The sequence below is a fragment of the Bradysia coprophila genome, assembly GCF_014529535.1.
Source record: "Bradysia coprophila strain Holo2 chromosome IV unlocalized genomic scaffold, BU_Bcop_v1 contig_5, whole genome shotgun sequence".
Lineage (NCBI taxonomy): Eukaryota > Metazoa > Arthropoda > Insecta > Diptera > Sciaridae > Bradysia > Bradysia coprophila.
The window spans coordinates 433,425-552,630 of record NW_023503374.1 but is presented as its reverse complement, the minus strand read 5'-3'; the positions used below and the strand labels follow the sequence as shown (position 1 = coordinate 552,630).

General features: G+C 35.5%; 1 protein-coding gene and 1 long non-coding RNA gene across 3 annotated transcripts; one reads left to right on the top strand and one right to left on the bottom strand.

The window, feature by feature from the left end:
• Positions 1 to 1,021: 1,021 nt before the first annotated feature.
• On the top strand, positions 1,022 to 117,520 carry LOC119071460 (neurotrimin). Of its 2 annotated transcripts, XM_037176316.1 has the most exons (12): positions 1,026 to 1,848; positions 8,367 to 8,447; positions 41,375 to 41,472; positions 55,970 to 56,138; positions 59,297 to 59,335; positions 60,621 to 60,779; positions 64,473 to 64,601; positions 98,129 to 98,266; positions 100,138 to 100,290; positions 103,418 to 103,522; positions 108,181 to 108,294; positions 117,238 to 117,520. In XM_037176316.1, exons 1-12 carry the CDS (start codon positions 1,758 to 1,760, stop codon positions 117,423 to 117,425), a joined length of 1,464 nt encoding a protein of 487 aa, XP_037032211.1. In that variant the 5' UTR covers positions 1,026 to 1,757; the 3' UTR covers positions 117,426 to 117,520. The 2 variants fall into 2 exon arrangements, with proteins under 2 accessions (XP_037032212.1, XP_037032211.1); XM_037176317.1 differs by lacking the exon at positions 108,181 to 108,294 and having other exon boundaries at positions 1,022 to 1,848.
• LOC119071470 lies at positions 63,542 to 83,092 on the bottom strand. Its single transcript, XR_005086665.1, has 3 exons — positions 82,967 to 83,092; positions 78,604 to 78,614; positions 63,542 to 63,552 (listed from the first exon to the last, which is right to left on the bottom strand). It is a non-coding gene; the product is annotated as an uncharacterized LOC119071470 (long non-coding RNA).
• Positions 117,521 to 119,206: the final 1,686 nt, after the last annotated feature.

The following is a 119,206-nucleotide window of genomic DNA, read 5'->3' as shown; positions in this document are numbered from 1 at the left end:
AGTGATAATTTTTTAATTTTGTTAAGTTATGGGACGGTGAAGGAAATTTCTACCTATTACAATTTTGTATTATTTATTTTATTTTTTCACGTTTAATGACCAACTAACAGGCCGTAGCCCAATAACAAGTCAGTCAGATTACAATGAATAAAAACATAATTTACATAATTAAAGATCAAATTTAAATTTACGTTACAAATTTTTTGACACTAGTAATAATGAAAATATACAGTAGCAGAATTTAAAACAAAACCAGAACAGGGTAGAATAGAATAACCAAATAACCGTCTGCGAAATGGTCACCAATCAAAAAAATTCCTGACCAAATTATTGTAAGCATGTAGATTCGAACCAACAACGTTGAGATCCCCAAAATAGATATCGTGGTTCAGTTGGATTCTATTTACCGGCGCATTCCTTTGATAGTTTGTGGTCATCATTGGCAGGCAGAATATGGATTTCTGTCTCGTTTGTCTCGTGGGGTTGTGAAAAGAGAGTTTCTGGCAGAGTGACGTATCAACAAGATTGTGGACTAATTTATAAAGCATGATCTCGTCATTCTCCAGACGTCTAGATTCAAGAGAGTGCATTTTTAAGCGTTTTAGTCGCACATGGTATTCAGGACGTGGATTAGCAATTTGAAATTTATAACAAAACAATATCGTAAACTTTTTTTGCACTCTTTCGATCTGATCACTGTGATTAGCGTATAGGGGATTCCAAACTGTGGAGCAGTATTCAAGCCGACTTAAAACGAGTGACGAGAAATGTCTTCAAATTCCTAGGGTTTCCTACATTTTTTATCATTTTACCCTTTCCGCCTTTAAAAGTCGGCGTCTCAGGAAAGGTCAATGTTGTTAATAATAGGAATATAAATAATGGTCCCATATAAATCGAGTTTTTAAAATTTCAATATAAGCTATTTCGTGCGAGTCTATTTAGTAACCACAAAGTTTTGGCCATTACTTGCTTGTTTTGCTATGGGTGTGAGTGTAATCTCTTTCCTATATAACGTTCGTATAAAACCATGTGGAATGCATCTATATTGGCTTTCCTGACAGACGGTGTTTTCCCGAGATACATACTACGAGAGGAGATATTGTTTTGAAAAATACAACTGAATGTGGGGTGTCGTAAATATGTCTTGCGCATGACCATTGAATGGAAAGTTTGTCTACATGAAAAACTTATAAATGCTTTTCGGATATGTTCATTGAGAAATTTGTTTAGTTTGTTGTGGACGATTGAAGAAGTATACCAAGTAGACTTCATGACAACGTTGTGTGTCCATTTACAATGAACGCTAAAAGTAACCAATTTTTATATTTATTGATAGAATGTTAAAAGATCAATTTGATTTTATTTAGAAAAAAATTTTATCAATTAGGAATAATAAAATTATTTCGAATTGAATATGTTGACATTTGATTAAATTAAGTTCTATTACTTAGTGTTATTTTTACATTAAATCAAAGCAAAATTTTGTAATTCTACTACATATCAAGAATGCTATTTATGTGCGCTATTTGTTTGTCCAGTTGAACAGTACACCGCTTGTGTAATACTCTATATAACTTGCGACTCAGAAAACTATATCAATTTTTTTTTTAAATACTAAACCTTCAGTAGTTTTGCATCGCGTGATAATCTTTAATAAACAAAATGCTAAAGTGAGAATTTGTTCAACCCCACTCGAGTATTAACTTAAAAAGAAAATCGCTTATCCATCTCCTTGTGTTGTTGTTCAAAGTTGTAGCATGAAAGCACCTGGATTAAATGATGTGTTTTTTGCAACAATTGTGTTTGGCCTTAATGGATATTTTATTGCCAATGTGTGTGGCAATGAAGGTTTGTATTGTTCAGTATTGTTCATATCGACTCATAGAAAAATATAATACACAGTAAATTAGAAATGGAAGTTTGTAATTTGATAATAAAACAAATTTGCAGCCGTAAGTAATAGTCAGGGATTTTTTTTGAAAATGGAACTAGTCGAAAGATTTTTTGTAGAGGTCTGTTGGTTATATACCCAAACAGCCCGTGGTCTGAATAGTCCAAAGCCACTTATTGTAACTAGTGGTGAAGGTTCGATGGTCGAAAAAAGGTTGTTATTTGTCTATCACGGCGGCCGCTACAGACAATGGACTCACAGGAGGTGATATTCCTAGTGAATGTTCCAAGAAATTATGAAATTATTGAAATATTTTTTAAAACTTTATCGCCATCACCGAAAGTACCCATACTTTGTTACGAGTCCCATTGCACGATAAATAAAAGGAAGTTACGATGGTACCATGATTTTGGAGAATAGGTTGCGTCCCAAACCCAATTTTTGTCCTTCCTCCATAGAATGTGGAAATATCGAGGGAACATTTGATCTTGATGATCACACGTCTTGGCAATGATGCTATTTAATTCAGCACGGGATTGTGTCTTGCTCTTTTAGAGCAATTGTACCATACGATCCATTCTTAAAAACCGTCTCACCACAAATGCATTTGTGACGAGAGCACATATATTTTCCGATACGTAGATCAATCGATATTCTGAACGCGTTTTTATCCAATAAAGTTTCTAAATGTTTTGATGAATGTTCGTGCTTACACTGAAAATGAACCTATGTAGGTCCTACGAAAATCTGCATAGATCCTACAAAATTGCTGGGTTGATTTGGAATGAGCATTTCAATTCTGTTGATTTTACAAAATACTTGGTAGATGTTACCAAAAGTTAATTCAACAGTGAAATTGTTCTGCTTACGGTTGGTTCGTATTGATTACTGGACATGTCTGCAACATGTGGGTTTGTTAATTTTACAATTTTCTGGTAATGTTAACAGAACAATTTGCTACCATTTCAGTTGGTAACTTTACCATTTTTGCTGGTAAGCAGCATTAGGAACATTAAATTTAACAACAAAGATAGGATTTTTACTGGTTAATAGCATTAAGAATTAAGAAAGACATCAGAAACTCGGACTGGTAACCGTTACAAATTTTTCTGTAATTCGAACAGATAATTTGTAATGGTTACAAATCCTAGTTGGCAGATATCATTCTTAAGCCCAATTCAGAGTCGTCCGTTTAGTTCATCCGTGTACTTGACAGATGTGCTCAAACAATAGAATGTAGGCGGAGTTTACGTATACGGATGAACATTTGTTGTAAACGGTTGAATTTTTTTTAGACTGAAAGCACCTTTAGTACGATTAAACAGCAAAAATGGTAAATAACGGAAAATTCGTAGCCATTATCCGGAAATACGTAATGGATACCACTACAAAACGTTCCACTTTCACATCAAGATTTACTTATCAAAAATACTATATACAGCCCAAATTTGTAATCATATCGACAATCTTTAGAAACTGTGTAAAAATGAAATGAACAAATTGTATCACAAATTTTCGGTAATGGTTACGAATTTTCGATTTTTGGCATTGTTTACCGACTCGGATTGTTAACCATTACAAATTTTCTGTAGTGGTTACGAATTTTCGTTTTTTTACTATTTTTGATAGATTTTTGACATTGTTGACATTGTTTAACAAATTGTACTGATAACCATTACAAGTTTTCTGTTCTGTTCGAAAATTCGTAACTATTACAGGAAATTTGTAATGGTTACCAGTCCAAGTCTGTAAACAATGCTCCCAATGCCATTTCCTGCCAAAAATCGTGAAAATCGAAAATTCGTAGCCATTACCGAAATTTGTAATGGTTAACAGTCCCAGTTGGTAAACAATGTTCCCAATGCCATTACCTGTCGAAAGTCGTAGAAAACCGAAAATTCGTAACTATTACAGAAAATTTGTTTTTATTGCCAACTCCAGTTCGTAACGAAAAATTACAAGAAGAAACTTAGAAGTAGGTAACCATTGCTAAACATATGTAAAATTAACAGCGAGAATGGTCCCCGATAACAAGTAGGTACAAAAATTGAAACTGGTAAAATCAACAGTCGCAACAGTGAAATAGTAAAGTCACGAATCTGTAACTACAACTGACATTTTCGTACTTTATACTAAAAAAAACTGTTGGTTTATGATTTACCAACTACAGACCCAAATCAGCAGTGCCGGTAACTCAACATTTTCAGTGATAGATCAGTCTAGATGACCTGATAGAGCCATACATTAGCTCTACAATTCCCATAAGCCGTGGTATCGACAGGCCGGGTATATGTTTTTTTGGTACGAAGTGGAAATTGTAATTGATTGTCTTTAACCAGCTACATAAATACCGAGATAAGTATACATATTGTACCTCTACTCTAAAGATAATGTTTTTGATGTCTGTACGGATTGACCGAAACAGAACAAAACCCAGAAAAACTCATTCTCACATATATTGTGCAATTAGAATAGGCGGTGTAAAGTATAAATAACTTATTTTTAATTGATGTAAATTATTATTCTGTAGAACAAAAGTGTAAACAGAATATCTGAAAAATTGTCTGCTTGATTTTATATCTCACTTTAAAAGCTGTAATTTGAATGAGACTAAAAGGATATCCCGATCCATTCTAATTCAATCTAATTGAAGTGGGATGGCATCGGGATGGCAAGAATATTTTTCAATAATTTCTATATTAAATTAAATATTTGTTTCAATGGTTTTCATGGTAAATCTTCTTTTTATTGAAATATGAAACTTTTTTCTCAAAAGCGTACACGGTCTATTGGATACTTAGTGCCATCATTTTGGTAGTAGGTATAGCGACTTGAGTCATTTATTCTTATTTTAATTAATTCTTAAAAGTAAGAGATTGCAATTTTCCGTCATGGACATAACAGTTGCATCACCATTTGAGTTAACTGCTGGTTGACAACCTAAATAATCCCAAAAGTCCAGAAGGGAACCAAAAGCAAATCTAGAAAATTCGTCAAAATTATTATGATCTAGAACAGCGAAGCTGTTCCACTTGAATAATTTCAAAAGTCCAGAAGGGAACCAAAGAAAATAGTCAAGAGTCCTCAAAATAATATAATTCGCTAGATGGGTTTCAAGGGATTGAAAATCGCTTGGCTAGATGGGGAAGAACAAATACAGTGAATTGAATATTGTACCCTTGTGTGCACCACTTGGTCGTATAGGTGGTGTATTTTGTAAAAAGTTTAGAATCTGAACGAACCGAACTCTGGAAGAGTGTCTCATCTAGTCAAGCGATATCAACAACATTATATAGATAGAATTTATATTTTTTACGCAGATAACTAACCCAATTAACAATCGTTAATTTTGTTTTTTTTTTTAAAGAACAATTTACCATGACACGATTAAGAGTTGACCCACAGACCACTGGATTATAAGCCGAGCGCCTTACCAACAGATCATTTGTTAAGATTTAAATTTTTCATTATATACATTGTCCGTGAAAATATTTTTCGTGTGAAGTGACAAAAAATCGACGTGCCGACGGCGTCAATCATTGACAGTTCTGTGCAATAGTGGTCGAATTCACAAGGGCGCGTACAAGAATTCTATTTCATTCACTAATGTTAACTTTAGTCGCTCAAAGTTAACTGTGAGGTTAGATTCTCCACGGCCGATTTTGTCCGTGAAGAATTAACTTTTCAGTGAAACTTGACATTTTTGAAGTAAAAAGGTTTTCGATTTTCGTGTTGATGAATAATAATTATTTTTGAGTGATGACATTGTGTTCAAATAGTGAAAATCAATTATTTAAATTTTGTTTTTATTGCAACAACAGTTGTCAAAATTTACTTTCATTAACTCAGCGCGTTCACCGAAAAAATAGAATTTCTGTACGGGCTCCAAAAGTTAGACTTACCGTGGATTTACATAGCAACGTAAAAGTGACAGATGCAATGTTTTTTAAATACTGCAACCCGAAATTTCATTCATAAAATTAAAATTATGAATGAAATTTCGAGTTGCCGTATGAGAAAATTTTTGCATCTGTCACTTTTACGTTGCTATGTAAATCCACAGTTATGTTCGCATTTTCAAGAAATGATTTTTGAAAGTCGAAATTTCATGAAAAAATTGATTTCCCAGCGGCTTTTTTGCTTTATACCGCCATTTTTAAAGTTCGTATTACCAAATTTTCAAAGAAAATGTCTTAAAAACGTCTTTGAATTTGACTGAGCTGCGATACATATTTTTTTTTGTCTGAGTAACATAGTATTGCTAGAACAATATGTTTTGGCCTCATTTGCAATCAATAGAATATCTTAACACAGTAAATTACCACATGAGCGATAAATTTTAAACAACCAATGTATATACTTTGGCCATGCCATATGACGAAAAATTTACTTGTTTCGAAAACAAAACAAGTTGGTGATTGTACGATCTTTCGCTATTGGACTCAGTGTTAGGAGAGTTTCAATAGATATTGAATTGTATAACACTAAACCACTTTAAAAATTTAGTTTCAGCCGGTGCTGGTGAGGAGCAATCCAAAATCGGAAAATGACATCGTTCTCGTTACTACTAGCCTCTTTCCAATAATACCCTACTGTACATGAATGTCGTAATTATGCGATGAATAACCTTTTGATATGTATAACAATTAGTCACTCTACGCAAAGGATGAAAAGAAATCTTTATAAAAGCATTATATTTTTAAGCGATTACAGCTGCTGACAATTTTTTCGCAAACAATGTACTCAAAATTTCAAAATCTCAAAATTTACCTATGGATCTAAATTTTTCATTTTTTAATAAACACGGAAAATCCTGATATGCGTGTGAGGGCTATAAGTGGACTTAGCACCCCATTTTTTGGCATATAGCTGTGTAATGTATATTGCGGAGATTGTAGTTAAAATAGCTGTGTATAACTTATACACATTTCAAATCTATCACGAGAAATAAAAAAATTTCCCAAACTTTCACCCATCTAAGTACTAACCGCGCCGATTGATGCTTAACCTGAGAATCCGACCGTCACCTACGCTGCTGATGTGCTAATTTTGCTTGTGCTTTAACATGTTCTTATTTCGAAGCGTTGCTACGGCAACATAAATGCTGCAGCTATATTATGTGGCACACAGCCTAATTCAAGTGTGTAGTTTTTATATTTCACTTTTGTGAGTTGTCACTACAAGGATTGTTCTAGGTTCTGAAAGAAAGTGAATTGAAACTGCGCGAAGAATCACGAATTTAATTGCAGTGAAATTTCTGATATTCTCATTCGTATGTGTTTCTACGGATTCTGACTGTATTGAAAAGGTATTACTATAACCTATAATTCATTACAATCAGCCAAGATATTTTAGAACAGTTTTTGTTTGTATATTAACATTGAGTCCGAACAGCACGAATCATGACTTGAATGCATGATCCCATACATTTTCTCATATGCAGCACACAGCTATATTTTTCATAAGTCAAATATGTGTTACGCAGCTATGATATAGAGTACACAGCCACAATATGCAGATCCTAGCTATAAAATGTTACCACGGTGCATAATGTAGCTCTGTAATCCATAATATAGCTGTGAAACTCATATTGCATGAAAATAACCAACATTAACAGAATATGCGTTTAGTAGCTATATTTTTATAAGTCTTTCAGCTATATTATAAAAACTACAGCTATATTATAAGTTACACAGCCTTTATCGAAATTCACGGATTTTCCGTGAAGTCTTTAGAGTCACTTACTTTTTCGGGCTACAGGATCTATTAACACCGCATCAGCCTCTGTCACAACCCGAGCAAAAATCGCTTGATTTATATTCAACAAACTATTCGGCTCTAGCTCCAATATCAACGATTTTTTTTAATTTTTATTATGAAGCTGACACTGACAGCCTGACAGACAATGTCGATGACTACGATTATTAACTGTTGTTATGAGTCTTAAAGAATTGGCATTGGCCAAGACTCCATGAGCTTTGTCAAGAATATATTTTTAATAAGCGAAAGTTTTAAAAAGGCCAATCAAGATGTTGCTCGAGGTGTGGCTAGTCCGGGCCTGAATCAGTTATATCGTCAAAAACCTTAAAACCTTAATGTCACCCTTATCGCTATGTCAGATATTCCGTAAGACCGTAAGCCTGACAGACAATGTCATTGACTACGACTATTAACTGTTGTTATGAGTCTTAAAGAATTGGCATTGGCCAAGACTCCACGAGCTTTGTAATTTTTTATTCGGAGGGGGCAAATATTTGAAATTTAGCTCCTCCTAAAAAAATTCTCGCACATTTTTTGAGTACTGCAATGTGTTTTGAACTGTCAAAATTGTTTTTATAAAAAAATTCAGCTGTGACGATACATGGACTTGCGTCACATTCACCCTTCAAGTTTTTTTTACTGTTAATATATAAATATAAAAGATAGAATTGAACAGAGTTAAAAACTTATAATTTTACGAAATCCTTTTTTTCAGATTATAGAGACGTGATTCCTATAAGAGACAATATTCTCAATAGAGAGGAACTATCTGCGAATTCCCTTCCCCAGGATAAAGGTAATCGAAATTTTTATACTAGAAATTAGTTTTAAATTTTACTGCGTTAAATTTTATTAGACTCGACGGTTTTCGATAGGCCTTGGGGTCCTCTATAATCTCCCAAAAGTCCCTTTCGAAAAAATTTCAGGGAATTGAAAAAATCGGGAAAAACCGAAAAAATTGAGCATGTAATCATTTTTTCAATGTTCGACCAAAAGCCAAGTTTCTAAAAATTTTCTTCAAAATTTATTTTTACCTAATTCCAGATACTACAAAGTATCCAAAACAAGTTAAAACCAAAAAAAAATATTTTTACTCACGAGAAATGAATTTTTAAAGGCAAATTTCATGAAAAAGTCGACTTCCGCGAAACCAAACTTTGGCTTTATACCGCCATATCGAAAGTCCGTATCTCCAAATTTTTGCGGAAAGTGACCTAAAAACATCTTTGGACTATCCTGAACGTTATATAAGCAGCATGTCATAACCTTTTTTTTTAACAAACAAAAATTTTTCTCGCATGTCGAAAATTTGCTAACACGCTGAAGAATGGCCGACTCAAAGAAAATTCCATGCAAATTTTTCGATAATTTTGTTCAACGATTTGTGTTAAAACGAGTGAATATCGGTTGCAAATGAATTAGAATTGTTTTATAACTAGTAAAAAGTTATTTTTGAAGGTTTTTGTGGAAAATAGGTGTTAAATATAGACCAATTTCACGAATTTTCATATTTCTTGGTAAATTTCCATACAAAATTCGAATAAACGAGCCGTCAGAACAGTCGGAGCGTTTGCTGCGACTGAGCCCCGTACAAACCCGTACAGCCATTGCGCACGTGACCCTAGTTCGTCCGTCGCCCTACTCTTACCATAAGCCTAATGCGGCCGTAAACGTCGGTAAAGAAAAATTCTTATGAAATGTGTACGTCTTAAAAATTGCGCATAGCGCAATTACGAAGCCCCGTACGACGTTCCTTTCAAATGTAACACAAACTACACTTCCCACTGATCAGTGACTTTCTTTACAAAAATCCAAAATGGCGGCCGACGGCCATTTTGTTAGGAGGTGGAAAGTAGTAGGGCTGCTTTACATTCGTTAGTACCTTTCAAACAAAAAAAAAATCATGAAATTCGGTCAAATTTTACTCGAGATATTAACAAAAAACACCACCTTCACTGTACGGCCGAGTAGCCTCATATAAGCTCACTCCAAGAGACCTAGCTCACACTCCGGTGAACCGAATTTCATTAACCTTTTTTCCCCTGATTGATACGGTCAATACCTATCTAATAAAGCAAAATCCATCTAAATACTTTCAAAAATTTGGCCAACCTACAAGCAAAAACGGCTTGCCGCCCTGCACCTAGTTCACACCAAGGGATCTAACAAACGAGTCGGTCATCCAATTTCCATGAACTTTTTTTTTGTCGATCGGTATTCTAAATACCTTTCATTTGACATATCATTTACAAGTGTAGCCTTTAACTGGCCAGAGATATCTTCGGAAAACGTTAAATCACTTATGGGGCCCCACTTCGGGAGGGATCAACCCAAAATCGCCCATCTTCGAACTTAGCCTTACTATTTTGACTATCTTTCAAGGAAAAAAATTTTTGAAATCGGATTTGATTTACTTAAGATATCGACGTGACGGACAGACAGACAAAATTTTTATTGCGGATTCGTCATCTATGAACATAGGCAAACACTTTGCCCTTACCGTCTGCTTCGAATTCCATCAATTACACACGGCATCGTAATCCTATAAGCCCCTTTGTACTTCGTACGGGGCTAAAAACTTTCTTTTTAGAAAACATTTATGTCTAGTCAAAAATGTGACTAATATTCATAATTGAGTTACAAACAAATTTTTTTTTTAATTTTTTATCGATGGAGAACCTAATTATAAGACACTTTGTCTCGTATCATATGCCAAAAAAAGTTTAAAAAAATTTTATAAATCATTTTGAAAGTCACTGAAAACACGAAAATTCGAATCGAAATACAAAAATTTTTGATGACATACCGTATTTCTATTCGAATTTTCGTGTTTTTAGTGACTTTCAAAATGATTTATAAAAAAAAGTTTTAACTTTTTTTGGCATATGATACGAGAGAAAGTGTCTTATAATTAGGTTCTCCATCGATAAAAAAAAATTGTTTGTAACTCAAAGAAGCAGGCTGGTGGAAAATTGAAAAGTATTGCTATTTGGCAGCAGCAGCTCTGCCAGCTCTGCTTTCAAGTTGGCATCACCATATCCTTGTTCCAAGAATACCTCTCAGTTTGCGATTTAAGGTTCCTGGGAATCAGATTGGTTCCATGCTAAAGAATACTTGGAATTAAAAAGTTATGACATGCTGCTTAAAAAATGTTCAGGATAGTCCAAAGATGTTTTTAGGTCACTTTCCGCAAAAATTTGGAGATACGGACTTTCGATATGGCGGTATAAAGTCAAAGTTTGGTTTCGCGAAAGTCGATTTTTTCATAAAATTTTTACTTTAAAAATTCATTTCTCGTGAGTAAAAAAATATTTTTTCTGGTTTTAACTTCTTTGTATACTTTGAATTATCTGGAATGAGGTAAAAATAAATTTTCTAGAAAATCTTTAGAAACTTGGCTTTTGGTCGAACATTGAAAAAAATGCTTATTGAAAGGGTCGAGTCTGCTTTTGTTCTAATTTTTGTGATGTCAAAATCTAATTGCCCCATACTATAATGAAACACTGCTACACGAACAAAAGTGGACGATGTTTTTAAATGAAAGAGTCTATGTATTACATGTAAAGTAAACGCGGCTAAGATGACATATCGCGTCTGTTTAACAGGGAAGTGTACACAGTGACTTGCGTCACATTTTACTCTTTGAAGGGCGTTTAACCTGTATGCTTTTAGTTTCTGCAAGGTATAAACGCCGACTCAAAAATTTCTTCAACGGTTATTTTAATTATAACGAGCCATCAGAACAGTCGGAGCGTTTGCTGCGACTGAGCCCCGTACAAACCCGTATATCTATTGCGTACGTGACCCTAGTGCGTCTGTCACCCTACTTTGACCGTAAGCCTATTGCGCCGGTTAATGTAGTTAAATTAAAATTATTATGAAATGTGTACATCTTAGAAATTGCGCATAGCACAATTACGAAGCCCCGTACGACGTTCCTTTCAAATGAAACAAAAATTTCAAATAGCCCAAAAATTTTAATTTATTGAGTATAAATACACATAGGGCCCTAGTACCGGTCTTAGTCCTAGGACCCAATTTTTTTTTTCAACTACATTCTATTCGGCCTTCGATTAGCTTCTAAATTAAACAAAAATTACGACAAACGGATGAAATTTACTCGAGTTATATGTAAAATACACATAGGGCCCTAGTAGCGGCCTTAGGCCAAGGACCCAAATTTAATTTTTTTTCAACAACATTCTATTCGGCCTTCGATTACCTTCCAAATCAAACAAAAATTACGAAAAACGAATGAAATTTACTCGAGTTCTATGTAAAATACACATAGGGCCCTAGTAGCATTTCACTTCTAAGGCCCTAACTCACGGTCCACTCACCCGATTTAAAAAACTGGATTGGTATTGACAATACCTATCATTTGCTATGTCATTTACATTTCCATCGTTTGTTTTGCCATAAATATCACCAAAAGACCTTAAATCACTTATGTGGCCCTAACTCACGAAGGGCCGACCCGAATATGCCCATCTTCGAACTTAGCCTCACTATTTCGACTATCTTTCAGAGGATTTTTTTTTTTAAATTGGATTTGACTTACTCAAGATATCGACTTGACGGACAGACAAAATTTTTATTGCGGATTCGTCATCTATGAACATAGGCAACCCGTCTGCTTCCAATTCCATCAATTACACACGGCATCGTAATCCTATAAGCCCCTTTGTACTTCGTACGGGGCTAAAAATATTCGGCGGCGGCTGAAAAGTTCTATTGAATTAAGTAATAAATTGAATTATAAGTTTGCAAAAATAGCTTGAAAATATGACTTATCAATTGAAATATGACTTCTTTTAAGCAAAGTAAATAAGTTTATTTGCCTTCAAAGCATTTAGTATGATTTGTCAAATTCTCCACTTAACTATAGCGCTCCCATTTATGTATCTCATTCTCATATAGTTTCCGTCATATAAAATCCTACATTTATTTACAGTGCCCGTCGTATACAGCTAGCAATACCGAGTTCAAACAAACTTTTACAATAAATAGCTATTTGCAATTTAGCGATTTCCGATTCTTTATTGATGTTTTGCTTGTTAAATTTTGTATTATCTGCTGAGTACGAAATCTGTTAAATTGGCTATTTCAGGATATCAATCGCCGCCGAACATATTGTATATCTCGGGAACTTGTATTATACGGCACCATCAGATCAGAAACATTCAATATATATTTTGCTGTTCGCTAAAATAAAATTTTCAAACAACAAAATTATTGCTCCGGAAATAAAATTTCCCTTTCCCTCAATTCAACACAATTGTGCGTAGTACGGAACCAATTAACCAGAAAGGAACAAACAATAACCAATTAGGAATGCTACCGCGTACAAATTTTTGCGCGTTCGTTCTACCTTATCTGATTATGTCAAATAAATAAATGTGTCACACATTTTTTGTGAACATTTTCTTTATGAAGTGGATTTGGATCGCAACTGCTAGCCATCGAAATAATGTAAGATTACGGCCGATGAAACAAATTTTGTACTGGAATAAATCAATTTCAATGTCATTTGAGATGTCAAATTAGTTTACCATTTTCCCACAGCTAAACTCAAAATTTCGATTTAAAGTTTGTTCACATTAGAAAAAAGTAATTTAAGATTTAATGGAGTCTCAAAATCTCAAATATGTTCGGAGCTTACGGAAGAATTACTATATATAACACACTTGTCACGAAGAAGTCGAGGCTTGCCGACAAGTGTGTACTCTATTTTATCACATAAGCGACAACGAGACAACAACATAGACGTGAAGTGTAATTTTTGAATTATTCTTCTAGTTAAGTAATTTTGACATCCGAACATCGCGCGTTTGTGATAAAATAATTAGACTCAGCGAAGTCTTTTTAGCTTACTAAAGAAGTGGGAGAGGTTACAATTTTAATACATGTCTGCCATCGTTGAAGTGTCGGACACTTTTTTGAATGAAAACATTTTACCGCCGAATTGAACACAGCAAACATTCATTCTAGTACTTATAATGGCGGAGTGTCACAGTTGTGTCGAAATATTTTCTGTATTTTTGTCGCGACAAAACAAAAAAAAACTTTTTGTTTTTGCATCGAGTAAAAAGTGTTTATTGTTCAAATATGCCTTGGCGACCTAAAAGAGACTATGCCCGAATACAATGGAAAGCATAAAAGGTGAGTTTCCTTGAATTTTTGTGATAAAATTTTCCATACATTTTCGGGAAACTGGACTGTCATTTCCCAATGACGGGCCTTTTAAGTCTGTTTGTGTTGTTATTCATTATTAGACCCAAACTCGCTCTCCGAGCTGATGTATAATGTTAGTCATACCACACAGAGACACATAAAATGCATTTTTCAAATACGCGCGATGTTCGGATGTCAAAATTACTTAACTAGAAGAATAATTCAAAAATTACACTTCAGTTCTATGTTGTTTTCCCGTTTTCGCTTATGTGATAAAATAGAGTACACACTATGCAAATGTCGTAACGTTGATAATGTATGTGGAACGAATAGAGCCAACGCACTTCAAGCATGAGTGGTACTCTCTATTTAGAACTGAAACTTGACAGTGTGTCACAAAACTGTAAAGCACTGTAAAAAAATTTTCATATAAGTGCGTTGATAGAGTCGATTCAATTGTAATTGTTAATTATTATCAGTCAAAAACACTCAAAAGAGTAAAAGTGACGCAAGTCCCTGTGCATACTTCCAAAACAACTGATATCGCTGGAGGTGACGCATTCTCCGCTTGTACGCAAAAACTGTAACAGCAAAAATTTGACCAAAGAAATTCTAGAAACAAAATTTTACCAAAAAAAAATTTGCGTCACAAGTGGCAGATGTTGAGGAAAGTACTTTTAAGAATTTTTTTAAAATAGGCAAGAATACGTCCTAATACGTCCGAACGTGGAAAAAGCTGGAGTTGTGGGGAATTTATTCGAAAGCTTCACCCTTTCCACTTTTGAAGTTATTGTGGAATGGATTGGGATGGCAACGTATATCATTTTGCAGTACAAACAACAATGGTTTCACGTTCATTTCATCTGCAACTCTGTTTTTTTCCCATGTGCAACTCATTTTCTACATGCAAGGTTTTTTTCTGCAAGTAACTTCTTTAGGTAAAAATATGGTGTGTTCGCCACCTTTGCCTGCAGCAACATTGATGTTACCGAAAGCCCAATATTATTTAACTAGTTAGTATACTTATCAATTTGAGAAAAAAAGATCTATATCTATCTTGAATTATCAATGAACCGAACCAGAACCAACAAAAGAAAATTTCATGGTTGACGAGCCAACAGGATAGTTATCGTCGTCAAGCGATTCCTTTTTCTCTTTCATTTTCTTTTATTTATATTAGGTCATCCTCTCCTCTTTTATACATATCCAACGCCATTTTAAAATCTTCTTTTTTTGTTGAAACTAATAAATAATTTCTTTTGAGAATAAAAAACCATTCGGAAAGCGGAAAGGAAGTCTAGTGTACGACAGTTAAAAAGCGTATATTTTATGTTCGATTGAGTAGAAAAACATTTAATTAAGAACCGTTTTCATGGGGTAAGATTAAAAAGTAAACACTTTTAGCACAGCGAATGTTTTTCAAAATGACTACCACACTAATTTCTGTTAGTTTAACCTGGATGGTGTTCTGTCGAAACGAAGTCTTATTTACCTATTTTCTTTTCTTTTTGTAAAACTTCGTCGTCCATAATATATCAGGGGTCAATCAGGTTTATATGAGAAAAGAAAAATATATTTTCCAGAGATTTTTTTTGGTATTTTGTTATAATATTGACAATAGAATTAATTGACTTTTTAGAGTTTCTATTCAATAATAGCTTGTAAATGATGAGCTATTTTTAATGAACTGGCGAAAGCTTTGAAGTATCATTTTAAGAACCAAATCATTTTTTAGGTTCGAATATGAGATGCGCTTGTCATGATTAGGTGAACTTTAGACATAGAAATTTTTTGGTTTTTGGTTTTTGTTTAGAGCTTGACCGATTGACCGATTTGTATGCCACTTAGATTACCGGTAAATTACCGGTAAATTTACTCATAAATTTCGGTAATATCGTTTACCGGTTTTTTAACAAGGAGACGGTATAATTGCGTTGATAAATTCAGGGTTCTGAAAGAACAGGTTAAGACACTTACGATGGCAGGTGAAACCCAGATTTTGACAATTTAGACATTTTGTTATATTAAACAAAGATACCTTTAAAAAAAAATTTATCGAGTTGACATTTCACACTATCTGTAATGATTGTGTCTAAATTGTCAAAATTTGTGTTTCACCGCCTTCGTGATCACCTCAAAAGTGACTTAACCTTGGATAAGTTGTACATTTGCACATCAAACTCACTCAAAATTAAATTTGAAGTTGAATGTGTGATTTGTGAAGAAATTTGTGAAATATTTTTTAAATTTAAGAAATTTTTTCGCGAAGATGTCATTTTCCATGTAATCATAATGAAAATACAATCATTTTTTCGATCGTTTGTACTTTGATGGAACACAATCAGCACACAATCATTTTCTGCGAATTCGTTTGAATCTCTTATGAGATGCTCAACACTATCAAGGCTAGCTAGTTCAATCAATGGTTCAACTGAATTGTCTTCAACTGTAGGCGGATGTTCGTTCGGTTGAGTAATTGGCTCAGCTGATTTTTTTTAGGTTGAATGACGGTTTGAACATTGTATACGGAGGCAGTACTTCTATTAATGTCAATAGAACGGTCAGCTAGAACTGTAGTTACACTCGCATGAACATATATCATATGCTGCTGAACACGAGCAATCTGCCATTTGGGTGGAGTGTTCTTTTGTATGTACAGTCGCCGCCTTTTTCGGCTTGTATTATGGACGATATCCCTTGATGACCATCCGATGACTTATCATATATGTACCAAGCATCACCTTAAAAACTAATTCGTCTCTACGAACCTGAATAGACATTTTGTGTGGACAATCTAAGTGAATGAACTGTACTTAATGATCGTACCTTTTCAAAAGCTTGATGATTTCGAATCCATTTGTAGACTGAGCGAAACCATAAATTAATGTGCTCCTTCTGTGAAGCAGCATCTCCTCCGACCTCCGGGCTCTGCAGACGAGGGAGGATTAGAATTGTCATCTTCAATGGAAGATCTTTCAAGAGGCGCACTGGTTGCTGGGTTCAAATCATAAAGCTCTTTGCAAGCGTCGGCAATTAGATTAATCAACACTTTGTGTCGTAACGAAAACAAGAAATTGTCGTGGCACTTAGCATAGCTTCCGAGGTAATCAGCCAAAGTTTCATCGTCAATTAACATGTCTTGGTTGGAAACATTTTTCACGAAATGCTCAAGGTTATCAAAAGATTTGTTTTTGTGCCTTAGAATCATAATTCGACGTTTTTCGTCACTGCACCTACGATCGAAAAGTTCAACCAAAGTACTGCGTATACAGCAACATATGTGCGTCCGAAAAAGTAACTTTGTCGGCCGATAAACAAAGCCAACAATGGAATTTCAAATATATTTTTTCAGGCGCAATCGAGTATGCCAAGTAAAAGTGAAATTGTCGTAGAGTGATTTCCTTGTTATTGTTTCGTACCTAGGACTAAAAGTCTTTTTTAGCGTGTGAGAAGTTTCCAGACAGAGCCGAAGGCGAGGTCAGGAATCGAATACGTAGTGGGGGTTCTTAGCGATTGCATAGTGCATTTTGTGACAAAGATCTGAAAATTTGACCATCGGTAAATATGGACTTCCAGAGTCTAATCCGATGTGGATCCCAAACTTTTAGCCCCTCAGCTTTCCCTCACAACTCTTTAAAGTTTACGGTGCAGAGATACGTTTGATGAATTATTGTGAAGCCGCCATGACTCCTGTCAATTGTGCATGCAACAAGAGGCTTGCACAATAGTCAGAGTTCATTGTGCATGCAACAGAATGCTTGCACAATAGTCAGAGTTCATTGTGCATGCAACAAGAGGCTTGCACAATAGTCAGAGTTCATTGTGCATGCAACAGAATGCTTGCACAATAGTCAGATTTCAATGTGCATGCAACAGAATGCTTGCAGAATAATCAGAGTCAATTGTGCATGCAAGAAGAAGCTTGCACAATAGTCAGAGTTCATTGTGCATGCAACAAGAGACTTGCACAATAGTCAGAGTTCATTGTGCATGCAATAAAATGCTTGCACAATAGTCAGAGTTCATTGTGCATGCAACAGAATGCTTGCACAATAGTCAGAGTTCAATGTGCATGCAACAGAATGCTTGCACAATAGTCAGAGTCAATTGTGCATGCAACAAGAAGCTTGCACAATAGTCAGAGTTCATTGTGCATGCAATAAGAGGCTTGCACAATAGTCAGAGATCTATATCGAACTTCTTATCAAAAGACAAGCTCAGGTCAACCTGTTGTTGTTGAGTTCAGGTCAGGGCCTATTTGTCTCAAAATTCTAAAAGTTAGAGCAAAACAGATAGCTTTGTTTCTTTCTGTAGATGCTAAATTCTCGTTAAAAACTTGAAAAGAAAAATTCTGTTTCCTCTTCTTATCGTGTTGCATCAAGCTATGGCCTGTAGATGTGATTTCCAGTCCCCAAAGAATTTCTTTTTTCTAAGAACACTTATGATGTACAGGAGGCGGAACAATGAAATTGCATTTTAACAATCGTATAATAAAGTGGACGTCCAACTTTCATTTAAAGCGACCAATTCCGATCCTTAAACTGCAATAAAAAAAGCTCTAAGAAGTTTGTTGTGCGTACACCACCAAATTAATACTTGTTTTATAGTTCTTACAGCTACCAAATTGTGGCCAAAGTTCATCCGATTTCGAACCTCTTTGCCGCCACAAGCTGTCTAATATACCGCTTAGAATTACATTAAGTAACGTAGAGTACATTCTATTTGGTGCTATCTTATTAAAACCTCCATTAATTGACAATGATGTTGGCCATTACATCGCAGCTATCAAGTTTAATGAAACTTTCGAGGTCTTTGACGATCAAAACGATAAAAGTCGATTTTACTCAAAATATAAAGATGTTTTGATACATAATTTGTTTTATGTACGCCAAAAATAATTTACGTTGAAATAAAACTATTGCAAAAGCTTTTAACAAATATATTAGTTTTATTGTAGGTCACAGATATTTAATAATAAGTTTTTATTTACGGTCATTCAAAGGTTTGTGATTCTGCATTGTTTAGAGTTCATCAGTTCATTATGCATGCAACATGATGCTCCAATGCCCAAGATGACAAATTCTGTTGCATGCACTATGAACTTTGACTATTGTGCAAGCATTCTATTGCATGCCCAATGAACTCTGACTATTGTGCAAGCCTCTTGTAGCATGCACAATGAATTCTGACTATTCTGACTCAGGCTATTGTGCAAGCATTCTGTTACATGCACAATGAACTCTGACTATTATGCAAGTCTCTTGTTGCATGCACAATGAACTCTGACTATTGTGCAAGCCTCTTGTAGCATGCACAATGAATTCTGACTATTGTGCAAGCCTCTTGTTGCATGCACAATGAAGTCTGACTATTGTGCAAGCCTCTTGTTGCATGCACAATGAAGTCTGACTGTTGTGCAAGCATTCTGTTGCATGCAGAATGAACTCTGACTAATGTGCAAGCACTTTGTTGCATGCAAATCAAACTCTGAGAATTGTGACATACAAAGTGACACGTTTTGACCAGAAAGTAGTTTTGTGCTGGACATAGGTGGCAGCACTAAACTATTGGTGGGGTGATATCGTCAGCACATAATGTGTACATTTCAGTCCTGGAATTGTATTTTGGGTACAGTTGATATATTAGGGGTCTCCCATATAAAGTGACATGTTTTGACCAGAAAGTAGTTTTGTGCTGGACATAGGTGGCAGCACGAAACTATTGGTGGGGTGATATCGTGAGCACATAATGTGTACATTTTAGTCCTGGAATTGTATTTTGGGTGCAGTTGTTATATTAGGGGTCTCCCATACAAAGCGACATGCTTTGACCAGAAAGTAGTTTTGTGCTCGGACGCCTGAGCAGCACAAAATTTTTTGATAGCATCTTTCGAAAGCACAAAACATAGCTCATAATAATCAGCAATGAAAACCCCAGCCCAAAAAGGTGGGGGCGCTGACGACATATACCTATGAAATTCTCTACGAAAATAAGGTATCACAGTCTTTCCTATCTTTAACGGTGGCGAATCTGGAAGCGATTTTCCGCTTTCCCACCATATAATGCTAGAAATGAAAAAATAATAATTTTCAAGATTTTCACCAAAGTTAAATTTTTATTTTGTTAGTAAACTTGCTGTTATGATACAGAAAGTTGTTTCTGTTGTAAATGATGTCCCCAGTTCCTCATCCAGAGGGTCCACCAGTCAGAACTCTGATTTTCCCGACTTTTCAATGTAATTTTTAAATGTGTTCTGGATTTGGAACTTTCAAAAGTTCTCCAGCACAAAGTACCCAAAATTTCATGATTCCTCAATAATCCCTGACATCCTAGCTTATTATCCTGATAGGATACAGCTAGGAACAGCGTTGGAAGTGACACATGTTTTTGGTTTTTCAGGGATTTCTTCTTTTCTACTTTTAGGATTATTGACCTGTTAGAGTACTAGTTCCTAAAATTCAAACATTCCACATGGTCCAGCATTTTCCCAGTTCTAGAACTTTAGGATTTATCGCCGTCGGCTTGAATCCCGATTCTATATAAACTATTCGAAGTTTTGGCGAATTGATTCTTAAGTCTGAGAGTAAATTAACTGTTGGATGAAAAGTAAATTCGCAAACAAATTATTTTTTCTTGAGACTGTGCTTTCGCCAGCAACACACATCTGGGACACTTCTATGAAGGGAATAGCCCTTATATGTCAAATACTTATAATATCCCAATATTAATCTAAGCCCTGTGTTTGCAAAGATACACAAAGGGATTAGAGTGTAAGTAATCATTGAATCGTGTATACAAATATTAAATGTCTAGTCTTCACTGCTTTCACTCACATTGAACAAAATCTAATAAAATTGGATGTTCAAAGTTAGTATGCGATATTTCCATATGAAACAAAAAAATACTACATATCTATATCGCCAAAGTCAAAATACATAAAATGCTTGTAGTTATAAATCGATTCATTGTAAACATGTTTTCTTTTTTAACCTTTCCCCCGATGCAAACATATCAACCATTTTTCTCTTTAGGGAAAAGAAAAATGAAAATATTATGTATAAGCATTGTTAAAAAGTCCACACACTCTGTCTAAACGGAATCCTGGGAATATATTGACAGTTCTTCTTTTTGTTATATACACAATTTTTTCTACATTCGATGGCTTTTTTCTTGATATATTTTCTGTATGTGGACAAAAAATCATGAGGAAAGTGCTGGAGGGAGTCATCGTTTCATGTCTTATATTATTTGCTGAATATGGACAATATCCTTTATTTTAGATTATTAGTGTTTTTTTCCTTAAAATAAGAACTTTGTGCACGATATATTGTTTGTTTTATAAAGAAAATATTAAAGATATCTTCGAGCATTAAATGAATAAGAAATTCAGGCTAAACTTTTAATTTTGTTCTACAAAAGATTAAAGAAAAATATTATATACTTTTATCACATACGCGCGGTGTTCGAATGTCAAAATTACTTAACTAGAAGAATAATTCAAAAAATACACTTCAGGTCTATGTTGTTGTCTCGTTTTCGCTTATGTAATAAAATAGAGTACACACTTGTCACTATCAGTCTCGGCAAGCCTCGACTTCTTCGTGACAAGTGTGTAATATATATTACAGGCTACATTCGTCGAAAATCGTACTTTACATAATTTCTGCACTTCTTTCGACGCCTTCAGTATGTACGTTCATTACGAAAAATTGGACTTCGTAGTATAGCGTGGTCTAATGCTGCATCAAAATAAAACAAGGCATCAGAACAGTCGGAGCGTTTGTTGCGACTGAGCCCCGTACGACCCGTAATACTATTTCGTCCGTAACCATAATACGTCCGCAGCCCTAATACGCCTGTAACCCTAATACGTCTACAGCCCTCTAATGCGTCTGTTACCAACATAATTGCCCACCTAGTCAAGTTGAGCATGGCCAAATTTACTGAAAGTGTTCAGTTTAAAAATTGCGCATAGCGTAATTACGAAAGCCCGTACGAAGTACCTCTCAAATAAAACCAAACGACGAAAACGGATGAATTTTCCTTCATTTTTACCGATTTATATCGATTTTAATAAAATCCAATATGGCCGTCGGCAGCCATTTTGTTAGAAAACTGGAAATACAACCAGCTCAGAATAGTTAGAAAAATTCATGCGACTCTCTGTTTTTCTTAGTTACACACGTTTCATATGTTAGTATTATTCAGGATATACTCGGATTTACCGCTTACACGTAGAGTGAGACAACTAGCGTAATGGACACAGAGAGTGTGTGTGCAATATATTGATAGAAGTGTGGAACTGTTGGAACTTAAAAAAACAACCAAACACATGAATTTCTTGCTATCTAATCTGCGATTACTGTAGTAATAACGCTTTCCATTCGTCAATACCATTCAAGCAAAAAAAAAAAAATATGAAATTCGGTCAAAATTTATTGAAGTTATTGACAAAAAACACCACATTCACTGTACGGCCGAGTAGCCGGATACGAGCTTATTCCAAGCGCCTAGCTCATGCTCCGGTGAGCCAAATTTCATGATGTTGTAATTTCGCTTTAGGGTTCGCTTCACCCCTTTCTTTGGATTTCACTTTGCTCTTATCGCAATTTTTCGCCATGTGACGCAATTCTCCGCATTTATGACAGCGAAATTTGAACTCAATGGACTTCGATTGTGTGGAAAATGCACCAGTCAAATGCGATTTTGAATGTAATCGTGTTTCTTACAATAAAAATGTCTTGACTGCGTCGGATGTCAATTTGGCGGTTGAATTTTCGATAGCCATAACCAAAGATTTGTACTGTTCCGGTAATCCTGCTAACATCAGCGAAGCCAATAATTCGTCGTCTATTTTCAACCCGGCCTTTTCCACTTTCAATGACGTAATTACCATTTTGCTGACATATTCTTCAACGGATTCACATGTGTCCAAGGTCATCTGTCCCAATTGCTTCAGAAGTTTTACTTTCCGGCATAAACCACTGTCTTCAACTGACGATTCGAGTTTCGTCCAAGCGTCTTTCGCTGTGGCGGTGTTTGCAATGTACGAATAAAGATTTTCATGAATCAATAGACTCAATTCAGACCACGCTTTCAAGTCTTTCTCCACTTCCTTCGGTTTGTTTTCATCTGGTTCCTTTTCTACACATGTCCATTGTCCACAGTTCCTTGATAACCAAATACGATTTGCAGGCAATCTTCTAAGTGTCGTAGTTTTCTCGGCCTTTTTACTTTGCCACACGTTGATGAGTGTCCGACGACATGATGAACGAACAATAGGACGATGTGAACAATCAAAAAATAATCGTGAAACATTCTTGGAACACGCCCATCCAACAATCAGCTAGATGAAGTTTACAAATTATAAAATATGTAAATACTCATCACATGTAAAATGATCATGAATTTTCGGTAAAAATAAAGAAAAACTATCATTTAAAGAACAATTCGGAAGTATTATTGATCATTGATATTCACTGAACAATATTTATTTAACGTGATAAAGGCGAATGACCTATTGTAATTTCTCTTTTAACACAGAGATAAACCATGAACACAACTCTTCTTTTCAGTGCTTCTCGCGACAGTGACGTTTATTTTACATCTTGTCTTTTACATTGAGGTCTGGTCAATAACACATTGACCATATGGTTATACATTACATCATTTCAACACATGATTTTTTTTGCGTATTGGTACGGTCAATACTTACCTAATAAAGCAAAAATAGTCGAAATCCGGTCAAATTTGGCCGACCTACAAGCGGAAACTGCTGCACGCCCTGTCCCTGGTTCACATCAAGTGCTCTGCATCACGAGTCAGTTATCCAATTTTCATTTTTTTTTTTGTCGATCGGTATTGTAAATTCATTTGACGTATCATTCACAACTGTAGCGTTTTGACAAATCTTCGAAAAACCATAAATCGCTTATGGAGACAGCTGGACAAGGCAAAAGTTAGTGGGAGGCATGCTTAATATACTGGCCAAGAGCTTACAAGTCTCAAAATTTGATTAGTCCTAATGTAGGCGATTTGAGGTTTCATGCTTTTCATCTTTGTTTTCCAAATATTTTATTGACTTAGTCAATATTTCAATGTTAGAACCTCACACATGTAATTACTCTGAGCATCTACTTCGCATGCTCATATAAGTACTTGTTCATGTGTTTCTTTTGTTTGGTCAGATTGAAAGAGAAACCGTTAATATTTCGAAAAAAAATCTCATAACGGGACCTGCGTCACTACGGTAACGCGGCCATGATTCTTCCTGGTTCACAAAGCAAATTCCTACAATATATTGCAATAATCCAATAATGTCAAAATACTTACCACTAACAATTTTGAAAGTAGAAAATGCGTGCCGGATTAGAATCTGAAGGTTATAACATAACAAACAGCATACAAAAGGGTTTAAATACAACGTCTATATTATATAAAAAAAATACAAATCTGATTCCAAGGCGTGATAGAATCATAGGGTAAGTCCATACGAAAGTGTATTTACACTAAAAATATAATAAAACACAAATACTTGTGAAAGTAAGGAGTGAAAAAATAGAAAAATAAAATGATATTGTAATGTGATCGCTTGCAATGGTATAAAATGTATTGCTGAACAGAACGATTTTATGTGATTTTAGAGCTAAAACTAAGAGCAATTTTTCTACGTATTCGCTTTCTTTTTAGTATGCCAACAATTTACAACAGCAGTCGTCACATCATAATTTTGACTGTTTTTAATTCATAATTTTTTTATTTCGCAGAGAAATGAGATTAAGATGATTTGCATCTATCTCGAAATAGAAAAATAAAAAAGGCTGATTTGACAAGTAGACTTTAAATACGATTTTGCATATACATTTCAGGGTAACCTAGTGTTTTCGAAACTAAGACGATCTACGACCCTACAACAATGGAATCCACAAATTTAAATTTAGTTAAATACTCTTAATTTGCAACCAAGAAACAAAGCGAAAAAGGAGCAAAAACCAAAATTTAGTTTAGCCATCCTTTATCCTAGCGACATTGAGCTGGAAAAAAACGTTTCACTTTACAACGTTCGACGATAAACATCATCCCTTACACAAGTTGTTATGACAACAAACACGTGCTTAGCCTGCAAGTGAAAAAAAATTGTGATAAAATGGGCCCAGTAATAAAATATGGATCCGGATGCGCTTTCAGAATGATAATCAAAAATAAATAGAAAATTGACTCGTCCATGTGCATGTGTATGCATCCACAATGGTCGCCATTTTTGACGAGACATTATGTTAGTGTTTGAAATTCCCTTGACTGAACGTCAGTGTCTTACACCAGAAAATAACGAAATATGTGGGTAACAAAAAAGTTCACTGTGATTGAAAATGTATGAAATGCTATGAAAAACGTTAAATGTGTGTAACAAAAAATCGTTGAGGGCACGATAACTTGAGTAATTTTTAACCAATTTGGATGATTTTTTTTTAAATACTTAAAATTAAAATCCCGAAGTTAAGTTCGAAGATGGGCAATGTGGGACGAAGGATCTGGAAGCTATCACAGAAAAACAGAATTTTACACTGATCAATCTAAAAAATTAAATGTAAATCGTGCGTATAAGTATGTTCTCGATAGAGTTTATTAAAGAGCAAGTGGAAAGAACAATTCCATCAGCTTGAGTAGGTAAACATCTTCTTCTATAGCCAACTATCAACTTGTTAGTCAACTATCGACTGTGACAGCGATACGAGTGGGAAGTTTACGGCCAGAGTGAAGCGAGGCCCGTAATTCACACGAGTCATATTTTATTTATGATTTACGGTTGATTGAAAATCTTGCTGAAAATTTAAAAGAACATTAAGAACTCAAAAAGTGGTCAAAAATTATTACTTCTTACATGGGAAATTATATTCGAGGGATTATTTTTTCCCAGTCTACCAATAAATTTCTCCTTTTACAAATATTTTAAATCCTTTTTTACGGTCAACCGAAAACTAATAACGTTCATTTATTACCATCCCTTCTTAAACTCAAGTCAATTTTAGTTTACAATTGGTTAGCATTTTACAGTTAAGGGGTCATTCATAAATGACATCCACTACTTTTGGTCAGTTTTAGACCCCCCCTCCCCCCTCGTCACGCAAAAGTGGTCAAATTTGACCCAATTTTGTATGGAGTGTCCGAAATCGTAGACCCCCCTCCCCCCTCAGTACCGGACGTCATTTATGAATGACCCCTAATTGTTTCCCATCGTTCTACATGTTGTCAACAAAAGAAGGGTAAAGAGTGTCGTTTCACTCACACGTACGTGTGGAATTGAAGAAACGTAAAGACAACACTGTTTCTATGCGGTGGAATACGTTTGGAACAAATAAAACGAAAGAAACACACGAAACCCACCAAAATTGTATTCTTATGATGAGATCAGTTTATATTTTACGTAAAATATAACAGTGTTCAAAGCCGCTATTTCCACTATCATAAATCTATTTTTCACATTAGTATGTCACTTTGCGACCCCTTTATGTACCTAATTACCCTACAGTAACAGTAGACTTTCGAAAAATCAAGATTTTTTTTTTCCGTTTGTAAATCCTTGTTAAATACAAAAATCCTCAGGATGTTGCAGCTTGCATTGAGACACCTCAAACATTCTTCTTATGGTCTTTTCTAAGTTCCCAAACCTTCCTGCTCACCAATCGCTGCAAAACAGATCTCTTTATCCACATTTTCATCAATAACCAAAGAACCTCATGAAAAAAAATCGTTGTCTCTAACATTTCTACAGCAGTAAGTGAAGGCAAAAGGTGGGGAACATAGAAAACACCATAAGGAGTATGTTTGAGGTGTCTCAATGCAAGTTGCAACGTCCTAAGGATTTTTATATTTAACAAGGAAAATTTACAAACCCCTCAAGGGAAAAATGGGCACTAAAACCCAAAAAACGAAAAAAAAAATTCTTGATTTTTCGAAAGTCTACTGTTACTGTAGGGTAATTAGGTACATAAAGGGGTCGCAAAGTGACATACTATGTGTAACATACAAAAAATCCCAATATCGTAGTTAATTTATTTAACACAGATACCAAATGTAATGTGGAATGTGTGGAACGCGAGTGCTTGGAGAAACAGCGACTGCTACGTAATTGACGTCTATTTTTTTGTTTTGTTGATTTGTTGGTTTTGTCGAGTGCTTTTCGATTTTAACATTTCTTTCATTTTGTGTAACAAGGAATGAAACAACTTCGAGTTTTGTGTTAAAATTGTTTTAAAGTCTTATAAATTGTGTAGGTTTCAGATGTGTTCTTATATAATAAGCCCTAATTTGGCCGTAAAATCGTAAACTTTACTTTGTGTTTGAGTGATTTGTTTTCGTACATAACTCATTCGGTTCTTGTTTTTTTTTAAAGAAAACTTAAATTAATTTGATAATGCAGTAGGCAAACTATCTTAATTAATTATTTTCCACTAATTTGTCACAACTTTTTATTCATAATTCAATCCCGAAAATTTGTCATTTCAAAAATACATTGCTCGTACGCATACACATCCGCAACCAACAAACGTCAATCGGTTTTCATTGTCTTGTTCAAAGCACCTAGCAGGGTAATAGAAAAAAATAGAGTAGTACTTTAATCGAAGTATGCGAATATTTTCATACCTTTTTTTTCATAATGTCACTGCAAAATTACCATTAAGGCTGCTAATGGTATTATTGGTATCAAAAAACTACTCTATTTGACGTGTAAAAACCTCTATTACCCTGCTAGGTGCTTTGTCTTGTTAGATTTTTTGTTTTTGCCTAAGTACATTAAACCAGAGAGCTCTCAATATTTCCGTAATTGTTTCATTAATTCGATTAAACAAATCTTTTACTGGATGCTTCGATTGATAACTTTCTTGAACTTCGAATAAGGAAAGTGCTATTAAAATCAACAAATTGAAAACAAAAGACAATGTTTATTTCTTGGAGCCATTTTCATGAAATCCAAATCGTCCAAATTTGATCATGTGCATGCACTGCATTGTTTGCGTAAAGTGCTTTCGTCAATGTTTAAATTCATTGGAGATCTAAACATGAATACAAATGATAAAAATTCAATGGACTGTTGTATTTTATCGATGATGCGAAGATCTCTACGGCAAATTGGGATGCATATTGGGATCGGCAAAAGATTTAGACAAAGTATTAGAAAACATAGGAAAGAGTTCGATGAAACTGTGTAGTTTATGTAAAAAATCAAATAGGAAAATATTTCCAGGTCCCTGATTGTACTTAAAAATGAGAGGCAACCATTCTGTTTTCTGTCAGTGGATCTGAACCTGAAAATCAAAACCAGATCTGAAATGATTTTCATTTTTGATAGCTTCCAGACACGAGGTACAGCAGATGACGTGAAAACGTAGTTAACGATGTGCGTCAGCGGAGGCAAGACAAATGGCAAGATCATTTTAACAAACATCAAAGGGACTCCGTCAAGTCCAACCGAATTCGACTTAATTGAGTTAGCAGCCCTTGCAACATCGAGACTGGACACGTTAGAAAAGCTAAAACGGACATCGCGGTTCGGAGCAGAAGCAACGGCTGATCTGTGATCATCAACACCATGTGTGTGACCAGACTTAACAAGATGTTCATTAAACTCACCAGCTGTAAACTCAGGTTTAACGCTACTCGACGATACTGCACCAATTTCCCGCAGGTTCCTCCAGAGAGCCTTCGACCCGAGCCCAGCATGAAGCTTAGGTTGCATGTAGTCATACTTAGCTTTCTTGATTAGATTTGTCACAAAGTTACGGAGACGACAGTAGTGAGATCTTGCAACCCGACCACGTCTATATTCAGACTCCGCAACATCTCTCTCAAGGATAGCTCTCTTTATTTCATTCGTAAACCAAGGCTGAGTAGAAGAAAGAGACTTACCATCCCCAACTTGTTTCAGCGGGGCATGAACATCGAGAAGAGACATAACTTTATCATTGAAGATGTCTACCATATCACTTGCATCAGTTGAGTGAAAAATAGCATTCCATCCAATCGAAGAAGCATCAGAGTTAAGTGCATTCACATCAACACGCAACAAATTTCTCCTAAACCGAGGCACTTTAGCCAACGACTTGTTGCAGCTGTAAGATCCAAAGAGCAAGTCATGACGTGACATACCATGTGACACCTGATTGAAGAAAATTACCTTTTCAGGCCTGTTCGTCAGGCACAGGTCGATAAGCGAAGGCCTTTCATTGAACGGATAATGGGACGGTATGTCACCCACCGACTCCAGCCCGAATTTACCGATAATGTCGGCAAACACACATTTGCTGCAGGACCTACTCAAACAGAAATCACACCGGCCATTAACTGTCCCCATAAAATTCTCATTAAAGTCACCTAGGATCAACACATCATCATACGCAACCGATAGCTCAAATAGTACATCTTCAAGCACATCCAACTCCTTAATGTTAGGAGCCTTGTAGTAAGCGCCAACGAGTATTTTAGAATCAGGGAAGATAATTTCAATAAAAATGAACTCTGAAGAAATCTTATCAGAGACCTTGATGACTTTGAAACACAATCCTTTACGAACATACAAGATTACCCCCCCCCCCACTCTTCTTAGCATACCGATCGTTCCTGATAGCCACAAAGCCAAACAATTCAATCATCTTGTACGAATGGTAGCTCTTGCACCAGGTTTCAGAGGCTATGACAAGATCCGAATGTGTGTTCTCAAAGACAGAACGAAATTCGTCAATCTTCGGTGGAATGCTACCCGCGTTAACATGACAAAAATTTAATCGATCACCATTAGCTTTCAATGTAGACCTGAGCACTATATTGGGTATACATACCGATCCATTGTGGACAGAGTTCAGATTAGCATTAGTCCTAGAAGACATCGAAAACATCGCGTAGCACGTAAGTTGGGAATGTGTCACTTCCAGATAAACTGCCGATGATTACCATTAAACCTAAGAAAACGCCAATTAGTATAAACTCTAATTTAATTCGGTGAATATTTGAGATCAAAAGACAAACGACGATAACAGAAAGATTTTTTTTGATGAGCACATTAAACATAAACACAAACAACTTAACCATATCCGTAATCCAGATCCATAACATATTCCATAATGCACCGAATTGAAACGAAGTAGCCGCTAGGAAGAAGTTGGCAACGCTGGTTGCTCTTGGTGAGTCGCTGGAGTGTCCATCGAAGCGCCATTCATGTCACAGCTCGGAGACGAAACGTTTTCATTGACCGCAGCCGGTGAATTCCATTTCGGATGGTTTCGTGTACGACGACGACGATTATTGCGTGAAGAGTATGATTGGGCACGTTCAAAGGATGGTGGAAGAAATTGTTCCAGCTCGCTGATGTGTTGTATACAAATGGGCTTATCGTTGACATGACGTTGTACGTATACCAATCCATTACGAGTGAAGAGCTTCACAATGATGTCAGCTTTCTTAGCTTTGGACGCAAGATTGAATACCTCTCGATTGGCCTTTGTCAGGCTTTCGTTTATAAAGATTCTCGCTGACGTTTGGAACCCAATATCTTTTAGGTTGAGATCTTTACGTTTAAAATAACACGATAGCAACTCCTGCTTGACGTAACTGTCGTAAACTCTGATGACAATGGGTACAGATGCATTCGAGGTTGCATTTTTCCTTTTCAATCGAAAAGCCGCTGTAAAATCACGTTGTTGAAGATTGCAATCAAGTGCACGGCATATTTCACCAACTACACCGATCGGACTATCATTCGATTCCATTGGGACCCCAGAGATGATTAGCTCATTTTCCAGTGACGAACGTTCAAGTTTATCAAGTCTGAACTCGTGTAGTGCATGAAATTCCTCCATGCGATTCGAGAAGTCAGATCGTTGTACCTCCATCTCGTCACATTTGAGATTTGTTGAAGCAATGACATCTTGTATTCGGTTATCGACTTCAGCGGAAAGACTGGAGAGTTTCTTGTCAATATCGTCCTTGACGTCGCCAACCAATTTCTTGAGTGATGTTTCAAGGCCATCCATTTTAACATTTAATCGATTATCGACCACTGACATGGCATTGTTTAAAGAATCCATTTTTGACGATAGCAAGCGCAACATTTCCTTGATATCACATTCCTCGGTGGAATCATTGTCATCTGAGTTTGCCACATCATCATGTGCACGTTTAGGTTGTTTAGGTGGCTTTTGTGGGGCCATTTCAGCCAAATCGAATGTTATGGTCACTGTGTGCTGTTATTATTTGTTCCAAAATAACCCAGCTTGTAAGACTAAGCAACGTCGAGAAATCAGTGAACCGTAAATTGACAATTTCGGACACTGAAATTAATTCACAGTAGAAATGTTGATGCGATGACACAGCAAACCAGTTGAACGACGTAACCTCAATGTTAAACACAGCACATCAAGTCGTATTGCGGATGATATAATCCAATTATAAGCAGAACTCCAACGAATGCGATACCAGGCGATGATGAAAATTAAATTAGAGCCTGAGAAGTCCAAATTTAGGTGCTCGATTTTGTATAACGAAGGATATTTGTGCAGCATGAAAAAGTATAGCTTTTACTCAGCTGTCATACTGTCGGACAAAAGCTATGCGCAATTTATAAGATGTACACATTACATATCAATTTTACTTTAACTACATTAACCGGCGCAATAGGCTTACGGTCAAAGTAGGGTGACAGACGCACTACTAGGGTCACGTGCGCAATAGATATACGGGTTTGTACGGGGCTCAGTCGCAGCAAACGCTCCGACTGTTCCGATGGCTCGTTTGATTGTTTCCGTTGCCGCGGAGTTCTAAAATCGTGTTTTTCGTTACGTGGTTTCATGCTCATTTGTAACTTATTTCTCAATATATTGTTAAAATAATTTGCGAAACAGGTCAATTCAGGTCAGGTAGAAGTGATGTCCGGTCAGTGTTTTATATGTTCAGGTTCAACAAAAATCAGGTCAGCTCAAAATCTATCAGATCAGGTTCAGGTCAATTCAGGTTTCAGTTTGTTCCTATTTCAATGATTTTCTATTACACTCGTGATGACCGTCAAATTACTTACGATACTACGAAGATGTGTCTGTACTTATTGTCACATAGCACATCCTTCTGACAGGAAAACGAAGAATATATTTAACGGGAAAGCGTTGAGCCACGGTTAAAGCTTAGAATTTTATTAAGAATTGAGCTAAGCCTAGGAAGTGTTTCTTGACCACATGTACGGAGCATTTTGGAGCCAGAAGTCAGGAAACAGATGATTTTTAGCCCCGTACGAAGTACGAAGGGGCTTATAGGATTACGATGCCGTGTTTAATTGATGGAATTCGAAGCACACAGTAAGGGCAAAGTGTTTGCCTATGTTCATAGATGAAGAATCCGCAATAAAAGTTTTGGCCGTCTGTCCGTCCATCTGTCACGTCGATATCTTGAGTAAATCAAATCCGATTTCAAAATATTTTTTTTTTCCCTGAAAGATAGTCAAGATAGTGAGGTTAAGTTCGAAGATGGGCTATTTTGGGTCGACCCCTCCCGAGCTGGGGCCCCATAAGTGATTTAACGTTTTCCGAAGATATCTCTGACTATTCAAAGGCTACACTTGTAAGTGATACGTCAAATAAAAGGTATTTACAATACCGATCGAAGAAAAAAAAGTTCATGGAAATTGGATGACCGACTCGTTTGTTAGATCCCTTGGTGTGAACTAGGTGCAGGGCGGCAAGCCGTTTTTGCTTGTAGGTTGGCCAAATTTGAAAGTATTTAGATGGATTTTGCTTTATTAGATAGGTATTGACCGTATCAATCAGGGGAAAAAAGGTTAATGAAATTCGGTTTACCGGAGTGTGAGGTAGGTCTCTTGGAGTATGAGCTTATATGAGGCTACTCGGCCGTACAGTGAAGGTGGTGTTTTTTGTTAATATCTCGTTTAAAACTTGACCAAATTTCATGAATTTTTTTTTGTTTGAAAGGTACTAACGAATATAAAGCAGCCGTACTACTTTCAACCTCCTAACAAAATGGCCGTCGGCCGTTTTTTTGTATTTTTGTAAAAACAATATAAATCGGTGAAAATAATTCTTACAAAGTTATTGATCAGTGGGAAGTGATTGGTTATGTGTGTGTGGTGTTTCAAGGATCCCAAATATGGATATCTATATATAAATATATACAGTATATTGAGTATATAGATAGTTATTTTGAGCTATATACTAGCATATTTATCAGTAAATTGTTTATTTATAGGTAAATATAGGTTAATTATAGGACTGAGGAAATTGTAGGTCAATTTGAAATTTGTGTTACGTTTGAAAGGAACATCGTACGGGGCTTCGTAATTGCGCTATGCGCAATTTTTAAGACGTACAAATTTCATAAGAATTTTACTTTACCGACGTTTACGGGAAGAGTAGGGCTACGGACGAACTAGGGTCACGTGCGCAATAGATGTACGGGTTCGTACGGGGCTCAGTGGCAGCAAACGCTCCGACTGTTCTGACGGCTCGTTTTTGTTTGAAAGATACTAACGAATGTAAAACAGCCGTACTATTCCAACTCCTAACAAAATGGCCGTCGGCCGCCATTTTGGATTTTTGTAAAAACAATATAAATCGATGAAAATGATAATTACAAAGTCACTGATCAGTGAAAAGTGTAGTTTATGTTACATTTGAAAGGAACGTCGTACAGGGCTTCGTAATTGCGCTATGCGCAATTTTTAAGACGTACACATTTCATAAGAATTTTACTTTACCGACGTTTACGGCCGCAGTAGACTTACGGTAAGAGTAGGGCGACGGATAAACTAGGGTCACGTGCGCAATGGATGTACGGGTTTGTACGGGGCTCAGTCGCAGCAGACGCTCCGACTGTTCTGACGGCTCGTTTTATAATTTATTTTGATTCTATAACCAAAATAAGAAATATTTGCGTTGTTAGAAACAATTTAAATTGAGCAGATTTTTTTAAAATTAATTTTTAACGATCGAGCTATGCGAAACGACATTTTCGTAAACGCTGTCAAAGTGGCAGTCAGAAGGCAGTGAGCTGCTAACACAAATACAAAAATACATTTAAGCAAAGGGAAATGTCATAAATATAGAGAGAAGCCAAAGCCGTAAGAAGAAAAAGTCGACATTGCTTTTTGCTTTTTTTTTACGAAGTGACTATTTGCACTTAAGTGCAAATAGTGTATAAAAAGACTATTCGCACTTAAGGGCAATTAGTGTTCTAATAGACTATTTGCACTTAAGTGCCAATAGTCTTCCTATACACTATTTGCACTTCAGTGCAAATAGTGTCTTAATGGACTATTTTCACTTATATGTTTTTGAGAAAATGAAAATATAAGTGGAAAGTAGTACTGTTTTTTCCTCGAAATGACTAAAGGCAGTCAACTTTCGTTATAATATAAGTGCAGTTTCAAACAGTTAGACGCACAAACTAATTTTTTTAATGAAATTTGAAAAAAAAAACCTACTAAAACAAGTTCAGATTAGGTTTAATACGCCATCTAACGGTTAACGGTCGGCAATGTAAGCTTATCAAACGGTAAACGGTTTGTTTCGAAATAACTATTTAGGAAATAGTCTTCTAATAACTTGATCGTCTGCTGAGAGTAGAAAGATTAGAGAAAATTAGTACAAACTTTAATATTTCAAATGTCTCACTGTCATTTTTTTCAGAGAATGTCATTGAGAATTCGCAACGATGCGATACAATGAAATTCTCTGAAAATTTTGATAGTGAGACATTTGAAATGTTAAAGACTGTAGATTAACGCCGATATTAACCTTAATTTTCCTTATGCAAATAGCCACGAGCAAGAGTGTTCCATCGACAAAACTTGATTTTTTCTTCTACAAATGGTCAGAAAGAAGAGTTTTACATCGGCAACACTTGATTCTTACTTCTACCAACGCACTCCAAAACAGGCACGACAACACATTTAATATAAGAGGCCTACTCGACGCAGTAGTCAGAATTTTTCATATAAATTTAGTTTTTTATGTTGGTATAATACCACTGCGGGACCAAAATAAGAGGCTTTTTGACCGTTAAAAAAATCTGCTCTTGTGCTTGTTCTATGAGTGCGTTGCTTCTACGAATGGCCAAAAGGAAGAGTGTTGCATCAACAAAACTTGATTACACGAGATAAGCGGAGATAAAAAATCAAAATCATATCATATACAAAAAATTTCTATGGCCAGTTGCATAATGGGAACCATCTCCGCAGAAAAACCTTTGGAAGAAATTTTTTATTTGTAATCTGTACCTTGAAAAGATACAAGTTTTAACAGGTCGGAATGACAGCTATGCCTAAGCCATTCCTTGTCATTTAAATTTAAAAAAAAACTTGATTTTTCCTTCTACATATGGCCATACAAAGTAATGTCACGTTTGCACTTAAGAGTCATATCGCCAAAACTTTAGGTGATTTTCTTAACTTTGAGAACAAGCGGTCTCCGATTTTAATGAGTGATAGCTCGTTGGATTCGCCAAATTCCTTCGATATCATCCGTAGTTAAATGAGGTGCCAGGCATTTTTGTATTTTTTGACCTGAGATAGTCGGTTGTTGCTAAGAAATTTTTGTTGTCCAGCCATTTCACTTTCAATATTGTAAAACAAAGAGAACAAAAACAGTTAAAATTGACTAGCGCAACATATAGGATGATTATAGTTAGACTCGAAGACATTTTGTTTCTTATTACACAGAAAAGCAAAAGAAAATGTTGAATCTAAATGTACTGGACAATACCAATGAATCAAACAAAAACCAGAGAGACGACCAGCTGTCATATTATCATCTCTCTGATAAAAACAAATCAAACGTCAATGTGCAGTGCTGTTACACCATGTACTTGCGTTCCATACATTCCAGATGACATTTGGTATCTGTGTTAAATAAATTAACTAAGATCATGAACTGGCGACCATATAAAAGACGAGCTATAGGTAGACCACCAGAGAGATGGACAAACGGAATTAAGAATATTGCAGGTACAAACTGGCAGCAAATGGCAATGGATCGTACGAAATGGAAAGAAGTTGGAGGGGCCTACATCCAGCAGTGGATAGAAACAGGCTGAAAGAGAAGAAGAAGAAGAAGATTGGGCTTTTTGTATGTTACACATAGTACTGATGTGAAAAAAAAAATTATGTGAAAAATAGATTTATGATATTGGAAATAACGGTTTTGAACACCGTCGCGACGGTTTGCAAAGTTTTTTTTTGTTAAATTTGATTGCCATTTGCGAAAAGTCGTTGATATATTAATGTTCTAAATTTGACAGTTTTTCATGACTGAAACAAGCTGAAATAAGTAGGCTTTTGTATTAAATACAATGAAATTGATCAAAAATACATTGGGAAAATTGTCAGTTAAGTGATCTGACCCGCCCAAAAGTTGGGACCTAGTTATTGTTATTGGCCAAACAGCTGGCTAACTCTATAGGTTTGTTCAAAATAACTGTAAACGCGAACTTTGACAACCCGATTTCATCCACAGACGACATAACCTTTGTTTTTTGAAAAAAAGTGAGACGCCGTATCAAAAAATTTTACGTATTGAAGCAGCTCATCTTTCATGAGAAATTGTTTAGGCTATGTTGTCTATGGATGAAATTTGACAATTCGTATGGCCTTGGAACAGACCTATTGTGATCGTTGAGTAAACTAAATCTAAATTTGTGGATTCCATTGATATATTCCAACCCTTCGGCTCTACAAAAAATGTCCCAGCGAGACAATATAGTACTATTTTCGTCACAAAGTATTCTCGCACATTAGTTAGATAGGGTGACGGATTTATTGATTTATTTAGTGGTGACGGAAGTGACTACATAGAAAAATTTTAAAGAAACTTTTAGAATTTAGACGCTCGACTCGGTCGACTAAATTTGGATTTGGAATCTGGGCATCTGTACGAGTTCAATCACACTTCACTATCGAAATGAAAACCCCGTATCTTCAAGAGGTAACCCAAATTTCCTGCGTTAGTTAGTTTTTATGTAAATGTGCGATTTTGTAACGCCTAAACGTTTCAATCTCGGCCTTCAGATCAAAATGAGACTTTAAAAATTTGAGGTTCGAGTAATATTATTAGAAATTTTTAATAATAATTTTAATCATTTAATTAATATGAATCAAACCATATGGCTTTAATACACTTAGATGAATTAATTGAAATCTTGCGGCCGAATACTTGCTATTTGTGATGGGCACCAAAAATTTCTTTCTTGAAGCAGGCTTACCCAAAACCTCGATGATTCGCAGATAATTCATCCATCAGACTTCAAAATTATTCAATGCTGAGCAACACAAACTTAATCCTTGTGGATTGGAGTTGTCCTATTTCTTCGTATGATGAAGTTAAATTACGACCATTTTGATAAAACAACAGAAACTATGATTTTAAATGAAATTTTCAGGAAAATTGGATACAACATCCAACCATGTTTACTGTCTGCTTCATCTCTTATTTAATTATTCAGTTGTACTTAAATGCTTAAATTTATTTGAAATAATTCGGAGCAATATCAGACATTTTGTAAATTAAGATTTAAGGACTTGCGTCACCTTTACCCTTTAACAAGGGGTTTTTCACTGTTTGTGTTATCACAAAGATTGTCATAATTTTGTGAAAATTCCACCTAAGCTTACGCGGTCAATAAAATACAGATAGCGCTATAGCCGTAGAGATGGTTCGACCTTACTTTTGCAGACGTAACGGCCTAATAAACCTAAATAGCCTCATGTACTGTATACGAGACGAAAAAAAAAATGGAAGCGCTTTGAGTTCGATTTGTCACAAATGTTTCATAAATGGATATAATTTATTGCATTTGATTTTTTATAATAAATATTGAAAATATTTTATGCTTCGGATACGCACAAACCATCTCTTTCCGACAATAAAACAAATACGTAGAGTGTGTTGTTGTTTTTTTCCCTCGAAATTTCATCGAGCAGAAACGAGAAAAAAGGGTTGAATGGTTAATGTATGGCCATTTTTTATTTAATTTAATCCATCATGAATATGTATTCTATTTATCATTATGTCGAACTTTTATGCCATATGTATTTCGAATAGAATTTATATTTGGAAATTGTTTTTATTGAAAGCTTTAGAGCACTTGAAAGTTTCCCATATTACCATGCATATATTATATGAATGAATGATTGGTATATGAATATGGTGAGTAATCTTCAATGGATTTATCGTATTCAGAAAATAACTCAACTTTTATTATGTGAAGTTTTAATATGAATCAAAGGCAATAGTACTAGTATGTGTATTGGTTAAAAGCAATTTTATGATTTCTATTTTATCGAATGATTTCTCTTTTGCTTACATTTTTATTGGTGTAAAATACATATACAACATATACAATCAACATTAGTTCCGATCAAACGAGGTCATAAAAATAGTGTGCACGCTGTCTTGAAGGGAGGAGGTTAGACCAAAGCGTACGCTACAGACATTTTTACATTTTTTCCTATACATGTTAGGGTACATCGTCTTTTTTAGCACTATTTGAATGACCCCTAAAGCACAGGAAATGTTTCGATAATATTAATTACTCTTAAGTATTTCTATTTCTAATTGAAGAAATCAATTTTTTGCATTTATCCTCGCATTTATCATGCAGAAATGATGGTTGTTGTGACATTACCATCAACTGTATTTTCTGATGCCTATGACAAAAGGACGTTGCTTCACAACTTTCACAGTAAAAGCTTTATCTTTAAAAGTTTATAGATTTTGGAAATTGTTCTCGTCACTCTCGCAAAAATCAGCGATGGCACTACCGTCGAGTCGGTCTTTTGAGATACAAAATTTAAAAAGAATTAAATTTTTAGAAAATTTAAATTTTCGATCACATTGTCCATGAAAACGGGACTGTAACGAGAACGCGTCCGGGTCTTTCGATCCACGTGCAGTCTGGGTAGCGCAAAATGTTCTGAAAGCAGTGACCTTCACGGGTTCCGTCTCTATAAGTCCAGCAGTGACCATTCTCCGACTTTAGAAGCCGTAAATCGCCTAAGCAGTAGTTGGTCTCGACTCTAAAGTTATATTTTGCGCAAAATGAGTACTACTGGCTGAACGGCGAATGCCAATTCTAGGATGTCTCTCGGAGTGTTGCGACTCCGCGCAATTTGAGCAAGCTGATCGGAGCTGGAAGTTCATGATTCCATCCAAAGTGCACCATGGTCCTCAAAACCACTATCAGTGCCACGGGAGCTGGCAGCGATGGTTGAGGAGGCTCTCCTTGGCCGAAACGTGGTGGTTGTGGGCTGCTCCTTTGGGGTACTACTCCTGGGGAACAAAGATAGGTTCCGGCCTCACCTTTGGTATGCGGTGCATGAAACATTGGCATAAAAAGGTAGTCATCAGACGCGATGATTGAGCGTATCTCAATCTACTCCTCTTAGAGAGGACGAGCTGTAAAGCATTCGTGTAGGTAAGCTCGTGTAATCTAAAGATATTTATTTTGTCCATGAAAACGGTGTTCGTGTGAGTTAGTGCTCAAATCCACAATCTATTAATTACTAATTACCGAATTAAGAACGTGTCTTGCTTAAAACCAGCAGTTGATAATATAATTTAAGACTAAATTGCAGAGTACACAGTTAGAGTTATGTCTGACAAAGGGTTGAAAGTCTGACCATTCCAAAATGATAGAAAAATGCATTATCAGATATTTGTCCTGCATGATGTGAACCTTCATTTTTCAGGTATTTTTCATGCATTTTCCATGCGTACTTGCATGCCCTAAATCATCTTTGTGTTTAAAAACCAATTCACTGCAGCCAATATATATCACATGCATAAATTCTGAGTACCATTGTCCTATGCCTTGTATCATACCTTCACGTCTAGTTTTATTGACTTACATCACTTTACGTGAAATGTTACATGACTGTCTTCTCTACTACACTGTAGAGTCTACAGTGAATCGGACCTACGTTATCATGTTCAAGATGAAACGCTTCCTTGTCACTCTTCACTTGTGTTATGTAACAACTATATAATCCGAAACCGTTACCAACTTTATATCTATAACAAAGATTCATCTGCTCTTCATTTGAATATTCTTTTGTAGGTGAAAAATGGCCTTTTAGCTCCCAATAACAAAAGGTTTTGCTGAAGCTCTCCGGTTTTAGATTCATCCTTTGGGGCCATATAAAAATATAAATTTTCCCTTTATGTAATATCATTTTAACATAAATATCTAAATATATTTTTATATTCAACCCCCAATAATATTAAATTCAATTCATTGTATTATTATGATTTATCTATTTCAATTTCCCAGTTCTCACAACAATAGTCTCGGCCTACAGCAAGTATGAACACATATATATACAGACAGACGTAAATACCGAAAATCTTTACATTTTTATGGTGTCGGTAGGCAATTGAGGAATATTGCTCCAAAAGTTGAATGGGAATTGTTTCGTTTTCTTCAAATTATTTTCTTGTATTTTAATGCGCTTTTAATCTATCCGCTTTTTGTTTAGAGTCGTTATGAATATTTTAATATTAACTAACGTTTCGAATTTACACTTCTTTCACCCTTCTAAGAACTCATTGAATATTTTGTAAGTCATCTCCTGTGTTTTTAATATCGTTACACTTTGCCTGTTATACATCCGGCAAGAGCATATACCAGTTTTTATTTAAATACCCCAATACGGAGTCTTCATATAAAATATGCTTTCCATGAATTATTGTTTTTGTTTTTGCACTCCTAATATAATTCCACATGGAATAAGCAAAGGTTGTTGACGTTAATTGCTAGTTCCATTTTTTTAATCTTTCCGTTTTTTTTATTTACTGTTTTGTAACTCTCAGGTGCATCTAGTAGTTTAAACGTGTATTGAATTCGATGCATTGAATTACATTTAAAACTACTATGCACCAGCCCTTGGGTGAGTCCATTGACCGATAAGACTTTCTGTCATTTTAGAAGATCTGGCACTATGACGCAATTTTAATTTTATTATTTCCTTTCAACAATATCAGTTGTTAGGGGTCATTCACAAAGTGCGCACGCTCCGAAGGGTTATTTTTTCAAAAAGCGTGCAGAAACGTGCGGTGACCAGTATTTTCGGTCAGACCGAAAAATTTAAAATTTGTATTGGAATTATCGCCCGGAGAACTATCACCCAGGAATTATCACCCAGTTCGATTGGAATTATCACCCGGGGAATTATCGCCCAGGAATTATCGCCCAACTATCTGAGAATTATTCACCAGCTGAGGAATTATGGCCCAGTGAATAATAGTAATTCAATTGGCAATTATCACCCAGTGAATTAGTGGGCACGAAATAACATCCACATTAGACAATTGTCATCATCTTGTAGGCATGCACAATTAGTCTAGCCAACTGTGCATCATCTTAAATGGATGCACATTTAGTCTAACTAGATCCACGTTCTCCTCAACATCGTAGCTTATCAGGACCATGCATAAACACCTTAAAAAATCATCTATTTCTTCGTCATCAATATTTACGCGATTCACTAAATTTTATTTATAGATTTACCAAAATTTGGCGAGCGTCTTCAAAATATTACTGTTCCGGTTGGTCGAGATGCTGTGCTGATCTGTGTCGTGGATAATTTACAGACCTACAAGGTAAATCTGTTTTTCGATTATACCTACAAAACAAAACCTTATAAGCACATTACTATAATATTATTGGAGTATTTGGTTCAAAACGGTATATTCTTCCAAATGCAGCAGCATTACTACAATCTCAGAGTTGAGAATTGTCACTTGAAATGAGGGAGGCGTTTTAAAAATTTCCTTATCATGTCCGTTACCATTACGAAAGTGACGCAAGTAACAATTACAACAAAAAATTTCAATATGTATGACGGGAAAATTGTAATCCATCTCATACTTTTACGGGTTTATTAAATATCATAATGATCAAATAACACTTTCCAAAACTACTAATGTCAGAAAAAGGCGTCTTCATCAAAAAAAAACTTTTTTTTAGAAAATTTTACTAATAAAAATTGTGTTTCAAGTGTTGTGTCATATTCAAAAATATGTCCAGACAGAAAGACAGCAAAGTCGAATGGTCTGCCACTTTGTGGGGCAATTTTTTTTTTGTAAAGTTTGCTTTTTAAAATATTTTCTCGATAAAACGTTACGGTCCAGGCGCAGAATGCGTCACCTGAAATGATATCAGTTGTTTTTTAACAGGAACTTGCGTCACATTTCCCTTACAGAGGGGTTTTGACTGATTGAGAATCTTGTTAAAACCCGCCCTATTTTATGTGCCGATTGAGCTTACTTATTTGGCTTACCTAGCACATTATGTGTTTTCTATCTAAAGCGATAGGAAAAGATATACAAACCTATTATTACACTCGCACGATATGCAGTAACAGTAAGAGTTTCTTAGGTTTAAGCGTCGTTGAATACCACTGAGAAATATATGAAAACGGCATGTATTTTGATGAGTAATTATTTATTTCATCGAGCTGGTTTTTCGATAGACTCGATTTGTTTTCTATATGTGGTGTGGTACAAGTGGTTCATAGATTTTAAACGATTTTTATATATTTCTTACTCAATATAAATGCCTTTTCCTTCACCTAAAATCACTGTCGTTATTTCAACACTAGTTAGAAAAAGTCTTAGAGTTAAATAGCGTCAATACAAACAACACACTCTACGGCAGAGTCGAAGTTTTGCTTGATTTTTGCAAGTGGTTCCAGCCGATATAATTTTGGGTCATTTTGACTTAGAGTAATTATACCTAGAGAGGAAATTTGTACGACGAAATGTGGTCCCAACATCAGTTTGTATAAGATACATATTTCGGATACTTTTACACCTTGTATTGGTGCGTTGACGCTTTTTCGCTTTTGATGGTTCAATTTGCCCTCCTAATTAAACACACATACCAATAAACATTTCGTATTTCATGTTGTGACCACATATTTTACGAAATTTTGTTCGAAATTTCCTCTCTATAATTTAGAAAAAAGTACATTAGCCACATTAGCCTGTGTACTAAATTGTACTAGATTTGTGTGACTGAAATGTCATGTGTTTTGTTCGGAAAAGGCATGTTAAACGCTTAATATTTAAAACTATTTATGCTGCAAGAACTGTAAGGGTATGAAAATTAGAGTCTCGGCCTTGCCTTGAACCTGGTAAATGGTTCTCGAAAATAAAACACCCTTGCAGTTCTTGCAACATTTTTTCATGCAATTTTCAAAAAGCGCGGCTTCGTACGAGTCTATTTTACAAACTTTAAGTGTTTGCCATTCCTACTCGCTTGTTTTGACTCCTAATTCCTGTAAATTTTCCATGTTGAGGATTATGTCTTTTCCAATAATATTTATGAGAATATAAAGCTGAAAGATAAAAGTTTCATGTGTAAATTTATGTGCTAAATGGTTAAAATAGTTTGGTCTAGCACATACTTTAACGTCATATCTATACTCTCTGTAATTCTTTTTGATTTGGTTAGTATGAATTTCGGGCATTTGTTTTTAACAACAGCTTTGAAGATTTTTTTATTGTTTTGAAAGTTGTTCGTCTGTCATTATGTCCGAATAAAATTAACGCATGTTTATTATTTACATCCGGAATGATAAAAATGTCTGAAACTTTATCATTAGCGGTATTGATTAATATTATTCTGGTCATTGTGCTTCGTGTTTTATTTCAATCTATTTCATTAACAACAGCTGGTGCTTTTTAGCCCTGTACGAAGTACTGGGGGCTTATAAGATAAATATGCCGTTTGTAACATGTTGAATTGGAAGCAGACGGTAATGACACTGCATTTGTTCATAGATATCGAATCCGCAATAAAAACAAGGCATCAGAACTATACTAATAAGCCCATAACCTCATTCCTCCGTTATGAAAATGCTTCCGTAACCTTATTGCGTACTTGACATTATTGCCTATTTTTGCAAATTAACTGTAAATGTTCATCTTTAAAATTGCGCTTAGCGCAATTACAAAAGCCCGTACGAAGTACTTCTCAAGTATAAAACAAAAGTTTACGATGTAATTTTTGCAATCCGAATTTACAACTTCTTTCAACAATTTTCTTTCGGTATTGAATTATCTGTCAAACGAAACAAAAAGTAGTAAAATCTGATGAGATATTCTCGATTTATGTACAAAAACCAAATGGGGCCACAAAGCGGCCTTAGTATGGAAAAGAAATAAGGAACTTGGTCAGATTTTCCAATAAAATCCTAAAAGCCTATTTTCAATTTGCACACGGTGAGGCTTAAAATTTTTAAATAAACGTGTAAGTTAACATCCAGGTTTTTTTCATAAGTGAGTTGGGGGAGGGAAGTTCTGTTCAAGTAAACAAGTTTTAGCAAAATCCCCTTAGCTGCTCCTGAGAACCAGCACCAGCGTCAGCGAGGGCTTGTGAAACAGTGAGGACTTATGATTTACATTGGAATTGGTAGAGGGAAAAATTCTAAGATTTACAGTGTAAAAATTATGGCTCTCGATAATTCCTTCATCGAGCAATAAAAGTAAAAATTTCACCATTTTAAAAGACTGATATATTCTTTACAAAGCAACCGGGGAAGCCTTTGTATGATTATCCTATACAAGTTTTGCGAACCCTTTTGAACAGCAAAAAAATTATTTTTGAATCGAAGTTTTCTGTTACATTTTCAGAAATTGCTCTTTTAGGCTACCCTCGGTGAACTTTGGACGCTTCAATACCTTACTGGTCAGAGTATTTCCTGTCAATTTGGTTGCTTATATCAGGGCCTATTTTCGATAATTAAAATTCTCTAAATTATCAAAAAATTCTCTAAATTCTCGAAAAATTATCAAAATTATCGAATTTAATTTTATAGAATTTCGATAATTTTTCGAGAATTTAGAGAATTTTTTGATAATTTAGAGATTTTAAATTATCGAAAATAGACCCTGGCTTATATGGTAGCCTGGGGTCTCAGCTTGACAACGATACCAAATATGCCATACCTAATGCTTTACAAGAATTATTTATGAAAAAGTTTTGCATTGAGGTCGCTCTACTCGCAAATCTAGAGATATCTTTCTAAAACTTTTTCATCAATAATTCTTGTAAAACACAAAGTATGGTATATTTGGTATCGTTGTAAAGCTGAGACTCTAACCTACCATATAAGCAACCACATTGACGGAAAATACTCTTACCAGTAAGGTATTGAAGCGTCCAAAGTTCACCGAGGATAGCCTAAAAGAGCAATTTCTGAAAATGTAACAGAAAACATCGATTCAAAAATAATTTTTTTGCTGTTCAAAAGGGTTCGCAAAACTTGTATGGGATCATCATTCGAAGGCCGTTTTCCCCGTTTGTAAAGAAGATATCAGTCTTTTAAAATGGTGAAATTTTTACTTTTAGCTACTATTGCTCGATGAAGAAATTATCAAGAACCATAATTTTTACACTGTAAATCTTAGAATTTGTCCTTCTACCAATTCCAATGTAAATCTTAAGTCCTCACTGTTTCACAAGCCCTGGCTGACGCTGGTGCTGGTTCTCAGGAACAGCTAAGGGGATTTTGCTAAAACTTGTTTACTTGAACAGAACTTCCCTCCCCCAACTCACTTATGAAAAAAACCTGGATGTTAACTTACACGTTTATTTAAAAATTTTAAGCCTCACCGTGGCAATAAAAACTTTTCTTACAAATAAATTCGATAAAAAACTTCTTGACAAATTTCAATACAAAATCATCAATATAATATGCTGTAGATAATGAGACAAGAAGAACGAAATTTCGAAAATATAGCACGCATACAAGTGCAAAAAATACGGGTCACAACACAAAACGAAGAGAAAAAGGAAATCGAGAATTGCAGAGTTTCAATTATTTTCAAATATTTGTATGACATTATTTCGCGCGCTTTCTCAAAACGTAAGTTACGTTACACATACATTCATGTGATCTTTCCGCATAAAGTTACTTTGACATTACTTATCTACCCTATATTATATCGATGGTCAAAATATGTTTTTTATGCAATTTATTGTTGTCATTTTTCGCCAAGACGTTTTTTATGCGATTTTAATTAGAACAAAATAGTAAGAGGTTTTTTATGCAGTTTCCTGACGACATTTAAAACTTTTTGTCGAAAAATGGCAACAAATAAATTGCATAAAAGACATGAGTTTTTCTTGCAAAGTAGGGCAGAAATGTACTAGATTATTCAGAACCCTAGTCAAATCAGCGCTCCTGTCTGGATAACTTTAATCTGTCGTGGGATTAGTTGACATTATTGACTTCATCGTTCGGATTTAGTGCTAGCGTTATTGTTTGGCATTTATTGTATCAAAATTTGACTTTCCCTTAAAAGATTACAGCTAGCTTTGATTTCATATGCCTTTCGAAGTTTTGGCAAATTTACTCACAATGATTAAAATAAAGCGGTGACGTTTATTTGAATACATATCAAAATGACGCTTCCTGATAAACATAATTATGTCGTATTAAGCGGATAACTATCTAGCTAATCCGTTTTTCCTCTATTTGCAATCTAATTTAACAGATTGGATGCCACGTCAACGTCAACTAATTATGTAACCATATTGAGTACATTTTATGTGTTTTAGGTATTTATTGCGTGATTCTTTTTTATTTTCTTTTCCTTTCTATTTCTTTATGTTTTAGGCTTGGAAGTTCAAGCTGACGACGAATTTATTTCTTACATTGTACGTAGTACGAAATTCTTCAAGGTACCAGGTCGTTTTCAATATGATGTTTACAATAAACACAAATTTTACACGTAAAAGTAACGCACCAATACATGTCCATAATGTACTAAAATGGTCGGGCGCGTATGAATGAATAGGACATTCAATATTTTCAACGTTACGCTTGTGCAACGGACCATTAGAGTAGATATGAGAGTAAATGGTTCGTGGTGTGTTTGTGACGTGACATGTAATTGAAATGAAAAATTGGTACACGTGTGGGCCCGAACCTATAATCACTGATCCACGTTGTTTAAGGTATCTGTAGATACAGTGGGAAAAACTTATGAACTAGGCAGTATAGAGAATTTTGGATAAGTCCATAGTACTCTAGATCTTAGCATTACCGCTCAAATGTCAGATGCCAGATTTGAAGTCTATTTGACAGTTACAAGTGAATATTTTTACAAAATTTAGAATTACTATAGGCTTTTTTGATTTAATCAGGGGACGAACAGGTACTGGCATTGAGACTTGCTTACGCGCATAATAAAACTTATCAAGATTTTATTATATTTTGCTTGTCTGTATTTTAGGTGGACTTTACGGGTGGCAATTTTGTATACAATGAACGTCGATTACGGAAATTTATTCGAATTAATTTTTGTTTGCGGTCTGCAATTTTCTTTTAATATATTTTGTTGTGTAGTGGACATTAGGGAGTAAGTATTTGCTTTTGATATAAGATGCGAACAAATTAATATAATAAAGTGTATTATGAGGCACTTTTGGACTTGTAGCTCGTTTCGCTGTTATTTGCGGGGGTATATATAATACACACACACATATATATAGAAGAAGAATGGTGAAATGTTCAAATGCTTTCACGACTTCCTTGTTTCCTTATTATTTTTTATTCAAATTGTTTCTAGCGATCATCAATTAATTAATGATCCATAGCACGTTTCTGCTCTCATGCACTCAGAAAAAGAAAATTCAGACAATACTCCGGGTATGAGTAAATTTCTCGGAGAGGTGTAATATACTTCACTGACGTATATGATACATGGGCACTGTTTCTTATACGTGAGCCACATTGAAAACATAGTTACGTATTTCGATTGTCACTCATTGAATTGGAACCATATTTAAATTTCTTAACACGAAGAAGATAAACTACAAAAAAAATATTTTTGTAAATTAGAAAAATTCTCGACAAAATCCTTTCAATTTTTATGAAGTAATTATCAGAAAGTTGTTTAAGTTAAAATTATCTATATTTGATCCAGGTCCATAACTATCCTGCCATCAAGTAGTAACTAATTCCTCATTCCCGGGTAAAAATGTTGATTTTTGACCAACCTCAAAAATCGAAGAAAAAGTTTTCGTCAAATGAGACAACTCAACCAACCTCAAAAATCGAAGAAAATATTTTCGTTAAATGAGACCACTCAACCAACCTCAAAAATCGAAGAAAAAGTTTTCTTCAAATGAGACATCTCAACCAACCTCAAAAGTCGAAAAAAATATTTTCGATAAATGAGACCACTCAACCAACCTCAAAAATCGAAGAAAAGTTTTCTTCAAATGAGACCACTCAACCAACCTCAAAAGTCGAAAAAAATATTTTCGATAAATGAGACCACTCAACCAACCTCAAAAATCGAAGTAAAAGTTTTCTTCAAATGAGACCACTCAACCAACCTCAAAAGTCGAAAAAAATATTTTCGTCAAATGAGACCACTCAACCAACCTCAAAAAACGAAGAAAAAGTTTTCTTCAAATGAGACGCCTCAACCAGTCTCAGAAATCGAGGAAAATATTTTCTTCAAATGAGACCACTCAACTGGTCTCAGCAATGAGACTACTCATCTGGCCTCGGAAATTGTATCAACGGTTTAAAATTAGAACTACAAATAGATATATCTGATTTAGCAACATGCGTAACGTCGATGGCAGTCCAAATGGAAAGTTAAGCATCATTCGTCGCGGTTAGTACTTGGATGGTAGACCAGAAAAAACATTACAAATAAGAAAAAGGTAAAAAAAAAATCAAATATTACTAACGATTCTATAAATAATTTCAGTCGATTTGGTCTAGCGAATTATAAGAAAAGTAAAGGGCAGTGGCCATCTGTGAACTCAACAGAAAAGTACAAAAAAAATCTTGCGGATAAATAACGAACGAAGAAAAAAGTTCCAAAGCATAGCCTAAAAAGAAATCAAATTTGAAAAGTCTCAAACGGTCTAGAAAAAACTCAAAAAAGAGAAGTCTCAAAACGGTCTAGAAAAAACTCAAAGATTAAAAGTCTCAAACAGTCTAGAAAAAACTCAAAAATTAGAAGTCTGAAACAGTTCGTTTTTTAAATAAGACACTCATTTATCCTCATCCAGTCTCACAACGTCTAACAAATCCAAAATGAGACCACTCAACCAGTCTCACAACGTCTAACAAGTCCGGAATGAGACCACTCATCCAGTCTCACAACGTCTAACAAATCCGAAATGAGACCACTCATCCAGTCTCATAACGTCTAACAAATCCAAAATGAGACCACTCATCCAGTCTCACAACGTCTAACAAATCCGAAATGAGACCACTCATCCAGTCTCATAACGTCTAACAAATCCAAAATGAGACCACTCATCCAGTCTCACAACGTCTAACAAATCTGAAATGAGACCACTCATCCAGTCTCACAACGTCTAATTAATCCGAAATGAGACCACTCATCCAGTCTCACAACGTTTAACAAATCTGAAATGAGACCACTCATCCAGTCTCGAACATCCTCCATAAATCTTTGAAATGAGACCTCTCATTACTTTCGGATGAATTCCGATGAATTTTTGGATGAATTATCGGTCTCAAAGGTTCGAAATAACTAGACTCATCCAGTCTCATCTTCATATAAAAATTTCAGTCTCAAAAGGGTCTCACCGACACCTTCTATTTACCCGGGTTCTTTATGAACTTAAAATAAATTACAGCCACCTCAAAATGATTAGAAAGAAATTATGTGATTCCTTATATTTTTGAGTTCCAACGTTTCCACACATTTTGAACTTAATACTAGCGTCATCTGTTCGACGCTGATTCACTGAAACAGAACTTTATGTCCACAACGATTCCGCACCAAATTCAAAATTTCTTGACAAATTTTTTTAAACCAATAAATAGTATAAAATCGATAAAATCAAAGAAGAAAATTTGTTTCAGAGCAATCAAATCTTACTGTAAGTTTCAATTACTCACAGACGTGCGTATCTCTAATTGAGGAAAATTGAAAATAATATTTTCGATTTTTTCGACATCAACACATGGACGCTAAAAATGTAACAATGACCATTTAATCATTTGACATGTCTGAAAAGTTACAAAATGTACAAGGCAGTGTCAATGTACAAATTGCACATACGCATGCATGTGTGTATTTATTGTATTTTTCTACTAAACTAACTAAAGTAACAGAATGTGGCTTCGATATGAAGTAAATTGTTTTGATGACTGTGACTACAACTAATTGGTTAATATTTTGATGGACAAAATGTCGAAATAATTATAAATCATCAAAAGTTGTGTTGTTAACTACTGCGCTTCCCTTACAAATCACTGTACAACACCTTGATGCATGACGTGAATGTTGTTTTTTTCTTCATAATTTCTTTCATTTGATCTATTTATTGTGCAATTGTCAATCAATCGTGTAGTCTTTGAAAGAAAATGTTCGGTGTTTGAATTTTGGATTCCTTTTTATGCCATCAATTTTTATGGTAACATTTTTGTAAATCTTCTAGTTCAAATAAAATCGCAAGCAGAAAATGCAAATCATTTTTTTTTACATTCGTTAAAATAATTAAATAACTTTCACGAAAATTTGTTTCGTTTCATTTCAAATATGTTCAATTGTAAGAGTTACAATTGTAACGTGAAATGTACTATACCCTCCATGATGAGCACTCTGAAAATTGAGGAATGCATTCAATACATTGTTTTTTTTTGTTGACATTCGTATCATAGTTTAGAAATTTTTCGATTCTCTAGTGGTGCTTCCAAAAGTAATGTTTTTTGCGTATTTAAATTATTTCAAAGTTATTTAAATTTTGTTATGTTATCGTACAACTTTCAATTGTTCAGTTGTGAATCTTTTTTTATTAAATTAAGTGGTGTAACTAGCACGAAATCACGAATTTCTACCTGGTGGAAAGTGTTTTCATACTTCCGACTTACGCAAGCATTATCTCGCTTCCTTCCAGAGTTTTACGAGAAATTTGAAATTAATAGAAGTGTTGAACTACAATCGCTAAACTGAACTGGTGAGCATACGTTATTTTGCACCAGCTGGTCCCATTTGGAATTGTATGTGACCAGCTGGTGCAAAATAACGTATGCACACCAGTTCGGTTTAGCGATTGTATTTCAAAAAAAGGGTTAAAATTTTATGAAGGTTCAGTAAGATCTTGTGACAGGTCTTTTCATAGTCTGTGTGTTTTTTGGACTACTTTCAATACAAAAAAAAGAAACAAAAACAATTCACCAAAAGACCTGTCACAATGTAAAAACAAAGCTAAATCGGTAGATTTGAGTGATGATCAAAAATTAAATTAGATTTTATGATCTTAAGATCTTACTGAACCTTCATAAAATTTTAACCCTTTTTTTGAAATAGTTCAACACTTCTATTAAGTTGGAAGTATGAAAACACTTTTCACCAGGTAGAAATTCGTGATTTCGTGCTAGTTACACCACTTAATTTCATAAAAAAAGATATTGAAAGTTGTACGATAACATAACAAAATTTAAATAATTTTGAAATAATTTAAATGCACAAAAAGCATTACTTTTAGAAGCACCACTAGAGAATCGAAAAATTTCTAAACTATGATAGGAATGCCAAAATGTCAACAAAAAAAAAAAAACAATGGCCTGAATGCATTCCTCAATTTTCAGAGTGCTCATCATGGAGGGTACAGTACATTTCACGTTACAATTGTAACTCTTGCAATTGAACATATTTGAAATGAAACGAAACAAATTTTCGTGAAAGTTATTTAATTATTTTAACGAATGTCAAAAAAATGATTTGCATTTTCTGCTTGCGATTTTATTTGAACTAGAAGATTTACATAAATGTTACCATAAAAATTGATGGCACAGTTATAAAAAGGAATCCAAAATTCAAACACCGAAAATTTTCTTTCAAAGACTACACGATTGATTGACAATTGCACAATAAATAGATCAAATGAAAGAAATTATGAAAAAAAAACAACATTCACGTCATGCATCAAGCTGTTGTACATTGATTTGTAAGGGTAGCGCAGGAATCACTTTCCATATTTTAATTGAAGTGTGTTAACAACACAACTTTTGATGATTTATAATTATTTCGACATTTTGTCCATCAAAATATTAACCAATTAGTTGTAGTCACAGTCATCAAAACAATTTACTTCATATCGAAGCCACATTCTGTTACTTTAGTTAGTTTAGTAGAAAAATACAATAAATACACACATGCATGCGTATGTGCAATTTTTACATTGACACTGCCTTGTACATTTTGTAACTTTTCAGACATGTCAAATGATTAAATGGTCATTGTTACATTTTTAGCGTCCATGTGTTGATGTCGAAAAAATCGAAAATATTATTTTCAATTTTCCTCAATTAGAGATACGTACGTCTGTGAGTAATTGAAACTTACAGTAAGATTTGATTGCTCTGAAACAAATTTTCTTCTTTGATTTTATCGATTTTATACTATTTATTGGTTTAAAAAAATTTGTCAAGAAATTTTGAATTTGGTGCGGAATCGTTGTGGACATAAAGTTCTGTTTCAGTGAATCAGCGTCGAACAGATGACGCTAGTATTAAGTTCAAAATGTGTGGAAACGTTGGAACTCAAAAATATAAGGAATCACATAATTTCTTTCTAATCATTTTGAGGTGGCTGTATGTTAAAAAAACGTCATGTCATTGTTTATGTGCGCTGCGTTATAAGGGGGCCCGAATGATATACGCATAACACGTAGGAAATTTCGCTCAGTGTGTAGCAGAAAACCAACCAGTTCACTAAACATACGATTGGTTGTGTCATTTGTATTATACCGAACCGTATTCAGCTTTGAAAAGCAATGAAGCAACGCACTTCAAGCTAAAATGATCATAGTTGACAGCTGCCAAATAGAGTACAATCTAGTATGAAATGGCTTTTTACGGTATTTTACAGTTGTGTGACACACTGTCAAGTTTCAGCACTATATTTAGAGTACCTGTAGAAATATTGAGAAGTCCGGAGGAAAATATGATGACTTGTGTACTAGAAATAAAATACGTCTGGATACAACGAGTAACAAAATGGAAGAGAGTTTATTCAGTAAACTTGTCAAATATGTACATAGTTCATGTAGGGTTTAAAGCACAGCATTTATACGAAGTTAGTTGAGATTATCAACGTCCCAACACAACCACTTAATCGAAAATAACTTCAATTGCAAAAAAAAACTACTTGACTCCCAGGCTAGAAATTCACAAAATATTTTGATTTGTTGTTACCACATCCTTCGGTTTGTTCGATTTACCAAACGACTTCAAATTGAAACGCTTCCAACCATCCACGCGACCCGATTTCCATTCACCTTTACTTCGTTTTGATGAATTTCTTTTGCTCTAATCGATGAATGACCTTGATGACCATTGCACTGCCTTCCACTTTCATCGATTGAATCAACTTCGTTATCAAAGGCGCCATTTCCCCGATCGAATGAACCAATCATCTCCAAATCGAGTACTTCCCTCCTTTCATTGTATGATTCTTCGCTTGAATCATTCACCAGTTTCACATTTACAACCACTGAATCGGAACCACTTGTGACCAACAGCTTCACTTTGACCACTTTTCCATCCAATTCACCGTCTCGACCTCTGGTTAATCTTATCCACACAGGAAAGTGTCAACGCATGACTAAAACCACTAAATGACTTGACTGGCTTTACGCTTGACCAACGACCAAACATGCATAGGATTGGCATTACACTTGACCAACGACCAAAAATCATTTCTCGAGACTTCGCATCACCGCGAATTTGTTTTGGTAGATGAAACCTCCATCCATTGTCGATTTTGTGCGAGCGCATGGTATCACCATACTTCGATTTCAATGCTTTGTCGAACACCGAAATTCTCATTTTCAACCGAAAAAGATCCAGTTAATGCACACAAATACTCTAATAGTCGAATTCCGGTAGCTATGCACACAAGCACCTCGATCGAAAAATCTGTGAACACAATGCGAATCAATGTATCGGCCATTGTGTTAACTATTGTGCTTAGCTTGGGTGTTGTCGAAATACGATCACTTGACTTCGTTGATGCCAGTTCCACTCGTCCCATCAATCCAGAAGATTTATTCGATTTTTCCGGGTACTTCCACTCGCCTATTTCCTCGTCGCAAGGACAATCATGCCACTGTAATTCTTCTCGTACGTAGCACTTAACGATTTCAGCCACCATTTCGAACGATTGCTCAAAACTACGCGAATTTAATATTTTCACTTGAATTTATGATCTCGTTATTAAATTCGAAAATAACAGGGGGCTTTCAACGTTTTCTGGGCCCATAACCTGTAGAAATATTGAGAAGTCCGGAGGAAAATATGACGACTTGTGGACTAGAAATAAAATACGTCTGGATACAACGAGTAACAAAATGGAAGAGAGTTTATTCAGTAAACTTGTCAAATATGTACATAGTTCATGTAGGGTTTACAGCACAGCATTTATACGAAGTTAGTTGAGATTATCAACATCCCAACAGTACCACTAGGGATTGCAAACCACCGGTTTAAACCGAACCGGTTAACCGGGCTATTTTAGCCAAATCGAAACCGCGGTTTTTAGCCAAATCGAAACCGCGGTTTTTAGGCATAAAAACCGGGGTTTTCGGTTTTTAAAAGTCATTCCGAAAATCCAAAATTTATTTAAAAAAGTACTTAAAAAGCTTGTTTTTTCTGCCTATGTCGTATTATTGGAGTTATCCTTGTTTCCTAATTATGACATGAGGAAGGTGTGATATAAGGTGAAAAACATTGGTCTCGGAATTTTGACATTTTTAATGATTTCAAAATAAACATTAAAAAAAACTTCAAAAAATTCGATGCCGGCGTTGTGGTCCTTGCACAAAAACTCCTCATGACATGTGGAATGTGTAGTAGATAAATAGAAGCACCGAATAGTCTAGTCGATAAGGGCAAACGTTTACCAAAATCAGTTGCTCAAACAGCACTTAAAATGCTTCTAAAAGTATTGTAACAAGAAGAGACATAAATTTTTAGGCAAAATTTTTTGGTCGTGACATCGAAAACATTATTAAACACAAGATGGCTGTGTTTGAGGACCGAATCTAGAGACTGTTTATCAGCATTTACTTAAGTGTTGACAGTGTTGACACTGAGAGAACATTTTCGAATGCTGGACTTTTATGTACAAAATTACGTTCTAGATTAAGTGATACGAAAATAGACGCATTAGCGTTTTGAAGATCTTATTTTCAAAACATAAAATATACAAAAAAGAATGTAAAGTAACATATATTAAGTATCTGCGGGAAAATTGGTTTATCTTCGAGGAGGAGGGTTGTATCCTGCGCCGAAGTCAATCCTCCGAAATTATAAACCATTTTTTCTGCAGAAACGTAAGATATTTTATGTGTCGATGCAAAGATAAACCCAAATTCCCTCTCCAAACAGATTGTAAACAAATTCATTTCATTTCGTTGAATAATTTCGGCATAAAAGCGAAAAAAGTATTAAAACTGTGAAATTTAGAAAAAAAAGCTTTTTGATCTTAGGGTTGAAAAAACCGCGGTTAACCGGTTAACCGCGGTTTTCGGTGGAAAAAACCGAAACCGCGGTTTTTGAATTCGAGTTCGGTTTGCAATCCCTAAGTACCACTCATGCTTGAAGAGCATTGATAGCAGGCAAAACGTGAAAAATTATGAAGAAAAAACAGGAGTTTCATTCGTGATTTTTTCGTTCGACATGTGATACTACTTTCAAATGAAAACATTCTATGTAAAAAATATGTGCTCGATTTCTTTCCGATACGCGTCGTCGCACCCTAACTTCGAGCATCTGTTTTGAGATAGGCACATCATTTTGCGAAACGCAAGTAAATCGTAAGATGTCATTAACGTCGAATTAATGTCATCACCTCCCGCCAACTATATCTTCCTAGGTAAATACTTCTGATTTTCACTGAATTGTCATAAATAAATTAGAAATTCGTTGAGCATTTATTTAACATGAAATTTGGCAAATAAAGTATTTAAAAGAATAAATGTCTCATTGTATTTACTGTCTCTGAACACGATTCGTGCTAGCACATAATTTATTAATACGATTCAATTTGAATGATTATGAATAGTTTTTATTTTATTTCTACTTAGATTGCATGGTTGCGTGTTGACACTCAAACAATTCTCACCATACAAAATCACGTAATCACCAAAAACCATCGAATGGTAATCACACACGCAGAGAAACGCGCCTGGATACTAAGAATCAGGGACGTTAAAGAATCAGATATGGGTTGGTACATGTGCCAAATAAATACCGGTAAATGATTTGCATAAGTTAATAGTTTTAATATTTTATAATTTCTAAATATGATTTTTTTTACGAAAACTATAGTACCGTTGGTAGTGCTCGCGCACATCTTCGACGCAAAACATTGTTCTTTTTCCAATCGGTTTGCTCTAAAGTCATTTCGCAATGTCAAAAATCATCCACAGAAGGCAACTTTCAGGTTGACGAAAATTTTAACGAAAAATTTACAAAGAAATTTGTTGACGTTTAGGTTATGTTCATCTATGTGGATCAAATCGTTGTCGTTCCTGTTGTCAAAGTTCGGGTTTACCGGGCTTACAGTTATTTGGAACAAACCTATATTATAAGATGTGGTGCCACACTAGACCAATGACACAAGACAAAAAATATGTTGATGGTTGTACCATGTACCAGTTTTATTGCCTGCATAAATCAAAGCAGGCTTTTAAAAAAAAAGTGCTCACACATTTCATAGAATGCATGCTGAATTTCAATTGAAATATTTTGAGATTTTAGTTTTGGAGCGCGTGTCGTCCTCTCAATTTGTCAAAAAAAAACTTCGTTTCAAAAGCAACAGGCGTGAACAATTGTGTCCACTAGCGTTGCGATCACCTGTTGGATTTTGTGTGTTATCTAATGCTAACCAACTTCGCAAAAGCGGGATATTTTTGAAATTCTTTTGAAAGAGAACGATTAAATGGAAACGAGCCATCAGAACAGTCGGAGGGTTTGCTCCGTACAAACCCGTATATCTATTGCGTACGTGACCCTAGTGCGTCTGTCACCCTACTTTGACCGTAAGCCTATTGCGCCGGTTAATGTAGTTAAAGTAAAATTATTATGTAATGTGTACATCTTACAAATTACGCATATCGCAATTACGAAGCCCTGTACGACGTTCCTTTCAAATGGAACAAAAATTTCAAATCGCCCTAAATTTTTTTTTTTTTTTAGTATAAATACACAAATCGGCCTCAGTCCGAGGACCCAAATTTAAAATTTTTTTCAACTACATTATATTCGGCCTTTGATTACCTTCCAAATGAAACAAAAATTACAAAAAACGGATGAAATCTGCTCGAGTTATATGTAAAATACATATAGGGCCCTAGTAGCGGCTTAGTCCAAGGACCCAAATTTAATGTTTTTTCAACAACATTCTATTCAGCCTTCGATTACCTTCTAAATCAAACAAAAATTACGAAAGACGGATGAAATTTACTCGAGTTATATGTAAAATATACATAGGGCCCTAGTAGCGGCCCTAGGCCAAGGACCCAAATTTAATTTTTTTTCAACAACATAAAACCTTAAATCACTTAGGTGGCCCTAACTCACGAAGGGCCGACCCGAATATGCCCATTTTCGAACTTAGCCTCACTATTTCGACTATCTTTCAGGGAAAAAAAAATTGAAATCGGATTTGATTTACTCAAGATATCGACGTGACGGACAGACGGACAGACAAAATTTTTATTGCAGATTCGTCATCTATGAACATAGGCAAACACTTTGCCCTTACCGTCTGCTTCGAATTCCATCAATTACACACGGCATCGTAATCCTAGAAGCCCCTTTGTACTTCGTACGGGGCTAAAAAGTAACTAGAAAGTGAAGCAATAATTCGGACCAATCAAAAATAGAATATTTTCGAACCTGAGAAAAATAAAAGCATGGAATTGTATAGAATAATCCTGAAATGAATTGTTGAATTTACCTCAAATTCAAAAGATATTGCGCTTTTTTGAAGTTAGTTAGAATTAGTTAGCACACAAAATCATCAAAGTGCACTAGGTACTGTCATCAGTTTCGCCAACTGAAGAGATTAGTTATTTTCCATAATTTAGGGGCCATTCACAAATTACGCACTCACCTGAGGGGGGGGGGTCAGAAATCAGACATTTTTATATGAAAAACGCGTGCGAAACGGGGGGGGGGTAAAAATTAACCGTCCACCGCGTGCGTAATTTGTGAATGGCCCCTTAGGCCCTGAGCATGAAGTAGTTATTTACGTTGTGGACGATAGATGTAAGGCAGTTTCGCGAGTTGTAGCCAACCCGAGAAAATTTCTACCAAACGACCGTTTTCAGCCCCGCCACATGAAAAAGTAACTCCCGTGACTGACAGTACGGATGATAAACACTCTAAAATACCAAATGACCACAAATCTTAAATACATGAAAATGTTTGTCGCACTTTCTTCATTCCTTGACAACACGATAACTTGAGTAATACTCAACGGATTGTTAAAAACTTTTTTTCGACGTAGAATTAAATTCCTGAGGTTAAGTTCGAAGACGGGCTTTAACCGGGTCCGAAAAGAATCTTTGTCTCGTCGCTTTTATAACACGATAACTTCGATTTTTAAAACTTTTTTTCTTTAATCGACGAGGAATAAAATGTCTGAAGTTAAGTTCGAAGATAGATACAACGGACGGGTGACCTCTTTGATATTCCCAAAAGAGTTTTATTATAATGCGTAATCGCATGTGGATTGAATGACATCAACTGGATTGTATTCTTTAAAAATGTGACTCGTTTATTTTCTCGAGCTGTAAGTTGACGTTAAACCAAGCGTAAAGTTCAGATTTTATAAGTAAGTTTTCCATACAAACTGGTTGCCATTTTCGTTCGTTACGTTCATTCAAATCAGAAAAAGAAAAGGCATATCGATAACTTAATAATTATCGATATATCGATTTCCGTTATTACCGAGGTTATTATCGATCTTCTTCTACTCCTTCCTCGCTTAATTTTTGCCTACAATGTATGCAAAAATATTCCTAGATTTAGTTGTTTCAACTTTCAGAGTCAGCGAGGTTTGATTAATCATCGATATCGATAAAATTTATTTCGATTGATATAATCGATAATTTTGAGCGTCTGAGAGTTTGTATGTTAGAAGTGTCTCTGGCTCAGAGGAGTCTCCTAATCCTAAGACACGACTAATTTTCAAACTCAGCAGGCATATTGTTTGGAACTCGTTCAGGAACCAAAAATTCTTTCACTGAGGTTTCAATATGTTAACCTTGACACGTTTGACGTTGAGGTTATATTTCTGGCGATGTATTTTTGTTGTGAACAATGAGACAATAATTTAGTATCTTTACGTAGTATTAATCGCTTATTACTTTAAATATGCTTGTAATGCATTTCTTTTTTTACAGATCCGATGAAGAGTCAAGTTGGGTACTTGGATGTTGTCGGTAAGTTGTACCTCAAGCCTTATTCCTTTTTTTTAACGTTATGAAATTTTTATTTTTAAAAGCGGTGTTTTCGATTAGCAACTAATTTCGAAACGAATAATGAAAAACGTATATGAAAGCAAAACTCTACATACCTGTCCGTGTAAATAAAGAGACATGTATTTCCCCTTTTTAAAAAACTTGAAACTCATGCGAAAGTTGTGGAATCCAAATATTTTGCGTACAAATTGTGGTTGTAATTAGCATTTGTATGGAAAACGTAAAGTGATTTAAAACATGTCATAGTATAAGTAAACTAGGACCAAACACGTCCGACATTTCGAATTTTAGCAATTACGACTCAACTGCACTTTTTCTGAAGTGTGGCTATAACAACGACGGAACATTCAATCCAATAAGAAACGTTAAAACGATACAAAAAAAAATTAAAATGTCATCGCATTCTGTGACAATTATCGCAGCATTATTAGAAAACGTATATTCCATAGATTCGACGGCGCTGTTCATATCGTAGAGAGGAGACTCATCTCGTTCAGATGGTTGTCCTGGACTCCCAGATATTCCAAATATGTCACCCAACTTGGAATTTCTTGTTGACACTCGCTCACATATACCAAACTTCGCTCAATGCGAGGTGACTGGTGAGCGTTTGGTAAAATTTCAGCTTAGCTGGTAGCTGGTTGTAATATTACGAAAAAAATCACGACGCAGTCCGGTGTGGAGTGTCTTGTATGAGCTGTTCTTCTGAATAAGACTGTTGCCCAAAATCTATAACCGATTGCGGGGTTGGTTAGGTTAGGTTAGGCGAATAAGCCAGTTTGAGTTTCTGAATTATATCGTCGATCAAATTAGCATACTGGTTAAAGCTGTAAATATAATTATTGATGAACCTGCATGAACGAAAATTAGGCTACTTCTGGGGTCAGGAATGTTAACGATTTTGAAGTCTCTGGATAATTGTCAGCTGTCCTTGACATGGTTTGATGATTAATCGGCTACGTCACCTAGGACGTCAGCGATGAGCTTACTCAACTTGTATGTGGGTGATTGTATGGTATGGTGGTATATACTGATCAATGTGTTGTATTTTCGTTTGGCTTCTTTTTGTGGAGTTTGTTAAGTCCGTAAACTGCTGGCGGGTTTTCAGGTATTCTTCCTTCTAATCGTTGATTTTATTGTTTAATCGCCACGTAGTTATCAGCCGGCCTTTTTACGCTAATAGTTTTTCGACTCTTGTAATTTAAATTAATTTCATGATTAATGCAGATCAACATATTTTTTCAAGTACCCCCAGATATTTTGGACTATCCAACAAGTACTGATATGGTGGTGAAAGAAGGCAGCAACGTGACTCTAAAATGTGCTGCAACTGGCTCTCCAGCACCAATAATAACGTGGCGAAGAGAAGGGGGCGAACCAATTAGTTTATCGGGTGGAGTGGAAGGTAATTTCAAATATCCTAAAATGTAAAAAAATAGATGTCTGCTTTGCTATTCAATGCACAAACCTTATTCGATAAAACCAGTTCACTCAGCAAACAGTCAGCAAGCACACATGTTCTATCGAAATTGCAGTTGTCAAAATGATTTCGAAACCGACTGGAAGTTAACGTTTCTTTTTCATTTCTTGTTCGTTTTTTATGTTTTTGTATTTACCTCGACCAGGCCCGTAACTAGGATCGAACTTCAACGGGGCAATTTTTTCGTCATACAAATCATGTCAAACACATGTCAAAATATGAACCAAAAAGTTGAAAATTGGGCCGTCACACATTAACCTCATTCGATGATTTGTGAAATAATTAATTCTCGACTCGACGGATCGAATTCGAACAAAGTGTAGTTCTTTTTCCCCTATGTCAAACTGAACTCAATGAATTTTTTTTCCTTGGATGAATATTATGAAAGATATCGATGTTTAGGATTCGTCGCAAAATTTCCCAAATTGTATACGATCATATTTCGGTCAATATGGATTCAATTAGTAAAAAATATCTGAACCGTCAGTTTGGCATGGAGAAAAATAGAATTACACTTTGATTGGCTCGAATCCTTCGGTTTAATTTTATTTGTACAAATCGAATGACCTTTTCGAAAGAATTTAATTTGTACAAAAGTCATTCGATTTGTACAAAAGTAAATAAACCGAATCCTTCGAGTCGAAAATTAATTACTTTTTATAATTTCATATATGATGACATAACCACATTTTTTTGACAATTTCAAAAATGTCGTCATACGCATTCTATACGGTGAGGCGGATGCAACGCCATCTGTTATCATTTCTCTGAAATTAGGTCACTTATTTCAAAGTCACCGACTGTAATGTGAACAACTTAAAAAAAATAAAGAAATCAAGGAAAACGTACTAATTTAAAATAATAACGAAAATCAAAGGGGCAAGAGGGGGTGAGGCATGCATATCGTGTTTTATTTTAACTTCATCCAGAATCCGTTTTGAAAAATGTAAAACCACAATAGATGATTTTCATTATACGATACTCGTCAACGTAACCCACTTAATTTTTCGTCTAGTACTCCTTAACCTCAATTAATTGACGTTAACTGCTTTCAATTTACTGGTTTTTACATGAAAATCGTTCGTTCAATTCATTCGATATTCGTCGACATGTCTGACAGCTGTGATCGTGTCTGACGTATAACGACCACAGTTGGCTTTCAATGAAAAATAGAATTGTTTGCGTCAGTTTGACCAGTCCAGTCCTGAGATCAGTTTACTACTCAGTTTCCTCAGAACTGGCGAAACTGACGCAAGCAATTTTATTTTTAGACCCATACGAAGTACTGGGGTCTTATAGGTTTACGCATACGTTTGTAACACGTCGAATTGGACTCCCTGAGTAAGGGGAAACCTATTGTGGTTGTCTAGAGATGCCAAATCAGTGAAAAAAAATGTCCGTCTGTCTGTTTGCACGATAACTTGAGTAAAACGCATCCGATTTTGAAAATTCTTTTTTTTTCCGTTTGGTAATGTCAACAGACAGGCTAAGTTCGAAGATGAGTGATTTTGGATCGACCCCTCCCGAGCTGTGGCCCAATAAGTGCTTTACGGTTTTTCGAAGATATCTACGGACATTCAAACGTTACACTTGTACGCCAAATAAAAGGTATTTACAATACCGATCGACGAAAAAAAAGTTTATGGAAGTCGGATGACCGACTCGTGAGTTAGACCCCTTGGTGTGAAACAGGCACAGGGCGGCAAGCAGTTTTTGCTTGTAGGTCGGCCACATTTGAACATATCGTCTGTTTTAGCTTTATTAGATAGGTATTGACCGTACCAATCAGGGAAAAAAACGTTTTTGAAATTATGTTCTCCGGAGCGTGAGCTAGGTCTCTTGGAGTGAGCTCTTATCTGGCTACTCGGCCGTACAGTGAACGTGGAGTATTTTGTCAATATCTCGAGTAAATTTTGACCGAATTTCATGATATTTTTTTTTGTTTGAAAGGTATTAACGAATGTAAAGCGTCGGTAAAATTTCCGGTCTCCTAACAAAATGGCTGCCGGTGGCCATATTGGATTTTAATAAAAGTGATATATCTTGGGAAAAATGGTACTTAGAGAGTTTCTGTTAACATGGAAATAATTTGTTATGTGTGTGGGGTGTTTCAGGCATTCCATATATGGACATCTATATATATCTATATTCACCTATATTGAGCTATATACAGGCATATAGAGCTATATAATAGCATATTCATCTGTGAAATGTTTATTTATAGGAAAATATAGGTAAATATAGCGGTATATAGCTGTTTAAATAGGAATTTATGAAAGTTGACTTCGTACGGGGCTGTCTATATTGCCTCCGGCAATTTATTTGTATATGTTAACAAGGCAAAGAAAGATAATGTAAGTGATTTTAAAGGGCGAATAGCTTTTCAGTAGAGAATGAAGTAAAAGAAATGAAGAGTTTCACAGTAAAGGCTTTTGATACGAATAGGTGTTTCGTACGGGTCGGCGTTAGCTATGTTTTTATTTAAAGCCAACAATGACAAACGGAGGCTCGCTTCCAAAGTCATAAACCTCTAATTTTTATTATATTTCAAATATATTGATAATTATTGGATTTACAATGAAAAAGACGGTCACATGTATTAAGAGTTGGCACGATGGGGCTGAACGAACTTTAAATAAAATTGTAAGTTAACATCCTGAGTTTTTTCATAATAGAGTTGGGTGAGGGAAGTGCTATTCTAGTTAACAAGTTTTAGCAAAATCCCATGAGCTGTTTCTGAGAACCAGCATCAGCCAGGGCTTGTGAAACACTGAGGTCTTAAGACTGACATTGGAATTGATAGAGGGACAAATTGTAAGACCTACAGTGTACAAACTATTGCTCTCGACATTTTCTTCATAGAGCAATAGCAGCTGAAAGTCAAAATTTCAGCATGTTGAAAGACTGATAAATATTTTTGAATCGAAGTTCATTTGCGAGTAGAACGACCTCGATGCAAAACACTTTCATCAATATTTCTTGTACCGGATCAAGCATGGCATATTTGGTATAGTTGTAAAGCTAAAACCCCAGGCTATCACATTAGCAACACATTGATCTGCAATAATCCTACCAGAACGGTATAGAAACGGCCGAAATTTGCCAAGGGTAGACTGAAAGTACATTTTCTGAAAATGTAACAGAAAACTTCGATTCAAAAATATTTATTTTGCTATTCGAAAGTATTTGCAAAACAAATCAAAGATTACCATTTACAGGCTTCCTCAGTTACTTTGTAAGGGAGATATCGGTCTTTCAACATGCTGAAATTTTGACTTTTAGCTGCTATTGCTCTATGAAGAAAATATCGAGAGCAATAATTTTTACACTGTAAGTCTTAGAATTTGTCCCTCTATCAATTCCAATGTTAGTCTTAAGTCCTCAGTGTGTCACAAACCCTGGCTGACGCTGATGCTGGTTCTCAGAAACAGCTCAAGGGATTTTGCTAAAACTTGTTTACTAGAATAGCACTTCCAACTCTCCCAACTCCCAACTCTCTTATGAAAAAACCCGGGATGTTAACTTACAATTTTATTTAAGTTCGTTCAGCCCCACAGTGGGTTTAAAAAATTACAAATAATTGAATCCTAACGAATTTTTTTCAACTATACTTCACAGCCACAAGTTACAACGGCTCCACATTTACCATCTCAAGAGTGGATCGCCTTCATATGGGCGCATACCTGTGTATTGCATCAAACGGAATACCGCCTACTATTTCAAAACGTATCATGCTAATAGTTCACTGTAAGTGTTATCAATATGATAATAATTGATAATTATTGAAATAAAATTTTTTGATAACTAACGAAAATTGATACTTTATTCATTTTTTTCGATAAATTATTTCTATGACGCCGAAAGAAATTGTGTAGAAAATACAGGGTGTACTGATAAAGAAATTTTAATTTATTATTTCAACTTTTCTCTTCTAATTTTTCATTTGAAATTGTCTTCCGTTAGCAAAGCACCGGTTTTGTATCTTTTTTTCTATCGATAATACTGAAATTAAAGGAACGTGAACTAAAGAAACTAGCAAATCGGGCTGAATCACTGTATGTTTAAGTAATTTCTATGAAATTTAGGCTAGCTCTAACACATTTTTGACATTTTGACACACCTAACTTGTTCTTGGTCGTAAAATGACTATTAACCCCAATGGCACATACAGCGAAAATAAGTTGAGCTAAATTAATTCGTTTTTGTAATGTTTCAATCAAATGCAATTTTTATGGTAACAAAAACATAATTAGAAAAGAACTAGTAGAACGGCCTTCATCTTTCATCAATAATTTCGATTTTATGCTCATATTAGAGTATACTGTTGTCTGTGAAAAATCCGAGGTTAAAACATGGCGCATTTCTTCAATAAAAATTAAACTACCGATTGTTGTTCAATATTTTCATAAATCCAGTGGATTAAATCTTAAATTGATTGAATTACAGTGACTGACTTTCAATTTTGTGCACTATTTTGATTCAGCTGTTCGACCAGCTGGTCCATGTAAACAAAGTAAGTTAATTTTGTTATCAGGAGTAGATAAAAATGGCAACAGTGCAGGCCTCTCACACCTCCTTATCTTATTAAAAAATCCTTATTTTCCTTATTTTTCGCAAATTTCATCGACGGAAATCAAAATTAAGAAAAAAACAAGGCATCAGAACAGTCGGAGCGTTTGCTACGACTTAGCCCCGTACGACCCGTAATCCTATTTCGTCCGTAACCATAATACGTCCGTAGCCGTAATACGCCCGGAACCCTAATATGTCTACAACCCTCTAATGCGTCTGTTACTGAAAATGCGTCAAATTTACTGAAAGTGTTCATTTTTAAAATTGCGCATAGCGCAATTATGAAAGCCCGTACGAAGTACCTCTCAAATAAAACCAACAATTTACGACATTATTTTAGAAACCCAAAATTTTTTGCCAAATTTTCATCGTGATAAAAGTGAATTTTACGATACAACTTTACAAAAACGATACGTCAAAATAAACAATAATGCGTTTTATTTTAAAGTTGAGGCGGACTGCGCTCTTAATACATGACTTTACAACAATCTAAAAAATTATGCCCGAAGTTCATCGCTCTTTTTAAAAATCTAAAAATTAGGTAGTAGTGTTCTGTTGGGTGATGAGATGTGGAAAAGTCGGCTTGAGACCTAGGTTAGGGCCAAGGCCGAACCTCGGACCTAACGATCAAATTTTTTTTTATGCGTCGCTTGGCCGCTAGGTGGCTTCTAAGTCGGAATTTTTGAAAGTTAAAATAGCTGTCATTTCGCGTAAAATCAATAGATTGGAGTGAAATTTGTGTCTAAAGGGTTTTTGATGTCGGCGCTTCCAATAAAATACATACGGGAGCAGCCAGTAGCCTGTGAGCGGCCACAAATAGCAAAAAACTGCTTTTTCTGACAGTTTTTCTCGATTTTCTCTAAAATTTGTCGATGGATGCCACTGTAAATACCTATCGATTGATGTGCATATCAAAAAATTCGTCGGAAATGTGCCAAAATATAGCAACAACTTTGACGTTGGTACGGCGACAAGATGGCGTCGTAGAGTTTTGGTCTCTTCAGAGAAAATATTCACAAAAGAAAGTTGAGGGGGGTCCTTGAACAAAATTTTTATGTCCGAGGTCAGTAGATCGATTTGAGATTTTAAGTCACTCGATGTTCCAAGAGTCTCAATGTGCGGCACCAAAATTTCATTTTACAGTAGAGATCTTTATGTCGCTTGGATTTTGTATACGACAATATCATCATAACGCATCGATTCTAAGACAAAAATCTATTTCCCAAAGTTTGGACCGGCAATAATCTGATCTAATCTAATGTAAACAGTTGATGCTGGATCATTTTCCTAAAAGAATTCGAAAATTTGGATGTGCCTGTTTCGATGCATGTTTATGAATTAAATTACCTGCGAATTTCGCTTTTTCAATACGTCAAAATGGCAGTACTGAACGTACTAGATCAAGAGGTGTAAAAAATCGTTCATTTTTGTGAGCGCTTAAATTCGAAAAAGTTCATAACTTCACATGCAACGGGATACTGACTGATTGTTGTACTATTTTGCCATTCAATATGTTTAAGTTGACATACACAAAATTAACATTGCAAATTTTTAAGTCTATGTAAAAAAAATCGAATTTTTGGGATCGCTGTGAAGATTGTAAATTGTTTGACACCATCTATTTTACTACACTTTCAATAATTTTAAAGTGAAATATTTGCTTCGGTTCAACTGAATTCATCCTTTTACATATTGTTATAGGAAAGCAGTTTTACCTTTAAAAATCTGGAACGAATAGATGGTTTCGTGGATTGACCTAAATTTTAAATAATCTTTTGCGATGTTCGAACGGATCTTAATTAAATGGCCACTTTACCCCGTTACATGGCGAATGAATCGCATAGGCTATAAATGTAAAACTTCTTGAACCAATTTTTCAAAGATTCAGAATCCCAACAAAAATCTCTTCGAGAAAAGTGTGACGCAGTCTTTGAAGTACAATTTCTATAATAAATGATATCGCTAGAGTTGACGCTTTCAGCTTCGTTACGCAAAAATTAAATTTTACACCCAATTTTAGTTCAAACAAGCTGGCTTAGTTTTTCTCATCATCTGCCAAATAATTTTTACCAAAAAAAAATTTGACTGGAAAGAACCAAAATTTTACCAAAAAAATCTGCGTCGCATGTGGAAGATAAATTTTCTTGCTGGTCTGTTCCTGAACATTTGCCACTTTGCGACGCAGATTTTTTTGGTAAAATTTTGGTTGTTTCCAGTCAAATTTTTTTTTGGTAAAAACTATTTGGCAGATAATGAGAAAAACTAAGCCAGCTTGTTTGAACTAAAATTGGGTGTAAAATTTAATTTTTGCGTAACGAAGCTGAAAGCGTCAACTCTAGCGATATCATTTATTTTAGAAATTGTACTTCAAAGACTGCATCACACTTTTCTCGAAGAGATTTTTGTTGGGATATCAGTCGTTTTAGAAGTTTTAGAACACTGCTTTTTATAACAGTTTATAACAAAAATTCGGAAATTTGGCGAAATTTGAAAATTTGACGAAATTCGAAAATTTGACGAAATTCGAAAATTTGACGAAATTCGAAAATTTGACGAAAATCGAAAATTTGACGAAAATCGAAAGACGAAATTCGGAAATTTGGCGAAATTTGAAAATTTGACGAAATTCAAAAATTTGACGAAAATCGAAAATTTGACGAAATTCGAAAATTTGACGAAATTCGAAAATTTGACGAAAATCGAAAATTTGACGAAAATCAAAATTTGACGAAATTCGGAAATTTGGCGAAATTTGAAAATTTGACGAAATTCGAAAATTTGACGACAATCGAAAATTTGACGAAAATTGAAAATTTGACGAAAATTGAAAATTTGACGAAATTCGAAAATTTGACGAAAATCGAAAATTTGACGAAAATCGAAAATTTGATGAAAATCGAAAATTTGACGAAAATCGAAAATTTGACGAAAATCTGCCACCATTCAAGAAATATCTCTAAAACCCCAATTGACCCACCCATTTCCAACTTTCGACATTTTTCACGTATGCCCCTCTGTTCTACTCGTAAAACTCTGAGACTTTGCCGAAGAAAGTAACTCTCTATCTGCCACCATTCAAGAAATACCTCTAAAAACATAATTGATTGACCCACCCATTTCCAACTTTCGACATTTTTCACATATGCCCCTCTGTTCTGCTCGTAAAACTTTGAGACTTTGCCGAAGAAAGTAATTCTCTATCTCTCATAACCCAAAAAAATATTAGTCCTTTCATCCTACGCTCGAGTAGCTCAAAATTTGGTCACTAATCACTCTAGCTGAAACGAATCTGACCCGATTTTTTTAATTATTTTTTTATTCGAATCGTGTTACGAATACCTTTCATTTGATGGGTCGCACACCTCTGTAGGTTTCAATACAGCTAAGCTACAGCCGAAAACGCGTTCCCGACCCTCGAAAACCACACTCAGAAACCACTTCGAGGCCAATAAAACAAAATTCTGGTTTTTCCTGGGGTAATGGCGTATCACATTTTCATTTTTATGCCCACCCTGAGGTTCCTGCAAAATTTCATGGAGATTGGCTGACTAGTTTCCGAGATCGACCGTCGATAGATAGACAGATAGACAGATAGATAGAAACATACAGAGTAAGTTGAAAGATTTTGATTGTTTTGAAAACGTTAATTTGGTGCATTTTCTATCAAAATGACCAACTTCAAAACGATGTATCTCCGGCAATTTTAAAGTTACATAGTCGAGTGATAGCTCGTTTTGCTCGTTTGAAGTGCGAATAAGATAGAATAGGATTTGTGGTGATACAGGCCAAAGGAAAGAAACTTAAATTCTCGCCTATATATAGTTGCCGCGTCTAAAAAAAAATTCTTCGTTCTTTTTTTGGAAGTTAGACTGCGTCAAGTCCTCCGCTATCGCTCCGGACATGATTTTCAGTCAATTTTTGAAATTAAGAATCATAGCCCTCGTGTGTCCATTTTCTCTTTCATTTTCAATGTTCATGCTGTAAAAAGTCGTTAATGGTTAGTACTCTAAATTATGGAGCGGTTATCCAAAGAAAGAAACGCGGGGGACACACTACATCTAATGATAATTATTGCTTATTTCAATACAAATAATTCACCTACCGAGATGATTAGCGTTGCCGTGATGATGGAGTGAATTTAATTTTTATGTAAAATCACCAAAGGTCCTACACAAAAGTAAATTATAAGTATTGAAGGATTAATTTCAACAGATTATGCACACTGTAGTTTTTGTACCGGGTCAGTGATGCAAGTGTGTCTGCTTAAAAAAATTTCACAAACGATTTATCTATCTCATGAAGAAAACCTAGGATGATGGTTAAGCAGCTTTAGCTGCTTAGGATGTCACTCCTTTTGAGTTTACTACTAATTTAGTCAGGAAACAGCAATCTTTTATAATTTATTTTGATAATTAAACCTATTCTAGGAAGATAATCCTTCAACAACATATGGAAAAAACGCAATTTTATATTTTTTAAATTGAAATGAAAATCCACAAAACTCACATCAAATTTAACGTAGCAATAACAACAATCGGCTATGTTATGACATGGCTCCGATGTGCCTATGTTATTGTTTATATGTGTTAGTAAATGAAAGTTCTAAACTGTTCTAAAAAACCGACAGTACCCTGACAGTCTCTTGACAGCCTTTTTGAGTATTGAAAAATATTTGAAAGAAAGTCGTACAAAATTATTAAAATGCTTTTAAAAAATATTTTAATTATCGCAAAAAATTTCTGTAAACGCAGAATTGTTTCGTTTTGTATAAAGAATGTGATTAAATTATAAAAATATTGTCTGTTTCCCGACTAATTACTGTATCTTAGATAAATTTCGATTTTTATCGAAAAATTTCTCCTCATTTTTCCTTAATTTCAACCAACAATTTCCTTATTTCTCCTTATTTTTGTGCTAAAACCTCCTTAATTCCTTAATAAGGAGTTCAAATTTAGAGTGAGAGGCCTGACAGTGGTTTGTTTATTATCGTCAACAATACAACTAAAGAGAGTCTCATATGAGTCGAATGTATCACTAACATCGTGCGAACATTTGTTTCAATCCGAATTTGGTACATTACTTTACTTACATAATGAAAATCTTTAGATTATTTAGGATAATCATTTTAGACGTAACGAAATTCGAAAATTTGACGAAATTCGAAAATTTGACGAAAATCGAAAATTTGACGAAAATCGAAAATTTGACGAAAATCGAAAATTTGACGAAAATCGAAAGACGAAATTCGGAAATTTGGCGAAATTTGAAAATTTGACGAAATTCAAAAATTTGACGAAAATCGAAAATTTGTCGAAATTCGAAAATTTGACGAAATTCGAAAATTTGACGAAAATCGAAAATTTGACGAAAATCGAAATTTGACGAAAATCTGCCACCATTCAAGAAATATCTCTAAAACCCCAATTGACCCACCCATTTCCAACTTTCGACATTTTTCACGTATGCCCCTCTGTTCTACTCGTAAAACTCTGAGACTTTGCCGAAGAAAGTAACTCTCTATCTGCCACCATTCAAGAAATACCTCTAAAAACATAATTGATTGACCCACCCATTTCCAACTTTCGACATTTTTCACATATGCCCCTCTGTTCTGCTCGTAAAACTTTGAGACTTTGCCGAAGAAAGTAATTCTCTATCTCTCATAACCAAAAAAAATATTAGTCCTTTCATCCTACGCTCGAGTAGCTCAAAATTTGGTCACTCTAATCACTCTAGCTGAAACGAATCTGACCCGATTTTTTTAATTATTTTTTTGTTCGAATCGTGTTACGAATACCTTTCATTTGATGGGTCGCACACCTCTGTAGGTTTCAATACAGCTAAGCTACAGCCGAAAACGCGTTCCCGACCCTCGAAAACCACACTCAGAAACCACTTCGAGGCCAATAAAACAAAATTCTGGTTTTTCCTGGGTAATGGCGTATCACATTTTCATTTTTATGCCCACCCTGAGGTTCCTGCAAAATTTCATGGAGATTGGCTGACTAGTTTCCGAGATCGACCGTCGATAGATAGACAGATAGACAGATAGATAGAAACATACAGAGTAAGTTGAAAGATTTTGATTGTTTTGAAAACGTTAATTTGGTGCATTTTCTATCAAAATGACCAACTTCAAAACGATGTATCTCCGGCAATTTTAAAGTTACATAGTCGAGTGATAGCTCGTTTTGCTCGTTTGAAGAGCGAATAAGATAGAATAGGATTTGTGGTGATACAGGCCAAAGGAAAGAAACTTAAATTCTCGCCTATATATAGTTGCCGCGTCTAAAAAAAATTTCTTCGTTCTTTTTTTGGAAGTTAGACTGCGTCAAGTCCTTCGCTATCGCTCCGGACATGATTTTCAGTCAATTTTTGAAATTAAGAATCATAGCCATCGTGTGTCCATTTTCTCTTTCATTTTCAATGTTCATGCTGTAAAAAGTCGTTAATGGTTAGTATACTCTAAATTATGGAGCGGTTATCCAAAGAAAGAAACGCGGGGGACACACTACATCTAATGATAATTATTGCTTATTTCAATACAAATAATTCACCTACCGAGATGATTAGCGTTGCCGTGATGATGGAGTGAATTTAATTTTTATGTAAAATCACCAAAGGTCCTACACAAAAGTAAATTATAAGTATTGAAGGATTAATTTCAACAGATTATGCACACTGTAGTTTTTGCACCGGGTCAGTGATGCAAGTGTGTCTGCTTAAAAAAATTTCACAAACGATTTATCTATCTCATGAAGAAAACCTAGGATGATGGTTAAGCAGCTTTAGCTGCTTAGGATGTCACTCCTTTTGAGTTTACTACTAATTTAGTCAGGAAACAGCAATCTTTTCAACAACATATGGAAAAAACGCAATTTTATATTTTTTAAATTGAAATGAAAATCCACAAAACTCACATCAAATTTAACGTAGCAATAACAACAATCGGCTATCTTATGACATGGCTCCGATGTGCCTATGTTATTGTTTATATGTGTTAGTAAATGAAAGTTCTAAACTGTTCTAAAAAACCGACAGTCTCCTGACAGTCTCTTGACAGCCTTTTTGAGTATTGAAAAATATTTGAAAGAAAGTCGTACAAAATTATTAAAATGCTTTTAAAAAATATTTTAATTATCGCAAAAAATTTCTGTAAACGCAGAATTGTTTCGTTTTGTATAAAGAATGTGATTAAATTATAAAAATATTGTCTGTTTCCCGACTAATTACTGTATCTTAGATAAATTTCGATTTTTATCGAAAAATTTCTCCTCATTTTTCCTTAATTTCAACCAACAATTTCCTTATTTCTCCTTATTTTTGTGCTAAAACCTCCTTAATTCCTTAATAAGGAGTTCAAATTTAGAGTGAGAGGCCTGACAGTGGTTTGTTTATTATCGTCAACAATACAACTAAAGAGAGTCTCATATGAGTCGAATGTATCACTAACATCGTGCGAACATTTGTTTCAATCCGAATTTGGTACATTACTTTACTTACATAATGAAAATCTTTAGATTATTTAGGATAATCATTTTAGACGTAGAGAATAGTCTTATTAGAATAATCTAGATGCTGAGACTGTTGCATAGAAAAATCTACGAATCTTAAATTCAAAAACTTTCTGTTTGAATGCCTAAATTTGTGTTATGAAACAAATGCTCTCCAAACCTTTTGACCACCACGAGTTGTTTAATCATCGGAATTCAAAGGTAAAGTAAGAACCAATGAGAAGGTCTTAAAAGAAAAGAAAAGTAAGATTACGTATTTATAAATATAGTCATATCATTTTAAAACTGCCAATTTTCCGTACCTATTCGGCGATTTTGCTCATCTGAACAACTTAAACTCTTCGGTGACATGTTATTCACTTTTCACAATTACCCAAAATGTTGACTGAAAATAAGAACATTATCAGGACGTGTCTTCTTCTTGTCTGTTTGCACATTTACATTTTTGTCGATTTCATTAAACATTTCACAAACGTTCTTTTACGTATCATCGATAAGTATGAAATTATTTTCCGAGAAATAAATTTTCATCAAAATAATATTTTCATGTACATAATTTAATCCTGAAGATTTACAAGAATCAATCAGTGTTTCTCTCACGACAAAGACAAAGTCTTTCTTTTTGTATATTCATAAAATGACCTAGTGATGCTGAAAATCGAATCAACAATTCCTTTCATAATTGTTATTGTCCCAACGAATATTTCGACGAAGGAATAAGAAAATGAGAGGGGAAAGTCACCCGAAGGAAACCTTCATCGCGTATATATGACTCAAGCTTAAGAGCCTATATATTTGTTTTGTTTTTTTTTATGTATTCCATAGTCTTGTTAGGTATGTTTGTTGGTGGGTGTTTTGAAGTTGATAGATGTTATTACAATATAGAAACCGAAGAAAATTAGTTGTAAAAATGAATGATTGACATTTCTTTTGTGTAAAAATAATTTTAATCCCTTTATTCATATTTTCGAATATGATTTTTCTTAAAAAAAAACTTTTCACTTTCACGTTCAACAGATTACCCAACTTTCTATCTTGAAATATTTGAATATCGGACAAAATTTTCACACAAAAAACAATTCTCGCCTCATTTTATGTAAAAAGGTACGTTCGATTTCTTTTCGATACGGGTCGCACCCTTTGTTGCTAATCGTCAATTAGTCGGGAAACAGATAACATTTTTATAATTTAATCACATTATTTATACAAAATAAAACCATCCTGCGTTTACAGGTTTTTAGACCCGTACGAAATACTGGGGTCTTATAGGTTTACGCATACGTTTGTAACACGTCGAATTGGACTCCCTGAGTAAGGGGAAACCTATTGTGGTTGTCTAGAGATGCCAAATCAGTGAAAAAAAAAGTCCGTCTGTCCGTCTGCCTGTCTGCACGATAACTTGAGTAAAACGCATCCGATTTTGAAAATTCTTTTTTTCCCTTTTGGTAATGTCAAAAGACAGGCTAAGTTCGAAGATGAGTGATTTTGGATCGACCCCTCCCGAGCTGTGGCCCAATAAGTGCTTTACGGTTTTTCGAAGATATCTCCGGACATTTAAACGTTACATTTGTAAGTGATATGTCAAATAAAAGGTATTTACAATACCGATCGACAAAAAAAAGTTTATGGAAATCGGATGACCGACTCGTGAGTTAGACCCCTTGGTGTGAAACAGGCACAGGGCGGCAAGCAGTTTTTGCTTGTAGGTCGGCCACATTTGAACATATTTCGTCTGTTTTCGCTTTATTAGATAGGTATTGACCGTACCAATCAAGGAAAAAAAAGTTTTTGAAATTATGTTTTCCGGAGCGTGAGCTAGGTCTCTTGGAGTGAGCTCTTATCTGGCTACTCGGCCGTACAGTGAACGTGGAGTATTTTGTCAATATCTCAAGTAAATTTTGACCGAATTTCAAGAATTTTTTTTTTGTTTGAAAGGTATTAACGAATGTAAAGCGTCAGAACTATTTCCGGTCTCCTAACAAAATGGCTGCCGGCGGCCATATTGGATTTTGAAATTGGATTGGATTGGAAATTGAAATATCTTGGGGAAAATGGTACTTAGAGAGTTTCTGTTAACAGAGAAGTAATTGGGTATGTGTGGGGGGTTCCATATGTGGACTTCTATATATAACTATATACAGTTATATTGCAGCAGCGTTCGGAAAACTCAGACTAATTTTCAAAAGCAAAATGAATAATAGTCTGAAACGCAAAGTTTTCGACACTTGTGTCCTTCCAGTGCTCACTTATGGAGCGGAAACGTTAACTTTAACAAAAGCATCCGAAGATAAATTGAGAGTGACACAAAGAGCCATGGAACGGAGTATGCTCGGAATAACACTCAGAGACAGAATGACGAATCAATGGATTCGACAACAAACCAGGGTCGTTGATGTCATGGAAAGAATAGCATCTCTGAAATGGAGCTGGGCGGGACATATTGCAAGAAGGACAGACGAACGTTGGACCAAAAAGATCATGAACTGGCGACCATATAAAAGACGAGCTATAGGTAGACCACCAGAGAGATGGACAAACGGAATTAAGAATATTGCAGGTACAAACTGGCAGCAAATGGCAATGGATCGTACGAAATGGAAAGAAGTTGGAGAGGCCTACATCCAGCAGTGGATAGAAACAGGCTGAAAAAGAAGAAGAAGAAGAGAAGTTATATTGAGCTATATACAGGCATATAGAGCTATATAATAGCATATTCCTCTGTGAAATGTTTTTTTACAGTGAAATATAGGTAAATATAGCGGTATATAGCTGTTTAAATAGGAATTTATGAAATTTGACTTCGTACGGGGCTGTCTATATTGCCTCCGGCAATTTATTTGTTGATGATAGCAAGGCAAAGAGTGGATTATGCAAGTGATTTTAAAGCGCGTATAGCTTTTCAGCAGAGAAGAAAATGAAGTAAGAGAAATGAAGAGTTTCACAATAAAGGCTTTTGATACGAATAGGCGTTTCGTACAGGTCGGCGTTAGCTATGTTTTTTTGCGATATTAAAATATTTTTAAAAAACATTTTAATAATTTTCTACGACTTTTTTTTTCAAATATTTTTCAATATTCAAAAAGGCTGTCAAGAGACTGTCAGGATAACTGTTTCTTTTTTAGAACTTTCATTTACTAACACATATAAACAATAACAAAGGGACATCGGAGCCATGTCATAACATAGCCGATTGTTGTTGTTGCTGCGTTAAATGTTATGTGAGTTTTGTTGATTTTCATTTCAGTTTAAAAAACATAAAATTGCGTTTTTTCCATATGTTGTTGAAGTATTATCTTCCTAAAATAGATTTATTTATCGAAATCAATTATTCCCTTGACTGAAAGTCAGGGTCTTATGAAAGAAAATACCCTTAAATGTCCGTAACGCTAAGTTCACTTTGATATTTTGAAAATGTTCTACATTGGCAAAAAACGTTAAATACAGAAAACGTCCGTACACTTGTGGACTCGATAACTCGAGTAATTCTTTACCGATTTGCAAAATTTTGGTTTTAATTGACGGAGAATGAAAATCATGAGGTTAAGTTCGTAGATGGGCAATATTGGGATAATGAGATGGGAGTAATTCTCAAGAGAATTTTATTCCTTGTTACCGCGATAACTTCCCTAATTCTTATCAGATTTTCAAATTTTTTGTGTTATTCGACGAAGATTGAAATGTTAGAACAACAAGATGGGAGAAATTCTACACAGACTAGAGATGTGCGGGCCGCCCGAAATTCGCCTACCCGACCCGGCCTAGCCCGGCCCGTCCGGGTTTGGGTCCGGGTTTCAAAAATTAGTCGGGCTCGGGCGGGTTCGGGTTTCAAAAACAAAGATTCGGGTTGCCCGGGAATTTCGTACTTTAAAAAAAAAATCAGAACGTTCAGGTTCAGGCTAAACTTAGATTTAAAAGTCTGGAATATTGTTAATGTTAATAATGTTTAATTGTGATGGAGAGTTAAAGAAAACTTATTTTTTTTTCAATGATCTGTTAAGAGATTCAACTTTCATTGTCATTCGAACATTTTGAATTTAAAAAGAATTAGGAGACTTTCCAATAACTACATAGAATTCTCACAGAGGTAGACACTGTAAACACTGAAAAAGGTTTTAATTGTGCCATTATTGCAATAAAATTCGGTCTTTCTGGCTAGTCATATTTTATGGTTGATACGTGAATTACGTAATCTGAATTTTTTTCATAAAATTATGAAAAAAAAATCAATATTTGTGCAATTTAATTTAAATAATAACATAATTAATGCGCTAAGCGCAATCTGAAAAGGTAAACATATTTATGTTGATTTTTCATAATTTTTTTTGTAAAATGACTGTAACTGATTCGATACAGGTAAACTTCCTTTAAATTTAATTTGTCATCTTTTTCTTGTGAAATTGAAAGATAAAGAGATCAAATAAATATTTTCAAAATGTTGACTAATTTATTGTATTGGATGTCAGGTCATATGCGGACACTTATTTTTGTTCAAATATAACAATTTTAGGTTTTTTCGTTCATTTAAAAAATACGGGCCGAGTTGGGTCTTGCTTAGAAATTCTCGGGTCGGGTCGGGCTCGGGTTCAAAAAATTGGATCGGGCCGGGTCGGGTTGGGCATTGAAAAAAGGTCGGCCCGCTCATCTCTAACACAGACGCTTTTCCTTGTGGACTCGATAGCTCGAGTAATTCTTTACCGATTTGCAAAATTTTGGTTTTATTCGACGGAGAATGAAAATCATGAAGTTAAGTTCGTAGATGGGCAATATTGGAGTAATGAGATGGGAGTAATTCTCAAGAGATTTTTTACTTGTTACCGCGATAACTTCCATAATTCTTATCCGATTTTCAAAGATTTTGTCTTAATCGACGAAGATTGAAAATCTTGAGGCTGAGTTTGCAGATGGATAATGTTCGAACAACGAGATGGGAGAAATTCTACACAGACGCTTTCTCTTGTTATCGCGCGATAACTTGAGTAATTTTTACCCGATTTTCAATTTTTTTGTTTTAATTGACAGAGAATGATATTGGATTAGTGAGTTTGGAGTAATTGTAAACATAACTTGTTTATCACGACATTTTTGCAACGGATTTCCAGAAAAATTTCTTATTTGACGAGTAGTGAAATTCTGGATTTTTGGTCTAACAATTAAGAAGTACTTCCCAAAAGAGTTTTTGCTTGCTTGAGAAACCGATAGCTCGAGTAATTCTCAGAGGCTTCAAAAATCAATTTCGACCAGTAGCGTAATTCATGTGGTTAAACTCGAACGTTGGACTAGTAATCTGGGATATACGACAATTTTTGCGTGAAATCCGTATTCTTAAAAGAATTTTTTTCGTTCCTAAAATGTTTGAACGAGTGTGAACTTTGTGGCCAGAGCGAAGCGAGGGCCGTAATTCACACGAGTTATATTTTTTCAAGAGGTAGGCAGGAAATACGCCAAATTATACTCAGACGCTTTTCCTTGTTATCGTGATAACTTAAGTAACTTTTACCCGATTTTAAGTTCGTAGATGGATAATATTGGGGTAGTGAGGTTGAAGTATAATTGTAAACACAACTTGTTACCGCGACAATTTTGCAACGGATTTCCAGAAAAAAAAATTATTCGACGAGTAAGTGAATCCGGATTTCTGGTCGAACAATCTAGAAGTCTAGAACAATCTTGCTTGCTTGATAACACGATCACTCGAGTAATTCTCAGAGGCTTCGAAAATCGCAGATTTGAAAATATTAAGTGTTTTCGACCAGTATCGTAATTCATGTGGTTAAATTCGAACATTGGACTTTATTGGACTGGTAATCTGCGATATACGACAATTTTTGCGTGAAATCGCGTTCTTAAAAGAAATTTTTCGGTCCTAAAGTGTTTGCACGAGTGTGAATTTTGCCAGAGCCGTAATTCACATGAGTTTTTTTTTTCAAGAGGTAAGCAAGAAATGCGCCACCTGTTCAGCGCTTTTAGTAGACTATATAGGAGACTCAACTTAGGAGTAAGACATCGCTCGCTGGACCTTCAACTCATAGCTCTTTTTGTTTCTTCAGGAAATTAAATAAATATGAGTAAAATGAAGCATGTGATGACTGCTGTTTTCTGAATAAAAGAGACATCACCTTTTCATGTGACTTTAATTTTGTGATCTCAAAAACACCACCTCATTTAAAAATGGTTAGAAAACTAAGGCTGGAATTATAGAGAAAAAATAGCCAGTCAAGGGACCTGACCCACCCAAGAGGTGGGGCCTAGTAAAAGATTGCTGTTTCCTGACTAATTTGTTTTTGTTAGTGTTTTTGAAAAGATCAATTTTTACTGGCTGTGCAATTTGAGCAGTCTTTTTTTCGCTTATCTTAAAATAAAAAATGTATTTGAAAAAAGTAAGTTTGTATTTTAATTTGATCGATTTCCTTTATTGATTTTTTTTTTTGAATCGGACACACCATTTTTGTTTATGGTGCATTTATGGTGCTATCGATAGGCAATTTCAAGGTGAGCATTTCGTAGAAGAACAACCTCTCCGGCTCGGGGCGACTCTAAGAAAATTTCAAAATCACGACCTTTTCAAAAAAAAAACTTACCTCGGAATTAAACGACACGGCCGATTTTGATCTAATGGTAGTTTGTAGAGAATTGACGGACGTTTCTAATAAAAGTATTGTCGGGTCGAAATTTGAAACTTTTTTCGCCACGTTCTTTTCGGTATTCAATTACCTTCCATAAAAAACTAAATCTAGCAAAATCGGTTGAGATTTACTCGATTTATGTGCAAAAAACACTTAGGGCAGAGTGGCGGCCTTAGTCCAAGGGCCCAAATTTGAAACTTTTTTTTTGCCACGTTATTTTCGATATTCAATTACCTTCCATAAAAAACTAAGTCTAGCAAAATCGGATGAGATTTACTCGATTTATGTGCAAAAAACCCTTAGGGCCGAGTAGCGGCCTTAGTCCAAGGGCCCAAATTTGAAACTTTTTTCGCCACGTTATTTTCGGTATTCAATTCCCTTCCATAAAAAACTAAATCTAGCAAAATCGGATGAGATTTACTCGATTTATGTGCAAAAAACACTTAGGGCCGAGAAGCGTCCTTAGTCCAAGGGCCCAAATTTGAAACTTTTTTCGCCACGTTATTTTCGGTATTCAATTACCTTCCATAAAAAACTAAATCTAGCAAAATCGGATGAGATTTACTCGATTTATGTGCAAAAAACACTTAGGGCAGAGTGGCGGCCTTAGTCCAAGGGCCCAAATTTGAAACTTTTTTTTGCCACGTTATTTTCGATATTCAATTACCTTCCATAAAAAACTAAGTCTAGCAAAATCGGATGAGATTTACTCGATTTATGTGCAAAAAACCCTTAGGGCCGAGTCGCGGCCTTAGTCCAAGGGCCCAAATTTGAAACTTTTTTCGCCACGTTATTTTCGGTATTCAATTCCCTTCCATAAAAAACTAAATCTAGCAAAATCGGATGAGATTTACTCGATTTATGTGCAAAAAACACTTAGGGCCGAGAAGCGTCCTTAGTCCAAGGGCCCAAATTTGAAACTTTTTTCGCCACGTTATTTTCGGTATTCAATTACCTTACATAAAAAACTAAATCTAGCAAAATCGGATGAGATTTACTCGATTTATGTGCAAAAAACACTTAGGGCCGAGTAACGACCTTAGAGCCCTCCCAACAAGTCCGCGTTGCATCTTACCCAAAAACAACATTCAGCAACTTTGTTCTACTCGTCAATACCTTTTATTTGATATATCACAAGCAGCTATTGCGTGCGTATTTCGGTAGATATCGTCGAAAGACTGAAAAACACCTATAGGGCCCTAGCTCTGGAAGGGCCGACCCTACCATGCCCATTTTCGAACTTGACCTTACTTTTGTCGATACCAATCGGGGAAAAAAAGAATTTTGAAAAAAGGTTGTGATTTGCTCAAGCTAGAGGGGTCACAGACGGACGGACGGACGGACGGACATTTTTTTTATTGCGGATTCGTCATCTATTAACATAACCAAATGCTTTGCCCTTACTGTCTGCTTCCAATTCGACGTGTTACAAACGGCATATTAATCTTATAAGCCCCCAGTACTTCGTACGGGGCTAAAAATTGGGAGTGGGTCTTTCAATTTTTTCAAAAAATCTTCAAGAACTTTCTTTTGGATTCAATTCTCTGCAAACTACCATTAAATCCAAATCGGCAGGGTCGTTTAATTCACGCCGCGCCGTAAGTGTGCCTAAAATTTGAATTTTAAGTGAACGATTCGATGAAAAAGTGAACCGAAAAATACATTTCAACGCTTCATTGTTTGAAAATGACGCCACATTTGAAGGACTTCCGCACTTTCCATTTTGAATTTCGACCGCACCCACGTGAATTCCGGGGTAAAATTTTCTGAAAAGGTCATGATTTTGAAATTTTCTTAAAGTCGCCCCGAACTGGAGAGGTCGTTTCAAAAAAAACTTCTTCTACGAAATGATCACCTTGATATTCCGTATCGATAGCACCATAAACGTCCGGAAACAAAAATGGTGTGTCCGATTCAAAAAAAAATTCAGCGCTACAATAACTTAACGATCGATTTTAACCGTAAATCACATTAATTTAAAATTAGAAAATAGTTTCCTAGTAGAGGTTGCTATATTATCCCTATGACAAAATATATCTATCTATATATATAATATATGATATTATCTGAGGCACAAGAGCAACCACTGTGATAAATCAAGTTAACATAGGGTCTGCTAATTTTTCCATTGAGTTAACTTATTGGTTATGTCTTTAACTTAAAAAGAAAGAAAAAGTAGTCGATTCGAAAGCTCACAAAGCCAGAGCTGTGACAGCTCTTTGTTCAAACGTCGAACACGTGCTAGTTCGACTTGACTTATTATTATTTCAAATGTCAAAAGAAATTAAATAAAAGCTATAAAAAGCGGTAGTACACTTGAACCAAATTTGTGGATTCCTGGAGGAGTGGGCGCGCAAGGTTTATTTGTTGAGGCCATTACCTGTCCAACGACATCAATGTCATACAGGTCGTGTACTTTTTGTAAACACTTTGAGAAGTTTGTAGTTTTTTTCTTCTTTTCCAAATTTTTAAAAGTTCATCGTGTGTGTCTGTAAAATTCCTATCAACGACTATAATTTCAGATACGTTTCTTATTGTGAGAGATATCAATCAAAAACTACCCCAGTTTGAACAGCACGAAAACGAAATTATTTCAAGACAGTCGTGTGAATTACTCAGAAGAGTCCATTGAATCATTTAATGCCTATATAATACTGGTAACGATCAATAAAGACGGCCTCTTGCCTATACCATTAATAAATACATAAGTTTCAATGTTTGATACGACTTGCTCGACGTTAGGGGCCATTCACAAATTACGCACGCACCAAATTCGAAATTTCAGACCCCCCTCCCCCCTTGCACGCGAAAATGTATGAAGAAAATTTCAAAAATGTATGAAGCGTACGCTTTTGTGTTTAAGTTGGATTCATACTCATTTTTGCTTCTGCTTACATGACAAATGTATTCGAAAAAGAAAGGACATGATTAAACATGGTTTTTTCGAGTGTAGGGCCGCTTTATTTTTAGTCCAGGCCTTTGTGTCAGAAAAAATAGCTCCGTTCGACAAAATTACATTCGATTTTCAAAAAAGAAAAGTTCCAAAATTTTTCATTCCCAATCATGTATGATAGCTGAAACGCTCGAAAAATGTAGAGCGAGCGGATTGAGGGACCCGGTGAGGAATAAATCTTTTTTCGCAGCTAGGACCCGAAAAGTGCGACTTTGCCGCAATTTTTCTACGTCCAATATGAAAAATACTATTCGTACCACGGTCTTTTTTAGCGTATTCGATTGCAGACCTCGCCTTCGGCTCTGTCTGGAAACCTCTCACACACTAAAAAAGACCTTTAGTCCTAGGTACGAAATGTACTATTTTAATAAACAGATCAATGAAGAAAAAATTTGAATTCATGAAACAGAATGCACGAACTTTACACTCGCAATTTTATATGTTGTAAACGTTTCAATCTTAGACAAATTATTGCTAGACTGGTATTTCGTACGATAAAATGTGTCCGCAACATCAATTTGTACAAAATGCATATTTCGTACCATTTCTCGTAGAATATTACACCAATACATGTAGGCGTTGTAGCATTTAGCAATGAATTTTCAATTACCACGACTGTAAAGTTTTGTTTTTAATATTCAGGACAATGGACAAATAATCATTAATTTATAGTAAAAATATGGTGCAGACCAACGCATTTCAAGCAAAAGTGGTTCAAGTGACAGCTGTCAAATAGAGTACTATTTTGTATGAAAAACGTTTTCAGATTTTTTTACATTTGTTTGATACATTGTCCCGTTTTAGTACTCTAATTAGACAACCACGCATGCTTGAAGTGCGTTTTGCAGACGCGTATTTTTAGAGAGTGCATTAGCAGTGTTTATATTTTTTAATTATGTCAAAAGTATGTTCTCTTAATCAACTCTTTTCGAGTAACACTTCCGGTCTCTGAATGATTCCATCGTCACCGTAAAAATGTTGTGTGGTAAACAAATTCAAATTCTTCGCGCTAATTTTGCCCACTCTCACACTATCAAGCATTGCGAGGGATTCTTTTGAAAAACAGCCTACCGAAATCGGACGCATTTTCCAGTGGACTTTTTTATATGTGCCTAGAAAGGACTCCGACCCTAGAACCCAAAACCACTTTCAAAAAAATTCTTCGAAGCTTTTGTGACTGGTGAAAGGGGATCAAAAACCGAAGACTTGCACTTTTCGTACCAAAATGTCTTCGGGTACACGAGCCGTACATGGTCGTGTGGGGTGTCATTAGAAAGGTAATCACATGTACTATTGAGTCAAATAGAGACTCATTGGTTTTAAAATTAATCCACACTGAAATATGTGCAGTTGAAGTTTTCAACAGAAAACTTGCACTTTTCTTACTAATATTTCTCCAGTTACACGAGCCGTACATGGTGGTGTGGGGTATCATTTGAAAGGTAATTTGATGTGCTTTTGGGCCAAATAAGGCAAATTTTCGGCTTTCGATCACCTTTCACCAGCCATAAAAGCTTCGAAGAATTTTTTTGAGAGTGGTTTTCGCTTCTAGGGTCGAAGTCCTTTCTAGGTACCTATAAAAAGTTCCACTAGAAAATACACCCGATTTCGGTAGGCTATTTTTCAAAAGAATCCCTCTGCGTATTTCATGTTGGAGACACATTTTTTACGTAATCTTGTTCGTAACTTCCAGTCGATATAGTTCGTCTAAGGTTTCAATGCGTATGTGTAAAAAATAATTCACAACAACAATTTCAAGCTGTACACATTTTGACACAGTCGAGTAGATATATTTGTCAATGGAGAGTGATTTTCACACATTTAACGTCAGCAGCTGTGATATGAACTGGGAACGAAAAGTCGATTTAATCATTTTCCGTTCACAAATGATTCTTTCTTTTATACTAAAATCAAATACTTTGAGCCTCTAAATGTTTATTGTAAAGAAAATATTGAAAAATTCATTTCTCACATGGAAAAACTTCCATGATAAGCACGTAAAAGAAGCCTGGGAAAAAATGTTTTCGGTCTAATTATGTACAAAATTCGTATGGGTCCGTTTTTGTCTTTTATATTAATTTGTCTAAGAACACTAACCATTCTGCGACTAAATGAAATGACTTTGGGTGAAATATGATTGATTAAGAGTGAGAGTTCACTTTCCTTTTTTTGTCAGTCTCTTTTTATGTCAGAAGAAATATATATGTTTTTTGTTACGTATATAATAATATTTGTATTAAGTTATTAAAGTAAAAAAAGTACTTCTCTTCAGTTCAAACGATTAATTTATTTGTCATAATGTCGGACGTACCATCTGTCAGGACATAATAAAACGTAATGAGAGATATACGATTGTTAGACGTATATTTGACAATTCTTAAATCTACAATCTTTAACTAAACTTGAAATGTCTTTATTCCGAGCATATGTGATATGTGCGACAGCCGTTTACTATGTGATTTGTAAGAACCAAACCCACATTTATGATGCGTAGGATTTGCGGTATCACTAGATAATTTTGACAATCAGTCAATTTAATTCTCATCCAATAGGTGAAGCAGCTGAGGTACCTGCACTTCTGAAAAATGTGATATCGGTTTTGGAGACCAACATTTTTTTTACAAAGTGGCAGCCTTATTTTTATGAATCTTTCATGCTGGACATATTTTTCTCTTATCTTATAAGTGGTTACCTCGACACCTTGTAACGCAAAAGAGTTTCAAATCGAGTGGTCCTTCGTTGAAAATGCATGAATTTGAGGTTGAAGTCTATTTTTTTATAACAACAGCAAAAAAGCTGAAAAAGCGAAAATAGAAAAATGTCGATTGTTTGGGCATTGTAAACTGGGCTCAAAATAAGTTTGTATATTCTGTGTGGTTCAAGAGTTTTTTGTTCCACACGACCCACAGCGCTTTGCAAGCTAATTTAATAACCATGTCCTGCTGCCCTCTCATTCAATTTAGTCGAAGCTATCAATTTCACTTGAGACATACAAATTTTTCGGTTGAAAAATTACTGTACCAACTACATAAATACCGACCGATTTAAATGAAAAGTGATACAAGTCAGGTTTTATTTTTAATTGATCAATTAGTTTTCGCGTTTCTTTAATAAATTCTGACGCGTTACGTGATTGTAGCGTTAGGTTTTATTTTGTACACATCAATTTCTTCTATCTTAGTTCTTACTTACAGTTACCCAATTATATTATGACTACGGTTGTGGGATTCATTCCTTTTACATCCTACACACTTCCCACATTCAATTGAACCAACGAATTCAATTTCATTTTTGATTTTGTCGATTGGCACCATTGACATACAAGTGGTTAGTTCTCATTATCTGCTTGTGGTGGCACCATATACTTTGCGTGTCCAAGCAGTTAAAGAAGTACTAGGTAGCGTCAATCAAAATTCTGAAAGAACAGTTTAGATCAAATCTGATTTGATCGCAAAGGCAGTAAGCAATTTAGAAGGTTTTTTTTGTGCATTATATGTATTTTACATGCTACATGCGTCGAAAACGGTACTTTTCATGTTTCACGCACTAATTTCGACTTCCAAAGCATGCAAAAACCACTCGGGATAAAAAGATGAAATGTCTCGTTTTCGCGTGTTTATTGACCTCGGCTACGCCTCGGATCAACAAAATTCACACGAAAACCATACTTTTCATCTTTTAATCCCAAGTCATGTAAAATACTAATGCTTTTCTGATCTTTCAAACATGAGAAGGAAATTCGTGTGAAATGGGAGACATGTAAAACCCTAATGAAATACATGTAGAATGAATGGAACGAATTACATGAAGAAAACCAACAAAACCGTTAAAAACGTGTGTTGATTGTTGAGTTTAAATTGGACAAAATAGCAAAATTCTAATCATAAGATGTTGTGCAACAAAATAGCGATCGGCTGTACCTCTACCGTTTTTGATATCCGCCTTCTTGGTACATAACATATGCAAGATTCTTTTCATAACATTTTCATTGTTCATTTGTCAACAGATTGCGAAGTGACATTTCAGTTATTTTTAAGCTTTTCGTAATATCGCAAAAACTGCAGGTTATTTCATTATCTTTGGGAACACGGGTTCCCCAATTGAAATGAGTGATAGGTCGTCGGATTCTTCTTTGAATTCTAGAGAAGTCACATCTTTAATTTTTTCGATAAATTTTGTTTGTTTTCGGTGCAAAGTGTTCAAAAGTGAAGGCTTGTCAGAGGGTCCCGTGAACAGTTTTTCAGCAATAACTCAAGAAATAATTATTTAAAATCATTGGTATGCTGTACTAATGTCGGTCTTGGGAAGACGTACTACAGGTGGAGTGTATGCACTGGTTGGTGCAAGTACACCTCCACAAGATTTATGACCAAAAATATAGTGTTCGCCTTCTCTGCAAAATTGATGTTTCACGGTACTGGCTGTGTAGTGTTCTAGCCTGCCTCACCCACTATCGTTTCACATATATAAGATCCCAGGTCTTCTGTGTGCCAAGCCTATAGAAACTACAAGTCTTCGGAAAAAGGAAAAAAGTAGATAAATATGACTGCACTTCCAGACGCTGTTTCAGTAGCAGAGCCCCTAGAAAGAAAGTTAAAATTTTCAACTTTACAGTAACCTTTTTCCTAAGACTTGCAGGTTTTGTAGGCTTGCAACACAGAAGTACTTATATATCTGGAACAATAGTGGGTGAGGCAAGCTACAACACTACACAGTCAGTCCCTTGGAACATCAATTTTGCAGAGAAGGTGGACTCTCTGAACACTATATATTTGGTGAGCAGTCTTTTTTTTCGCTTGTCAATAAAAAGAAATAAAACGGTAAAACGTTATTAGGTCCAAAAAAATGTTTTTGTCATAACTTTTGTGGAGGTATACTTGCACCAACCAGTGCATACACTCCACCTGTAGTACGTCTTTCCAAGACCGACATTAGTACAGCATACCAATGATTTTAAATAATTATTTCTTGAGTTATTGCTGAAAAACTGTTCACGAGACCTCTGACAAGCCTTCACTTTTGAACACTTTGCACCGAAAACAAACAAAATTTATCGAAAAAAATAAAGATGTGACTTCTCTAGAATTCAAAGAAGAATCCGACGACCTATCACTCATTTCAATTGGGGAACCCGTGTTCCCAAAGATAATGAAATAACCTGCAGTTTTTGCGATATTACGAAAAGCTTAAAAATAACTGAAATGTCACTTCGCAATCTGTTGACAAATGAACAATGAAAATGTTATGAAAAGAATCTTGCATATGTTATGTACCAAGAAGGCGGATATCAAAAACGGTAGAGGTACAGCCGATCGCTATTTTGTTGCACAACATCTTATGATTAGAATTTTGCTATTTTGTCCAATTTAAACTCAACAATCAACACACGTTTTTAACGGTTTTGTTGGTTTTCTTCATGTAATTCGTTCCATTCATTCTACATGTATTTCATTAGGGTTTTACATGTCTCCCATTTCACACGAATTTCCTTCTCATGTTTGAAAGATCAGAAAAGCATTAGTATTTTACATGACTTGGGATTAAAAGATGAAAAGTATGGTTTTCGTGTGAATTTTGTTGATCCGAGGCGTAGCCGAGGTCAATAAACACGCGAAAACGAGACATTTCATCTTTTTATCCCGAGTGGTTTTTGCATGCTTTGGAAGTCGAAATTAGTGCGTGAAACATGAAAAGTACCGTTTTCGACGCATGTAGCATGTAAAATACATATAATGCACAAAAAAAACCTTCTAAATTGCTTACTGCCTTTGCGATCAAATCAGATTTGATCTAAACTGTTCTTTCAGAATTTTGATTGACGCTACCTAGTACTTCTTTAACTGCTTGGACACGCAAAGTATATGGTGCCACCACAAGCAGATAATGAGAACTAACCACTTGTATGTCAATGGTGCCAATCGACAAAATCAAAAATGAAATTGAATTCGTTGGTTCAATTGAATGTGGGAAGTGTGTAGGATGTAAAAGGAATGAATCCTACAATCCCATAGTCATAATATAATTGAGTACCTGTAGCTTATGTATCAATCGAGTCCGCTGGTGATGTTTTATGTTCTCATATGCCTAATGTAGGACAAAATACAAAATTCCTAAGAACTAACCGAAGAATAAAACATTTTTAGGATTGTTAATAGTCTACGTTCTACAATATGAAAATGTAACGACATTTTAGTGGACAACATACCGAGGTGATTATGGAAAGTTCAGTTAGAACAAACATCTGAAAAGAATTGCGATAGTCGCCTTTCGACGAACACACACTTGGTGTATGACATGTCTTTTATTTATTATCATTGTTGTGCAAGTGTCAACCAATTCTGTTTTTCTTGTGAGGTTTGATCTGTGATAGGGGGGTCCAGAATCGTATGGGAAAATAAAAGTTTCGAGAAAGTTGGCGGACCCCGGGGAAAACGAACCTATATGACCCACTGATAAAAAATGTATATGGGGCCGATGTGATCCGAGTTGATTTATGGGTCGCTCAAGGACGAAATATGTGAAAAACCACTAAAATGAGGGTTAAAGAAAATTAAACGTAACTAACAGATGCTGAGGTCACTTCTTAAGGTGAGTTGGATTATTTCACTTCAGAATAATCCAAAGAGACCGATTTAACGATTTGTAAGTGCATTCGCATCTCCCAAGTCAGTCAAAGTTTCCCAATCTGTTCACCCAGTCTTTGGGTTCTTCCAAAACATTTATGAGATGTGCATCGGATATATTCATATCTAACGAGAGCATTACAAAAAGAAATTTTTTCGAAAACAATTTTTTGAAGCTATATAGAAATCGATTTTGGTACAAAAATGTCAGGGTCGTGAACTCAGACAATTTTCAAATGACTGTTACGTCAAGACACCAACTTGAAACTTATTGTGTGTGGGCTCGTTAGAAAGCCACTGTCATTACCTTTACAACGACACCTAACACTTAATTTTAAGAGTGACTTCGCCTGACTTTGTATTACTTGGAAATTATCTGTCGATTTTTGTATATATCAATATTGTGATATATGATGAGAACGCTTATTGAGAAGTGTCGTGAATACAACATCGACATAGTCTTGCTATTCATAGACTTCGAAAAAGCTTTCGATTCAGTGGAAACATGGTCGATATTGGACGCATTAGACGAATGTAGAGTAGACTCAAGGTACTCCAACACAATTCGATATGTGTACAAAAATGCTACTTCATGTATAAAACTTCATAAGAGCACGGAGAAATTCAGAATTGGCCGAGGTGTAAGGCAGGGTGACACCATTTCACCGAAATTATTCACGGCGATTCTGCAGAGTGTTTTTAGGAAGTTAAACTGGAGTAAAATGGGAATAAATATAAATGGAGAGTACCTGAGCAATCTCCGCTTCGCTGATGACATAGTACCGATAGCAGCGAATCTAGGTCAGGCTCAGCTTATGCTACAACAGTTAAGTGAAGAGGCGAGCAAAGTTGGCCTCAAGATGAACTTATCGAAAACAAAAGTCATGACCAACATCGGGGACGATAGAGAAATCAAAATTGGTGACACTGTCATTGAACGAGTCGACAGCTACGTATATCTAGGACATAAGCTGAAGTTAGGTCTGGACAACCAAACTGCAGAAATAAGACGTAGGATTGGTCTTGCATGGGCAGCGTTCGGAAAACTCAGACTAATTTTCAAAAGCAAAATGAATAATAGTCTGAAACGCAAAGTTTTCGACACTTGTGTCCTTCCAGTGCTCACTTATGGAGCGGAAACGTTAACTTTAACGAAAGCATCCGAAGAAAAATTGAGAGTGACACAAAGAGCCATGGAACGGAGTATGCTTGGAATAACACTCAGAGACAGAATGACGAATCAATGGATTCGACAACAAACCAGGGTCGTTGATGTCATGGAAAGAATAGCATCTCTGAAATGGAGCTGGGCGGGACATATTGCAAGAAGGACAGACGAACGTTGGACCAAAAAGATCATGAACTGGCGACCATATAAAAGACGAGCTATAGGTAGACCACCAGAGAGATGGACAAACGGAATTAAGAATATTGCAGGTACAAACTGGCAGCAAATGGCAATGGATCGTACGAAATGGAAAGAAGTTGGAGAGGCCTACATCCAGCAGTGGATAGAAACAGGCTGAAAAAGAAGAGAAGAAGAAGAAGAATATTGTTAGGTGTGCCCAGACGATATAAAAATTCCAAAAAATGAAAACAACGCATTTTTGTTGCTCTTGCATCTAATCTAAGTTGTCTGGACCAAAAAAGTTTGATATTGTCGCTAAAAAAAATTTTCCATAGAAAGTAATGGAAAAAATGTATGGAAAATCACAGCGTTTTTTCACATATTTCGTCCTTGAGCTACCCATAAACCAACTCGGATCGCATCGGCCCCATATACAATTTTTATCAGGAGGCCATAAAGGTTTGTTTTCCTCGGGGTCCGCCAACTTCCTCGACACTTTGATTTTTTGGACCCCCTACTGTGAATTAGATAAATAATTTTGTTTTCAACTATTTTCCCTAAAAAAAAGTATGCAGAAAAATTAAAAATTAAAATTTCGACAGTCAACGGCGAATCGCGAGTGTGGAATTTTTTGTCTTTTGTGCTGACTTACAAAAAATGTTCGTCTTTTTCGTCTTTTTGGTGGCCAAAATGAAATTATCATGAATTTTCCAGAGTTTTAGTTCCGAAAATTATCTAATGAAACATCGGACAAGCAGAATATTTACAACATATTTTTTGTTGTAATTTTTGATGCTAAGACAAGCAGAAGCTTTCAATAGAGAAGTGGATTTACAATTATATTTACAATCGCCAAACAAATGCTTGATCTCGTCAAATCTTTTAGTATATCCAACGCTGCGGATTACCGTTCTTTTTAGCCCCGTACGAAGTACGAAGGGGCTTATAGGATTACGATGCCGTGTGTAATTGATGGAATTCGAAGCAGACGGTAAGGGCAAAGTGTTTGCCTATGTTCGTAGATGACGAATCCGCAATAAAAATTTGGGCCGTCTGTCCGTCTGTCTGTCACGTCGATATCTTGAGTAAATCAAATCCGATTTCAAAAATTTTTTTTCCCTGAAAGATAGTCAAGATAGTGAGGCTAAGTTCGAAGATGGGCGATTTTGGGTCGACCCCTCCCGAGCTGGGGCCCCATAAGTGATTTAACGTTTTCCGAAGATATCTCCGGACATTTAAACGTTACACTTGTAAGTGATACGTCAAATAAAAGGTATTTACAATACCGATCGACGAAAAAAAAGTTTATGAAAATTGGATTACCGACTCGTGAGTTAGACCCTTGGTGTGAACCAGGTACAGGGCGGCAAGCCGTTTTTGCTTATAGGCTGGCCAAATTTGAACGGATTTAGATAGATTTTGCTTTATTAGATAGGTATTGACCGTACCAATCAGGGAAAACAGGAGCGTAAGCTAGGTCTCTTGTAGTGAGCTTATATGTGGCTACTCGGCCGTACAGTGAAGGTGGTGGTTTTTTGTTAATATCTCGAGTAAAATTTGACCGAATTTCATGAATTTTTGTTTGTTTGAAAGGTACTAACGAATGTAAAGCAGCCGAACTATTCCACCTCCTAACAAAATGGCCGTCGGCCGCCATTTTGGATTTTTGTCAAAACAATATAAATCGATGAAAATGATAATTACAAAGTCACTGATCAGTGAGAAGTGTAGTTTGTGTTATATTTGAAAGGAACGTCGTACGGGGCTTCGTAATTGCGCTATGCGCAATTTTTAAGACGTACACATTTCATAAGAATTTTACTTTACCGACGTTTACGGCCGCAGTAGACTTACGGTAAGAGTAGGGCGATGGACGAACTAGGGTCACGTGCACAATGGATGTTCGGGTTTGTACGGGGCTCAGTCGCAGCAAACGCTCCGACTGTTCTGACGGCTCGTTTTGTTTGATCGAACCTTTAATCGGAATCCAAATATCAATTGAGTTTTGACGGAAAATTAAGTTAAACTGTAGATTATTCCGGGAGTTCCTTGTCAATACACTAGTAATGTGAGCACACAAGCAATTATGTAGGAAGAGCAACCGAAACGTCGCTTATCAAATAGGACAGCAGATCATAAACAAAATAGTAAAAAAGGACTCCAAAAATTGCTATGAATATAAAATATCAGGTACATTGCTACCATTGTCGACTCTGCTTTCACATATAACATTTCTTCCTACCCTTCTCACTTGAGTGATCATCAACATAATTTCACATTTAGGCTTAAATCAATCGGAAGTTTTGATTTTAATTCAGGTCATTTAAACGGTCGAAACGAAAAAGTTGATTAATTTATTTGCGGAGTAATTATAGTTTGTTGTCCATTATTCTCAGTAATTAAAAAAAAAATGAAGAAAAACGAGAAGTATGTTGCTAATATTCTGCTTGTCCGATGTTTCATTAGATAACTTTCAGAACTAAAACTCTGGAAATTTCATTATAATTTCTTTTTGGCCACCAAAAAGACGAAAAAGACGAACATTTTGTAAGTCAGCACAAAAGACAAACAATTCTCATGCGACTATCGCAATTCTTTTCAGATGTTTGTTCTAACTGAACTTTCCATAATCACCTCGGTATGTTGTCCACTAAAATGTCGTTACATTTTCATATTGTAGAACGTAGACTATTAACAATCCTAAAAATAATTTATTCTTCGGTTAGTTCTTAGGAATTTTGTATTTTGTCCTACATTAGGCATATGAGAACATAAAACATCACCAGCGGACTCGATTGATACATAAGAACTAAGATAGAAGAAATTGATGTGTGCAAAATAAAACCTAACGCTACAATCACGTAACGCGTCAGAATTTATTAAAGAAACGCGAAAACTAATTGATCAATTAAAAATAAAGCCTGACTTGTATCACTTTTAATTTAAATCGCTTGGTATTTATGTAGTTGGTACAGTAAATATTCAACCGAAAAATGTGTATGTATTGTCTCGAATGAAATTGATAGCTTCGACTAAATTGAATGAGAGGGCAGCAGGGCATGGTTACTAGGGCTTATCGAATTTTCCAAATTGTAAGGACCGCGATAGCCTGTGTGCGGAAAACGTATATCATCGAAAACTGTGTCCGGGCATGTGGTTGATGGATCCAATGGAGCCATGGAAGAAGTCCCCCCGGGCGACTTTAAGTTTCCGAAGGTCATAATTCGGAAAGTTGATAGTATTTTTGAAAACAATGTTCTAGCGGAATGTAGAGCTTTGAAAACTCTACAAAACTACCGAAGAAACCGATGGTCCAAAAGGTGTCACTGCCAAGATTGCCTAACATCGAAAATGTGACCATTTGGTTTTTGACTTATATTTCCTGAGAGACAAATGATTTTGTTTAGCCTGTGGTATGAGATGGTAGAGGAGGTCGAGCACTACCAGTACACTAGGCATGTCCCGACCGGATATACTCTTGAAATCACTTTTATAACATTTGTGAATGGAATTTTTAAGAGTGGCCACGTCGCCCACGAAGCAAGTGCAGACACTGCAACCGGTACTGGTGAGTCGAGGACACCTTGGCCAGTAAGTATGCATAATACTCCACGACATAGGCTGAACTCTTTCACAAAATATTTGTTATTTCGATGTGGCACATGAATTGAAAAACTATACTACGAACTTCAATTTTTCGTAAATTTATCGAAAAATATGTATAATCTGTGTATTTGCAACGAAATCGACTTCTTACTACTATTCGTGGGTGAAATAACTAATTAAATCGATTATTTCTCGTTTTTCTCATAAATTCAATTTATTCAGATTTTGTAGTACAAAGTGTGCCACATCGAAATCACAAATATTTTGTGAAAAAGTTCAGCTACTGTCGTGGAGTATTGTGCATACTTACTGGCCAAGGTGTCCTCGACTCAACAGCACCGGTTGCAGTGTCTGCACTTGCTTCGTGGGCGACGTGGCCACTCTTAAAAATTCCATTCACAAATATTATAAAAGTGATTTCAAGTGTATAATGGATCGGGACATGCCTAGTGTACTGGAAGTGCTCGACCTCCTCTACCACCTCATACCATAGGCTAAAAAAATCATTTGTCTCTCAGGAAATATAAGTCAAAAACCAAAAGGTCACATTTTCGATGTTAGGCAATCTTGGCAATGGCACCTTTTGGACCATAGGTTTCTTCGGTAGATTTGTAGAGTTTTCAAAGCTCTACATCCCGCTAGAACATTGTTTTCAAAAATACTCTCAACTTTCCGAATTATGACCATCGGAAACTTAAAGCCGCCCGGGGGGACTTCTTCCATGGCTCCATCGGATTCATCAACCACATGCCCGGACACAGTTTTCGATGATCTACGTTTTCCGCACACAGGCTATCGCGGTACTTAAAATTTGCAAAATTCGATACGCCCTAATGGTTACTAAATAAGATTTCAAAGCGCTGTGGATCGTGTGGAACCAGAAAAACTCTTGAACCACACAGAATATAAAATCTTATTTTGAGCCCAGTTTATATAATTTTCATTTTCTTCCCTTATTGGATTTAAAAAAAAACAGTAAAAATTTGTGCATTTTCATCACTTTTCTTGTAGTAGGTAAAACTTTGTAACCAAAATTGGTGGAAAACATATTTATGGTGCCATTATGAAGGCATTCATGGTATCGTTGAAAAGCTAGTGACATAAGCTACCCTATAGATGAACAAAAGAAATAAATATATTGATATTGGCATACTGTGATCACCACAATATAAACCTGTTAAACTGCCTAAACTTTCATATATGTGCTTTTATTCCATTCAGTTCACCTTATCTCAAAAACCGACAGCGCACTTTTTTTTCCTCGTTATGCCTAAAATTTTCAGTAGATTACTACCATTTAAGAGTAAATGGAACTTTGCATCGCACTTTTAATTAGACTTTGTTCAACGATAGTGGACTGTACAAAGCAAAATAATCGAAGGCATAGATTGGGTGAAAATTTTGCAGTAAGGGGACAATCACAGAATAAAGAATTTGTTATGGTCATATTTTTAACTTCAAAACGAAAGTAGATGAAACGTACATAAAGTAAAATAAAAGAAAGGGTTCATCAGTCAAGAAGGGATCTCCCCATCTAAATGGTCTAGTAAAATCTGTCCTTCCTGTCCTGACAGGATAAAGCTTTGCAATGTGCAATATTTTATCGTAATCTTGCGCTATCTGACATTCAAGGGCCCCAAGATAAGGTTGGGATAAGATTATGTTTTAAATCAGAATTGAAGCATGGTTTTAACAGCAAAAAAAACGCACATTGATGGTACCATAGCATCTGAACCAAGCACTAGAACAGATTTTCCAAGAGGGGCCTGCGTATGCAACCATACTATGCTGTAATTATAAATGATCAGAGTTGCCGGTGCACTATATTTTGGACACACATGCTCTAGTTGTTGACAGTATTTTGGTTTCGATAAATAAATGTTTCATTGAATTGTTTATTGACCTATTTTCATTAAATAATAATATTTGACCATTATTTGTGCGAATTTCTATTAATCTGTTTGAAGTGACCTACTTGTCCACGTTTTAAAAATTGTCCTGAAATTTCGACGACATGAGTATCGGCGACTTCCTAAAGAAACGGCGAGTAGTCGCCGTTTCTTCAAGAAGTCGCTGTTTCTTCAGGAAGTCACCGTTTCTTCAGGAACTCGCCGTTTCTTCTCGTCGTTTCTTCAGAAAGTCACAGTTTCTTCAGGATGTCGCCGTTTTATGTAAAAAGCGCTGACTTTCTGTGAAAACGATGACTTCCTGAAAAAACAACGAGAAGAAACGGTGAATTCATAAGAAATAACAAGTTCCTGAAGAAACGGCGACGGAAGGTTCTAATCGTTTTTTCAGGAACTCACCATTTCTTCTCATCGTTTCTTCGGGAAGTCAACGTTTCTTCATAAGGCCAAAAACCAAATTCTATCGTCTCTATATATGAAGTAGAAATTCTATCGTCTCTATACAGAAAGTCGATAATAAGCGATTTGGCGGTATCTTTTTGGCAGTAACTTTTTGGTTGTTGAATAGTCTTGCTGTAATAATCTTTCTGTATTGAATACCAACCATAAGGAAGTAATCCCTTTACGAATTTTCATTGTACATAAACAGCGTTTTAACACGCCGAGCGACCCGGCCCATTGCCCCGGAGCGAAGCGGAGGGCCGCAATGCGAGCCGGGCGCCGGAACGGTGTCGGTAACTTAGGAGTTAATTTTTTTTCACATAAACGTGTTTTCAGACACCGAGCGATATGTTTCTGTGTTGTACTTGAGTTTTTTGATTTCTCCATATAAAAATGTATGTAAAATTAAGAAAAGGCAGTAAAGGACAAAACAGAAAATGTGTCGGTTTTCAAAATTCAGAGCGTGTATATATAAAAAATGACAGACTATTTATGACACGATGCGAGAGAAAAAAAATTAACTCCTAAGTTACCGACACCGTTCCGGCGCCCGGCTAGCATTGCGGCCCTCCGCTTCGCTCCGGGGCAATGGGCCGGATCGCTCGGCGTGTTAAAACGCTTTTTATGTGCAATGAATTACACGGACTATTTATGACACGATGCGAGAAAAAAAAAATTAACTCCTAAGTTACCGACACCGTTCCGGCGCCCGGCTCGCATTGCAGCCCTCCGCTTCGCTACGGGGCAATGGGCCGGATCGCTATTAAAGCGTATTAAAACGCTTTTTATGTGCAATGAAAATTGGTTTTCATGTTGTAAAAAGATGAATTCTGTAGTGATGAACTAAACTCCTTTACGTTACATTTCGTAAAAGGATGAATTCCATAGGAACCAACAAAACGCCTTTACGACGAGACGAAAATTAGAGTTGATTTGGGATCTCAATGTCAGCTGAATTAGTAATCTTGAGTTGAGATTGTCAACTGAACAATTTCTTGAAATCGAAATTTCATCTCAAATCAAGAATAAGCCACTGTACGTAGATTTATTCATTTGAAATAAAATACAAAGCTTTTTATTTTATTTGTTTTAGTTGCTTGCAATCAGAGATTGAACGGTGAGATGCGTTGCTTCTGAAAGTCGTTGTTTCTTCTCGTCGTTTCTTCAGGAAGTCGACGGTTTCGAAGAAACGGTGACTTTCTGAAAAAATGGTGACATGTAAAGACGACTCTTCAGATTTTCTGATGAAACGGTGAGAAGAAACGGTGACTTCCTAAAGAAACGGTGACATCCTATAGAAATGGTGACTACCTGAAGAAACGATAACTTCCTGAAGAAACGACGAGAAGAAACGGCGACTATAGTGGCCGGTTCTTCTCGTCGTTTCTTCAGGAAGTCACCATTTCTTCTCGTTATTTTTTCAGTAAGTCACCGTTTCTTCAGGATGTCACCGATACTCATGTCGTCGAAATTTCAGGACAATGTTTTAAAATGAACTATAATTTTTAAATTTGTGCCAATTTGGAGGCTCTCATTAAATTTGAACTTGTGGCAGTTCAAAAAATGTTGTTTATTTTGCTGCAGATCATATTAGAGAGGCCAAATTTCTGTTAAAAAAATCTGTTCTAGTGCTTGGTTCAGTGCTCTGATGGTACTGGTAAAATAATAGTTGTCATTTATTTCACAGTTCCACCAATGATATGGATACAAAATCAACTAGTTGGAGCTGCAATAGGACAATCAATAGTTACGTTGGATTGTCAATCAGAAGCTTTTCCGAAGTCAATTAATTATTGGATGAAAAATGACTCCATTATCATTCCAAGTAAGTTATTTTTAACAAACATTAAAAAATCAGTCAAAAAAACTTTTTCAAGGTACGGCAAAACCTCGTGTCTTTACTCATAAAATAATGGATATCGCCAGGGCATCCAAGCTCAAAAATCTGACAATAAGTTTGGGAATAGGAAATACAAAGTTTTAAAAGTCATCGACGATGAATATATTTGATACACTTAAAATAGTCTATGATGACAGAGACACGTTGATGTCACTATACGAAAAGTGACATCCATTTCGGTTGTTGAATAGGTTATTTGAGCTCTCGGGATGCTCTCGTTCGTTTTCGACTTGTCAAAAATTGTTTTTGCAATGGAACAATAATTATTATGTTGTAGGATGGGTAATGAGATCGTTACACTTCTGTACATAACACGAACGAGCGTTAGCATGTGTGTGTGTTATGTACAGAAGTGTAGCCCTACTACCACATATATGATTTTATCGTTCCGGGGTGAGTATGTCATACATAAACGAAAACTGGAAAATATACTGATACACACATGCACACATACATTGTGCAAAACAAAACGTGTCAACAAATCCGTTTCATTCGAAGTCTCAGTAGCCGAATCGATTAGAGCGCGTCACTTTTATGTGATGGTCTTGGGTTCGCTCATCGTCAATTTTTTTTTTTAAATTAAATATTCACGTAGACAGGCAGAATCCCTTCAAACTAATTTCATTTTCAATCGAAACGATATCTGTTTCGATGTATGACTCAACAAAACGTGTTCTTACGTCGTTGATCAGATCGAGTTTTCAAAGTTTTGTATCTCGGCAGATATTAATCTGATTGAAAAACTAATAACGTTACAGAAGTCCTGAAATCACGCACTACACACTGGCATTTTGTTTGATTTTGTCCGTTTAGTCGAAATTTAATTATTTTCATCGTAAAAAAATACAAGAGAAAGGGTTCACATAACAACTACACACACACACACTACGCCATGTGTCGTGCACGTTATGTACTTTTCGAATTGAATCACATTAGCCGCGGGAATCCAACTAGCAATTTAGCAATTCGTACATATTCAGTGGTCGAATGGTTAGCACTGCTTGCTTTCACGCAAAGTTTCCGAGTTCGGTTCTCGTTGGGGTAAGGATTTTTTCCGAGTTTCTTTCATATATGCGAATGCAACACAACAATTGAACAGTTTAGTTTCTTTCATTTAAATGCAGAGTAAAACAAAACTCCCTTGGGACGGGTCGCGGTACGAGTTACGTATTAAGTTTTATTACATTGCGGTCTATATATCGATATTAAACACTGTTTTTCAGAGTATTATACCAAACATTATTTCTCTCAATTATTCCATTGATATGACGTCATTATTACTTATCTAGGTAAATATATCCTACATTAAAATGTCGATAAGTTGGTCGTTTCCGCAATACAATAAAAGAAAATATGATACCGGAGAATATTTCACGCGTAATACTCTCTTGTATATTACACAAATACTCGTTGCACTCGTATTTTGTGTAATATACACAAGTGTATAACGCTGAAAATATTCTCCGGTATCATAATCTACTATTATATGCTGACTACTGCGGGACGAAGTGTTGAATGGTCAATTCTCTTATTTAGAGGTAAACACTATCTTCTCACCGCATTTGAGTGAACAAAATAACAATTTTTGCCCCTCGAAAAAATGTTTAAAAAGTGTTGCAGAATGCGGAAAAGAGATAGAAAAAAGTTAACTACCTACATTCCTTGTTACGAATTCAAAAAATAAACTTTAATTCAATCTATTTCTGCGACAGTCCTGATTACCTACTCATGTATAAATAACGTACAAAATAAACTGAATGAATTAATTATAATATTTTGAATTATTTTGTTTCCAGGTGACAGATTCATTCCAGAAACTTTTGAGAATGCATACAAAGTACTTATGAAGCTGACAATTCTATCTGTAGATATAGCAGATTTGGGTCTGCTATATAAATGTGTAGCTAAAAATTCACTTGGTGATACTGACGGAACAATAAAGTTGTACCGTAAGTACATTTTATAATTGCTCAGGTTGAAATGTTTTTTATAGGACAGTTGAATTTTTTGAATCAATTATTTCTGAATATCCCGGGTAAAAAAAAGTGAATGTGAGACCCCTTTTGAGACCGTTTTTTTTTTGTATGGAGGTGAGACGTCTCTTTTCGAACCTTTGAGACTGGTTTCTTCTCATATACTGATGAATTGATGATGATGATGATTGCAAAACCGATGAGAAGTCTCGTTTTAAATGTTTTAATAGACTGTATGAGACTGACCGAGTGGTCTCTTCTTCTGTATTTTACGAGACTGACCGAGTGGTCTCTTCTTCTGTATTTTAAGAGACCGACGGAGTAGTCTCTATTTCTGTATTTTACGAGACTGACCGAGTGGTCTCTTCTTCTGTATTTTAAGAGACCGACGGAGTAGTCTCTTTTTCTGTATTTTACGAGACTGTCTGAGTAGTCTCTTATTCTGTATTTTACGAGACCGACCGAGTGGTCTCTTCTCCTGTATTTTACGAGACCGACCGAGTGGTCTCTTCCTCTGTATTTTACGAGACCGTCCGAGTGGTCTCTTTTTAAATATTTTGCGAGACTGACTGAGTGGTCTCTTTTCAAAATAGTTTACGAGACCGACTGAGCGGTCTCTTTTTTAGATTTGACTATGTTTCAGACTCAAAATATTTCAGTTTTTTCTAGATCCTTTTAGAGGCCATCTGAGAACTCTCACTTTCTTTTCGTTATTTTTTTAGGTTATTTGAGAAGTCCCATTTTTTTTCGAGATCCTTTTGAGGCCATCTGAGAACTCTCATTTCCATTTTCCATCTGTGAGATATTTCATTGACTTTAGGCTGTAGTTTCTTCCCGCATTCACAGATGGCACAGTTTTTTATTTTTTCTTATAATTCGCTGAAATGATAGACATTTTAGTGATATTTGATTTTTTTTACCTTTTTTTATTTCGTGATGTATTTTCCGGTCAACACTCCAACTACTAACCGCGCCGAATCATGCCTAACTTTTGGATTGGACTGCCAGCCACCTTACGCGTGTTGCTAAATTGTATATATCACGATATATCTTCGTATAGGTCTTATTTCGAACCGTTGTCACAAAAACTTTGAGACCGACCGAGTGGTCTTTCTTTGATTATTTTTCGGTGGACTTTGAGAGACTGACCGAGAAGTCTCGTTTTTGAACATTTTACGAGAATTTAAGAGACCGAACGAGTAGTCTTTTCGGATTATTTTTCATTGGACTTTATGAGACCGGCCGAGTAGTCTCATTTTTGAACATTTTACGAGAATGTAAGAGACCGAACGAGTAGTCTTTTCGGATTATTTTTCATTGGACTTTATGAGACCGGCCGAGTAGTCTCATTTTTGAACATTTTACGAGAATGTAAGAGACCGAACGAGTAGTCTTTTCGGATTATTTTTCATTGGACTTTATGAGACTGGCCGAGTAGTCTCGTTTTGAATATTTTACGAGAATGTAAGACACCGACCGAGTGGTCTTTCTTGGATTATTTTTCGGTGGACTGGGAGACTGACCGAGAAGTCTCGTTTTTGAATATTTTACGAGAATGTAAGAGACCGAACGAGTAGTCTTTTCGGATTATTTTTCATTGGACTTTATGAGACTGGCGGAGTAGTCTCGTTTTTGAATATTTTATGAGAATGTATTCGAATGACCGAATGGTCTTCCTTGGATTTTTTTTTCGTTGGACTTTATGAGACTGACCAAATGCTCTCATTTCAAGAACATATTTTTTCGAAATGCAGAGACCGACTGAGTGGTCTCATTTCAAGAACATATTTTTTCGAAAAGCAGAGACCAACTGAGTGGTCTCATTTTAAGAACATATTTTTTTTAAATGCAGAGGCCAACTGTTTCAATTTTTGACGTACTTTGACTCTGATCCACTGCAGAGACCTTTGAGAGTTCTCTTTAGAACTAAACTTTTATTTTACCTAATTATTTAAACTATTTGTGAGACTAATGATACAGTAATGATGAGAGTAATAAAGTTTTTTAGAAAATAGTTACGAAACCAATACCAACTGATCAAAATAAATACGCCGTCTAAATGGCTACTTACTTGTTCACAGAACTCGATGCAAACACAGCAGCAAAACTTGATAGAAACAAAATTGTGTTTATAATTAAAAGTTAAGTTCAAAAGAGAACTCTCATAGGTCTCTGCAGTCGGTCAGAGTCAAAGTATGTCAAATATTGAAAAAGAGACCGCTCAGTTGTTTTCTATTTCAAAAAAATGAGACCGCTCATTTGATCTCTGTATTTCAAATGTGTGAGTGAGACCACTCGGTCAGTCTCCCAAAGTCCAACGAAAAATAAATAATCCAGGAAAGACCACTCGTTCGGTCTCTTACATTCGCGTAAAATGTTCAAAAACGAGACTTCTCGGTCAGTCTCCTAAAGTCCAACGAAAAATAATCCAAGAAAGACCACTAGGTCGGTCTCAAAAATCTCGTAAAATAGTGAAAAAGAGACCACTCGGTCAGTCTCGTTCAGCCAAAGTTCAACAATCATCAAAGAAATAAAATATTGAGAATTAAATGAGACTGAAAACGTAATGAGACTGAAATGAGACCGTTGATCATGCAATCGTCAGAGCGATGGGGGTTGAAATTTAGTGGTAATGGTACCATTTGTACCTCTGGTATCATCGAGTATCCTCAAACATCCTCCATACCATGAACAAAGAATACTGTCGTCGTTGTGAAACGAAACGGCGAAAAATATGCAACATCATAATCGAACTAAGTAAATGGCGTACGAATACTGAAAGTTTCGAACTTTGTTATCCAGTAACGTAGCATTATAGCTTGAGTTGCCGATGTGTCAGCAACTTTGTCGTAATAGTACAATTTCACATTGACTTCCAATTCGGTCAATGTTTTCACACCTTTCTCTTTCATTACTCATTTTGAAATTGTCAAAAAAACCATGTAGCAACTGGCACAACTCGTTGTTATCGGTCGATAGTATACTGAATGATTCATTGACAAGTACTTTCGCGTAGATACGTCGTCGTGATCACTTCCATAAAGAAGCTCACGCTACTGAATAAAAACGCCCGTAATTTCATCAGAAATATTATTATTTTCAGACATACCACATTCAACTGTTATGACAACACCAACGACGACATCAGCAATATCGACCGCAACGGTTTCACAAAAATTAAATTATGCTGTACGCGAACAAGGATTAGGTATGTAACGCGAATTTATGTTTATTGATGTGCCAGAGCATCTGTATTTTCCTCATAACAAAAAAAAATCCTGAAGAATTTTAATAGTTCTGTATAAAATCGTATGTAAAAAAAAGGAAAACAACCGAAATTCTCAAGTGTCGGAAAACATGTCCCCCAAAAAATAAATCGCGTACTACGCTTGTATTCAGAGGTAATTCAAAAGAGTCGTCGTTGTTAGTTTATTGATGTCTTGAACCTTCAAAGTACTTAGTACGTTTCTTGCTTACAAGAAATTAGGCACGTTTCAATGTTCTTTTTTATGGTTCATTTGAAAAAAATAAAATTGTTGAATTTGTTTCTCTTTGAAAGTCATCTCTCCCAAGAGACTGCGACAAAATTATTAGAAATACTAAAACATAAGTTAGCATAAGCATTTGAATCTGTTGTAAATAGTATTTTAAATTTATTACTCTTGGCAATAAGAACTGGTTCATTTAATCATGGGACCACATTAGTACCGCGCGGTGACGCAAGTCATTTTTGTGATGCCCGATAGACCTTTCGCTTTTTTACATGCAACTGAGACCAGCAAAAAATATTTTGGCTAGTATTTCAGAGACGGTCCGATTGGCCATCAGTTATCCAGTTCGGCCTTGTATGCCCTGATGGTTGTTCCAAGATGGTTACGGTTTTGTGATTTTGGTTTTGTTTCTTTTTGATGCCTTGGAATCAATAATTTCTCAACTTTATCAGTTTTTTCGATGTATTTGGGAGGTGTGACGCAAGTCCTGTTATCCACCTACAAAAGAACTGATATCGGTGTAGGTGACGCTTACAGATTCGACATGCAAAAAGATATTCATCACAAATGGCAGCTGATGAGGAAAGTACGAGCAAGTTTTAGCAACAAAAATTTTACCAGAAAAATTTCAGAAAGAAAATTATAAAAAAAAATTGCGTCAAAAAGTGCCAGATGTTGAGGAAGGAAAATTGTTACAATAAAAAAGTTTCATATTTCAATAAAAAGAAGATTTACTATGAAAACCATTGAAAAAAATATTTAATTTTTTTAATAGAAATTATTGAAAAATATTGTTGCCATCCCGATGCCATCCCACTTATTAGAATCTTAGTAATAATCCAATTAGAATGAATTAGAATGGTTCGGATATCCTTTTAGTTTCATTCAAATTACAGCTTTTAAATTGAGATATAAAATCAAGCAGACATTTTTCAGATATTCTGTTTACACTTTTGTTCTACAGAATAATAATCTACATCAATTAAAAATAAATTTTTTATATTGCACACGGTCTATTGTGAAATATATTGCTTTAAAGAATGGAATTCAAACGGAAGAAAGCCGAATCATCTGCCAATTTTTGACGCAATTTTTTTTGTTATAATTTTCTTACTAAAATTTTTCTGGTAACATTTTGTTAATAAAACTTTCGCGTTCTTTCCTCATCAGCTGCCATTTGTGACACATATCTTTTTGCGTGTCGAATCTGTAAGCGTCACCTACACCGATATCAATACTTTTGTAGGTGGATAACAGGACTTGCGTCACACCTCCACTGTAAGTGGTTTTGGGCGATATCAGCTCTTTTGTAAGTTGGGATTTTTTAGAATTCGGTCGCAGATAATAGACAATCATATTGTGCAGTTTCAAAAATTCAAAAATTTGAAAGAAAATTGAAAATTTGACGAAAATCGAAAATTTGACAAAAATCGAAAATTTGACGAAATTTAAAAATTTTTCGAAAATAAACGCTCATAGCTCCCAAATAAGCGATTTTTTTAGGGGAACCATGAAACACTTATCGACTAGAATCTACAAAGAGATAACTTTGTCTTTTACACGAGGTTTGTATCTGCCGTATTTTCCGAGTTATGGCTGACATAGCTCTCACTTAAAACGCTTATAGCTCCCAAATGGTCGATTTTTTATGAAAACCATGAAACAAGTGTCGACTAGAATGTGAAACTCTATAAATTTGTCTTTTAAACGAACTTTCTATCTGCTATATTTTTTGAGTTATGGGTCTTATAACTCAATAGCTTAAAACTCTCATAGCTCCGAAATTATAAAATTTTATGAAAATTCCTTCAAATTAGTTTCTTAGAATTACGTCCTTGACATACGCTGAAAATTTCGTTGCAACAGAAGGACAAAGGGTTGGTGAAATTCATCAATTTCAAAATGTATGAAAATCAATTTTTTTTGTATGAAACTTTCAAGTTTTGAAATTTAATATGTCGACCAAATCTTAACCTTATGAGGCGTGTGATAGCTCGTTGAAGTCGTATGAACGCCCAGAATAAAATACGAATAAAATAAGTGTGGGTAGTAGGAGCGGAGGAGGAAAAGTCAAAATAGTTGTATATATATGTTTTTCAGTCCTACGGAAAAAAATTGTCAAATTTTTCTGTGTGAACGGAATTGCATCACGGCCCTTCACTAACGTAGGACCATGATTTGCTGGTAGATTAGAAAAACACGACCACAAATGGCAGGCGACAAGAAAATATAAAGACAAATGCAAACTATTTTCACTTCTCTAAGTGAAAAAATCATACCGAAGCGTAAAGCAGCACCCTCTGCGATATCAGTACTTTTGTAAGTTGATACAGGGACTTGCGTCACAATATCACAATTTACAATTGAAAGTTTTTTTTAATTAACACAGTTTTACACGACAAAAATATTTACGTAATGAAACTTCTAATTCACTAGTTGGTCCCGTAATGACCGAATTGTCTTTACAAAATTTTGTAAAGATGCGTCACTTTTTTTATATCAACAATAGGAATACCTTCCTCTTTTAAGAGGGTGGTGTGTGATATCTCGATAGAAAAAAAAATTATTACCTCATGAGAAAGTAAATTTTTTGGAAATTCGTTCGGTCCCGTCGTTCAGATCGTATAGCGCTTACCGTATGGTTACTGCATAGTTTGTAGAGTTGTTTATTACGTTTCACAGAGATTTTGTGTACAATGTCATTGCATAGAATTATTCATTCTGTTGAAATCGTTAGAAGAGAAAGGAGATAGATCAAATAAAGCAATTTTTTTTAATCGAAAAGTTTGGAGTTTTGTCTGGTTAGGACTCTGTCCTATACTACATGGGGGCTCTGAGATTGCAACTTTTGTTGTCTTCCCTGAAACTATGTCACACTATAGATGACGATGGACGAGGACGATGAGCGAGGAAAAAACTTTCTTCGGCTAGTAAGTCTCGAAATTTGGCGAACAAACTTTTCGCATGTTTCAGAATGTCTTGAGTAAAATATCAAAGGTTTTTTTGACTACCTGGTTTAATCTGGCGTAGTTCAAACAATATAAACAATCTTAATTTGACACTTTTTAATTCAGTGTTCTTGCTAGGAGCAGTGCTGTGGTTAAAATATACAACACTCATTCTTAGGCGGTAGCTATTATCACTTGTCAATTCAGTGTTCATGCTAGAAGCTGTGCTGAGGTTGTGTCCATGACTAATTTTTAAATAAGCAAGGAAAGTCGGGTGAGTCAAATAGGTGAAAACAGCTTTGGCAAAAAGTGAGGTTTTTGAATTTCCACTCATCGAATTAATTTTGAATTGATTGGTTTGGTTTATTTGGGAAACTCTGATTAAACATTTTACAATTATTAAAAACTAACAAAATTCAAATACCGATAAGCAAAATTGAACAATGTCTTAATTGAAAAATTTTATGATAAAAAAAACACCGAGGCCAGTCTTCGTTGGGCCCATTGTGTTATATCTCCGTTTTCTTATGTTTTCATATTCCCCTTTCGGGTCCGAGTAGCCACTTGCTTCCTGTAATAAAAGAGAGCACGTTAGCCAAGTTTAGCTTTAAGTGCTCTTCAGTAGTCAAATAAAAGTCTCCTAGATGTTTAGTCCTTAAATTCTTTAGAGCTGGGCAAGTGCATATAAAATGTCGTGCAGTTTCCGGTTCTAGACCACACCCTCTTCAAGTTGGATCATTTACGATACCTATCTTGTTGAGGTGATAGCCCAGGCTGTTGTGTCCTGTTAGGATTCCAATCAGCCCTCGCAACTTCCCTCTACCGAGACTTAAAAGAAATTTGGTGTTATTTGCGTTGCATCCCGCCAAAAATTCTTTCGACTGTCTACAGGTTGTAAGCGAATCCCATCTTTCCTGATGGTATCGTCTCGTCCTGTCCTTCAATCTCGAATTGATAGTAATCGTATAGTAATAGTCGTTTATTGTAAGAGCAGTATTACAATGCAATGCGGTGAAATAAATAGATTTTTGCAAGGTATTCTCGCATACAATTGCTAAAAGTTTCCTATGTGCAGAATAAGCACCAGCTGAATATCACCAGCTGGTGTACAAACAAAAACACTTTGTATTGTAAACAATTCACAGTGCATTTCTACGTTAACGTCATCTGTGCGCGCACATAACACGTATGAATGAAGTAAACACATTGTCAAGAATGTGTTTTGATTGTTTATCATACAATAAAGTGTGTGTTAGTAGATCAGCTGGTGATATTCAGCTGGTGCTCATTCTGCACATGGGAAACTTTTAACAATTGTAGATTCGTTTAGTCTGAACTTATGAAACGTACCGAAATTGATCTTCCTAAAATTGATTAAAATTAAATTAATCTATAGAAAGTAATGTAGCCTCGTTTTTTGCTTGTAGGTAATGAGAAGTCTTTTATGCCTAAGTCAATATCAGATGTGATTCCAACATCAACAAATACCTTATATGTGGGTGCAACATCCAGTTTATGGAATACAGTCGGACGAGATAGAGGTATAAAAAGTTTACAGCTTCATAAGATTTATTTTGTCAAAAATTTTATTTTTTATTTCGCGTCATTTAAAAAAATATATTTTATTTTCTCACATCAAAGATTCTACTTCTACATGACAACAATTCAAATACAAAGTCAATCGAAAAATTACTGTCACTGAACATAATAACAGATAGGGAACGCTTTTCGTAAAACATTTTTTATGTCGTCTAATATAAAAATATGAACTCAATATTATGTTGTAGAAAGAAAGAAAAAAAAATTGAGAAAATGGCAACATATTGGCGGATTTAGTGTTGTGGGTGGGTTGTATTTTATGAGTGAACATTCATAAAGTTTATAAGCACTATATCGTAAGCTATTTTTCACCTTCTAGTGCTGCTAGGAGCTAACAAGATTATGTAAGATTTTTATGATGTTGCGGATAAAAATCGGCTGTATGTATCGAACTGTAGAGGTTCTCTGTTAAAAAAAATGTTTCTATTTTGTGAAGTGATAAATGAGACACTACGACGTTCCTGATAACTACGTAAAAGTCTCATTATAATTATAAAATTGAACGGAAATCTAGAAATTTCTTACAGCAATAAACATTTATAAGTATCGTCATTTTATATCGTCATTTTATAAATTTCTTATTTCTCTTTTTTTGCTTACTTCTCTGATTATAACATATATTCGTACGTTAGTACGCGGGCGTGACGCAAGTCCACTACCAAAAATGTTTTAAAAACAAGGCATCAGAACAGTCGGAGCGTTTGCTGCGACTTAGCCCCGTGCGACCCGTAATCCTATTTCGTCCATAACCATAATACGTCCGTAGCCGTAATACGCCCGGAACCCTAATACGTCTACAACCCTCTAATGCGTCTGTTACCAAAATGCAAGTCAAGTTGGGCATGATCAAATTTTCTGAAAGTGTTCATTTTTAAAATTGCGCATAGCGCAATTATGAAAGCCCGTACGAAGTACCTCTCAAATAAAGCCAACAATTTACGACATTATTTTAGAAACCCAAAATTTTTTGCCAACTTTCCATTGGGTATTCAATTACCTCTCAAATAAAACAAAAATTAGCAAAATCGGATGATATTTACTCGATTTATGTGCAAAAAACACTTAGGGCCGAGTAGCGGCCTTAGTCCAAGGGCCCAAATTTAAAACTTTTTTTGCCACCATTCTATTCGGCATTTAATTATCTCTCAAATGAAACAAAAACTAGCAAAATCAGATGAGATTTACTCGATTTATGTGCAAAAAACACTTAGGGCCGAGTAGCGGCCTTAGTCCAAGGGACCAAATTTGAAACTTTTTTGCCATCATTCTATTCGGCATTCAATTATCCCTCAAACGAAACAAAAACTAGCAAAATCGGATGAGATTTACTCGATTTATGTGCAAAAAACACTTAGGGCCGAGTAACGACCTTTGAGCCCTCCCAACGAGCCCGCGTTGCATCTTACCAAAAACAATGTCTAATATTGCGCCGTTGAATCATTTGGATAACATTTTATACTGGGATAAGTCAGCAGCGCAACCTATCATAAATAATTGTAATTAAATAATGAGTGGAGATTAATGTTGGCGGGTAGATGAGTTGCAAGAATGAAATTATATATTCAATTTGTATTCAGACCAGTAAGGATGAACATGTAACATTTAAGAACAATTTATTTATGATAGGTTGCGCTGCTGACTTATCCCAGTATAAAATGTTATCCAAATGATTCAACGGCCCAATATTAGACATTGTTTTTGGTAAGATGCAACGCGGGCTCGTTGGGAGGGCTCAAAGGTTGTTCAGCAACGACCCCTCTAGCTTGAGCAAATCACAACCTTTTTTCAAAATTCTTTTTTTCCCCGATTGGTATCGACAAAAGTAAGGTCAAGTTCGAAAATGGGCATGGTAGGGTCGGCCCCTCCAGAGCTAGGGCCCTACAGGTGTTTTTCAGTCTTTCGATGATATCTACCGAAATACGCACGCAATAGCTGCTTGTGATATATCAAATGAAAGGTATTCACGAGTAGAACATTGTTTTTGGGTAAGATGCAACGTGGGCTTGTTGGGAGGGCTCAAAGGTCGTTACTCGGCCCTAAGTGTTTTTTGCACATAAATCGAGTAAATCTCATCCGATTTTGCTAGTTTTAGTTTTCCATGGAAGGTAATTGAATACCGAAAAGAACGTGACGAAAAAAGTTTCAAATTAGGGCCCTTGGACTAAGGCCGCTACTCGGCCCTAAGTGTTTTTTGCACATAAATCGAGTAAATCTCATCCGATTTTGCTAGTTTTTGTTTCATTTGAGAGATAATTGAATGCCGAATAGAATGATGGCGAAAAAAGTTTCAAATTTGGGCCCTTGGACTAAGGCCGCTACTCGGCCTTAAGTGTTTTTTGCACATAAATCGAGTAAATCTCATCCGATTTTGCTAGATTTAGTTTTTTATGGAAGGTAATTGAATACCGAAAAGAACGTGGTGAGAAAAGTTTCAAATTTGGGCTCTTGGACTAAGGCCGCTACTCGGCCCTAAGTGTTTTTTGCACATAAATCGAGTAAATCTCATCCGATTTTGCTAGTTTTAGTTTTCCATGGAAGGTAATTGAATACCGAAGAGAACGTGACGAAAAAAGTTTCAAATTAGGGCCCTTGGACTAAGGCCGCTACTCGGCCCTAAGTGTTTTTTGCACATAAATCGAGTAAATCTCATCCGATTTTGCTAGTTTTTGTTTCATTTGAGAGATAATTGAATGCCGAATAGAATGATGGCGAAAAAAGTTTCAAATTTGGGCCCTTGGACTAAGGCCGCTACTCGGCCTTAAGTGTTTTTTGCACATAAATCGAGTAAATCTCATCCGATTTTGCTAGATTTAGTTTTTTATGGAAGGTAATTGAATACCGAAAAGAACGTGGTGAGAAAAGTTTCAAATTTGGGCTCTTGGACTAAGGCCGCTACTCGGCCCTAAGTGTTTTTTGCACATAAATCGAGTAAATCTCATCCGATTTTGCTAGTTTTTGTTTCATTTGAGAGGTAATTGAACGTACGGGCTTTCGTAATTGCGCTATGCACAATTTTAAAAATGAACAGTTTCTGTAAATTTGACAATGCCCAACTTGACTTGCATTTTGGTAACAGACGCATTAGAGGGTTGTAGACGTATTAGGGTTCCGGGCTTATTAGGGCTACGGACGTATTATGGTTGCGGGCGAAATAGGATTACGGGTTGTACGGGGCTAAGTCGCAGCAAACGCTTCGACTGTTCTGATGCCTTGTTTTTATTGCGGATTCGTTATCTATGAACATAGACAAATGCTTTGCCCTTACGTCTGCTTCTAATTCAACATGTTACAAACGGCATATTAATCTTATAAGCCCCCAGTACTTCGTACGGGGCTAAAAATTTGAGGACGGCGGAGCATATTTACAGCAACTTTTTGAATTCTTTCCCTTAACTCCAACAACCCCCAATTTGGGTTATTTTCGATATAAGTGAGGTGATCCAGGATTGGTTCCTAAATTCGCGTTTTCGGATGTAAGATATAGAGGATATAAATTGCAACCAAATAACATAAATAAATGTAACATAACATCATAACATAACAGAAAATCAAACCAAACTTCCAAAACAACTGATATCAGTCAAAAACACTCAAAGAGTAAAAGAGACGCAAGTCCCTAGGCATACTTCCAAAATAACTGATATCGCTGTAGGTGACTCATTCTGCGCTTGTACGCAAAAATTAGGCCAAAAAAATTCTAGAAGAAAAATTTTACCAAAAAAATTTTGCGTCACAAGTGGCAGATGTTGAGGAAAGTACTGTTAAGAAAATTGTTAAAATATTATATGGAAAAATACGTCCTGAAAGAATGTACAAATGAAAAATAGCCAAATCATCTGCCACTTTGTGACGCAAATTTTTTTTGGTAAAGTCGAAAAGTCGGTGAAAGGAATATTTTTATAACGTGTCACCAATAATATTCTGGTAGATGATCGTCGTTTTGGTATTTTGGACTAGCAATTTTTTCTAAAGATTGAAGGTAAAATCCAAGATCAGTTAGATTTTGGTTTTCAAGTTTCTACAAAATTTTGGAGAAAACTACTGAATAAATAAAGTTGGATAAATTGGCGAACGAAAGCACTGACTTCAGTCGAAAATGTTGGTTCCCTGTTCACAAGTGGAAGCGAATACGTGAAAGAAAGGTATCAAAAATGTGAATACAAAACTCAACATGTGATCGAAACCCACACCGAAAAAAGAGTTCAATACTCAATATGCGGTGAAATGGGTGGAGGTATGTTGAAAAAGTTGCGGTCAGTGAAAGAAGGAGAATGACTACATTGAAATCGATCACACAGCAAAATAAAATCGGAGTGAAATGAGTAGGGCGTTGGTCGACAATAGACGCGAAAGTCGTTATGTTTGTGAAACGGTTGGACATTGGAAGAGGAATTGTTCAAAAAGGTCGCAAAGGAACGCCAGTCGCCTAATTAATGCCTTTAACCATAAGTCCAGGTCGAAGAACCACAATTTATGTGCACCAACCATTTAATTATTTCATTTACATAGTTACCATCGATTAGTAACACTGTGTAGCTCCAGTAAGCTAAACAACAATTTGAAGGAGCTACTTCTAACGGAAACATCAACCATTGTTCCCTTGTTGATGTGAGACACATCAATTTATTACTGAACCAATCACTTGCAGAATAATTACCTTCTTCATACGAATGCAATAAATTACATTTTCATTACACTCATAAATTCCAACGTGACACTTGAAAATTTAATTATTTTCACATCCCTATTTAAGGTAGATTGCAGGAGGAACATTATAATTTATATCTTTTTCAGCAGACAATACCCAGCCAAATACTGCTTGTGTTCGGCAAATAAAAAAGCACACAATAACTCGCATATCTCTGCATAAATATCAAACGGAGTCGAGTTTTTCCATTTTTCCTCACACAAAAACAAACAATAAATAATTCAATGGGGTTCGTTGATATCATTTTCTTATAAAACATTTTTCAATATCTGAGTAGAACCTCTTTTCTCATCATGTGAAGATATAATGATTTTGTGGATGTGGAAATAGAATTCTTTGCGGATACAAAACCGAGTCAATTTCTAATTTCATTTAAAATTTATTTTTGTAACTGAATGAAATATATTACCAAACGACACACGTTTAGCTGACTCTAAGAAAAATTCTTAGTAAAATATGTTGTCTCTGGAAACATATTTCAAAATTGTAGAATTTTTTATTCATTCTTTTATACTTTCATTTTTACAAATATGCAAGGCAAAATCGCTCTTATGTTAATGCTTCTTCCGAGAGTATATATACGATCTGATATGAAAACACTTTACTTTTGTGTTTCCCCATCTTGAAATTGGCCGGCATCAAAATGCAACAACGGCATATATGACGAGTTCCATACTTTGCTGTAGCGTTTTTTTCGGATCTGTCACCGGAAACGAGTGGATTATTTCTTGGAAATCGATTATCGATATTTCGGTATTTGAAAAATATCGATATTTTATAATGAAATGTAATGTTGATAATCGGATGAGTATCGATTATTGATGATCAAAAAAGTATTAGGATAAAAATTCTTTTAGTAAATTAAAACCAACTAAAACTGGGGCCCACCTTTTGGGCGGGTCAGGTCCCTTGACTGACAATTTTATTCTTATTATTATCATGGCCCTACTTTAGTGAAGGGCCGTGACGCAAGTCCGTTCACACTGAAAAATTTGACAAAAATTTTTTTCCGCAGGACTGAGGAACATATATACACGAACTTTTTGACTTTTCCCCCTTTGATCCTACTACCCCCAAAGTATTTTATTCGTAATCTGGGCGTCCATACGAGTTCAACGATTAAAATTTGGCCTAGATATTAAATTTCAAAACTTGGAAATTTGCAGAAATTTGTATGAAGAAATTCATTTTCATACATTTTGAAATTGATGAATTTTACCAACCTTTGTCACTCTGTCACTTTGTCACTTTGTCACTCTGTTAACCGAAACTTTTGAATTTACCGGCGGATTTGGCTGAAATTTTCAGGGTATGTTAAGGACGTAATTCTAAGAAACTAATTTAAAGGAATTTTTATAAAAGCTTATAATTTCGGAGTTATGAGCGTGTTAAGCTATTGAGCTATGGAACCTATAACTCGGAAAATATGGCAGATAGAAAGTTCGTTTAAAAGACAAATTTATAGAGTTTCAGATTTCATTCGACACGTGTTTCATGGTTTTCCTAAAAAGTCGCTTATTTGGGAGCTATGAGCGTTTTAAGTGCCTCAAATTTTTGAATTCCGTAAAATTTTCGATTTTCGTCAAATGAAAGCTGGAAGGTTGAGATCAAAGAGAAAGTTATACAGTTTTCTAAGAAGAATATTTTCGTTCAAACTGCATAGTATAATTGTCTATTATCTTCGACCCAATTCTAAAAAATCACAACTTACAAAGGAGCTGATATCGCCCAAAACCACTTCAGGCCCGTAGCCAGGATGAATGGCCAGGTGGGGCAGTGCCCCAACGTAATATTTGGAAAAGTTATTGTGTTTTTAAAAGTAGTCTAATTTCGCCGAAGGCGAAAATTTTCTCATTTCCACTTGCATGGAATTTATTTTCTTGACCCAAAGTTTCCATTTTTGAAAAGTTGTAGATATAGAGATTATCGCTTTTTGTTGGTGAATCGCACAAAGTAAAAATTTTCTATTTAAATACAGTCATTTAGAAAGCTGTGCTACGACGCTGGTGGAAATAATGTTTTCTCCCCGGGATCGTGTGTTTTAAAACTTCTCGGTCGCAGAAATTTTTGCGTATTCTTTATTAAAATCGTGTTTTAACACAAAATTCGTACGCTTTCTAAAATCTTATTTTTACTAAGAGTTAAAGGAGCATCTGCTTTGCAAGAGTAAGATATTTTCAAATTCAATTCAATTCAATTTATTAATCATAGAACAAAAATGTCACCCCTTGTATAAATATTTCTCTACGAAAGATTAGAATCGAATGTATTTACTTTTCTTTTCGCTCTATCTCAAATAACAGAAACACAAATAGTTTCAAGTGGTTACTTTCAATCGATGGGAGTGGGAGCTTTTACGTTTTTTGAGACTTTTTTGTACTAAAACACTGTATCAAAATAAAATTGCGACGATGGCGAAAATTTGACCTCACTCAGTTAAAATTCATAATGCTTGAAAGACACCCCAAAGTTAAGAGTTTCATGACGTTCGCTGTCCTGTGCTCTTTGTTCCGAAAGTGTTCATTCTCAGATAATGACACCGAGGTTGCCATATCTTCAGAAGATTTCAATTGAAACAGAAACCGAGGTTTACAAAGGTACACAAAATTGCATGCCCAACGGGAACTTTTAGGAACTTCCCGATCATCAACATTTAGAAACACTAAAAAAGAGTTTAATTTGCGTACATTAACTTTTTCAAAATCTCTTTCCGTGATCCCGTGATCTCGCACTCTTCCCACCAGTGTACTCAGATGCATTTTGAAGTCGAAAATTTCTCATGCTTCAAAATGAGGTGTCCCGTTTGACATTGAATCTCATTCCAGCAACATTCAATAAAAAATTTCCACTTGTCAGCAATTTCAAACCTGTGTAATTTCATAGACTTAATTTGGATTCTTTAAAGAAGTTATATACAAAAGCAAAACCGACATCATAACATGGGTCTACCAGTACCAATTGTTAGTAATTGAATTTGTTACTCTTGCAAGCAAAATGATAAGAGTTGGATACGTGCGAGCGAAGCGAGCAAATACTTTTTTTAAACAAAATTTTAAAGTCAGAGTTTTTTCACGTCGTTATTTTGCTTAATCAGTGTAAAAATTTTATTTACTTTAAAAATCCCAGGGGGGCAAGAGAACGGCCAGGGGGGCGATGCCCCCTCCCCTGCCCCCCTAGCTACGGGCCTGAACCACTTGCAGTGGAGGTGTGACGCAAGTTCTGTTATCCACTTACAAAAGAACTGATATCGGTGTAGGTGACGCTTACAGATTCTACACGCAAAAAGATATGCGTCACAAATGGCAGCTGATGAGCAAAGTACGCGAAAGTTTTATCAACAAAAATCTTACCAGAAAAATTTTAGGAAGAAAATTATAATAAAAAAGTTTGCGTCACAAGTGGCAGATGTTGAGGAAGGAAAATTTTTATAATTGTGAAATATATTCCTTTAATGAATGGAATTCAAACGGAAGAAAGCCGAATCATCTGCCACTTTTTGCTCGTGTTCACACTCGTATGAGTTGTCTATTAATCATTTTCATGATCTTATTATTACCGCTAATCAGAAGTAAATGATGCGAATGTAGAACGATTAGGGGACTCTTTCACTTTGGTACAATATGAAAAAGTGCGATAGATGTTCTTATCTTACTTTTATGTACAAAAAGGAAGTCCTCCGGTACTTACTACATTTACTAAATTTATTTAAAGACGATAACTGAAAATTTGCCCAAATGGAGCATGTTTCCACATTTTCTAAATCATTACCAAAAGCCCTACCCAAATCAAGTGGCAACGATGCTCCGCGGTAAATCAGTCAAATTTGCTCTGAAATGTGTTCTGTACGTGGTGAATGGAGACGAATTTTTACAGATTCGGAAGTCGTACGAATGAAGCGGCACTTTGTCTAGTGCTGAATTGGTTGTACGCAGGGTCCCTGCACCGTGCGTGACCTGTGAGCATCGACCAGAAATGATTGTCCCAAACTGACAAAATCTATCTATGATCAACCTCTCTAGTTCTCTTTTAGTATACTAAGTGCTCTATGGACTGTGCATTGATTCAGTCATGTGGAGTAAAAGTCCGTTGTGTGCTTAATTGTAACGAATAAAATTTGTTCCTTTTTCATAATAACTTCGGAAAATAATTGTATTAATTTTAAATTAATTTATTTTAGCTCATTTGGAGATACACAAAAACGATGGCATAATTGGCAGTGAAACACACAGAGATACCGACGTGTTAAAGGAAAACGATATGTCCAAAGAAACAAACTACCTTGGATCATCATCATCATGCGCTTCATTAGTTATTGTAGCGATATCACAGTTAGCTTCTCGTATATTTCTATGCTCACTTGTGTAACAAATCAAATTACTGTAAAATTCTCGTTATAAGTAGATATTAGAGTATGTGCTTAAAAATGTAGCAAATTGAAACAGAATGGCTCTTAAAAACGATTACATGTTCAAATAATGTTGTTTCACGCGGTTCTGAGATGGTGGGTCAACAAAAAAGTGAGCTCTAAATACACTTCCAAATCTGGAAATGTGTATCGCATCTAAGGCGCGAGTTATGACACTTATGATAATTATGGTACAAATGGTATTGGTATTGGTATTATGGTATTGACATTTTTGAGAGATGCGACATTGGTTCTCATCGAAGTCGACTTAGTGTGGCCCTTATGACAAATTTGGCTTATTTTGAATGGGCACATGTTAAGCTATCAAGAAATGACAAAAAGAGATCGAAACATTAGCGTGGACGTCCAGTGCAACTCATCAAGGTTCGCTGGGGACACCGAGTAATTAGTTTTATATGACAAGTATCAAACAAATCTGAAATAATGAAACTTTTTTTGCATTATCTTGAAGCCGTTGTTACTCTGCGCATTTCCCACATAATAATTTTTTGGGTTTTGTTCGTCACCAATAAGGACTCGCTCTCAGAACATAAGCTATGAATCTGATCTTTGACAAGCACTGCCTGGACACAGCAGGTGTCGATACATGGGGAAAAGTTGAAAAGTGTTTTCTCGGGATGATTTTACACTAATATAAACTAAGATGTCCTAACATCAGTCTTCATCATCAGGCCGAATTAGTTTTTTTTTTCTAAAAACCTGGTTTGCAAGTGATTCTGGCTATTTTTCACATACTTCGTCCCTGAGCGACCCCTAAATCGATTCGGATCGAGTCGGTCCCATAGACACTTTTTATCAGGGGACCATTATATAGAATGATTTTCTGCCCTGTATGTGCCCCAAACATTTTTTGTCACTTTAATTTTTCCACACAATTTTGGACACCTCTATTAAGCACCAATAACACGTCTTTTTAAATGATTTCCTTACCGTGATGGCGATGGGGTTCTTCGATCCAGCTTTTCGCCCTTCAATGTCACCAAACATCTACCATATATAACCAGTACCTAAGATTTAGATCCGGTTGGAGGAGGCAAAAACCAACAGTAGATAGTAGACCCGAATAAGTAAGTAAGTAAATAAATTCAATCTCGCTTTTTATTTGCCAAGTTATATTTACATTTTTCAGTATTCCTATTTGTAACGATTAATTGCCTACACTTACAAAATATCATTATTTATAGTTCATACTATTCAACATGATATGTCTTTATAAATTTTAATTATCATTCCACCTCAGGCAGGTCGTCACTGTTAGTAACATATTTTTCTTCAGGAAATATTTTTATATCCATGTATTGAATCATATTAAAACGCGTTTCACTCAGTTACACAAATCAAATTGTAAGAGTTCAAAGAACTGTCGTGACATTACACTAGGGTTTCCATTGTTGAACTTTGAAATAAAGGACAGTTCGAAACGAAACAGAGAACGTTCTCATTTTTTTAAGTGACAAAAGAAGATTTCCAATCCTTTGCAAAAAATCATGCTATACTGAAAGCTAAAATTTTTTTTGAGATAAACGCAAATCGCGACTTTTTCCGAAATTTTAGACTGTTTTGAATTACTAGAATCTAATTGAATTTGAAATAAAAATTTTTGATGTGAACGGGTGAGGCACGAACTCACAACCTTCAACTTGCCGGGCTGATGCTCAGCCCGGCAAGTTGAAGGTTGTGAGTTCGTGCCTCACCCGTGCACATCAAAATTTTTATTTCA

Bases quoted from the DNA above. Each gene is read 5' to 3' on its own strand.
- LOC119071460 (XM_037176316.1), top strand. From the start codon at position 1,758: ATGAAAGCACCTGGATTAAATGATGTGTTTTTTGCAACAATTGTGTTT. The intron at 60,780-64,472 runs GTAATTTCAAAT...TATACTTCACAG, and splicing joins TTTATCGGGTGGAGTGGAAG to CCACAAGTTACAACGGCTCC. The intron at 98,267-100,137 runs GTAAGTTATTTT...TTTTGTTTCCAG, and splicing joins TGACTCCATTATCATTCCAA to GTGACAGATTCATTCCAGAA.